This window comes from Mytilus galloprovincialis, chromosome 1, assembly GCF_965363235.1.
Source record: "Mytilus galloprovincialis chromosome 1, xbMytGall1.hap1.1, whole genome shotgun sequence".
Classification (NCBI taxonomy): domain Eukaryota; kingdom Metazoa; phylum Mollusca; class Bivalvia; order Mytilida; family Mytilidae; genus Mytilus; species Mytilus galloprovincialis.
The window spans coordinates 53,880,221-54,024,399 of NC_134838.1; the positions used below are offsets into that span (position 1 = coordinate 53,880,221).

Here is a 144,179-nt window from a genome sequence, read left to right on the forward strand (position 1 = left end):
ATACTGACCACTTGTTCTTTTGTGTAGCATGTTTTACCTTTTTGTTTATCATTATTAACGAAATATGCCTTATGAAATCCCAAAGTAATAAATTTATAGCGTATGCTACCATTTTTATGTTGAAAGGCATTGTGGATTATTTATTTTAGGCGATTTTTCAATTTCACATGGGGAATGGTGGTATACAGGGTTGAAAAATCTAAAGTTTTGATAGAACTAACTTCAGAAAAAGACCGAGATTTAAAATTGTCTAGAAGTTCTTTAGAATTTTTAAAAATCCACAAATGGTTAATACCACTAAGCGAGTAAACAGTTTCACAGTATTTCTGAAGACCCTCTTTCACTGCGGATAGAATTTTAGTCAATCTAATGGACAATTCTTTAGTGGAACATGAAGATGAGCCAGCAATATACCGTTGTTTGTACGGAATTTTATGAAGTTTTGGTATCCAATACAAACAAGGTAAGTCCTCCGATTTGGTGTTCAATGTAATGCTTATTGAAGCCACGAAGGACTTATGATTTTCTCAAATCTCATCCTTGTCAAATGATATGTCTTTGTATGTGGGATTACCTGAGTGCTCCTTTATACCCAATTCTTTTACAAGACATTCGTAGTAATACGATTTACATACAAAGACAATATTATTTGAAGCTTTTTCCGCAGGAACAACAACATATTTATCATGAAGAGATGATAGACATTTCATGGCCTCTTTGTCTCTGAAAACGGACTTTGGTCGATCGTTCACACAGTTTTTCAACTTGTGAATGCGACGTTTTATCAAAGACCTGATAGTTTTAACCCATTCTGACAAAGTGTCCAGTTCAACATCTTCTCGCTTAGCCCATGCTCTGGCGTAGTCCTCAATGGAATCCATAATTATTTTGAAGTTATGGTTCCAATTGATGTGTTGGGGTTCTCTAAACTTAGGACCATGAGAAATCACCTTTCGGAGATTTTCATGTTGAATTATGGTTAGATCTCCAGTTATAACATGACAAGAGGGGCTGTAATTATAAGGCGAGTGGGAACATTCACATGTCGGAGGGTTTTTTAAGTATTGTTCTAAGTCAAGGTACTGCAATGCTTGTTTGTAGTTAAATATTTTAGGTGCAATGGTTTTGGTGTAACTGTAGGATACAATAGGAACAGATTGATTTTGAAAATAAATAGGAATTTTAGATGTTACTTCCTTGTGATGTAGAACGTTGCCGATATTGATTGCATCAATTCCTCTATTGGCAAAATCAACAGGAAGGAATTTTCTCTTTTCCTCATGTAATGATTCCGATCTTACTGGTTTGAAAAGATGGAAAAGAGCTACATCACAAATAATACTGACTAGTCTGTATATTGCAGAAAATGTATTGGTGCCTCCTTTGTCAAGTGCATAATCTCTCAAACGTTTTAGAAAATTAACTTGCAGTGAAAAGAGAATAGTTCTTATGTAACGTAACCCTAGTGGATGATGAAGATGTGAAAGAAGGTCATCAAAGCTCCCAGAGGGTGATCTAGATTTGGAAGACTTTTTTACATTAGGCCGATGGTAATGTTTTTGCCAATGACTACGTTGTTGTCGTAAGGTAGTATTAAATAAACTCATTACATTAACATCACTGCAGGCAGGACTTGACAAATTTCCTACTCCTTTAATATTGTCATTGCAACCATATGGCATTGCAGTCCCTAACTCCCGTATCCAGAAATTTTCTCTATCTTTGCGGAAAGGAGTACTTAGTACAGGGCTACTTGTGTGGTGATAAATTTTCTCAGTGATGCGTACTTTCATAGATAAAGAAGGATCATGGTCCGGTTGATTAAAATGGTTATAAAGAACCCTAAATTGAGGATCTTTATTATCAGATTAAATGGAAAGTTCCAATCATTCTGTGATTGTTCCAGTGATTTCTAAACTGCACAGTTCTAAGATTATTCTGTAAACAACTATCAGACCACCCAACACCTATCATGCCACCCAACACCTATCATGCCACCCAACACAAATCAGGCCAATATAAATAAATACAAAAATTACAATATCATAACAGTAGTCACAAACTGTTGTCAGTTATTTGTAAAAATAAAATATGTAAACCCTTACCAAAAACCACGGATATGCCCAAAACATGTACAATTACCATTAATGTAATACAAGAGAGAGAAAAAATTCGTATGGTTCAAATGTTTTGTATATAGATTTTAATGTAAGGGTACCCAAATTGCACCTATATTGATAGTTTTGGTCACCTGCATTTATATGGAATATGATAGAGGATGATATATCATATATAGGACTGTGAACAGCGATAGTATTCCGAACCGCGTTGGTACTCCGAACCGCTATGGTCACGCTGAGGTATGATGATTTTACACTGAAGTGCGTTTCTGATCTCGCTGAAGTGAGATGGTGTCATGGTGACGCCATTTTGATGATAGCTATGCCGAATTGCGATGGTGGTAACGCTGATGTGCTATGGTCTTCACAAACTACAGTTTGCAATGTTTTCATATCGATGTAGATGTAAATTTGTATGTTAAAAACCGTATCCCAGTTGACAAGAGGCTTATAAACGTTTTAAGTTACGGAGAACGATACGGATTTGTTGATAGGGGAGATAATCTTCTGCAGCAAAGTTTGTTTTTAAATATACAAAAGGATCTGTTTTATGAACGATTGGGCGTGACATTTTTCAATTACATCATTACAGACATCTCTTCATTGTATATTTGCGGTGAACGAGTAGTTTATGAATGGAACAACGTATTACAGATAAAATGCTAATGCAGAATTATTCCCACATGAAGAAAATCAAGGAGGACGATCTCTCATTTAGTATGCAATTGTAAGGACAGCCATAGACCATGAATAATGGAGGTAAACTTATATATATCACGTACTAACAATTATTAAATCTAGTTTTAATTATAATTTGACTTCTGTTGACTTTATAACACATCAGCGTCGGGATCATCTCATTTTGGCGTAGATGGTCGCACTTCAGCGTTACCATTGCACTATAGCCTCCCAACGCAACTCCGAGTTATATATATATGTACACACTTAACTGATGTAATCTCATTGCAATTTATACCATACATCTCACTATAATACATAATATTAATACAATAACCAAATATATATTTGCCGACTGCCCAACGTAATCTAGAGGACACCGAATTTATTACAAATAAATAAACATGACATGTGAAATATAACAGCATGTGTGATATAACCATACAGCATAACATACTAAGTTGTAATTAATAATTATAAATCATCAAAATTTCTCCATCCTTAACGATCCCGCCGGCCAGGAAAAACCAACTATGTCGATAGACGGCGTTGGAAACCTGTGTCCAAACCCTAAATTAGTCGAAAGCTAATTCGCTCGAAAGACCGTTTCCGGAGTCATACTTGGACAGTATACTTAAAGATATGACATATAACAAAAACAAAAAAATGATATAAAGTGGAACCTGAAACTTTAAAATAACCCTACGTGCATCAGTACATTCAGCAAAAAAACGTAAAGCTCATAAATGAGCTAATACATTGCACAAACATTATAAAAACAAACCCAATTAAGATCTAGATATGAAATATTAATGAGAAACGATATATACAAATATCGTTAAGAAACTTGACTGTATCAGTGTTGGGTAGAGAGTGATTACTCCACGGGATTATTTCCCGCTCATTTATTACATGTACATGTAAACATGTGATAATCACATGATTAATCAAACGGAACGTTAGTACAATAATTTTCCTCTATACTGCGAAACGCGGAAAATTATAAGTACACACTTAACTGATGTAATCTCATTGCAATTTATACCATAAATCTCACTATAATACATAATATTAATACAATAACCAAATATATATTTGCCGACTGCCCAACGTAATCTAGAGATCACAAAGAAAGAGATGAAAAGAGCCCAAATTATAAACCAAGTTTTCTAGATACTGATAATCTCATATCTAAGGAATCAGCAATGTAACCATCTTTGCTAATATCTGATTTCCATCTTCCATGACGTTTAATACATCTCTCATTTACTTCTGACCTGGCTGCTGCAGAAGCACCACCAGAACGTAAAGAATGCAAACCTAGGTTCAAGTCAGGAGCTACAGTCTTTAATCTACGTACAATATTCTCTTTTATGGCTGTATAGCTTAACTTCTTATTCTTATATATCAACTTAGCTAACCCCTTAGACCTAAAAATCGGTCTAAATATAAAATAATTCGAATTAACATCCAAACTAGCAAGTGAAATGTATCGCTTATACATAACAACTGGACATGCCAAAGTGTTACCACTAGAAATAAGTATCTCGTTACCTTGTCTGTATTGATTGGTCTTGGACCGGGGCAAAAAAATAGAAATATGATCATCAAAAATCTTAACATCCCTACATGTAAGAGAACTTAATTCGTCATAGCGCAAAAATCCAGCATAGCCTATCAAAATCATAGTCAAATCTCTAACAATAAGCAAGTCATATTCAAATTCATTAATTTTACAAAGTTCAAGTATTATATCCGAGGTAACAGGGTCCTTCTTTACGACTGGTTTTCCATTTAATCTTTTACATGATTGAGCTAACGAATGAATGTAAGCGTTATTTGTAGGATCAACGTAACCATAAAGCTCATGTACCCACTTTAAAGCATAAATTATCGAATCTAAAGTACAAGGTGATGTCTTCTTGTCAATCAATAAAGTTAAAAACAATGAAACATGAATCGGATCTGCTGGTAATTCGTTAAAACCATGTCCTTGAGCAAAAGATCTCCAACGATTATAACTAGCAAAGTACTTTTTTGTAGTATTGTCACTTTTAAACTGGATAAGATAAACCGACATCTTTTCTGCTAATTTTCCAAGTTCACCCGAACATCCTACAGTACTCTTCTCTACAATCTCCACAACATGTTGCCTCAGTCCTAAGCCTGAAAATCGCAAATATGGATCATTAGAACATAATATTTAAAGCTATCAACCTAAATTTAAGTGGCCATTTCCCGAAAATGCCGTTTTTACCGGCACCCTTCACTATAACTTTGTCATTTGTAAGATAAATAGCGTCTGAAACAAAACTCTTAAAAATTTCTTGTGCACAAAGTAAAGGCCAAAATGCCGCCGATTTCCATTCTGGTATAACCAAAATACCATTAGCACGCTCATTGCACATTTTGTTTACTGTTTTTGCAATCAAAGAAGGTGGGGGTACCAACCAATTGTTGTCATTTCCCCAATATTGACTAAAACTGTCAACTGCTTCAGTTCCTGGGCACCATATAACTGAATTGAAACGCGAACAATGTGTATTGTAATGAGTGGCAAATCGGTCTATGCTACACGGACCCCAAATATTGTTTAAGAAACTGAATGTTTCATCGTTTAAAGACCAGTCATCGTGATCTGTATAACGACTAAGTTGATCTGCATACACATTCTGAGCCCGAGGGACCCAGCGAGTCTGAATATTGATGTTTTTCTGTTCACAAGATTCTAAAATATTAATCGCAGTTTTTTGTAGTGACAAATTTCTGCTCCCCACCGTCAAAATACGTGCGACATTTTGATTGTCACTGTTGACTCGAACTAATTTGTTCTCCAACAACGAATCTTGAGTATACAAAACTCTCTTGACGCATTCAAGTTCACGCCAAGTTGAACTCTCAAAAGGTTCATTACCTACCCAGTTACCGAATACTTCGGTACGATCATAAGTGGAACAAAAACCACCAAAGCCTACATCTGAGGCATCACAAAACAAATCGACATCAAAATTGTCGTGAAAATTAACTGTGCTTATATTCACACCTTTACTATTCCTTGCTCTGCAAGAAACTCTCCAAAATTCTAACTCATCAATAGCTTCTGATGTAATTTTTACAGATGCCTCCCAGCTTGCTCTACCGTTAACACAAGCATATTAAAATCTTGATCTCAATCTCACGAGATCACCAAATACTATTTGCATTGATATGAGTTGACCAACTATGCCCGCTAAAATTCGAACCTTTAACAAAACTTTACCTCTCCCAATCTCGGAAAGTATATAGTTTACAGTTTGCTCTGCTTTATCCATTCTCTCAGGACTGACGAATATTCTACCAGTTTCAGTATTCCAAATGAAACCTAACCATTTCAATTTTTGGCATGGATCCCAAACACATTTTTCATGTGCAATTAGAAAACCTAGCTTTTGAAGTTGAAATTTTACAAACTGACTACTTTTTTGACAAGATTCAAAATCTTTACCACCTCCCAAACCATCATCTAAAAACATAATAATTTGTGTGCCTTTAGATCTGAAATACTTTACAACTTTTCTGCGAACTTTGGTAAATATGTAACCAGCAGTAGCCAATCCGAATGGCAAGACATTAAAAACGAAATATCTGTTTGCACCATCTATCTCCCATGCAAAACCTAAATATTCTCTGTGCAATTCAACAATCTCAATATGGTGATAAGCACTTTTTAAATCATAGCCATATAGAAAATCATGTTGGTGAAAAATTTCCCTTGCTAACTTTGTGTCTTCATATTTAAATCTAAATTTAAATAAATGAGGATTGATGTGTCTACAATCCAATACCAACCTGGGTTTGCTCGATTTATTAAAAGCAACGGTCAAAGGATTAACTACACAAGGTATCTCATTTACTTCTGATATTCAACCTTTTGACAGCAAAGTTTCAATTTCTGACTTAACAAAACTTGTGTTATCAAGAGATGATCTGTTATTTCTAATAATTTTATGATCTGGTTCTGTTTTGAAAGGTATCTTATACCCGTTTTGTATAACATCAATTATATGTGTATTACCTGTGATTAATCTCCATTCATCGATAGCATTTTTCAATCTACCTACTGGACTAACCGGTTTTTCCACATTAGTAACAAGATCAACAGTTTGTAAACAATCAATTGTTACTGAAACCGTCTCATTGGCGTTTCTTATTTTGGAATTATTGCAATAAAAATTATCGTCTGAGCTACAAAATAAGCTTGAACTATCTAAGTTTGATAAATATAAAGAATTACTTATCTTTTGTTTTCTATCAGGACAATTATCTGCCCAGTGCCCCCTTTTTCCACAATTGAAACACTTTCCAGGCTTGAAGGAATCATCTTTATCTGCATTCCTGGCATAAGGAACTTGTCTGGGTTTGATGCTTTTCTTGGTTTTTTCTTTTGCAACATACTCATTTACCACTTTCCAACCGAGTTGAGAAGAATCTGCAAGTTTAATTAACTTTTGTCTCTCTTGCACAATGTCAATACCTTCTGAAATCCTGGATTTAGCGTTCTGTACGGTCGCTCTGGTCAAATCATGAACTTCTAAGCTTGACTTCGCCTCTTTCAGCTTTGTTAGAACCTTCACACCATACTTGAATTGGTTTTCGTTGCCCTTCCTCTGAAAAGTATAGTTATCTGTCAGAGTTTCCTCCATCTTGGCCATTTGAGTCTGCGAAATTTCTTGTTGACTTTCTTGTAAGGTGGTCTGCAAATTTGTCAGTTTACTGTCCATTATACCGTTTATACTGTTCAATAAATCCTGTTAAGATGTTGATATGGCATTGGAAACTTCTCTCGAAATGGCATTTCTTAAAGGGCTGCTCAACATATCGGTGTCCATCTTGACTGTATCAGTGTTGGGTAGAGAGTGATTACTCCACGGGATTATTTCCCGCTCATTTATTACATGTACATGTAAACATGTGATAATCACATGATTAATCAGACGGAACGTTAGTACAATAATTTTCCTCTATACTGCGAAACGCGGAAAATTATAAATATATACACACGAGTCTAAATTGAAAACTACGTTCAAACCTATGATTGTGTTGGATAAAAACCGCAAATTTTATACGTGTGCATGTAAAACAAATTTCGTTGTAGAAGGGTCTAAAAACAGCACAAACAACATTTTCCAAAAGACCAAAAGAGTGAAAAAGTATATTTAAACAAAACGCATTTGACTAACAGGTCGAACAACTGATGTTCTTTAACCCTGCTGACTGCCATTGGCGATTGCCAAATAAAATTGATCACAAGATGTAACACAATGGATCTTAATATAAATTTAATACTAAACAGAAAAAAACATTTAACTTGTGGCCACGATGTCATGCCACAGACATACGGTGTCAATATTTTTTTAGTACACCAGATCCGGATTTCGACAATAAATGTCTCTTCAGTGATGTTAGGGATCGAAACGGTATTTGGAAGGCCATATAAAAAGTACCCTTATTTTTAGATAGACTCTTGAATTTTAAGAGTCAATATAGGATGAACAGATCATATAAACTGGAGGGAAAATATGATACAAGCCCAAACGAAAAAATATAAACGAGTCTAAATTGAAAACTACGTTCAAACCTATGATTGCGTTGGATAAAAATCGCAATTTTTATACATGTGCATGTAAAACAAAATTCTTTGTAGAAGGGTCTAAAAACAGCACAAACAACATTTTCCAAAAGACCAAAAAAGTGAAAAAGTATATTTAAACAAAACGCATTTGACTAACAGGTCGAACAACTGGTGTTCTTTAACCCTGCTGACTGCCATTGGCGATTGCCAAATAAAATTGATCACAAGATGTAACACAATGGATCTTGATATAAATTTAATACAAAACAGAAAAAAAAATTAACTTGTGGCAACGATGTCATGCCACAAACATACGGTGTCAATATTTTTTTAGTACACCAGATCCGGATTTCGACAATAAATGTCTCTTCAGTGATGTTAGGGATCGAAACGGTATTTGGAAGGCCATATAAAAAGTACTCTCATTTTTAGAAAAAAAAGTACCCTCATTTTTAGATAGACTCTTGAATTTTAAGAGTCAATATAGGATGAACGGATTATATAAACCGGAGGGAAAATATGATACAAGCCCAAACGAAAAAATATAAACGAGTCTAAATTGAAAACTACTAGGTCGAACAACTGATGTTCTTTAATATGTCGTGTACATGTTATTATTTTGTACACGTTATTACTTTACAAACATTTTGTTCAAGTAATTACTTGTATGATGCCATCATACAGGTTATTACTTGTACAAATACAATTGTACAAGTAATTACTTGTCCAATTTTTATTTAGAAAAAGATAATAACTTGTACTAATCATTATTCCACCTTATCCTATTTTTTGTATACAAAAAACTTTTCCTTTAAACAAATAATTTATAATAAGCGCAATAGTATAAACTTGTAACATGTTAGTAATTTTTATTCGATAAATATGGTAGCCAATTTGTACAGTTTAGTGGGGTATTAAAGGATAAAAATTGAAAACATCAAATAAAAGAAAGTTCATGATGAAATAAATAAATAGTGAGATGACAATAAAGTCTTCTAATAATTCAGTATTCACATGTGAAAGATAAAGAGATACTTTAAGTAATTAAAGGAAGCCAAGTTAAGTTCCAAAAAGACAGCACTTCAAAAAAAATTCTTAAGATGGAATGATGTTTTGAATGTAGCAGAAGTTATTTATTATTGTATAGTTGATCAACTTTACCCTCTGATTAGAACAGCACACTCTGGTGTTAACATTGGTCATGGGGGCATACAAACCATCATTATAAGAAGTTATTAAAACACCACAATTGGCCAATATAAGCAGATACATTATCTAGATTCTCACTGAGATGTGCGAATATTTTGAAAAAGGTCGCTCCTCCTATCCTTACTACAGTCTTTAATCCTAGTAGTTGAGTCAAAGTCAATGATTTTACTCTCTGCATGGTAGACCATGTTGATTATCAATCATTTACTATCATGATCACTGTACCAAATTCAGTGGATTGCGCTCGTAAAAGGCAAAGAGAGCAGCTGAAGTGGCTTACCAACTCACTGACATTGTTTTTACTTTTTGAAGCTCCAGATATCCTGCATAGTGATAATTAATGGGAATTTCTTTTTAGGTCAGAGCTTTAATTTATGCATGATAGACAACTTCACCCTCAAAGTCATGTGTCCATAAGAATATAGAACGCTGACACAAAGAGTATGATGATTTCATGATCACACGAGAACAACTGACAATGGTCTGAATGATTAAGAATTGTGCAATTCTATATAAAAAAACAAGTAAATAAATAATTATATTTAAAACCCAACTGTAAGAGAACAATTGAATAATTGTTTCCATCCATTGAAAAAATAAAAAATAAAAATAATTGGAAGAAGATTTTTATTTAATTTATTCATTTCAATGACTCGTCACTTGGCACTAGTAGTCCGTATTTTAGTGGCACCTAGTTATTTGGCCCAATATGCTCAAATTGTCATGTTTGCTGAAGTCATTACTTAAAAAGCAGATGGAAGGAAGAAACAAATAAAACTAAAGGATAGCGAGTTGTTTAAGTTATTATCTTTTTCTCAACAAAAACTGTACAGGTAATTACTCGTACAATTATATTTGTACAAGTAATAACTTGTATGATGGCATCATACGAGTAATTACTCTTTACAAAGTTTTTGTACAGGTAATAACCTGTACAAAATAATAAGATGTACACGACATATATATATATATATATATACAACTCGTCTAAACATCAACCCAACAATGTTAGATCTGTAAATTTGCTTTCGCAAATTTTTTGGTTCTTCCCTCGCCGGGATTCGAACCCATGCTACTGTGATATCGTGACACCAAATCGCCTGCACTGCAGCCGTCCCGCTAGACCACACGACCACCTGGGCTCTCATAAAAAGAGCTTTCGCTGGCCATGTGTTACCTTTCCACGTCAGTTTTAATCTAGCGGCGTACTACAGTACATGATATATAAGGCATGAAGATGTTATTATATATATATATTATAATTTGTTAAGTTTATGTTTATCATACTAATAATCATTAGTTATTGTCCCCTTGTCTTTCAGCCAATTATCTGACCAAGTATGCGGGACACTTGTAGTTCATGGTAAGAAAAAATGTTTTAAATTTCACAAATAATAATATTTGATAAATTCCTACTTAATATATATATGATGCTTTCATCATGAGAAAGATTTTTTTTCAATCATATACTAAGTATTGTTTTTTGACAAAATAAAATATCGCATTTTAAATTGCTACCAGTTTTTGTTGAATTGCTGCGTAGACGAATGCACAACGAAAACGATTTAAAAAAAAAAAATTTTCACCTCAACACATTTTAAAACGGAAGAAGGTGTCAATTTGTTTACCAAAACGATTTGTTTACATAGCCAAAGTTTTGTCATACACTTCAACCCGAATATTCAGCAAGCCAAAAAAAATTAAACAAAAACAATTTAGAATTTCTTTTTTTTTATATAGCAGGTGCAACATTACCATCAACAACAATAACCAGCACGTCATATCAACCTAAACCAATTGACCCATTGACAACTAAAATACCCAATAGTGAAGTAAGCAAATGGTTAATAACAGGCCTTACAGTCGGTGGATTACCGCTATTTGGAGTTACGGCTGTTGTCATTGCGCGTTGTTTATGTTGTTGCAAGTCAGCAAAACTATGGGCCAGTAGTAAAAAACCTGACAGGTCAAAGATAAATACCAAATTGAATGTTAATGCCGATAATTTTTACTGTTTAGATTATAAAGGTGAAGACGTCAGCGCAACACCAGCAAAGTCGCATACTTTCTCAAATGTTGTATATTGAATAGAGTAAAAAAAAAGATAATTTACACTTGAAAACAGAAGAAACGAAAATGCATTCGACTTTAAAATGTGTATATGGTAAATAAAAGATTGAAGAAATCATGATTTCTATTCAGTACTTGTCATATAAAATTTTAGCATATTTACCTTACAATATCAGGATATCGGTATTAAGTCAAATCTTAACCGGAGTTTGTGATAAAGTTAGAATTCAAAAAAATTATAAAATGTAAACAATATGTCGAAATGTTTAGGATTTACATAAATATCTTTTTGTGAAAGTTAATGCCAACTCACGAGGTGTATAGTGTATTATACAGTTTCAGGTTTATAATGTTTAACAACCATAATATATCAGTGGGTAAACACGTTAATTATGAGCTATGAAAGTCAAGTAGTTCGAGCATTTTTCTTAGTAAGATTTAAAAAATTTCAAACAAATATTCTTTAAGCCTCGGTCACACCTTACCGGATAGCTCGAACGGACGCCTAACGGATAACTTTTTTTCAATCCGTTCATGTCCGTTAGACGTCCGTTCTTATCCGTTAGACGTCCGTCCATATCCGTTGCATGTCCGTTAAGCGTACGTTTTATCCGTCGACGTCCGTTCTGTCCGGTGGAAAATTTTGAGCATGTTCAAAACTTTGATAAAATGTCCGTTGAACGTCCGTTAGGCGTCCGTTTTGTACGGTACTCGTCCGTTTCGTTTCCGTTTTGTATCCGTTATGTGTGCGTTGTACATCCGTTGGAGGTCTGGAAGATAAATTCACCAACGGACTTCTACCAGACGTTTAACGGATAAAACGGATGTTGAACGGATGAGAAACGGACTTCTACCGGACGTATAACGGATTAAACGGATAATGAACAGATCTGAAACGGATAAATGCCAATTGAAAATTTTGCGTCGGAAATGCCAATTATTGGTATGTCAGATTTCTTAAGGTTCATGATTTCTTATTATTCATAATCGATCTTAGAGTATAGGCACGTCTTCACAATCAAGCAGTTCTAATTCAGGCCAGACACTGCCCTTTGGCGAAATTTTAAAGAACAAACAAAAACTAGTTACACAGACACATTTTGAATATTTATGCGATTTACGTGTATTATTATTGTCGCCTTTGATTTTTCCGTATATCTTGTTCATCCGTTTTATCCGGTACGCTTCCGTTAGGTGTCCGTTATATGCGGTACTCGTCCGTTGGATGTACGTTCGACATCCGTTCTGTCCGGTACGTTTCCGTTTCTCGTACGTTGCATATCCGGTGTGTGTCCGTTATGCATCCGTTATACGTCCGTTCTATTCGGTCAGTACATCAACGGACTCCCAACGGTTAACAATTTTGTCAACGGACAACTTTTATTTCATCCGTTAGGCGTCCGTTCGTGCTATCCGGTAAGGTGTGACCGAGGCTTTACCGTGGGTTAGCATTCATAAGTCGTCACTATCCTGTAGATTAACATCTTGTGGTTATATTGATAATTTAGAATCTTCCTTGAAGGAGGATCACGAATGCGAAGTTCATTAATTCGATTGATGTGTCATTTGTATGCAAGAGCTATATCCCTTTGAACTATGTTCAATTTCATATAGTCAATGTGTTGATTTTCTACCTTGAACAGGGTTATAATTTCATCTTTTACATATAGTTTTTTTTATTGAATTTAAAATCGTTTCAAAATCTGTAAATGCACTAGATATTAGTATTTTTCATTGGTTCATTAAAGGCATTTATTTATATTTAATTTCTTTTATTGTTTTGAAATGTTTAAAATTTATATATACCAATTATTTTATTATCTAATAAGTTAATTTTTGTTACATTTCAATAGTCCAACCGTGCAAGAAAGTCATAAATGTGCAAGCTCGAATCTACCCTCATCATCACTAGGTTTATTAGTGCGATGAGACGAATTACTCTGAAATCACAGTCTCAGAGTAAAAGTTTCCTATATACCTTAATAAAGCATCAAGGTTTATAGGGAAATAAATTCTGAGACAAATGATGTGTCACAGATAAAGCATCTTCTTCCAAGTATTAATCAACTTGCGTTCTTTTAAAGCAGTATTCTTTCTACTTTTTATTTGAGATACAATATGCCGCAGAATAAAATATGTTTAATTCTGCTGTCAAGAATACACTGTAATCAAGTTGTGGATACTTATGCATTATATAATATCCAACAGCATTTGTCCTTCTACTCGTAAAGGCATTTATTTCTATGATATGGAGTATACAATTATGTCAGAACTGAAATGAAACAGACACGCTGTCTTAATTTATCTGCTTTACTCGATCCCTAGACAAATACATGAAAGAAGACAGTGTAACACAAACACACATACACAAAACCACAAAAACATAAACACATAACACCATAGTCACCACTTTATTTCAGAGACTTCTTACTCACGCCGAATGCTATAGTAAAAAAATATAATTGGAACCTACACAAAACATGTTTAACTTTTCTGAAGAGGACTATAAATGAATACAGAAATATATAGCATCTCCCTGTTCGTAAAATTGACCAGAGTTATCTCACTTCAATCACAGAGAGGGGATAGCAAACAATTTTGAATTTAAGCCTAATTAACGTTGAAACAATTTTCCACCAAAAATAAATGTCATTTATTCAAAGATAAGGACTTTGTTAGTTAAATCTACTAATTTTATAAGATTTTTTTTATGACAATAGATAAACATACTATATAAATCCAATTAAGTTGACGAAATCAAAGTCTTTATTGAAACAAAAATAAGGATTCCGCTGTGTAGTATAACAATGTATCAGCGATATTGCACAGTGAATAATTTGCGTAATCTCTCAGTTTTAATGACGTAAAAATTATTATGTATATGTATATAATACATAAAATCCCGTACAGTCAAGTTCTGAGCTGTAAGCAAATTTGCTCCTCTCAGGTGGCTTTTTTTTTATAAAACAAAGTTTATAAGGAATGGGACATACAGTATAACCTGCCTAATCCGACACCTGAGTATTCCAACATCCTGCTATACTGAGTCAATATCCTTAATGCGCCTCAAAATGAGGAACTCAAAAGTTGTGTGTAAACAAAAAATCTATGTGTAGAGATATTGGACATGTTTCTGTTTTTAACAAGTGACTGAGCTTAACCATTTGTGTTGATTTGGAAAGTAGAGGAACATAGAATAAATGTGTTAAAACTATGGAGCTATTAGATGTGTTCAAAGTATTAAATTTTAAAATAATAATGATGTTAAAAAAGGGATATTTTTACCATGAGGAGCTGCAGAATGAAAGAATTTTCAGGGTATGCTAATTTACGGAAGAAGTACTCTCACTTCGTACCCCGAAAATTTAACCAGATATGTGAAAATGTCTCCGCTTAGAAATGAACAATCACACATATCCAAGTTAACGATATGGAAAACGTCAATATTACCGCCTATGGAGAAACAATTGCGAGTATTGATCCAACTGACACATTTTCTGGGTCCCAAAAGATGCCTATCCTTGCAGAAAAAACCTGACTATTCCGTCACCCTACTTAATCCAACATTTGTTCTGGTCCCCCAGTGTGTCGGATTACATAGGTTACACAGTACATAGATAGGAGGTTTGCACTAGCTTACAATAACAGCCGCAAAGACATATTACAAAACAAACAGAAGAGGCGAAGCGAAATAGTTCCATTTGTTTTAACATACCCTCTCGCCTTTACTTACCTATCCCGTTTGATCCGTGTCAATTGACAGCGGATTGTTGCCAAAAGATATAAATTAAATCTTCAATCAGGTCGTGTACAGATTTGCATATTTTCGAAAAAAACCACAAAAATAGGTAGATAATAAAATAAAATATAGCAACATTGTACTAACGTTTGAGTAATGTTACCACGGGGTGGTATATAATTACCCTACACACAAATAACACAAGTTTTTGGTAAATATGACCAGAGACACGGCATTGTTGTACAATGTATACATACACAATGAGGTTGATCAGGTTTTTTGTGTGAAAAATAATGTATGCACCATTGTTTTGCTTAGTTTCTTTTGTTACCAGTACCTATTCTTACATCGGACTCGGACTACTTTTGAATGTTCCCTTGACACCACCGTATGATTGTATGTATGTGTGTTAGACCCACATGTAACAACGTATTTGAGTTTAACGAAAGAAATATCTTACTGAAAAAAAATAACAGCAGGGTTTTCGATATCACAAACTTGTCGGAATTTTACTGTGCGTAATTACACTGTGGTTGTTATTCTACATTGGCCAGAGGTATAGGGGAGGGTTGAGATCTCACAAAACATGTTTAACCCAGTCGAAAGTTTGCACCTGTCCGAAGGCAGGAGCATTATAGATATCTGGATAATATCTTGACTCTCAATAATGACGACTTCAGTTTTACACTGGTGTCTTTCCCTTGACACCACCGTATATTTTTTGTATTTATACATTTCAACTTGGATTCGCTTATGTATGCAGACCTCCCATCCAACAACGTATTTGATTCAATGAAATAAAATTCTTACTGAAAAATTAATACACCAGGGTCTTCAATATCGCAAACTTGTCAGAATATTTACCCAATTTCATCATCATTAATATATATAAATTAACGTGTTGACATCTTTTAAATACGTTTCAAATTTCATCTGTAATGGTAACACTCTATACATCGCACAAAAATGTCGTTATTCATATAAAAAAAAAACATATCCTGTAAATGGACTCATTCATAAGGAAAGTTTCAATACTGTTGTCGAGTATATGATGTTTTGGAAGTAATATTTATTTATTTATTGCGCCTTTGCATCTGAAATAGACACATTTATCCTAAAAAACAGTTGTTGGCATGATACGGATTATGCTATTATGATGGCATGAAATCCCTATGATACTAAACCTCTGACGGGTTGATTCTAAATTGACGTAGACATAATCTTGCAATCAGTTAAATTGAAGTGTGGGACTGGCTTGTCAGTTACTGTTACTAGCCCTTTGCTAAATTATGTATCATTGTCAATTTGCTTAGTTTCATCTGTTACCTACTAACACAGGACTCGGATTGTTTAAACTGTGTGTTTATTTTTTCCATTAAGGGTTGAGATCTCAGAAAACATGTTTAACCCACCGCATTTTTGCGACTGTCCCAAGTCAGGATCATCTAGCCTTTGTTAGTCTTTTGTGTCGTTGTTCTTAAATTTTGGTTCATTTGTATGTTTTGGAGTTTAGCTATCTATTTCGGTGAACTTATATCCATTTTTTCTGAGGGCCTGCTCAGGTCAGCCTCCGCGTGCAGGATTTTTCTCGATATGTTGGTTTGTGGAACTATTGGTGGTTTTGGGCTGTTGAGAATCGTCTACACTGTTATAAAGCATAAGGCGTTTTTGCAACAATTAGAGAAGCCAATGGTTCCCCTGAAAAGGTAATTTATGAGTCATTGGGAAATCAATTATTAAAGGCATACGATACAGTTTTGATTCCTTTTAACAGTTTGCTGACAATTTGCACATAGGCTATTTTTTGCCTGATTAAATCAAATATGTAATAAAACATATACCTGCATGTGCTACTTTTTTTTAGTAAAATGAGGTCGAAATTTTATATGTATACTTGCTCAAAATTCGGATTTGTGGACATATTTTTCCTTTCTACAAAAACACATAATTTTTCCTTTTAAAGGATAAACACAAGCTGTTTTTTGTTAAATTATTCGTAAGTTCTGTTTAATATCAATGTAGTTAAATTTGTGAAATTTGCTTTTTTAAAATACCTCATACTTATCAAATGGTCACAAATGTAGTAAAAAACATAATTTTTTGCTGTATATTTATCTAATTTTTAAAAATTGCACTATTTACGTTTTCATGAAAATTGGCACACATTATCGTCTTACGTAATCAAACCAAATGGAATTTTAAAAAAGAGGGGTCCATGAACTCGTTTTCAAGTTAAATAAGTTTGAATGATAAAAATCAGTCAAAAAACTGAATGTTTTCCCGATAAGTCGTAGTTTGACGTCGCTAAAATAACATGTTACGTTAGCAACGTCATTACCTCCCCTGTAACTGTATCGTATGCCCTTAATGAAAATGTTTCCAAGAAAGTTGCAAGGTTTTTGTTTATGTAGTAAAATAAAATTAGATGTTAGCTGGCAATGTAACGGAATGAGAACAAGTTTTGGTGTTTATTTCACCATAACTACAGTTAAGCAAGACCATGCGTTCACTTCAATTGTCTTCCACGGTTTTACGGAAATAACATCACCTTGACTTAACGATATGACACACTGAATAGTACCACTGTGTTGAAACGTGTCAGTTTTGTCATGTTCAGCTGTATATCCATACACTATTGCATAATCATTTTGGTAAATGGCAAAGTAAGCGCTGTTTGTTTTGCTCCTTATAGTAGCTGATGTAAGGTAGAGACCAGCCTTTGTGCAGGTAAAATTTCCTGATGTATTCAGACTTGAAACATCAACTCCATAGTTGCTTCTCACGGAGTCGAACAATATTTGGCTTCCTCCGTCTATTTTAGCTGCGTTAGCATGTACACATACAGTAAAACCAACTATAAAACAAAAGAAAAAAAAAGAACAACAATAAAACATCTGGTAATAACCTTAAGGGCACTCAATAGATGCTTACGGAACAGCAAACGTATTGAGAGAAGATTAAAATAAATGCAATATGGTCTGTTTGTACTTAAATTGTTCAACAAACTAGTATTGGCTAAACAAGGAAAATCATCTTCGCTAGCCAAGGGTTACGATCCACTCACTGGAGAGGAGGGGAGTGGATAGTTACCCTTGGCTACCGAAGATGAAGGAAAATGTGCTCCATAGAGTATACAAATTCAGAAATATTTGACCTATTGACTCTCAAATCGATACACACCTTCGACGTTCTTCTATTTGCAAAAGTGGCATTATGATCAGACAAAGGCAACTCAAGTTACTGTCTGGATGGCACACAGATCGAAGGACGGAAAAACAGATGTACTGCGCATTTATCATAGGATTCCGCAGTTACTTCGGGGAACATAAAAAGAAATATATAATAAGTTTATGATAAGTTTATGATATATATATACTAGTAAATTTGGAGACTAACATTATTTTAGGCGGTTTGTCTCCAAGCCGACGATAGTTTGAAGTATTAATAAATAATAAACAGTTAGTCTATGAAAAGTTCTTTATATCAATATAGTAATTGCTTTAATTAGCGTAGCTTGATCAATAAAACCTAAAAAAAGTTTCGTAGCTGGCACCTTATCGCCTTCGTTTTTTAAGCAGGCGGAAATGGTTTTGTAAGTAATTTGTTTTTAATTTATGACAACACGGACCAAAGAAAACTGGCCCCATATAAACATTCACCAATGTTTACAACTCGCATCACTTTATCAAAATCGCACCACTAAAAAAATAAAAAAATATAAAAAAAAATCGAAGAAACAGGTTTACTCATTAAATTGTTTTCCTCTTCGCTTAGTTCCTCCTTCTCGTAGTATGATACTATCTGTGTCACACAGAGAGAGAATTCGTACCCCTCGAGAGATAATACTACAAACTCGCACTACCAAGGAAATGCTTTGAATAACCAGATAGTTTTAGATTGTCTTCTCTTATTTTAAACTCCTCTGTTCTTGGATCACCTGTATACACAGAACTTGACTCGCACCTTTCGAAAAAAAGATATGCTACAAACAAGCACCCCTGAGAAATGTGTTAATCATTAGTGTGCTAGGTTGTCTTCTTCTTCTCTGAGTTATTTCCTCTGTTCTAGGAGCACCTGTGTAACTCTAAGATAGACGATACTAATTGGACATTAAAACTCCTATGGAAGAAGAAATGACAAACAATCTCTTGTGGAGAGTTGTCTCATTTGCAATCATACCACATCGTCTTTCTTATATTTATAATGCATCAATGCATACACACAGTTTAAAAAACACGAACCCAAGCTGTGTATATCACCATAAACATTTCAAGAAGTCTTAAAGCAGCGATCGCGCGTCTTTTTTTTTTTCTTTTTTTTTCTAGTTATCTATTTAATATAAGTATGTTTTTAAATTCTTATGTAACAGGTACCTTTCGATTCATTTGTAGCAGTGCGGTCAAAAACAGTGTTGACTCGGGAAGATAAAAGTAATTGATCCCTGTTACGTTGTTCCAAACTAGACACTACATTTGTTTGTTGCATCCTCAGTGACTGAAGTTCACTTTTAAGTTCTGAAAGTGATCTGCTCTCTGAAAGAAGATCATAGAAAAGTAACTATCAAACATGTATTTCAAACACTAATTAAATTAAAGTATAAGTAGCATATAATTTTTATATGAATAATTGAAAACTTGATACAAGAATGTTTTTTTATATACTAGTACTAGTATCACGTGCTATACACTTGAAGTGAATCCTCAAAACATTACTTAAACGTAGCTCTTCTTACGTTTGTTTATTTTTTGTTTTCAATTCATATATATTGCCTCTGAACAGTGACGATGAATTTATTTACGGTGTTGAGCGTAGCAAAACGTTCAATATTTCTATGTTTGTCTAGAAAAAAAAACCAATACCGGTTTGTCTATTTCAAGCTTATCGTAAAGGTCTATATCAACGGTAGTTAGTAATAATATGTTAGGGAAAAAAGATGCAAGCTCCAAAATAGAAAAAATAGGGGCAACAATGTCCTTACGTAGACCTTGTAATAGAACCCTAAACCTTTATATCATTCATTGGAAAAGAAAATAGAAATGATTGTGTGTCACTGTGTGTCAATATCTGCTATGAAGGCTAAACCGACGACTGAAATTGTCATTTTCTCAGAATTGTCTTAGAAACCTTTGTAAGATTGATTTAAAAAAATCAAACAACAGACTCTTAAGATGCTGTGTCGCTCAACTTGGTGTACATGTATGTGCATGCATATTCAACAACGGCCATTCTCCAACATTTTAGAAGAGAAACGAATTCACGAAAAAAAAAATCTGTTTTGTTGATTTTGTATTGCTGATCATTTAGTCCTAATATACTAAATATAAGATGGTTTGAAAGTTAGAACAAAAGCACTATTTTTCGATAAACTTTTACTTAAAAACAAATAGTACGAAAATTGTAAAAGGAAATAGCACAAAATGTAACAGAAAACTTTTGCATATACAATAAAAACACTGTTGTAACCAGGCATAATACATTCTCTACTAGCCTGTAAAATTTCAGTAATTCAGAATAAGTAAAACTAGAATACTTTTTCTTCTATTCTTTCCTAGAATTATGTGCGAATATGATGAACGAGTTCGAGGTTTCATAATCTATTGTCTTGTAATTTCAATTTCAACATGATCACCCCTCTGGCTCTAATAAAAGTTAATATGTTCTCAAAAAATAAGTGCAAATAAATAACTAACCATTTAATCGAGCCGCTTTTTCTTCCACAAGTAATTGCAACAGCTCTGTGGTGTTGTTAGAAAGTTCGTCCCTAATCCTTTCCCGGCGTTCTTCCATTCGAATTTCTATAGCACTTTCTATGAATGTTTTTAACTGACGATTGATTTCTGACATATCCAACTTAGCAACCAGTGGTGCATTAACATTGTCAGTCAGTGGCATTAAAACAGGATTTGTGCAACTCTTCTCTTGACAGCTGCTATTTAAGGGTATTGCTGTAAATTCTCTCACTAAATTCATCACGATAATCACAATAATGGGGTTCCTCATCTTTAGAGATACCTGAGAAATATGATGTGAACGAGATATTTAGTGAAAAGAATTATTAATGTTGTCAATGACGGTATCAAAATTTAAGTTATAATTGCTGGATATCCGGATACGACTAAAGAAACACAAAACTGTATTGTAAGTGTCATAAGTGGAGAAATGATATTACGTTATACTTACTTTCAAATTCTAGATTTAATTGATGAAGAGACATCTTTTTATTTTTATTTTCCAACATGCTGGTTTTGCTTATTGAACCTTCTTATAACTTTTGGGAAATACATTATACAAATAATGCTACAGTTCGGAATTTTAATGTTAGTTCCAACAAGTATTATGCAAGTCGCAGAAATAATTTTCTACCAGATAGCCATTTCATTATATACATACAAGGCGATGATGCGTGTTGATTGTGCTACAGTTCATCAATTGTGTTACTGCAATTAATAAAGATTGCCACAAACTGTAATGGGTGATTAAGAACTTGCCTGTCCTAATTAAACATGCCTTATGTTTTTCTTTCAGATATTTTTTTCATTCTTATTTTGTACACTGATTGAACGAGAGCATATAAACTTCACCTTTTATGGTCACTTCAAATTAATTGTCAACTTTGTAAACATAGAAGTACAAAAAAAAAAATAAAACCCTAAAAATGGTAACCTTTCAGGATCGTAATACTATTATATCATTGCACAAAGTATTATATTATATGTTGGTAGGCCGAGGGTTATATAAATATAATGATTTAAAGCAGTTGTCTTTGTTAAATTTGCATTTTTCAAAAACATGTGCAGTATTAATCTTTGTTTTATGTAAAATATTTGGCAAGAGCAAAGGTTTTTCTTGCGTGCGTTAATTGTACTCCCTACAGAAATATTACTTGTTTTAAAAAATCTTCTACCTTGACAAAATTTGACCAAACATTGCTAAACTCATCATTGGGGTATCTAGTCTCACACTTGTGTCTATATGACCAACTTGCCCACCGCGATGGCCGACATGGCTAAAAATAGAACAAAGGTGTAACATGCAAGTTTGGTCGATTATTTAGAAAACCACTTTGAATGAAATCTTACAGCAACAAAAATGTTCAGAATGTTGACCTCTACCAATTGTTAAATGACGTTAAAACTAGGAATTATTGCACTTAACTGACAATTTTACCACATTTTTATGACCCATTTATGGGCATTATAGTTTCTGGTCTGTGTTTCTGTCGTACCGTTCGTCCATTAGTCCGTTCGTCCGTCTGTCCCACTTCAGGTTAAAGATTTTTGTCAAGGTAGTTTTTGATGAAGTTGAAGTTCAATCAACTTGAAACCTAGTACACATGTTCCCTACGATATGATCTTTCTAATTTTAATTTCAAATAAGAGTTTTGACCCCAACTTCACGGTCCACTGAACATAGAAAATGGTAGTGTGATTGTGGCATTCGTGTCCTATTATTGTTTCTTCTTCATTTTTAACTATTATTTTGAAAACTGTAATAGATAGAGAGAAACTTAAAATTTCCAAAAAATATCAGCAAGACAAGTTTTACGAGTAAGTCTGAAATTAGTAAATATGGTCAGCAACTGCCAAGTTAAATCAACAATTAGGACAAATATAGACAAAATATTCCGACCACTCCTAGATAAAGTTATTGCCCTTTTATGACGATTTTTTCAAATTATTTTGCGTTTAGCCTGATATGAGAAAAATTTAAAGCGTCTATTAATCTAAAGTTAATGAGACTGAAAAACTATCATTAGATATGTAAATTTAGAGTGTTGTGTAAAGGCTTCACGTGTTGTTTTTTTTTGTGTAGATTAGTATCAAACTATAATTATCATATTATTCGCCTTGTTTTTCTTAGACATTGATTGATTCGTGTTTTATTAACGTATAGTCACAGGATTCCATACAATGTCATATTAAGTTGATAACAAATCAACACAAAACATATAGATTCTGCAATGTGGCCAGATCGGTTGCCGATTGGAAAGGGGCTTTTATACTAGATCTTATATCTTTTTTTCCTTTCAACGTCCAACAGACACACACACACACACTCAAAACATTTTTTTCATGGATGCTATAACACACAGAGAGCGTGTTATTTCCCTCTGCTAACTTTTCAAACGGCCATATTGTTGTCTGGCTTCAATCATAAGTATTGAGTATGCAGTCAGTGTATATTTAAGACATAGCATGCATAATAATGTGCAACTGTTATTTCCATGAATTTTATAAATATTTCATAAAAAAGGTGGATTTGCACTTAATTTAATTACAATGTTTTATTATTAGAACTCCCATTATAGGTTATGTTACTTACAAGCACTTTGCAAATAGGTTGACAATCGGAAATCCTTAGTTTGAAGTACACTCATCTTAAAAGTCACAAGTAGAACTGAGAAAAATCTTTTAATAAATCAAATCAAAAGGAGTAGGTCCGGTAAGGGCACCTTTTGGCCTCAAATTTCAGGTTCATCTGATGAAAGATTTTGAACACTTTTTAAACACTTTTAAAGTGTCTAATACAGTCGGTTCAATTAGTTTGTGTGAAAGATTTGAACTGATTTAATCATTTCAGACGCTCTTATTGCAGCTTAAATATGAAAAATCGATCAAATATGTCATTTTTCAGATAGTGTTTGTCAAAAATGAAATTGGCCCCATCCGTGTTCACCCTCAAACTTTATATATGTTATGTACTATCATCAACTATCAGGTGGCACGGTAGTATTTCCTGGCCCATAAGGGATAATGATAGCCTTTTTAGAATTTTCACCACTTTGTAACACTGCAAAAAATTCTACATTCACAGTTAACTGAAGTATTTTCATTTTACTATTCAGAAATGAATTTGAATATGTATCATGACCGTTTACTTTTTTTGCTATTTTTATTAACCTAAGGCCACTAGTACTTTTAGGTCTTTTATGGTGCAGTGAATACAAAATTTAAAGAAATTCTCAAAAATTCATTTTCATCTGTATGTAAAATTATTTCATATTTTTCTACACCTGATTCATCCCTCAGTTTGGGAAAGTATGTTCAGTTGATACTGTATTTTTTTCCAATCACACTGTTTACATTCATTTATCTAAGTAGGGTACACAACATAGCAACCTAAATTCTGGAATGCAGATACTACCGCGCCACCTTAACCAAGACATAACAAACTTGAAACCAGTCATGACAACTATTATGCATAGACTTCTTACTTTGGAACATATTACAATAAATAATACTAGTCTGCACTCATTTCTTACCCCCCCCCCCCCCAAAAAAAAAGAAACATTACATCCCTACCCCATCTGGCAGATTTTCACTTTTTTTCATCTTACCATTTTTTCTTAAGGAGTGTACAAAACCCAAATATATGATGTTTCAAATCAACACAGAGGTCAAACATGGTGATTCAGGAGGAATTATTGGATTGCCAACTCTATTTATGGTTAATCTGACTGAAATAAACAGTTTAAGCACCAAATCATGAAAACTGATATTAAAGTCCATTCCACATTTTACAGCATGCCTTTTATTACTTTAAACATTTCCAGATTATGAGGGCAATACAACAAGAGTCTTTAGATTGCAGTTAACTATTATTCCAAAATCTGTTTGACAATACATGTACTAGAATACATCTCTAAGTTGACTGTTTGTCTATTTCTCATGTATGCATTAAGTTAAATTATGTCCCCTTACATAATCAATTTGCCTTTATTGTGCTTTTCACTGTCAGAAAATCTTAAAAACTAATGGTATTTGCATGGAAAATGAATAAACCATTTAATCTTGCTGATATAACATCATAAATACATTCTTTGTCAAAAATAATGTCTAGTCAATGTATAGAAACCCCTATTTCTATCTCTATTTCAGACCAATATGAGAGCTAAATGAATAAGTAAGGACCCCTTAACCACTTACTGGTTCCCCAAAAGCTCCTACTGGTGTCATGTTACATCAGAACTACAAATTAAACCTCAAGAAAACTAGTATAGCTGTACTTGTGTTGAAAAAAATAAGAAATTATGCAATTTATTTATTTCGGTGAAAATAATAGGATGTACATGCAACCGAAGAATGTCGCGTCTCAAATTTCAGTGGTTGCATATGTGTCAGACACTGCGAAAAGTTAAAGCGAGCATTTATAATTAAAAATGTATTGCAAGTTACATACAAATAATGAAGTTCTACTTTCTAGGTAAATTTTTACATTATTACCTACCACTAGTATCAAGATTTAAGTCTGAAACGGTCATTTTGGTCTGATCAAGTCTTAATCGACTTAATTTACCGCTAGAGAAAAACGTTAAGACCTGTTTAGACACTCAGACTCTGTTAAGATATATTGTGTTCAGTCAGATCAGTCGTGTCAAGATAAACAAGACAGATTCGTCTAGCATTCAAATAAGACTTGATTAGATCACGTTCAGATCAAATAAGACCAAAGGTGAACAACTAGTTTAGTTGCAGTAAGATCGTGTTCAGTTGTGTTAAGATTTTAAATATTTTGAATAAAACGGGCGACACTTTATCTGTTTTTATCAGGGGTTACTCCCCCTTTATGAATATAATCTCTATATCTTGGATGATATTCTTTTGTGATCTTTTAATATGACTGTATATCTATTTAATTAAATAAAGTATGCAAACTTTAAAAACAATTCATTTATTTCCGATAGAATCTTTAACATTTCATTGGTTATATGAGAAAAGATTAATTGTTGTAACCGGCAAATTTGTCATAAAAACTCCTGCATGTATGCATTCCGCCTCTAAAGATATAATGATCAGTATTAAATATATCTCAAAGATGTTCTTAAACATTTTTTGTTTCTAATGTAGAGTGATAGTTCTTATCTATATTTGGTCAAGAAACGTATATTTTAAGTATATAATTTACTTTTTATGGTGAAAGTTATTTACATTTTAATAAACGGATTATTTAAGTAGTCAACCGAAACGGATGAGCATAAACTACCTAAATAATTACGCATTCGTGTCACTGGACGTATAATGAATGAAGTTCCATGTTTTATCTTTAATATAAGATGTATAAGGTTAAACCGGGTTATATTATTACATTTACAAATAAAACATTATTTTATATTTTTTTAGATAAATGCAACAATTATATTAGCATATTTTAAAAATTTAATTGACAGTTTATATTGACCATTATATGCATATAAAGACCGATGTCGATAACTCATTTGAATTTTTTTTTCGCCATTTTTTTTTTAGCACGAATTAAAAACAAGAGTAAATCATATCATAGAAAAATAGCAAACAACGTTAGTTAAGACACGATTGATAAAATCTAATGTACGGTTTATATTTCTGTTTCGTATCAGATTTGTTGAAGCACCAGTGTTACTACTCATTTTGAAAAACAGTGAGACGCTTACTTGCTATTTCGGAATTGACCAAAAAGCTATAAAATAACGTAGCGAAATGACCGTATTTATAGATTAGACTTTTGTTTTTCATTTTTAATTGTTTTACACTAGTCATCTTAGGGACCTTGATAGCTTGCTGTTCGATGAGGGCCAAAGCTCCGCGTTGAGGTCGTACTTTTGACCTTTTATTAAATTATACCATGTGACTTGAATGATGGAGAGTTGTTTCATTGACACACATACCACATCTTCTTATTTACTTATTAACTGGGAGCAGTTTACAACATTTTCATTTAGATAAAAAAAAAATATCTAAAAATTCAGTAAATCAAATGGATTTGTACCATATTGTTACATTCAAATTTTTAAATTTAATTTTGATTGATAGTATACATTATACGTATTTCATTGCTTCAAAAATAATGTCCAGTGTCAAATATTACACATCGATGGCCACTTAGATTAGTTACTTTATAGAAATTCATTTCCTTGGATGGAAGTACACGCTAGTATTTTGTCCTTTAAAGTTAGTCTGTCTGTTTAATAATTCAGTTTAAGGAGAAGTCTTCGTCATTTGCAAATAGACAAAAAAAAAAGTAAAAAAAAATTGCTTACGATTGCATTCAGGCAGAGAGAAATATGTTTTATTTTATTTCAGATGATTTAGTACAGATATAAAAATATTCTTACTGATCTTTTACAATCTACAAATATAATTTGATAATGTATTTTATACACATGGTATATAAAATGCTTGTAGTATTCCGTTACCGGTTGTACGCTCATATTTTATTTTAAATACCTTTCTATTTAATAAGAAAGTGAGAAAAAAAACAGTTATTGAAATTCACCTGAAAAAGAGTAAACGAATAGCGGCTATCTAAATTATTTTTCAAATATCGAATAAACAAATAAATCGGCCACGCTTTCAATTTGTTTTTTTACTGACAGGTGTCTGCTGTTATTCGATTGGACATCAGTATCAATGTAGGCGTAACAACCTATCATATTTATCCAATCAGCTGTCTTGTATAAGGTAAAATGTATTCGATGACATACGGTCCACATAGTTTAGTTTTTTTTTAAGTTGATTGCAATAAAAATTATTCATACACTCTAAAACAAACAATATCCTGCCCAAAAATGACTTACAAGACACTATATTATACTTTTAAAAATAAAATAATAACATTAATAACAATTGCAGTACTATTTAACGGTAGAGCTCTGATTTAACGGGGACTATTATGCTATTAGAATGATAGTCCCAGCAAGTTAACAAATTGATCATCAAAAGGACGGTTGTGCTATTGTGAGCGAGGGACTTGCCGGTACGTCTAAAAACCACCTAGGCCGCTTTGGTACACTAAGCTCTCGAACCTGCACTAAAACATTGACGGAATACTATAGAGACTAATGAAAAGTCCATGTGTGGACTTGTCAGATAAAAGTAGAAAACGCTTATATTTAAGAATAAACAAGTCATGAAAAGAAATATTACTATACATTGTACGGACATTTAGACTAATTCACTTGCTTTGATACAGCGATTATGAAAACATGATACATTTTTATCAAGTTTTTATTTTATTTACTTGTGCACTCTATTGTGGGACCTCGTGTCATCGTGAATGATACATTTTATTGTGTATTAAAATTGATTAAGGAATAACGCAAGATTGCAGAGAAGCCAATTAGAATAACGTATTATAATGAAACATATATCTAATGTTATTGTAACATTGTACATGTCCTCCTAATGATACATCTAATAGTTGCCACTGGACATTAAACAGCTAACTATAAATTCATCCGTCATATTCTTAGTTTTGTTATAATGTGAAAATCCAACAACATGATGATATAATAATTATTGCAGATTTCACTATGGAAATACGTGGGAAATAATTGTAAACAAAACCACTCAATAACATCCCTACTGCACAAATTAAAGTCTAGCCTTTTCACATTAAAATACGTTATTTTCATAGATCTATTCTAAATAATTTTAAACAATTTTAAATCAAACGGTATTTTTTCTTATTTGCCATAAAAAAAAAAAACAATTATTTGCATTACTTATTTTAATCAGATCGATTGTTTTTCAATGGTCGGTGCCTGTCAGCATTTATAAAACCGTGTTTGCCAGAAAGAAAGCTACATAGAACAGGAAAACAACAATGTATTAGAAATACTTCAAGGTCCTACGTGTTTATTCTATTTTCTGTTGTAATGTGGTGTAATGAAAAAAAAGTTAATTCCTGAATACTGATTTGTACCCGTCAAGCATTTGTGGTTAATAACAAATCTTTGGTAGTCTCTTCTTCTTTACTCGCAAAGTATTCGACTAAATCATGTTTTATTAATGAAAATTGCTCATTGCTGGCGAATGTTAAACATTGATCTCTAGGTTTTCAATTGTTTAGTTGTTAGGTTACTGTCTGATCTCGCAAACCTGATATTTTATGGTCATTATTGTTTGCATCCAATTGCACCAATGCATTAAAAAGATATAAACGCGACACCGTACGAGAGTCGTTAATCGTTATTTTACATAAACTATTAGTATTTTCTTTCTTTAACGAAATACGAAACCACTTCTCGCAATTCGCTTTGGGGTTATTGTGCTTGTCTTTTGACAAAAAATAGCCTTGTTTCAAAAACAAAACGTATAAGAGTAATATTTAAAACTGAACTAGAGTGCAGAGATAGGAAGTAGGAATTTTGAATTTTAATTGAATGTTCTAAATCTTAGTGTATTTCTGATATATGATTGTACAGACTCAAAAATATCTTTGTTTTCTGAAATAGATAAATAGATAGATAGATAGATACTTTATTCGTAGATACTTTATATTTGTTGAAATGATAGGTCACCGTCACCAGCCAATGAAAGCAAAATGGATACAGTAGATCTTTCTAATTTTGAAAACAATATTTCTCTTGCTTCGTTGATAAAAGGGCACTTAAGAAATAGTGAAAACTATCCTCAACAGGATGACCACATCTGCTTGCGGGATTGGGTTTAATATTGATAAGGTTTATATCCGCATTTGAATAAATGTACCATATTTCTCAACTGCACTGGTATTAAACTGATAACCGTAACTGGAATTACGACTATCCCAATATGGCGACGGCAGATATATGTAAAATTTTTACAGCCATCTTTTCCCAAATGTAGCATGTTTTTGTCAAAAGTTACTCAGCTGCAAGGTTTTTCTATACCATTACATCATATTTGAATCGTAACGGTGCACTGGAATTGTCTAAGTGCTTTGAACATTGCCGTTGAAAAATTTTGCCAACATCTGTTACAGAAGAAGGTGGTCTGTGTCAAAGTTGAGAAAAACGCTTGGTACTTTTATATACTTTGTGGAAAGATAGAAAAACACTATAATTTTCGTCAGAACTCAAAGACTCGTCACCAGAGAACAATACATAAATTGTAATATTGACAACAAAACATTGATTTCATTTATCATTATAAGCCTTTGTAAATAAAAATTGTTATAATATAATAGATGAATAATGATTCTTTGATATGTCCCATTGTCTACTGAATATTTCTAAGATCAATAATTTAAAATTTGTATACCAAACATTTCAAATTTTACTCGGCGTTTATAAATAGCATTGAAAGTACAACATCTTATAAACGATAATCATTGATAAATGTAAATGAGCCACTCTTTCTCGGGTGGAATATGTTCGTTATTTGATTTTACGAGTTTAACAATCAAAACCCCTGAAATATCGTCTTATGACAAGCACGAAAAATGGCGAAACAGAACTTCCAACAGCGGACAAGGATTTCTTATTATACAATATTCTTTCAATGGATAGCGATGACAATAAGTCTGTAAACTGCAAATATGTTATCTAAGCGCAGCGAAATCTGCCAAATTGGCGGTGCTGCGACAATTTTAGCCTACAGTTAAAATTTTCACAGAACCGTCAACCGCCAATAAAATTGGGGGGAGCTGCGCATAGCTGTGCCATTTCAAGCAAAATTTGATTAAAATAATTTTCTGATAAATGAATATATGCCATTATATGGTATAAATTGTAAATTAATAAGTAACTATTTGTATTATTTATAAAACAGCCCAATAACTTCGAAGTTTCGTTTAACTGTTCACTAAGATCATATATAGGCATTTGTTACGGACAACGAGTCAACTATAAAAATTCAAAGCATGGAATAGTCGTCTGGAAAAGTAATGCTACCCGTCTTACTAGAAATTATTGTTTCTAGGGCTCCCTGTATTAAGTTCAGAAAAAAATGTTCTTCTCTTTGTTAAATACACCCCATCTTCTGCTAGAGACTCGTGTTTAGCTTTTATGTAAGGATATCGAATGTAACATCCATGCTTTGTCATGTGGACAACAATGAAGCTGTTTAACCGATGCCTGCATTTGTCCATACATTACAATTCCCATTATTTGAAGACCGTCATTGCAGTCTTGGCAATAGAACTTGAGACCAAATAAAGTTGTATCAGGCAAATCAATATATAACCTTGACATAAATTGAACAAGCTAATGATGAAAGTAACCTAATTTGATATTTGATATATATCATTTCCCAATGTGCACTATTATATAGCTGGGAAGATCTTAAAATCTTCGCATTATTTTAATGCGATTCTTCACCTTAGCGATAGTTAATCCATCGGTAAAAACAAACCTACCATCAAATTTTCACTCCCGACCTTTTCAAAGCCAAATAAGCCCCTCCCGGTCGTTGTGTTGCTACCAAAATCACATTCTTAATAATTGACGACCTATCCATCCAAACTCTTATAGGAGAATATACACACAATTAAATGGGAATTCGTATATGTAACGCAAAAATGCACCCGCTTTCAAACGACCTAAATATTTTTATCGGATAATCCACCAACGACACAAGCTATCTCCATACATAGATATAGAAAGATGTGGTACGAGTGCCAATGAGACAAATCTCCATCCAAGTCACAATTTATAGAAGTAAACCATTAAAGGTCCATACCTATGTTGAATAAGTTCGACGAACAACGAGAATATTTGATACCTAAAGCATGTATAGATATTTCGAGTATTGCAGAAAATTGGTATTTAGTCAAACTAGCTAACCAACAAAAGACGAAATAGCGGTCCACCTACTACAAGTCTATCTGGCAATTAGCAAAGCAATAAAAGCCACTGGACATATACATTTGTCTAATTGCGCAGGACTGTGTATAGTTAACCCTCTACCAAACTGATCGGTCTTAGATGAAACCAAATGAATTTCTACATATTTCTTGTAAATTTTGACATCATTTTGTTTAAAGCATGATTTGTAGAACATGCATTGCTCATATTTTGAACTGTCAACTCCCCAACCATGCATAAAAAGACCACGTCAAGCCAAGGAAAAAACCGCCTGGAATAGCCTAGCTTTGTATGCAGAACTTCATATACCTGATCATATTGACAAAATACGATGCAATATCTCTCTTAAAAAGTCAGCCTAGTGTCCATCTGAAGCAACCTTGAACGCTCAAAACCATCGCTTACTATTAACTTTTAGTAAAGTCTTCATAATCATTTAGCTTATTGTAAATGCTTAAGCCTGATCAAGCATGATCGATGTGTACGTATTGTTGAATGAGCAAATCCTAATTTAACATATATGCAGTTAGAGCAACAATGTCCAGCAAGGACGAAAGCTATACTTTGGCAATACCGAAATCTTTCCTGAAACCATTTAACAAATTTAAAGCCCGGGTAAACTTTTCTGTACTATCAATTACCGAATTGTTTATTTGAAAGTATATTCCAGTTTCGAAATGACCATATGAAAGTTCATATTAGGAATGTCTGGTATAATAAATGCTTCCGGTCCTAATGTACGGGAACGGATCATCCGAAAACGAGACAGAGAATCTGCACCTGCATTACTTGAGCCTGGAATATACAACGTTCGAATCTGAAAATATTTACTCAGTAGTAACAATACTAGAGGACGAATGAACATCCTTACTAACTTTGATTTTGATATTTGCTTGTTAATTATCAAATATAGTGCTTGGTTTTATATATATTCTTAATAAATAAAAAAAAATTGTTGCCAAATTGAGAGGTTCAAATTAACATTTAACAAACATTTAATAAGATTAAAAGTATCCGATCCCAGCTCTGGATTGATTTTCACATGATAATACGAACTTCCGTGCTTAAGACATTAAATTTATTTGCGGTAGTTTTTAACCTTCATATGATAACCTTAAGCCAAAAGTAAACCCCTCAGCCGGTGCTAGGAATCTACACTTTTGTATAACCCCCAAGTTACATTCTTTTAATTCAGTTATGTTTAATGGAGTCCACCCTTTATCCAATAGATGATACATCAGTTTGGATTCGAAATCAATACAATCCAAATTCTATACAAAAATAAACATAAGATAAATATCACAAAAATTCTCAATTTGTTTTTGTTTAAGATCAATTGTAATTGCATTTGCTAAAAATTCACTTCATATTTTGCCCAGTATACGAGTTCGTACTGATGGGATACTGCAACGAGTTTCTTACACGTGCCTTTTATCTCGGTCTAAACTGAGGCCTAGTTTGCTTTAATCTTACATTTTGCCTGCCTTCAGGAAACAGTCTTGTCTGGGGGCACTGTATCATAAGTGGGTGCTGATCAAAGCATCTTAAACAAGAATGAGTAAAAGCACATCATTGATTCACGCATTAACCTTGGTAATTGAATGCGTTACATTTTAAGCGCCCATTGCTTATTGCCATTAACAATACTAGATGGAGGATACATATTGAGCAGCCATAAGCAAGGTCAACGACAGCCAAAAAAACCAGCTGGATCCTGTCACATTCTGAGACGAAATTGTTCATTGTACGACTTCCATCCTAGTGCTGACCGCTTACCGCCTAGCCGTATACTATGCATGTACTTGAGTAAATCTTGAAAAACAGTCGAGTGAGCAGTAGTACAAAATATACTAATATAGACTAAAAAACGCATCTGTCCAGTTACACAATGTACCTAGTGTGTAAATTTCTGTTTTTTTGTTTTTTTTTGCCGTCTTGGTTGTATTCCGGGGGGGGGGGGGAAGTAACTGACTATCTTTTCGGGTATAACTGTGCCGACAGCACTTTCCAAATCATACCCTGTTCTAACCAGAAAACATTGCAAAACATACCCTGTTCTAAACAGAAATATTGAAGAAAAAAAAATCACCTATTCTAGACACGCTCGGAAAATGTATACCTTGTTCATGACAGAGACCTTTATTTTCTAGACTAGTTCAGAAATATAAAACCTGTCACCAAACAGTTTAATAATGTAAGCAAAAACATACTTGTGTCAATATCCAATATCCAATCTGTCCTTTTTAAATCGATTGTTTAAAAATAAACCTGTTCCCGACAGCAGGGCATAAAAAGGCAACCCTGTTCTAATCAGCAAAACATGAAAATAAAGGACCCTGTTTTTGTGTCACATTCGTATATATAAAAATATAGGAAGAACACCCCCCCCCCCCCCCCCACAATATCATTCCATCAGGTCCTTAGTGCAATTATTTGTTCTTCGTGCACTAAAGGGGTCTTTTGCGGTATTTCTACGGACCCCCAAAAAAGATTTAAAGGACAAAACGTTAATATATGGATTGTTTTTTTTTCGGAAAATGTTTCTTTCGGCAAATATTTGAAAAAAAAATCTTAACTTTTACATATTCAATACATTTAAGGTAAACACCTAGAGTTACAAATATACGACCATACATTTTTGATAGAAAAAAAAATCATTTTCAATATCGTTTATCTTTTTAACTATACTAAATTTGCGGTTTTGTGACATGAGCATGTAGTTTAAACAATGTCGTCAATAGTGTTAGAAAGAAGCTATCAAAAATGATTTAGAACCTTATACTACACATACGGAGGTACATGTATGATACCATGACAGGTGAACATATGATATAACTGTGAAATAGCCATTGTAATTGCCACGTTATTTTATGGATCGTTGATTTTATTACCTTTGGATTATTGGCACGTGCCATCGAACTTAATAATCTGTATAGACCGAATATTAACGCATACATACGTTACTTCTACAGTTTAGAAGGAGAAGACGAAGAAGAATTATTTATAATAGTGCAATCTTAAAAAACAAATAAGTTTTTTATTCAAATGAAAGAAAGGATAAGCGCATTTACAAACAGATGTACTAAGACATATACTCGATGCTCGAACTTAAAATTAGGTTATATTGTTTTAATCTATGAGGATCTGGAGGGGGTCCTTCATTTCTGTATTCTTTAATGTTTAGTAGGCCGGTTTTTTCTTTATACTTTTTGTCTATTATTATCAATTCTTTATATTCAAGCACCTTATTATTCTCCATTCTTTATATTTTTTTCCATTTTCTCTATTATTCATATTTATAGCCGATCATTCTCTTTTCTGTAAAACCTATCGACATCCTTCTCTTTCCGATGGTATGTTATTTAAAGTTTTAACACTCTCACTTCACGGCCTTAGAGCAGTTTCAGAAGCTTAGTTCAAACGGAGACATGGTTCCCTGATGCGGCCTGATGAGGATAACGAAATTTATGATATAAATTATCTGTGATATAAAATATTTGTATTTTGCGTTGATCGTTCCAGATGAAGTAAAATCCAGAAACGTGATTTGGACGTATGAAATTTATTAGATGTTGTTGTCACTCTTTTGTTAGTGTTACGTTTAAAATTTGCAATTACTTTTTTCAAAGAATAAGTAGATAAATACATAAATTAACACCAGAAAAAAAAAAAAAAAAAAAAAAATCAGAAACAGTTATTGGCGAATAATTTATTTCTACAACAAAACAAGCTAACAAAACTGTATAATATATATATATAATTTATTCTCTTATACCTTAAACAAAGATCAACAGAAATAAAAAGCCAACGAATGATTTTATGTTTAATAATTCAAAATAATATACGTTTTTTATTCTAGCATTTATAATACAATGTATCATCCACATAAAGGGGCGTAACTCCTAATATCATTCTAACACACTAAACGGATCCTAACCCGATCTGAAAGTTTTGAAAGTTACTTTTTATGATTGGTCTTAATTTGTCCAAAACAGTCTTAACAGTTTTGATTGAACGCTAGAGCCTTCCATCTTGATTAACTTGACATGACTGAACAGACTTGACATAACATATCTGAACAGTGTCTTAAAATCTGAAAAGTCTCAACGTATTTCTCTAGCGGTAAATTAAGTCGATCAAGACTTGATCAGACCAAAATGACCGTTTCAGACTTTAATCTGGCTACTAGTGTACAGATCAGGAAAAATTTGCATAGGTTAAAAAAGTTCCTTTATTGATTTATTTCACTTGGCTGGGCGGGGTTTAACCGGTTTGCTTATTTAAGACCAGTCCATCTATAGGTTGCACTTGTGTAAAACCAGCAATGCAATTTTCCAAAGGAACTTCCTAAATTGCATATGCAGTCACTCTTCATTCAGGAAGTTTTGAGGAGAATGTTATATTTCCATGGAGAGGAGACATGCACTACTTTTTTTTGCACTAATAAAAGCATATAGCTGTGCGGCATATTTTCAAGTTTTACTGCCCTCCATTTATAAACATTGCAGGTTCGCACTGAATTTTTCCATTAAATTTGACTCAACACCCAGTCTTCCAGTCCTCCTGGAAAGTAAGTTAAAGAAATAGACATTTTTATTTATATCCATTTAATTCTCTAATCAAGTCTTAATTAAAAAAAAATTTTACTTTGCATCCTTGGCAACAACTATGTAAACACTAGCAGTATTTAATGCGTATTCAATTTATCCCCAAAAGAGGCGTGACTTGCAAATCACACGTGATTTACAAAGTGCAACCTATAAACAGGTGTTACGGGATGAACTCAACAATGAAGTGTTCAGTTATTCGCCCTATATCATACACTTAATTCATTAGTATATCAGTTTAATGACACTGATAGGTGATTAGAAATCAGTTAATAATATAATTATAACGGCCATCATCCTTATCACACACATCTACAAATAGACTGTCCTTATGCAAAATAAAACGTAAGCTCCGCCCGATCAGTTGAAATAACATTGGTAATACTACATGTACATGTACTTGTATTTAAAGAGGTATCTATTGTGTCGGGGGATTATTAATTATAAAAACGCATATAAATTATAGCGTCTTCACCCAAGCAATGTAACACCAGATCAAAAGAAAAATGAGTTTGACTGTCTGAAATTGTAGAACTCATTTTGCTACTGTAACTCATCCCTTTCATGCACACCTCATAAAACTATAAAACTTGAGTCATTTGATGGTACTGTTTTGGTTGTTTTAGTAGGTGACCAAACTAGCTAAGGACATTTTTACCACATGGTAGATTGTGGTTTGTCATTACGTCGTCTAATCTTTTAATTATCGAACGTGACTTATTCCCGATTGTAACTGTTTTGCTGAGTGTGAATTTGCATTACTATAAGACGTGTTACGGTACTTATCTATCCCAAATTCATGTATTTAGTTTGATGCTATATTTGTTATTTTCATCGGATTTTGTTAAATTGGTTGACCTCTTTTCTATTAAATTCATGTGTTATGGTAAAGAAAATTATTCAACGCCTTTATTTATTAGTTTTGATTTTGTTCAACGCAATGTGTATTTTTATGTTTGAAGTTTACTAATAGATTCAAAACAAACCGGACATATTTTTATATCTGGGCGTCACTGGTAATTCTTGTTTGGACGAGGCGCGTTTTTGACGTAATGAATTTTAAACCTGATGCCTTTTGTTATCTGTTGTTCGTGTTTCTAATACGTTCTCCTATTTGTTTGTATTGTGGTCCTGTATTATTATGTTGTCATTTTGATGTTATATTTAACAATGCCATCAAAGTGCGAGGTTTGGCATGCCACAAAACCAGGTTCAACCCACCATTTTTTTCTTTAAAAATGTCCTGTACCAAGTCAGGAAAATGGCCATTGTTATATCATAGTTCGTTTCTGTGTGTGTAACATTTTTACGTTGTGTTTCCGTTGTGTCGTTTGTTTTCTCCTATATTTGAGTGTACTATAAGACGTGTCACGGTACTTTCCTATCCCAAATTCATGTATTTGGTTTTGATGTTATATTGGTTATTCTCATCGGATTTTGTCTAATGCTTAGCCCGTTGCTGTGTGTGTTACATTTTAATGTTGTGTCGTTGTTCCCCTCTAATATTTAATGCGTTTCCCTCAGTTTTAGTTTGTTACCCCGATTTTGTTTTTTTGTCCATAAATTTATGAGTTTTGGACAGCGGTATACTACTGTTGCCTTTATTTGGTGCATATATAAATTTGTTTTTACATCCCAGCATAAACCTAACTACAGCATAAAAATTTTATCGTTTGTTTTCGTGTGTTATTGTCACAGTGCTAAAGCTATGGTTTAAACTCACTGAGTTACAGATAACCTTGAAGGTTATCCAAGAAACCCATGTTATCAATCCATGTTACCTATTCTGACAACGGACTCTATGAGTTTTACTGTGCGTATTGCTTTATTCTACATTGAATAGAGGTATTATTAGAAGGAGGTCGAGATCTCAAAAAATATGTTTAAGCCCTCTGTATTTTTGCACTTTTCGAAGTCCACAGCATCTGTTGTTTTTTACATTTTGGTTATGTTGTTTTCTCTTTGGCACATTCTTGCAATGCAAACTTTTTGCAAAAATTATTAAAGTATTATAAAAACTTGAATCATAAACATATAAACATATCTAAGTAGACTGTTGAAAAGCAAACAAAGGGGGATCGAAAACAATTTCTTGTTTCGTCATTTCGTATTAGATGAAAACTTTTCTTGTTTGATTATCTTTGAATCTAAGGATGTCTACCCTAAGAAACGTATTGTTACTACAAAAAAAAAAACGACAACAAATTATATTTTGATATTCTTGCTTACAGGACATAAAAATGAAAACGATAGGGCTGTTAAAATACATATAGATTATCCAATATTATGTAGCATCATGATCAGGCACGACCAAATAAAAGGATAATTGCTTTACTAACCGGGCATTTAGAATTATGCGGAGTATATTTCAAAACTATTTTTTGAAAGATGTACAAGTCTAATACAATATTCATATTTTAGTTTATCATATACTTAGACTAAATAACATATGATTTTTACCGTATGATAATAGAATTAGATTAATGTATTTTCCATATTTTTCGAATTGGTGCTTAATGGGCTGATATGAAAAGTTTATCACATGCTTCGATTGTTATCACATGCCTTTCCGTAACGTTATCACATGGTATTCCGATGATACTCAGCAAATTCCGGAAAATACACCTCAATGCTACGTTTTCAGTGAAAAAGATTACAAAGTAGTGTACAAAACAATTATTTGAACACTGGAAAGTATATTGTGTAAAATAATTAAAAATTAAAAAAAAAAATATTAAATAAATGCATTTTTTAATTTTTTCTGAAACATATAATTTAGAAAGTTACTTTAAGAAAGTTGACTTTTCCAAACAATGTTCATTATGTATATTGTTGAATTATTTTTTTGTCGATTCGTCTATATCAAAATCTGGTTTTTTTTTTCTCTGTTGAGGCATATGATGGAAAGATTTCATATTGAATGTATCAAATTTTGGGTCCGACGTCCGTGAACTTTTTACTCTTTCAACTTCTTTTCGGGAACCACGTAGAAGGATCAATATATGAATCTGTTATTTTTCTCCACTGTTGAAGCATATGATAAAAAGATCATAACATGTCAATTTTCATATCGCATGTATTATCAGCCCTCAGTCAATATCAGCCCTCGAGCCATGCGGCTCTTGGGCTGATATTGAACCTAGGGCTGATAATACATGCGATATGAAAAATGCCATGTAATAATCTGATATTATCATATACTTATAGAAAATAATTGTATAATTGTACCCCATGATAAAACTTATTTTACAACAATTGCATTTTGTCAATGTTTTTAAAAATAGTTTTGGTCTGTAACGTAACGGTACCTAAATTGCAACGAGTACCCAAATTACAGCTATTTAGCAAAAATAGCAGCGGAAATCTATCTTACTAGATTTCATAGTGACTAAACAATTTGTATTGTTATGATTTGTTACTATGCATGTCTTTTAAAATAGGTAACAAAACGTTCACAGTATTTATTAACAGATGTATAATAAAAAAGAATACAGCTACAAAATAAACACGAAACAGAAATAAACACGAAACAGAAATTTTTGATTTGATCATAAAAAAACGTAGTTAAAAAAACTGTCAAAATGGGTGCAATTTTGGTACCGTCACGTTATGTCTACTGCTGAAGTGAAAAATTGGTAGACCAAGCTTAAAAAGCACTTTATGCTCTTTACAAGAAGATACAAAATATCTCACTTTCGATTGATCTACAGCTAAAATTATTTGATGCATTGGTGGTTCCTATTTTGACCTATTCCTCGGAAGTATGGGGGTTTGAAAATAAAAATAATACTGAAAAGTTGCATTTACAGTTTTGTAAGCGCAGTTTTGGTGTGCGATCATCTACGCCAAATGTTATGGTGTATGGGGAACATGGAAGATTTCCACTTGAACTGCAGATCAAGTTAAAAATGGTATGTTTTTGGCATAAGCTAGCAACAAATGATAAAAAACTATCGGGTAAACTTTATAAGTTACTTTGGTACATGCATGAGCATGAAGGTTATAATTTTAAGTGGTTTAACTATGTAAAATCTGTGTCTAACGACTGTGGCTTTTGTGAACTATATAATTTTCCGGAGCAAGTTGATTATGATAGTATTAAAATTAATGTAAGGCAGCGTCTCAAGGACCAGTTTATTCAAAAATGGTTCTCAGATATTAAAAACTCATCAAGGGGGGATTTTATCTACACTTTAAAGAAGAGTTTTGCCTAGAACCATATCTGTTAAAATTAAGGCGTGGTTATAGAGTAAACATATATAAATTAAGGGTATGTAATACAAAGCTTCCCATCGAAACAGGAAGCTGGAGAAATGTACCACGAAATGAGAGAATTTGTCCTCTTTGTAAAGCTGGTCTTGGTGATGTCTACCACTATATATGTAAATGTACCAATTGTGAAGATAAGGATTTAAGGGGAAGTTCATACCTCCATATTATTTAAAATATCTAAATGACAAAAAAGTACTTGACATGCTTAAATATAGTAATAGTAATGTGCTGTCTAAGCTGTAAATTGTTATTCAAAAAGTAGAAAAGATGCTTGTCTAATTTAAAACTGTAATAAACACAAACTTATTTCTGAAGATGTATAATTTAAAAATGTATTCTGTTTGTATTATGAACTATGTTGTAATTAATATGTGTACAATATGCTCCTGTTACGCAGTCTTCTGCGGCTGAGTTTTCTTTAGTAAACAAACAAACAAATGAAGTATATGATAAATCTAATTATTATGAAAGTTAAACAAACAAGTGTGCAACATTCCATCATTTAATGATCAATAACTAGCAGAGAAAAGAAATATAGACATGATTTGTTTTGTTTTTTTCCTTACTCTGAGGTTTATTTTGCTAGTTATTGATAATTTAATGATCGGGTGTTACACATTTCTTTGTTTGAATTTCATAATAATTAGGCTTTATCAATTCACCTTATGTATACTATCTCTCCATAACAGCTGGCCGACACGAAATAGCAGACAAAGTTGAAAGTGGTGTCGTTAAACACCAATCAAGCAATCAATCAAGAAGGCGTTTGCGAACATCTGTCTTGCGACGTTTACTTCCGCAATCAGGATTCACTTTCACAGTGTTTTTATCATTTCCTATCGTTAATTATCCGTTTTTAGATGGTGACGTTCCCTTGTCACCATCTTACGGTGTTTATATATCTCAACTTGTACGATTCGCTCGTGTATGTAACAATGTTTTAGATTTTAACGAGAGAAATTTATGTATTACTGAAAAATTATTACACCAGGGTTTTCGATATCACAAACTAGTCAAAACATTTACTAAATTTTATCATCGGTATAAAGACATCATTCGTAAATATAGCTCAACATGCAGACTTCTAATACGTTCAGGTATTTCACATCCAATTTTTTATGGAAATATTCTTTATAAAGCACAAAGGTGTCAGTATTCACCTCAGAAACTTACAAAACCTTTGAATAGACTTATTAAGAAGGGATATAATTACGATACTGTTGTCAAGTCATTAAAGATTGCATATTTTGGCGTTAATATTGAGTCACTGATAATGTCTTTGCATCGGAACTAAACACATTTATTCTAAAAACAGTTGTTGGCATGACACGGGTTATGTTCTTCTCATATATGTTATGATGGTATGATACTAAACCCCTAACGGGAAGGATTGTGCCTGATTTCATATGATGAAATCATAATCTTTCAGTTAGTTTAATTGAAGTCAGGAGCTGGCATGTCAGTTAACTGCTAGTAGTATGTTGTTATTTATGTATTATTGTCATTTTGTTTATTTTCTTTGGTTACATCTTCTGACATCAGACTCGGACTTCTCTTGAAATGAATTTTGATGTGCGTATTGTTATGCGTTTACTTTTCTACATTGGCTAGAGGTATAGGGGGAGGGTTGAGATCTCACAAACATGTTTAACCCCGCCACATTTTTGCGCCTGTCCCAAGTCAGGAGCCTCTGGCCTTTGTTAGTCTTGTATTATTTTAATTTTAGTTTCTTGTGTACAATTTGGAAATTAGTATGGCGTTCATTATCACTGGACTAGTATATATTTGTTTAGGGGCCAGCTGAAGGACGCCTCAGGGTGCGGGAATTTCTCGTTACATTGAAGACCTGTTGGTGACCCTCTGCTGTTGTTTTTTATTGGTCGGGTTGTTGTCTCTTTGACACATTCCCCATTTCCATTCTCAATTTTATAAAGGATACAACGGCAAGCGGCAAGATTTATCACCATAGATTACAAGTCAAGAGAGGACGGGTGTGTCTCCAATATGCTTGCTCAACTGGAACTACCATACCTCCAGACAATTGCAAGACGAACAAGCTAGAAGTTGATATTTATGTACAAAGTGGTTTAGGGGCTGATTCCCGCTATTGAACCAGACGAATTTCTCAAAAAAGGACGTCCTATGAGAAACATAACTGCCAAGAAGTTCGAAGAATACCACGCAACAAATATTGTGGAAAAGCAAGTAAAGAATCACTCTAAGTGTTTTGACATTCCACTCAGCAAAACACCACAATACTCGAACTCATTCTTTGTAAAGACAGTGATCGCGTCGAATCAGCTAGACGACACTGGAGTGCGTGCATCAAGCGTAGAGAACGTCAAATCTGCTCTAACGCTTCGTCAATAAATCGGCGGCGCTCTCTCAAACCGTTATATTAAAGCCAGAATTGGTATCGACAACGTATGCATACATATACAGATACAGAGGATGTCGCGGTCGTTATTAATGTGGAAAATCGGGTCTCCCGTGCACTGCTGTGTTTGCATGTGGTGGTGACTGTGAATAAACATGTATTTTTAGCCAAATAGTAGTAATTTGAAAAATGTTTTAGTACTTCAGTAATTTCATTTTGTTTTAACCAATCTATCTAAGACTCATTTTTGAAATTTACACCATATTGGTTTTTTTTTACCGGAAGTGTGATTTAAAAATTTACAATAGAATAAAATTAGTGGTTTTGAGGATAATTAAAAACCAATAGTTTAATGACAAGCAAAAAAAAACCAACAAAAACATTTTCTTTACATTTTGAAAAAAGTTGAATATTAAAATAAAGAATTGATATGTCTATGTCCGCCATTCTGGATATTACCGGAAGTTAGGTTTTTAAAGAGATGTCTTATACATTGTATCCATGAGAAGCACAAAAGAAAGGTTCCTGTCCAATGTAATGATAGTAGCAATATATTAAAACACATTTCAATTACCCTCCCTAAAAATAAGCTTATTCTAGTACAATATCCGCCATGTTGGATTTTACCGGAAGTAGGGATTTTGAAGACATCTTATCTATATAATATATCCAACAGTAGTATATAACAAAGGTTGGTACCAAATATTATGTTAGTAGCATGGTAATTACACCTTTTCACATACTAGCCTTCGATATAAGGCAAGGCCGATTTAAGTATGATGTCCGCCATTTTGGATTTTACCGGAAGTGAGACATTTTTTTTCAAATGCCTTCCTATCTGAAATAAAAGAATAATAGTTGCGGAAGGTCTATGCCAAATTTCATGCTTGTAGCAGGATGTGCACAATTCGTCTGAAATATGCTTGTAGCCGCCGGAGCACTAATGAGGCCGTTATTTTACTTATTTAAACGAATTGTTTTAAACCTGTCAATTCGGGATCTTTAATCATGTTAATAGCTAACTATGCGAAATGGGTGTTGTCCATTGTTGAGGGCTATATAATTACCTATTGTTAATTTCTATATTTCATTTGGTCTATGGTGTAGACTTGTGTATTTGCAATCATATTACATAGCGTGTCTAAAGCCTTGATACAATTGATGGTTTGTTGCAATGTTGTTTTCTCATAATTTGTCTCAACAAAGTAACATCAGGCATTATTTTAAACAATATGACTTATTCTAACCATAGACTTTTGAATTTTGAATACAATGTGTAGCATATATAGCAAAGTTAAGTCCGTCTTCCTTTAAGATATAAGTATCTATTCAATGTAAAATTTAAACTGTTGTATATGGACGATAGGAAGATAAAAGCATATGTAGGGAAGGTCAAGAAAAAACGACATTTTGTAAACCAAAGACATCTGATTCAAAGATAAATCACAATACAACGGAAAAGAAAAATGCCAGGTTCAATAAGACCACAGGCAGTTAAACGATCCACGTGTGGACAAATACAAATATCTCGAAGTAAAGTACATGTGTTCTTATAGTCTGTACACAATGCATAAAGTCTAATAATGTGATCTTTGTTTTTGTATTGGATTAAACACATATATCTTTTTTTTATTTTGAGGTTAGAAGCAGATTTGCTTCATAAAGTATCATAGGTTGTTTTGGCGAGATATATGTAGTTTTGCATTTTGTATTTTTTGTTTTTGTTTACTAATATAAGTTATGTACAAATCAGAATTTATTGTTAATAAAGGAGCATATAAAAATGCCTGTTAAAATGGCAGACATATATACATGTAGCACACATTATAAATGAAAGGAACTCTGAAGTGAACGTTAATAAAATAGCAATTCATCGATGAAAGTACGAAAAATTATCAGTACACAATATGTCACGCTCGTAATTTACTCTGTCTATATAACTTGGGACTAATTTGAACAAAATCAATCAAAAATCTGCCATAAACACGCAATTATTCAAACAAAGACAAACAGCATCTCCTTATTTTTGTATTTGATATATGTATCGAAAGGCATTATTTCATTGCATGCCGAATGTGTGTACTTTTGCCCGTTTTAATTAAAAACAAAGGAATCAGGAGCAGATCAAGGTTGGTGAAAGGAGAAGTAACTGAATCTAGGATTTTTTAATGGGAGAGTATTTGCTTAAAACGAAATATATATAAATTATTTGGGCGATTTTTTTATGTAAATCGTGAATAAATTGAATGTTTGATTTGACAACTATATAGAGGGCAAACGCCATCTACGCACCCTTGGATCCACACTGGAAATTGTAAGGACTGTTAAAGATATTAAACCAGATTACTGTTTTAACCATTTTTGTTATAATAATACAGGGCGAGTATCACTACAAAAAACGTATGCTATTTATAAATATCTCAAGAAGTCGTTAAAACATTGAAAATAATTTTATAAAAAATAAAAAAAAAATAAAAAATATGGAATTATGAATAAGTGACGAACAGGGATTCAATATGAATAAGGAATTAAATAGCATAAGGAATAATGATTAAGTTACGAATAAGGAATATGTAACCAAATTGACGACTCTTGATCGTGCGCACATTGTCAAATCGGAAGCGTTTTATAAGTAAATGTGATTCGGTAAACGCTTTTACATCCTTAGTAAATTTATTAAATGTGGTGAATTAAATCAAGACAAATCTATCCCAAAATGAAGAGTGACTTCTAGCTAGCTATAAAGCTAGGTTTAATCCACCAATTTTTACATAAACAAATTCCTATACCAAGTCAGGTACAGTGTATACGCCAGTTGCTATCCATTCGTTTGATGGGTTTGAGTTTTTGATTTTGCCATTTGATTAGGGATTTTCCGTTCTAAAATTTTCTCGGAGTTCAGTGTATTTGTAATTTTACTTTTTTTCTACATATTATTTTCCCATTATTGTGTTGCTTGTTTACTGTCTCGTCGATTGGCGTCTTACTTTTGCGTGATTAAAAAAAATGACATGTATTACGTTTGAGCTTAATTGATAAATTTAAACAAGTCATATTGATAAATATATACCAAAAGAAGTCTTTATTCGTATAAGTATATAAACAAAAGCACTACATGTAATGAAAAGAAAGTCTTGAATATATTTAAATACAAGTATGTTTGTTTTGGAGTATATACAATATATTCATGATAGTCTGTAAAATACGCCGTAATATGTTCTCGACAGGAACAATTGATGATTCAGTCTTTCCCAGCGATATAAGACAACATGCATGGGTGTGATATTTTCCTAGTTTGAAACTGAAACTATTTTCAATAGTATCTTTACCTTGCTTTGCACTGCTTTCTTTAATGTAATACTTCGCTTGCATGATCTTGCAGCATTATCAGTACACAAATTTGCTGTATATCTAATTTCCATTTATTTTTCATTATTGAATTTCAATGTCCCTCGAAAGCAAAATTTAACATTAATCAGCATATTTAACAATTGTTACACCTCGACTCCTGTTCGTGTCCGTGTTCAGTATTTCTTTTTACAAGATATGCTATGAGTTTGTGAGTAAATTCAAAAAAAAAATCATAACGTCTACAATATACATGTATCAGCATTAAAACTCAAAAAAATATTTATAGTATATTCAAAACGGGAAACAAATTTATAATAATATGTTGTTTAAACTTGTTGTATAAGAATCATACAGAAATAAGAAAAGATACATTTAGAAATAATGGTCGGTTGACAAATAGCAAAAATATTATGCATATGCAATGAAATCTGAATATATACTTGAGACACGCTTAAAATATGTTAGGTTAAAAAAAAAGACACACGCGTTAATGTTTCTATCTGTCATTAAATGATGCACAATATTCATTAGATAAGTCTAGGAAAAGCAGATATGTATTTTAACAAAAACAAAATCCGAATATATTGACAAGTCATCTTCTTTATCTGAAAAATATTAGAAATATTTCACTGTTATTTGTATGTGTTACGTATTTGGCATGATACTGCATGAATATTTGCTTATGCATATTTTCTTAATCTACCTCAAATCTATAGACTGTTACATTCTTATCTTAGTTATAAATGAAAAATACTTTCTACGATGTCAAAATATGTTTAACTTAGTATTATTGTTACAGTCATAATTAGCAACAAGAAACAGAGAACACATTCATGTTCAACTAGTGATACGTGTTATGAAAATAATTTATCATGCTAACAATATTATCACAAAACCAGAGAAATCAAAGAATGTTGCAGTTTCATCCAATACCGCGTCAGGATAGTGTTTCAAGCTTTCATCACTTTATGGACCCTTGAGAAGTGCGTAAGGCAAGGCAAAATATATATTCATATTCAACACACCTTCATTTTTTCGGTTACAGTCGAAAGATTTGCCATTTTGTCCTACTTAGTTAAGTCTAATTGCGTTTATTGTTAATATGTGCTCGTTCCAAATATTCATAAATATTTGCCATTGACGATGTAAGGCAAACAATAAGAAAAAATTGGTAACTGTTTATCTCGCTCTCCCTTAATTATTATTGTTATTGTAAAAGAATATCGAAATAACTAATGGCTACTTCTACAAGAATACTACTGTTAAGGTAGCACTCCACAGTTAGGTGTGCAGTTTCGCCTTTTGGCCCCTGTGGATTTTTCAAATATAAGAGATAGTGTGCAATAAAATTCATTTTTGGATAGCGGAGTATTAAAATAGCCTTCGTATTGGGTTTATATGAACATCAAGATTATATAATGTATGTAATATAGGCTGTTTTCTGTATGACAGTTCGTATTTGTATGTTCATACCATATATTGGTCCGGCAATTATTGTAATGTTTTTTCTAACTTTGTGTCGCACGAACTTTGTGATTAGATTTTACGAACAAATGAGGCGAAAGACACCCATTATTTATTTGATCATTACGAAGATTTATGAAAACAGTTTCTAAAAAGGTATCACTCAAAGGCATTAAAATTCTAGTTTGATCCAAATTTTAGGGAGATATGTGACATGTTTACCCCCTTTTTGCAATATTTTATGGTAAATAAATGCAGAATGTTGCCATGGATACACATAAAAGGAATTATTTTTCACCCTTTTAACTTTTGAAAATCAAACCTATGGAAGATACTGATTACATACATATGCACATGTACAACACAAACAGTAAGGTTAATGTATGAGAAATCAAGGAATAGGAGATGATAAAACATTTTGTGGCTCATTTTTAATTTTATTTTCTAACTGTGGAGTGCTACCTAAGCTTTTCTCCCTCTGTCTATATCCCTCTTTGATTTTCGCAGGAGACAAACAGAATAAATTTACGGCAATGTATATCATACATATACAATTAATTTCATTCTACATAATTTACTTTAAATCCTTAAAATACCATAACTATGAGAAAAAATACTCACCCTTCAGTCTTACAAGATCCTACGTGTACACATGTTAAAAAATGCTGGCACCATTCAGTTCCGGGAGCACAGCGCATTATATATCCAGTACCAAGCTCGGTACACTGAACGAAATTAGAAGAACAGCTGGTTGCCAGGTAAAACAGTTTGGGGTCGCCTGTTGTCGCTTCAATACACTTAGTATGCATTTCTATATTTAAAATGATTAACAAAATTTATTATCAAAAGCAGTGTAAAATTTCAAAAATAAAAGTAAATTTGATTTACGATATGCAAATTTTGAAAATTAATTTCTTGTCATCAAAGTATCGATGAAAGGGGTTAGGTTGCGAACTAAACACAGTGTGTAAATCATTTTCTAGATTTAAACAGCCTAGACTGAGATATAAAAAGGCACATCATTTATGTATAACTGTGTTGTTAGCAGTTTACTCTTACAACATAAATAAAATAAAAAGGAAATGTGGTATAATTGTCAAAGAGACAACTCTCCACAAGAGCCCAAATGACACAAAAAATAACAAAAATATGTCACCGTACGGCCTTCAACAATGAGCAAAGTCCATACCGCATAGTCAGATATACAAGGCCCCGAAATGACAAATGTAAAACAATTCAAACGATAAAATAATGATAGTTCTTTGAATAATTGATGCAATAGAAGTTCATATCCAACAACAGACAATGTCTGCGATTTGCTAAAGCTGAAAATCGTGGCACTAAATCGTGGCACTAAATCGTTCTGCACTTCGGCGGTCGCGCTAGATCACTCGACCACATTAGCTCGACAAAAATCAAGCTTTCGGTGCATGTACATTATATATAGGTCATTACAGATCAGCTGAATGCTCTATCGTAGAGGATCTTACAAATCAATAATAAATTATGATCACAGATTTGCCATAAGCTAGGCATATCAGTACATTTATCATCAATGAATGTTTGATGTGACAAATAGAATAGATAGAGATGACAAATTTTAATATGATACATTTTCCAATATGTTGAAAGATGGATAAATAAAATAATTGATTGAAATGAATCGAGATACAATTCAAAACATTATTTGAGATAATATTTTCAAGACCAAAAGTACACTTACTTTTCGGTGTTTTGAAAGCATTGCATTCAGGATTTAGAACAATCAAATTATCGGGTTCCGGGGTATCAGTCGAGACATCATCAGCCACCTCAGCGTCTACCACGAGTGTAGCGCATGTTTGATCTGAGGTTTGACTGAAATAGAAAATTCGAAATTTAAATCAGCATAAATATCAGAAATTACAATTAGTACATTGAAACATATCAGAATATGGTGATTTACAACATGCAATATACTTCGGCATATGTAGAAAATACTTCATACTTTGGAGCAATATGTTTCCCATAAGCTTCATTAGCATTATTCCTTATCAAAACTCTATAAAGTTCATGTATATAGTTTTTTGCTGAATCAAATGAAAAATAATTGTACATTAAATTGTATGCATTGAAGTATGATTTTAAGACATTAAGCTAGAGAATAAACCTAGGAAACCAAAAAGAGGTTAAAAAAGGAATTTACAGGAGCTTGTACGGCAAATAAAATACTAAATAATCGTCTAATTGATAAATGCAAACATGTCCTTGAACCGAAAAAACAAATACTCCAGAACTGTAAATTTGAAGAATGTATAGTCAGTTCTGATGTTTTATTTTCACTCAAGAATAAAGTGATGCCTAACACTACGAGTTTAATCAAAATCTCACGTTAATACATAAAAATATGCATACCCTAGATTATCAACCGCAGTGTAACAAAACAAATGGGTGCCTATCTGGGTTTTCATTGGTTCCCAAGTCACAGTAACAAACCATTCTCTTCCAGACGTCCCATATGGAAATATTTCAGATTTGATCATTCCAACTGGAGAAACAGTGTCAATTGCTGTAACACTAATCACATGGAATAAATAAAAAAAGAAAAATGAATAATATTATAGGTAACAATTTTTGACATATGAGTTTGAATGTCCCTTTTTATCTTTCGCATCTCTTTTATATCGTTTACAATTCTGCTTGATATACGATACCAATATATTTGGTTTTCAACGAATGATTTAAAAAATCATATCAGGGTTTATATTTATAATTAAAGGATCAGAAAAAATTATGCATTTTGCCTAATAGATACATATAGTTATGACTAAGTAAAATATATTATGTCGATGAAACGAATTTTGTACTTAAAGAACTATGAATATCCAGGATAATTTTTAAAATGAATATCATGTTCTGGTAAAAGCTGAACATTAATAACCTTGCAAAATACAGGATAAATATTAATATTCAGCTAAACAAAATGCAGTAAATAATTGTGTACAAAAGTGCAGATAAAAAATAATAAGCAAGCGTAGCAACGGATGAAAATACATTGTCGATCCGCAAAAAATACAAATAATCGAAAGTAAGTAAGATTTTGAATAGAAATTTAACAATTTTTATGTAATTTTTTTTTGGTTTCAATTATGGAGTTTTGAAACTGGAGGCTACGCGAGCGTCGCGAGGTTGCATTCATGAAGATTATATTACAGAACTGCTTTCTTAACATCGTTGTATTCACTGAAATTCCACAAATATAGTATTTTGCCCAAACGGAAGGTGCATACTAGTATTCATTTTTTGTACTTAAAATGATCATTTTCTTTAGCTGCTCCATGTAAAGCTTAAAACAATATTGCATACCTTAACGTTTCCGCACCACTCCTAGCAATAATCGACTCATTAAAAATCTTGTCGACAGAACTATGATGAATAGAGCCATCAGTTATTATATTCTGTGGTAGAACTGGTCTGGATTCGCATGATGCGCTTGAATTAGCAACGAAGACCAAAAACTGCAAAGAAACGCTGCTGAGAGGAGCTGTATCAGCAGATTTCTGGAAGTCTTCGATTTGCAAAGCTACAGCATACCAACCCATTGATCTTGTTGCATTATAGCTCAATACACAGGAACTCTAAAACATTAAATGAAATGTGTCTGTATTAGTGAATATGAAAAAGAGACACTCTAGCTGAAAATTTCTGTTGATTCAATACATTATATAATATAACTTCGTTTATAGAAAGACACGAAATTACATTAAAAAAATACATTCAAGTCTAGATTTCCTGTATTGTTCTTATTGCGTAATATTTTTTATATTTAGTGTCTTTCTTTTATAATCAGCTAGGTGCTACAATACGGAAAATCAATGAAGAAAGTTTATTAACCCAATGTAAGGGTTTTTGTCCGTGTTCTACTATTTATCGCAACTTTTGATATCATTTAAATGATATCAGAATGCTCTTCAACTTTGTACTAAGTCTTGTTTGGCTTTATAACAATTTTGATCTGAGCGTCACTGATGAGTCTTATGTAGACGAAACGCGCGTCTGACGTATTAAATTATAATCCTGTTACCTTTGATTACTTTTTGAATGTGTTTTCATCTACATTTTATAATAATTACCTCATCTAAATAAGAGCCACTTAGTGTTTCACAAACACCTCCGCATTCATCAGTTGGGGTTAATTTAGACCATCGACACTTTACAACATCACCGTCATCATCAGAAACTACAAAATGAATATAAATGTTATGCTGCAAGTAAAAGGGTATTAAAGGTACCAGGATTATAATTTATTACGCCAGACGCGCGTTTCGTCTACATAAGTGACGCTCATACCAAAATAGTTCATTTAAGTTTTGTTTGAAACTAGTTCGAATTTTCTATTTTTATAATTTGAGTCATAACTCGAAATATCCCTCGTTGTACATTTGAGTTTCTGGAGGATAAATAATCGGTGTGATAAGTTTGAGTTCTACCTAACGGTAGTTGAAACAAATCTGTATAGGTGTTACAATAGTTAAGTTTTCCTTAAATTCTATTATGCATTGATTGGTTGTTTATGTTAAATTTTCACTCTGTACAATCATTAATATTTGATTTTGATATTGCAATGTTCTAAGGTTAACGTAGTTTTGGGGTATTTCAGATTTTCCTGACATGTAGTTCGTCTACTTAATACTGCCATTTATTATACCCGAAAGAAATGTATATTTAGCAATTTTACATGTACTTTCCAAAAATATAACCACATACACAATTATAAAATGTAAATAACGCAGTAAAATGATTTTTTTTTTAAAGTTTAAATTGGGATTTTTTGAAATCTTGAATGAAGTATTTGTAAGTTAATTTAGATAAAAATAGTGAAAAGGTCCACAAGAACAAACATATATAGCCATACTTCTTGACGGCGTCACGCTGTACAATTCTTTTTTTATGATTTGTTTATCATAAACAATGCTCAAACTGAGAAATGATTTAGAGACACCAAACTCAATTTTAAGGACAAAATTCTTTTAGAAATTCGATCTATTTTCTAAAGGTAAAAATCCATTTTCAGTCGCTATACGTGTATTCAATGCATTTATACCTCTATTTCTGCAATATTGGTTGACTGTATATCTTTAAAGGTAAATGAAACAACAAATATCTTACTCAATTAGATTAACTTACCAGGTATTTTGAGTGTATAGTCACATCCATAACTGAATCTTACTACAGGCTGCATCGCAGAGATTGGAGAGGAATTTATTTTTCCAGTGTCTTGTCTTACGGTAAGATTTGCTGTAGTCCGCATCCTCCAATCTGAACCGCCTTCAACTAAAGGTATCCAACAACAGCTTGAAAAACTTTAAAGAAAAAAAATATGTTACAACTTTTCTTAGGACTTAATTCCAATCGGCAATCCTCGGGTGACTCCGCTACTCTCCGTTAGATGATGTACGGAATCGGCCGAGTTGTGACGAATGGACTTAATTCATAATATACTCCGTTAAAAATCTGGTTGAAACATTTTAGCGATATCAATATGTATGTTAATATTCATATTGAATGATTATACATACCACAAAATATCAAATTCACTTGACGACAAAAACGGCAAAGTTTAATTTTGAATGCTACACTATTTTTCTTTGACATGATTTTTTTTTTAGGGTCTTGTGTGGCAAGGGTTTAGAGATTCTCTGATTTTTTTCACTATTTTCACATTTCACAACCGATTGTGAAAAAAAAAAATGTGTCTTTACTTGTGAAATAACTGTTCTCGGCAAACGATTGGTCGGAACTTAATTTTGCCGTCTTTGACGTCAAATGGTCTTGGTTTCTTCTGAATTTATTATTGGGACGTCATGAAAAAATCATCAACTGTTCAAAAAGCTCGGCAAGCCTCTCGCTTTGAATATTAAAGTATAACAGTCTCGAGTAACGTAACGAACTTGCTGCAGTGGCAGCTAAAGAGAATTGTGGGTAAATTGTACAGATAAAGATAAACAAAAAGATAAAGAATTTTTTCCTCATCATCTGGTTCCCTTGTAATTTAATCACAGTTCAAGTCTGAAGTGGTTTCTTCGTTATCATTCATGTAACTGCATTGTTAGTCTTGGAAATCATCTACTGATAGCATAAAAAACGTTAAAGCCAATTTTGATCATCGATTATTTCTCAAACGGATGCTTTATCATCAAATAGTCTTTAATTTTTTCGAGTTATAGTCTAATAATCTTTAATATATAACCCTGTAAGTGATAAAATAAATGATGCAAATTAACATATGTCCGTTAGTACATGTTAAGCATTAATTTTGTACGAACTTCTATTGAATACCATTATATTGATATGGTCCTCTAGAGGGCATTTTCCCGCTTCAACTTTTTCGACCAATGGCAAAAAAACATACCCAAAAGTATACAGGTTGTTACTTGACGCTGACAGGTTATACTTTACGCTATTGGTTCCTGATGTCCAGTCTTCAGTAGCACTAAAATCAGTGCAGTAATAGGACATTGTGGTAATGGTATCACTGCATCCTTCTACACATTGTAAAGAACCTTCGCCAGATAGCAATGATCCGTTCCTTATTGTGTTTGCATCGCATGTGTGTCCAGAACTCGCACGAAAGGCAACTCTATAGTTAAGTTCTATCTGAAATACGAATACAGTTAAAGAAATTAGAAATATAAGTAAATATGACATCAAGCAAACTACAAATCGTTAGGTCATTATGACGTTTATATAATAAACTTATCATTTATACCAGGTTTAAAATTGTTTACACAGAGGTGCTTTTTGTCTAGAAAAGGACTTAACAGTGACACTCATATAAAAAAATGTTATAGGCCAAGATAAACTATGTGTCGATACGCTGTATTTTTTTTCTCGAACACTACACAAACTATGGAAAAACGGGAAGCAGTTCTTGTTACTAAGAAATGTATGTTGCATAACAACTAAAAAAAAAATATATGATCATGCGGTAAAAATAGACCTAAAATGCAGTTGAAAAAAATCGTCTTTCTTTTTTCGCTTAATGAAAAAGGCATATTTTTAAAGGATCCGTCGTGCAGAAATGAACGATATTTTCCATACTTTGTGAAATGTGAATTTGATCTTCTGGATTTTTTAAACCTTATTGGATAAGTTACGATTAAAAGTAATTACAATCCTGTATCATCCATTCAGAAGCCGTACAGGATCAATTCAGAGCACCATCTGGGGTTAAAAAAAATGTTGACAAATAATTTCGCTCTGTTTAACCTCTATAATAATGTCGGGGGAATAAAAAAAAAGAGAAATTTCTTTACAATTATAAACAATCATGCCGTAGGAAAGAATTTTTTTCACTTTCCTATAAGGATGTTGTTTTATTGACACTTACATTATATTTATGATTTTACAATTACACAAACGTCAATATTTTTAATTCTATACATTTATGAAAACTTATTGTCCGACTTCTTGTCGATACTTTTCTTATAGTTTGGCAATATGCAAAATTTTGCCTTTCGTATACTGATAACTAGATTTTAAACTAGGTCTGTTTGATGTTTATAATTAATATAATTGTAATAAATACACTAACCATAGATACCAGGATTGAAATTGTGTATATGCACCAGACGCGCTGCGTTTCGTCTACAAAATACTCAACAGTGACGCTCGAATAAAAAAAAGTTATTAAGCCAAATAAAGTACGTTTGTCTGTAACGACCGCTGCTCACTATGTACTTGTTAAAGACACTTAAACTGTGGGGTCACAAAAGGTTCTCAACACCTAAATAAAGAAATTAGGAAAAACTAATCAGGAATAACACGATGTTTTGATTTATATCAATAATATAAATCAAAACATAAAGTTATTCCTGATTAATTTTTCGAATTATTTTAATATTAAAGGCGTTAAGAACCTTTGGTGACCCTACAGTTTAAATTCTATAATAAGTAAGTAGTGAGCAGTTGTCGTTACAGACACACGTTCACCTAATCTGTCCCAGTCAATGGGATAATTTAAGGTCGTCAATCAATGGCCACAGCTACACTGTTTTGAATATGATTCTAATATAAAATTACGCCATCTTTCATTATGACGTTACGCACGGTATTCGGTTTAGTAATGGTGACGTTACTCGACGTCGTTTTTCTATTGTTTTAACCCACTTCTGTACAAAACGTCAAAGCTTTGCATCTTTTTTTTTAAAACAGCGGTCATTGTGATGTTTTACTTTTTATTTAAAAAAAAATAGACTGTTAACATGGTTGATTATATATTTTTGACAAACAAACTTTATTTCATCAGAATCTTAACTTATTGAAAGTATAAATTTCAAATATTTGTTACTGTCCAAGCAAATCAATTGTTGCAAAATGTTAAATGCTTTATGATTCTCATGATTCCGTCATCACAAGTATCTAGGTATAGGCATAACTATCGCTTGGAGACAGCCGGTACGGTACCAAAATTGTTTTGTGCTCCCAGAGTATACATTTTATCAACCCGCCTTCAACTGTAGTTTTCAAGCTGCAATTCGCGAATAATTGCAGGGTCTTTTTATTCGTACTATCAACATCTCAAATATGTGTCTTTCAAGAAGATGATAAAGAAAAATAATCCTCGTTCGGGTCAATGGCAACAACAGCTACTATGTTTCCTCTGTTTGCTTGATCTGTAAATTTAATTTCATTCTAAGATTTTGGAATGAAAAGGGCAATTTTGAATTATCGATTTTATTTCAAAATTTAAAAAAAATGGTCTACAGTTGGCCTTAAAATAGAATGACTATTTTTCACATGCGTCTGTTTGTCGGATGCGCGGAAATGACTTTTAGTGTATCATGAAAACAAACATTCGTACTAGCAGACACATAAATGTTACATGGCTCCAAAAACTAAAGCGTCAGTATTATAAAAGATTGTGCTACATATACTTATCCTAAAATTTCGGGTAATATTGAAAAAAATTACGTGTAAATTAACTCATGAAAATCGCGGGATTATAATAAGGGAATCATGCTTGGCAATTGTTTAACCATACTACACGCCTTAAAACGCAATTCTTTTGCATTAAAAATAATTAACCCATTACATGATATTGTTGTTTTTATCCGAAAAACTTCGACGCATTAAGGATCAGCAAATGGTTTACAAAACTTTGATGAAGTCAAATTTTTATTGTTGATTTAATACCCTTCAAAAAAAATTATTAAAAAAGTTTTCTCTCAAAATAATACCATTACACAGATCATGACATATTTTTTGTCAATGGAAAATAGAATTATATATTTTATATATATAACGCCGGTAACGTTGACGTTCCGTGCAAAAATCGTTCAATTTGGACGTGGTAACATTTTGGGGAGACACGGAAACCTTGATGGAAATTAATGAAATATTTAGCGTTTCCTTAACATTGAACGCTTAAACACATCTTGAAAAAAATGACATTTCAGTAATAACATTTGTTTTCATAGTTCATTTGTCTGTAACAAATTTAAAATACCCTTAATTATAATGTTATTGAAAAATCTTGAACAATGGCTCTATGGTAATATTTAAGGGAGACACGGAAATTACTGAAAAAAAATAAAATGAGAGAAGCTATGTTAAAAATAGAATGTTTTCGTAAAATTCAATAAAATCACATTTTCGTGTAGAGTTGGCGAACCTTTCCTATAATTTATGTAAAAATGTTATAACATTGAAGTGTTTGCTTTCATTTTTGTATACTCGAATTTTCAAATCTTACAGCTCTATGGAATTTCGAAAATGGCCGCTAGATTGTGAATAGACTTGATATTTATCGTGACCGTTTCACATCATAAATATGATCATATAATATCCCATCTGTATAAGTTTTATCCAAATCTATTCAGTAGTTTGTATTTATTTCTTCGTTTATATTTGGATGGTTGGTTCTTGTTGTTACGTCTTACACGGCAAATATGGCACTATGAATACGGAATCATTGATTAATCATAAAATAAGACATAACATTTTATTTATTAAAATCAGGTTTTATTTAACGGAGTGGCTATTTGTCCGGCTAGCCGGACAAATAGTGTCAGGGCTATTTGTCCGGCCATTGAAATGCGCATGTAATATTGAATGTGCTATCTGAAGTGCGTGTAATATTATCTTCAGTAGCACCAAGTAATGTGTAAAAAAGCGTGTAATTCGATCACAGATTTTCAATTTTAAGATCATGGCTGAAAACAGCGATATCAATATTTGTGATAAATTTTGCAGTTTTCGGAATTTGGCAATGAAATCCGATAGTATGAACTTCAAAGAATTAAATAATCTTATAAAAGGGACTTAAAAATTGAAATCACAAGGAAAATGGAGAAGAGTAGTTGAGAAAGGCCTTTACAATGGCATGTCTAACTGAATAAAATTTACCTTCGTTACATTCCGAAAATGAATCTTGCAAGTAGCCCTCGAAGTGGTATATAGGGGTGGTTGAGCTTACAAACTTGAAGTGGGGATGTTGGATATAGGATTATAAAAAGTGGGGTAATGAAATACACGGGACTATTCAAAGATGGAATCAGGAGAAAAAAGAAAAGAGAAATTTGGGAAAAGGAGCATACCTTGTCACCCCGACCCCCTCACGTAAATGAAATAAAATCCAACCTAGAATTTCTGAATAAGATTTTAACAGTGTCGTTTACTTTTTATTTGGGGGAAGGGGGGTTATTGAAAAATCTCCCACCTCTCAATCAAAATATGGATAGCTTTATGTCAAGGGGTCTATACTTTTCTCTGACAGCTACAGACATAATGATTTTGTACTTTTTCAGCTAGACAAAATCCTTTACGTTAACTTAAAATGCACGAGGTAAACACAACTTAAATTTGTTTTACAAGTAATTTCTTCTCTCTCCTTTTACAAAACATATGGGATATATAAGATTTTTTTCTAATTATTCGTTATCCGCATTGGACTATATACCAGTATGAAGAAAACAATAATTTCAATTACCAGGAACAAGATTAGTTCCTAACAATAATGATTACAAACATTTGCTAACCCCTGGTGCTGCTGAAGATAATTTACACGCACACACAAATTGTGACATGCGCATTGTATTGGCCGGACAAATAGTCGTGGTACTATTCGTCCGGCTAGCCTGACCAATAGCAACTGCCTTTATTTAATTTCGATTCAAATAAGAAATACAGACAAGTTACTATTTAATAATTCGTAGAATTTATTTGTTTTCGTCCTACTTAATTCATCAAGAAATGGTCAAATGAAACATAGACCGAATACCGTGCGTAACGTCTATACTATCGGAAGCTTTACTTCTGAGAAGATTAGAGCAACGTTATAAATAGTAAATGAGAACAAGATCTAGTGCAATGCCTATCAAAAAATTTGCATAAAATTTCATTGTTAAAAAAAAAAACATTTAGCGTGTAAAACAGCACAAAAAGAATTGTATCGAGCGTAAAAACCACACAAATGCAATCCGATAAACAATGATAAATTGATAGTTAGATTTAGATCCCTAAAATAGATCCTAATAAAATAGTATTCGTCAAAAAAGTATGAATTGTGTTAGCTCTTTCACTGCACTCACTCTCAAAAAATCTTTATATTATGACTCGAATCTGAAATCTAGAAAGGTAGGTATATTATCAGTGAGTTTATTAAGCCAAAAAGAAAACATTTACTGTACAACATTCCTTTATATACTAAAAGTGTTTTGAAGCAATGAATTAAATGAATAAAATATTTATTCTCACCTGGTTATTTTCTGCCGGCTTCCATGTTATAATGCCCCCACGAAAGTGACTGCTCTCTGCTATGTAAAATATACAAGTACACCAAACTATCGAAGAAAAATACATCTTGTGAAAGGCTATATCTTTTATAATTTGGTATGTTGAATAAGCATCGAATACCTGGTGGTTTACTTCGATCGTGTTATATACTCTTTTTTATCATAATAACTTGTGTATTGCTCAATTGATTGGTTGAAATAAAACGGGTTCAAATGAGTCTTGATATCACAGACAAGGAAGTACTAAATTTAAGTTAAAGTGGGTAAAACAAAAGATTCTTTTCAATGTGCCAACAAAAAGTTCTAACAGAAAAGGGATCTCTACTCAATTACATTTGCACAAGCTATTTGATTCGCCAAAATCACACGAATAAGTTGAATAATGAAAAAAAATTTTGTAATGTAAATTCGAACTTCAATTTTCAATTTACACTTATTTGCAAAAGTTCAGAGGTTTCGCATTTATTTATCTAATGATTTAAATTCGCTGTGAAATGAGATTCAATTTTTTTCAAATTAAAAACCCACGAAGTTGTAGTCATCTAATAGTGTTTCCTTTACACTTGAGTTTTAAAAAATTCTGCAAATCTAGATAAAGTGTATATAAACATTCAATTTGTATATTTCATCATACTTATTATTAGATGTAATGTATGTACCTATGGATTTATGCATCTATGATTATATCTACGACTGACATTCTCCATAGGATAACCTTCATGTAACACGATTCCATTTAAGAATTGAATGCCTCTTTTATAAATGCATTGGGGTGTAAAATCGTTGACCGAAGTACATTTTTTATGAATCGCGGTTTCATTCTAAAACTGTACGCATGGTCAACGCTTTCACAACCCCTTATGAAATTACTAAAAGAAGATTTCAACACTTATTCTCACATTTTACTAGAACACACCCGTGATATCGCGGCTCTGTGACTGAATTAAAGTATATAACTATGCGTAAGCCTTATTTTAGTATTGGGATTGTCATCTGATAAATTCATGCCGATTATAAGATGCACAGTTTTATCTGCTTTCAAACTCTTTCTGTTTGAACCCGTCGACCTGGAACTTATCAATTATTTGTAATATTAATTATTTGGAAAGCTAAAGGGCCTGGAATGGAGTATTTTTTAATCAACAGCATTGTCCTATATTGGTAAGGTTATAAATAAAGTTGAATTATTTCATTCGCTGTTTTACGTCATGCCGGCTAACAAATTGAAAACTGTACCTATACGCCTTATTTTAAGTAAAGATTTTTAGTATTCGTATTGTCATTTAAGAAAGTCATACTGAATAAATTACTAATATAGGGAACAATGTGACGATGATTGAATTAGTAGTGTCAACCCTGGGATTATGACCCGCGTATATTGCAAAATCATACATACACCGTTTGGTGGTGTGCCTGTCAGATGCGGAACGTACAAATAAGGTAATAGGTAACAGGTGAATATACTATTGGTATCGGTATCGGATTCGTCCCGGAACTTGTTAATTATTGGCAATATTAATTATGTGGAAAACAAACGGGTCTGGATTGGTGTAATTTTTAATCAACACCATTGTGCTATATTAGATATATAATGCTGAATTCTTTGATTTGTCGTTTTAACCCCCATGACGGCTGACAAATTGGACCTCTTTATTTTAGTATTATAGATTCGCCGTGATCATGAAAACACGATTACAATCAAGTCTTTCTTTAATTTGCCTGTGCACTTTATTATGGAAACGTGAGTCATCATGAATGTTACAATTGATTTCGAAATAATTACATTAGATTTATGTTTCATTATAATACGTTATTCTGATTGGCTACACTGCAGTCTCGCGTTATTCCTTAAGCAATTGCATTACACAATAAAAACTTGATAAAAATCGTGTTTTCGTGATCTAGCTAAAAACTGTAATAATAAGTATTGAATGCTTCTTTTTGTAACTTCAAAGGGTTGTAAAAGCGTTGACCGTGTGCACATTTTTATAATGCAGTGCTTCCGCGCTTCATACAAAATGTACTTCGGTCAACGTTTTAACACCAAAATGAGGTTACAAAAAAAAGCATTCAATTCCTAATTGACTGCTAATTTCAGAATAAACCGTGATTGATGTTATCCCAATCAAAGTAACGTATACAATGAAACATAACTCTTATGTAATTATTGTATGACAGTCGCAGAGAATTCCATCATAATTATAATTATGTTAATTATAATTATTATAAAATAGGAATATGCCAGTTGTTTTCCATTTGTTTTATGTGTTTGAGTTATTGATTTTGTAATTTGATAATGGACTAACATTTCGTTTTGATTTTTTCCCTTGAGTTTGGTATTTTTGTTCCTCTACTTTTTTATTTTCAAAATTCTAGATCTTTTTTAAGATATAATATGACCTATAAAGGGATGAAACGTCAAAAAAAATATCATTTAAAGTAGTCGCTTCGTTAATACTGGTACAAGAAAAACATGAAAAAAACATAACTGAATTATTGTATTGGTAAAGAAAATTTGAAAATTCAGATTTCCAAATTTGTTAATTCAGAACTTACATAACCATCATCATCGATTACTTCCATTAAAAAATAACTCATTTACGGATTTCCGCAATGCCTTTTTAACCAATATTTAAAAAAAAACATAAATGTTCTCTTACTTTTTTTTAAGTTTACGATCATACTGTTTCCTCTTTTGTATACATTTAGCTTTTAGCTGTTGTGTGTGCTCATAATAACATCTATTTCATACCTAATAAGCATCACGCATCTCATATCATAATTTAAATTACTAAGTTTTATTCCCCCAAGGTTACTTATTCCGATGTTTCTTTTGGGATTGATGACCACCAACAAAAAATATCTTGCATGTGTACTTGGTGTTGTATCAGACATCCCACCTTCGACAGTTAGAAAAAAATCATTTCAAATGCAATTCACACAATTTTGCTGTTACTCAACACTACTAAGGTTTTCTACATTGTTCTATAAATGAACATATTTTTAGAATATAGGAATTCATGAAATTTGAAAGAAGGAATATTTGTCAAACTGAGAAGGAAATATTAAATCCACTTTTTCGACAGAAAAGAGGGTCCTTTATTTTGATGTTCTCCAACTAGTGCTATTTTAAAAAGTATCAAAGACCATATCTTAACTCATTTATGTGTTCAATTTTCTATATTTACAATGTATTTAAGAAAGATTATCTTCAATGGTTCGTCTAATGATATGAAGTAAGTTTGATAAAAAAAAATGTTAAAGAGACAGCAACACGAACGAACGAACAGCACAAGGCCACCAATGTCTTCTAGATATGAAAAGAGAAAACATCATCTATGTAAAAATCAAATGTACAAACACGGAGAGTAAGTCTGTCTTCGACTGTCTTTCTTTTAGTAGAAAATCAACTTAGATAACTAAAGCACTCCCTTCTTTGGAGATAGAAAAGAATTATCTACAAAAACTGTTTTCACCTCAGGTGAAAAAGAAAGGTCACTTGAACTTAAGATTATTGGTGAAAGTTCCAAGTCTTCACGGCTTCTGGTTCTCAAAATATATTGTTTCAAAAGTTGTGTATAATATATTTCAATCGAAATTACTCTTATAAATAAGGGTTGATAACAAAATAATTGTTTATGTTTATTAACATTGCCATCTATTGCTGTACATTCTGACATTTTGAACTGATTATATCTGTACTCTCAACTTTTAGAGGAGTGTAGCATATCACAACGTCTGAATTAAATGAGATTGCATATACAAGAATTTGTTTCAAGGGGACATAACTCTCAAAGGGGATGATAAATTCCTACGCAACCTCACCTGGTAATATATATATATATACTACATGATGACATCTACTTATTTTCCCAAAAAATCATGATATCTTCAAAAACATCGAACGGGCCGTGTCGAAAAATAAACAAATAAAGGAGATAACTTCTAAAGAAGAGGATGAAATCTCACACAGGGTCATTTAGTAATAGTCTATGATGCTGTCTATCCATGGTACAATTCTGGTTATCATAACTTCAAAAGAAATGGGGATGTCATGTCAAAAAAATGTTGGAAGAGAAAAAAAATAGAAAAACAATACGGTATATCCTCACGTAGGCGAAAGATTCTAAACAGACGTAGTAATAGGCTATAAAATAACAGATAAAGAGTAAATTATATAAGATTTAAAATAATACTGACACTTACATGATTTTCCAATCTACAAATCTTACTATGTGCCAAGGATTTATAACTACTAAACGTCCTTGTATGTGTCAAACCAAAGAAATAAATCGACAAATGTCTTCTTTATATTTAAATCGGAATTGGATGCATATTTTTATAAAATCACTAATAAGTCGAGTGTTTCAAAGTGTAATCACAAAAATCAAATTAGGAAATATTCTTTTAATCTTATAAAATCTGGTAACATGGAAAGTACCTAGTAGATAAATATTCATGGTCTACCTTACAAATAATACAAGGTGGTCTTGAATCATAGACTCTAGGTGCTGAAAGTGTATACCTTTTTATTCACCTTTCGCGTTTTCTGTAATCAAACCTGCTATCGAGTTTTTAATTTTAGACATTCCTGGTGTAGGTCGATCCTGAGGTTCGATTCGGACGCAAGAGGTTTTGACAGTATTGTTTCAATATTGTTTACCTGGTATATTTATTAAACTTATTTTGTACTTTACCGAGAACGTGTATTATATATATACGGTATGTATTATCAACTACATTTTGTTTTATCGACGTCTTTGTCAACATAATATCAAGTAAATTAACATTTTTGCGTTTTATGTTAGATTTATTTGTATGTGGTGGAATAGTCAGTTGATTTGTAATGTCTGTAGTGTATGTTAACATAGGTTTGTCGGCTGGATCTCAATTACTACCACATAAACCTATTATGTCTGTTTGGGTTTCTCGCAAAATTTTGTTAATATTATAACAGAACTGTCATACAGGTGAGAGTTAAAGCAAGCTATGAAACCAAGTTTAAACAACTGTCATACAAGTGAGAGTTAAAGCAAGCTATGAAACCAAGTTTAAACAACCATTTTCTTCGAAAAATGCCTGTAACGTCAGGAATATGACAGTTTTTTATCCTGACTCAATCCGTTGATTGAAAATGATTGATTCTATCAGTTTATATGGATTGGCCCCTGTTTAGCTTACCTGGTCAAAAAAGGGCCAAATGAGCTTTTCTAATCACTTGGCGTCCGTCGTCCATTATCTTCGTCGTCGGCGACAAACTCCGTACAGTGATGAATACAAAATATTAAATCGTTTTCCATTGCCGACAATGTTAGCCTTTTGTTTAATTACTTCTAAATAAAAGAAATTTTGTGGTTGAAAGTGGTATTAAAAGAAAGAACAATTTATTGTCATCAAAATAGCACACACAAAAATATATATTGTCCCATGGCTTTTATGGGTGAATTTTTGGGTTGTCAAGAACGCATGACAATCCCGCAGAAAAATGTCACTGATTTTTAGCATTTCAACTCAACTAGTAAAAATATTCTAATGATTTCTATGTAAATTATTTTTAAATAAAACTATGCTTAACTGTAGTCATACTAATGAGGCTTTCCAGAAAAACAATATCCATCTGATATAACAACCAATCACAAAAACTTACTATTTTTCTTCTCTATGTCATGTTCCTTCATGGATTTTCATTTGATACATTGATACCTATACAATTTCCAAATAAAATCAGAATCTAGCAAATTTACTTATTTATGAACAATAAACCTAGTCCGCAATATGGTGTGAAGTATCAGATTTATCTGTCAATGTATACCCAAGTTACCAACACTATAATATGCATACCCATTTCATGGACCCGGGCAGGTTTCTGCTATCTTTTGAAATTAGCATGGAAAAACTGTTGTTTTTCTTAAAGTTTCTAGTTTTCGTTAAAGTTAAATATGTATATAGGTGGAGGAAGGCCAGTGATAGTGTATATGAGGTTGAATTCATTAGATTTTTGATAGGGGTAGATTCTACCCAGAAATTTGTAACCACAGGGAAAATTTCAATTATTTCCTCTTTTTTCATAAATAAAAGTGACCTCTGGAGGTATGATTGTACTCAAAGACCAGTAAAGCTTCATTATCTTGTTGACTGAGAACCAGTGATGAATCATTTCTGTCATGGGTGAGTATGTGCAGTAAAATTAATGTGATTTATCTTAATTATTTCTGTTTTTTTTTTTTAAGTTTATAGGTGACCATGTTACAACTGTCATTCTTCATTACTAAATGCACTAAAAACCAACAAAACAGTATAGAGTATAGACACCATAACAAAATTTACATTTAAAATCAAATTTGATTTTTTATCTATCAAACTGTGTTGGGCAAGAATCTTTAAAATATTTTGGGATGCTATGAATAACAAAGAAGCTAAATTCATTCAAGTATGGTCATCACAATATGGCAACTTATTACATAACAATTAATTATATTATAATTATGTCATAAAGAAATTATCGCAGTTTGAAAGATTAATCCTTCTTCTTTCTTTTGGTACCTCATTTATAAAATTTAAAGAAAGATGAGTGGAATTACATCAGTTTAAAGTTGTCTGATTGGGGATTAAAAATATTTGTATTGTGCTACCTTAAATATATAAATTATGAAGAGCAGATATTCATTAAGATATTGAGACAAAGACAAATAAATCTGATATACAGACGGATTTTTTAGAGCCATTTATAAAATTAACAAATTAAAGGGGGGGGGGGTAACTAGCAATTTACATTTCATCTACTTTTCAACTATACATCAGACTGTATGAAAAATATATATTTTCCTGTTTTGGGGTTTTTTTTTTTACAGAATTGAGTCTGAAACCAACAGGACTATAAACATAAAATTAAATGCAGTCATGTGGAATGCTGTCTTTCATGAACATTCAGAGCTAAGTCCACACTGTAAGGGGTTCTCTGAATGGGACATGTCCAAAGAAGAAAGATGGAACCTTGGCAACTCTGAATGTGCTATATGTGACACGTGAAGTTACCAGTCTAAGAAATATAAACTGTATGAAGAGGTCCAGACAGGAGAAAAGGGTAGAAAGCCTGCTAAAATGAATAAAGGTGTTCAAGCGGCATAAGCTCAAACTCCTTTTTCAACCACAAGCTTAACAATCTGGTTAGGAACTAATTCTGTCGCTCCATCTGCAACTTATTCTGGGGTTGGTCGTACCTATTTCAGCCTGCAACCCAAGTGGTATACACTGTTGCTGAAAATGAGACACAGGATAAGAGCATACTGACAGTTGTTGCAAAAAATAAACTGTGCTCCATACACCCAGTTAATCCAAACAGTGGAAAATTTGAACAGTGTACTGAAAACTGCAGCTCAACTTTGACCTTTCTAAAAAGCATCAACGATGAATATTCCTGGGCCAAGGAGGTCCTGACAGATTTAAATGCTGATGAAATCGAGGCAAATATTACAACTGATCCCGACAGCTCTGCATTTAAAGCTGCGGAAGATCTACATGATCTATATCATGAAAACATAACAAAAACAAATTCTCAATATGTGACCTGGAAGAACTAAAAAAGAAAAAAAAAAGAAAATCTCCAAAACATCTTTTTTTTAGATTTATCAGTAAGATGCACTGCTGAATTTACAGAGGCAATGGAAAAATATGGTGGTAACTTCCAAAAGATGAAAAACATAATTTCCTTCATATGTGATGCCATCACAATGTGTTATACAGGAAATCACGAGCTATACCGTCGTCATTCGTTTGTGTGTAAAGGGGGCAAGACATTCTGGCACAAAAGCAGTAGCTTTTTAATCCCATGTTTAAAATATTGAATACAATTGAAAATTATAGTGAAATAATAAAATGTATACTGTACCGTCTTGGTCCAGATTCCTTAAATAAAATCAAACTCATGGCAACCTAAATACGAAAAAAGTTGAAGGATTACGACGGTCGCTTCCAAACATGTTACCTTCACCAAAAACTTTGAAGGCAGAGTCCATGCAGCAATCCACCGTGTAAATCTTGATCCTGGGGATTCCTTGGTGTTGATTTGTGCTCAGGTCGGTGAATATATAACAAGCGATAAGGAAAGTTATTTTGCACTCGCTATGTCCGCGTATTTATAGATCGGTTACCAGTCAAAAACGAATGTTACGAGAGTAGAAATCTCTCTGGCAACAATACATCCCAGTGCCCTCACGGTTATTGCGATGTAATTATATAGGAATAGTTAAATAAAACAGCTTTAACAATACTCGATAGGTCTACGTTGAAAATATTGATATGGTTGATATTGTCTTCATTATCGAACAACTCTGTTAAGTGGTCATAACTCTTAAGGTTCGTCGTCCATGTTAAACCATTCATTTTGATATTCTTTTCATTATTTGTGCTGATGACGTCGATGTTTTCAGCTGCAGACCATATTAAACTTGGATTAAACGTGGCTATAGATTTCGATATATTGGTAAATTGATGTACGACGGCTAATAAAACTTGTGAAATTTTGTGTTTCAAAGAGATCAAAAGATGATTCGAAATTTTATAAACGGACTTTCAAAACAATATTGTATTAGTTTTTCTTTTCTAAATATTACTGCCAAATGAATCCAGTAAAAAACAGCCGTGCACTGCATGGCATTACGCAAAGGATTGCTGTCCTCTAGCTGTTGAGTATATTTAGATAGTTCTTCAGTTAAAAAATCCTGATTATATTTCACAGCAATGCCATAAAGCTGCATCAAACATGTGGACACTTTCCATAACGAACACTTAGTTCCAATCTTTCGTTTATTTCCTTGAATGAGATATTTCGATTCTATGCAAGTTCCACATCGATCGAACAAGAACATTCCCTTTGCTTTAAGCATCCGTCTTGTCCTTCCTCTTTTAAATGTTTCTGAAAGTTTCAAGAATATTTTATGAATAAAAAAAAATTTTAAATTTCAAATATAACTTTTAAATTTTGTGCCTGTGTTTATCTAACTTTTTAGAACCGATTATCTTGATAAGTAGAAAAAAACCAAGTTGATCGCATCATGACAAGACGTTGCATGAACATTGAATAAGGAGTACAAAACTAAAAGTAAAATCACAGAAATACTGAACTCAGAGGAAAATCTAATCGGAAAGTCCATAATCACATAGCAAAATCAAATGACAAAACAAATCAAAAACGAATGGACAAAAACTGTTATATTCCTGACTTGGTACGGGCATTTTCAAATGTAGAAAATGGTGGATTAAACCTGGTTTTAAAGTGCTAAACCTTTCACTTTGATGACAGTCTCATCAAATTCAAAAAGCGACTTTGTTTACAGTATCGTTAACTTCTACTCTTATTCAACTAAGCTACCAATATCCGAACTCTGAATGACAAACGTTCTACCCCAATTTGATTCTTTAAAACTCAGTAACATGAATAAACATAAAACATGTTTAAAACCCAGGATTGTTCGGGTAATAAAATTATGGTCAGCTGCACATCTTTTGTTCAATAGTATAGAGCGTGCAGGAAGGATACACATGGTCTACATTCATTTAATTTAGTTAAATGTAGAGTTTGCTGGTTGTTCGTTGACAACACTGACAGTGTCACTTTAAAAAAAAATGTTGCAAAATCACATATGTTCCTTTAAATCGTTCAAGAAAACAAATCAAGCTCGATTTGCAAGCAAAAAAATACCGAGAACAGGTGAGTCTACAGGTTCTTATGCATGCCTCACCCGCCGTGTTAATAAACAGCTTCAACAATACTCGATAGGTCTACGTTGAAAATATTGATATGGTTGATATTGTCTTCATTATCGAACAACTCTGTTAAGTGGTCATAACTCTTAAAGTTCGTCGTCCATGTTAAACCATTCATTTTGATATTCTCTTCATTATTTGTGCTGATGACGTCGATGATTTCAGCTGCCGACCCACCCGGTTGGAATTGCAATGTTTAATTCGATGCATGTATTAATTGATACATTTTCAACAAACTTTCGGATGTTCCATATGTTATCTATTGCAAGAAACTTTCTACCCGTAGACTGTATTTCTATTCTGCAAGAAGTGTCACTCCACATTTCCCGCCATCTGTGTATCCGCCCTCATCATGGGCGACTTATTTACAGAACCAATCTCAATTATTCCTATCTTTAATTTATTCTCATCTTGAAAATACAGTCTTTGACATTTTGTCTATGCTTTCTGTCCTACATTCGTTTTGTGTACTTATGTTTGTTGATATTTTTCTTTTCTACGGCCATGGAGTTGGCCATTTATTTTCGATTTATGAGTTTAAAAGTCCCTTTGGTATCTTTCGCCTCTTTTCCACACCATTTATACACCGCTGGGTCGATGCCACTGCTGGTGGATGTTTCGTCCTGTGGGTATCACCAGCCCAGTAGTCAGCACTTTTTATATGGTCATTTAAGTAATTTTTCTGTTGACAAAACTTAATTTAGATTTTTCGTAAAACTAAGGATTTTTTTATCCCAGGAATAGATCATGTAGATTACCTAAGCCGTATTTGGAACAACTTTTTGGAATTTTGGGTCCTCAATACTTTCAACTTTGTACTTGTTTAGCTTTATAACTATTTAGAAATGAGCGTCACTGATGAGTCTAACGAAGACGAAACGCGCGTCTTTTTTTTGTAAACAGATCACTGCGCCACCTACACCAAACCAGCAAGAGTTGAACAATCTTGTATATAAAAGCGGATTTTTTGTATTGCTAACCGGTACATTGGAATATTTCCCTTAAAGTATCATTCGCCAGAATCAACTTCTTGGGAACTAGCACGTAATTTAATGATTCAAAATCATCTGTTTCCCCTTTTTGCTTTTGTTAAATAGTTGCTACTCCCTTAACCAATTTTTTGAATTGTATATGACGAATACAGTTCCCATTCATTCTTAAAAAAAAGAAAAATCAGGAAATAATCTTTCTTGAAGGGATTAATTGTAGAAACATTTGTTACGATAGTTTCTATCAGCTTTAAAGGTCTGTGTGAATTCCGGATTCAAAGTTCGATAACTTTAAACAAACAAAACTGAGAGTGAAAACTGTCATAATGCATTTGAGAATAGACTAGATCTTGTTCGTTGACGACTGAGCAAATCTTGCAATGTTTGGGATAACTGTCATGCCATTCCAAAATCAATTGATATTTTATTGTGTTTCTTTCTGTGTTGTGATGTTACATAATTGTTTCAGGCAAGGGTGAAGGTTGGTGCCTGGGCGTCTGATTACACCTGTTCTTATTCAAGAAACCTGATGTTCAGTGGTTGTCGTTTGTTTATGTGCTTTATAAGTATTTCTCGTTTCTCGTTGTTATATAGATAAGACCTTTTGTTTTCCCGTTTATATGGTTTTACACTTAGTCTTTAAATGTTTGGGTCATTTATAGCTTGATGTTCGGTGTGAGCGAAGTCTCTGTGTTGAAACCGTACATTGACCTATAATGGTTTACATTTACAAATTATGGTTTGGATGGAGATTTGGCACTATTACCACATCTTCTTATGTATATATATACATGTATCACTTCATCGAGTGTGATACGATATTTCTACGAAACCTTCAACGAAAAACCAATATAATATACAACAACAAACGACAATATCTGAGTTACAGGCTCCTGATTTCGGACAGGCACATACCAAATTTGTCGGAGTTGAAGATGCTTGCCAAACCCTCTACATAACCTGTTGAAATCAGTTAAAACTGCCCTTTTAATGAGGGCTGTCCGAAAAATCTGCCAAAGAACTGCTTAAAACTGGTCTAACAATTCTACACTACAAGTCTTCAAGTCAGAATCACCGTCACGTCATAAAAGACTTGGTACATTAGACCTATTACTAAGTTAGTATCGGCGATCACCTTCTGAGAAAAAAACAGCAATGAATCATAAAACTAAATGATTGCACTTTGAATAAAGGAAGATAACTGCATCCCTGCATAATTCATCCCCATAAAATATTGATTACCCAGAATTACTCTAGAATTAACGCCGTCGGAATATAATACTTTCGTCTCGTCTTCAGTATGAATCGTCGCGAATCATTGACGACACAAATTTGGGATATAATTTAGAGCTACTCTTTAAGGAAAATGTTTATCTACAACATTCATCAATTGATCACATTCCTTGAGTAGTGAATCTCTTCAGACATTGCTGATGAATATCGTTTTTCTTAAATAATGAAGTAAAGAACGGAATAGATTTATCAGGTTTGCCTTAAGAAAACGCATAATCGAAAATCCCTGTATCATTAAGTACACGTGACTTAAAACATGACAGCGTATTTACTAAAGCTGATCCTTAAAATGAAGTGACCAAAGGTAGGTGAGCATATATCGACCAAACTCAATCTCGTCAAGAAATCTGATACTAGTATTGTGTCGACTAGTCTATGAAATAAGTTCAGGTCCAGTGTATCAGATGTAAGTTTGATTCAGACTTCTTGTTAACTTTATGGGAATTTCCCTTGAGAAAATTTACTCAACGATTTAAAATACTAAATTACGCTGAATTTTCAGAAATGTATGATACAGAACCATGACGTATGGAGATTGTTCCTTGATAATTTGATTGATAATACACACAAAAGGATATCCACAAATACGAAATAGTATCAACTGAATGTAGATATACACAATAGTATATACATATTGTATATCTATTTTTTAGCAAAGCCGAAGACGGTATAATATATAGATATAAAAAGATGTGGTATAAGTGCAATAATACAACTCTCTTATCCAAGTCACCATTTGTAAAAGGTAAACCATTTAATATAGGCAATTTATAACATCATGTTGCCTATAAAACTGTTTAACGAGGTTAACCGTGGATGCAAATGAAAAACCTTAATTCATTATTTAATTCATTTATGTGTTTATTGCAAATATTCATCTACACCAAGCACTGATTCATCATATTCTTCACGTAGTGAATCACTGAGAAATTTTTGTAGAACATCGTCTTTCTTCAAAAATGATAAAATGGAGGACGGAATAGATTTTTCGTTATATTTTAGAAATTTAATATATTTGAATCCTTTATAATGTGAACACAAGACTCTCCTGCATATTTTCTGTAATGACCTTACATGACGATACCATTGTATATGTTTGTCAGGTGGAGTGTATGGAATCTTTTCTATTTCTAACCATTCCATTGTCGCTTCTGTTACAATATCTTGGACTGATGAAAGATCCATAATGTCAGGAAGTATTTCCAAAACTTCGTAATAGTTTAAAAGCCTGCAGGTTGTCCACCAATGCTTAACTGACAAAACTGAATTCGAAGTCACAACCAAATAAAAAAATAAGCGGCAACCTCTTCTGGCTGCATAATAGCCATGTTGAAGGGAATCGAAAGTTTCTTGAGGGTTTTCTCCTCGTAGAAGAAAGTATTTCATAAGGCGGTCATCTTTATTATTCCACGTGTGAGTCAGACTGGTATCGGAATCAAATAGCACGTGTCCGTTTTCATACAAAAGATGTACCACACGAACCTTATCAATCATATCGGTCCATGGGTGTTCAACGAAACCTATTGCTAAATCTATCATAGATTTTTTTTTCATCTTAAATTTTTTGTTGGGTACCCCTGCCTTTGACAATACCTCTGAAATTTCGTGCATGTTTAAACTCTCAACCCAAGAAAGCAAGCTAATTCCCAAATATTTTGCATTAATTTCAAAGCCGAATTCGATTAGAAGAGAAAGGTTCGTGATGTTTCCTCCAAACGCAGCAGCGGCTACAACTTCAGCCATTAAAAACCTTATACGTTCTTTCGGTCTTTTATTGATAAATTGGGCACGAAAATCTGTTTTCTCAAGAATGATTCTCAGCTCTTTACTCCTTCCTGCAATTAAAACAAAACAGAAAGTTCTATAGCAATACATCACCGATTATCTATAAATAAACTATAAATTGGAAGATAGAGATAAAACAATTACTTTCGTCAATTATCAAGTAAAGGTGTGGGTTTTTAAATACTTAAGAATTGGTTTTGTTATTTTATTGGAGTGTAAAAGCGTTCACCGAAGCACATTTTGTATGAAGAAACTTTCTTATGCATTGTTTTGATGCTGTCACAAGTTGACATGAATATTGCATTTTATTGGGGAATACAATCTATTTTTTGAATGTCTCTCTCAGCCAATCACATGAACTCAAACAGGAGCGTTACTAGGTGCGTCTACAGGTTCAGGATCCTTTTCTATGCATGCATCAACCGCCGTTTAAAATACCAGTTTTTAATATACCTCTATAGGTCTACGTTGAAAATGTATAGGGCAAAAAGAACGGGCATCCTTACGGAGTGTAAACAAGACAACAACTCTATGACCACAGCGGAAATCAAAATGATATGTTTCAAGTACCAGAATTGAAAAATTGCTTTTTATATGGTCTATTTAACCGTACCTGATTTCAGCAAGAACCCTATCAGAGTGTGGTATTTATAAAAATCCACACCCCTCACACGTGCAAGTGAATTGATATCTCTGTCATTGCCACATAGAATTGCATTTTTGATATCATGGATCCATATTGTCGAAACATCTCCCCCTTCCAAGCGATGATTGTCCACTAGGTTCAACAAATCTATCAATGTGTCATAATGCTTATATTTCATTGTCCATGTTATAGCATTGATATTGACATGGTTGATTTTGTTTTCACTATCGAAAAAATCCATGAAAGTGCCATAATAATGCTTCTGTTTCGTAGTCCATGTTAAACCATCGATTTTGATATCGTCTTCACTATTTTTGCCGAAGATGTCGATGTTTTCAGGAACAGACCACATTAAACTTGGATGAATTGTTGCTATAGATTTTGCTAAATCGGGTAGTTGATGAACGACGGCCAATAAAACTGGTGAAATTTTGTGTTTTAAAGAGATCAACAGATGATTCGGAATTTTTATATACGGACTTTCAAAACAATATTGTATTAATTTTTCTTTTCGAAATAATACTGCCAAATGAATCCAATACAAACCAGCAGTGCTCTTCTTGGCATTACGCAAAGGATTACTGTCCTCCAACTGTTGAGTATATTTATACAGTTCTGCAGTTAAAAATGCTTGATCATATTTTACAGACATGCCACAAAGCTGCATCAAAACATGTGGACACTTTCCATAACGAATACTTAGTTCCAATCTTTCATTTATTTCCTTAAATGCGACATTTTGATTCCATGCAAGTTCCAGGTCGCTCGAACAAAAACATTCCCTTTGCTTTGAGCATCCATCATGTCCTTTCTCTTTATATGTTTCTGAAATTTTCAAGCAAATTCTATGAATAACAAAGACAATTTTAATATACATTATAACTTTTGTGTGTTGATATATATCTTATTAGAACAGATTATCTTGATAATTAGAATAAATACTATGTTGAGTGCAGCATGACAAGACACAAATATGTCAGCGCATGAACATTGTATAAGGAATACGATAGCGACTGTGTCCGTAGTATCGTTAGCCAATACTCTTATTCGACGGAAACCAAATAAGCTACCAATATCAGAACTCTGACTAGTAATGGTCTACCCTAATTTGATTCATTAAAACTCGGTTTCATAAATAAACATAAAATCTGTTTAACACTGAAGACTGCGCGGGTAATGGAATTATGGTCACCTGCACATCTTTTGTTCAATAGTATGGAACGTGCAGGAAGTATGAATACGAAACCATATCCGGTCAGAATTGAAATTTTCAATTCGATACACGTGTTTTTACCCTTTCAACAAACTTTCGGATGCTCCATATTTCATCTATTGCAAGAAACTTTCTATCCATACCCGTACACCATATTCCTCTTTTGTAAGAAGTCACGGTCAGTCAATATTTCCCGCCCCCATTCTGGACGACTTATTTACAGAAAAATCACATTTATTCCTATGTAAGCGCAAAAAATACTTAAAATATTACCCATTAAACGTAAAGCGTTAAAGAATAAATGAAATATCCGCAACTGGACGAAAAACGCCGAAAATACATATATATTACCCACTGGGCGTAAAGGGAACACCAAGGAATGAATGAACAGCTGATTTTATTGAAGATATCATTATAACATAATCACTTGTCTGAGTATTTACTTGACACGAGTGGTACCACTAGTGGAAAAAAACAGTTCGCCAAATGGAGAATTTGAGTTCACCCTCGTACATGTAGTTGCGGGGTTATTTTTGTTCAAATTCTAGTTTTCTGTGTTTATTTTTTTAATTTGATCGTGGATGTTCAAAGTATCGAATAATGTTAACCCGATTTATACATATGAAGCCGCTTGCACACAATATGGGCGTATGACATTTGCGCCGATTTTTAAAATTTTCATTCTTTCAATTGCGCCGATTTCATTTTTTCATTTGCGCCGATTTTATATTTGCCCCTAATTGGATTTACAGGTTAGTTAATACTTGTTCGTGTACTATACCGTTAAGGTATATTGGTAAAATCTGGTTATAAACATAGGTTTTAGTTTATTTTGATTCATATTGTTCTGATCCTAGCTGTAACACGATGTGCAAATTGCAAATTGCAACGAGCCGAGGAGTCAATTCTTTAACCTTCGACGGCTATACACATAAGTACGTAAGCCAGAGAAAGAAATTTAAAGATGGACTTCGTTATTGGCAATTACGACAAATATAGAAGAGTCGAAATCACAAGAAAGGAATATATTAGATGCGTTGCCTATAAATACTCAGCAAGAACAGATTTATGATTTTAATGTATTCCGTTTTTATGGATTTGAATGCTGTAAATAGATTTTCAATTCGTCATTTTAGTATATACCAGAGTGTTTTTATCTAAAGATCTTACTTTGTTATTTTAAAGTATGTGAATATAGTGTACAACTGGCTTACGGAAGAGTTCTATAATGTTAAATGAAAAAATAACATGACTTGGATAGAGAGTTGTCTCATTTGCACTCATACCACATCTTCTTATGTCGACTCACCTGTAATTAACATGTTATTTACCTGTAAAAAATCGGCGCAAATGAAAACAAAAATCGGCGCAAATGAAAGAAAAAATCGGCGCAAATGAAAGAAAAAATCGGCGCAAATGAAATGCAGATCGGCGCAAATGCAAAACGCCGCACAATATGTTCCAAAAAAATGGCATTCGAAGAGTATAGGTTCGACCATATAGAATGTTGAAATATGAAATAAGTAGCATGAATGTCAATGACACAATAATAAGTACCAATTGACCAAAAGATACAAACTACAACTATTCGCTTAACCCGTCCGGGGAATTTTAGATCACACCCAGTTTTGGTTGGGTTTAATTATATATAAATATACTAAATAAATAAATGATTTGGAAAATACATTGAAGGTATAAAAAGTCATGAGAATTCCGAATGCAATTAGGTTATATCCGGGCACTCTGGTTCTAAACCTTGGTTCCGTCTGGGTTTTCTGGTTCTGAACCTTGGTTCTTTGGTTCGAAACCATGGTAACTGGTTCAACATCCGGGTTGTTTGGTTAAGGCAACCCAACTTCTTGGTTCCATCTGGGTTCTATTCTAGATCATTCTAATGTTCCCGTTGAACATAACAGAAGATAACCGCAAGTCTCCGAATAAAAAGGTAAAGTAGGTCAAAGACGCTAAAATTGTTTTATAACATTAAACAGTTTATCATCGACGGTAAAGGAAGCTATAAGGTATTTATCTTCTCATTTTAATTATTTTGATAAGGAAACTAGACAAAAATAAATCATCGTATAGATTTTCAAAATGAACGAAGTATACAGTACATCCTTTTTTCTTTTTTAATTCAGTCGTTCTGTTATCATTTTTTTCCTTTACTCATCCCTTATTTACGTAAATATGTCTAGAAGTTTTAAAACTAACCAATTAGGACATGCGTTTATATGGCTAACGATATGTGCATCTAGCCACTTGACCAGTTGACGACTTGCATATATATTCGATTGCACAATTATTTTCAAGTTCGACTGAATTTTATTTAATGGCTTTGTAATAATGTCAGATTTGAAAGAAATACATGTGAAGTATATGTAACAAATCTTTTTGTTCTAAACAGAATGTTAACAGACATATAAAGGAAAGTGATGATCAATAAGTTGGTAAGCTTTAATTAGTTGGAACATAAGTTGTAAAATATAATAACATAAATAAAATGTACATGTACAATATATTTGTCAAATTTGATACTCATTCAGTCATTGTGAAGGGCATGCATATAATCATTCGGCCAAAAATAAAGAAATCAAAATTAAGATTGAATATTTTTATAATAAAATTATGTGTACATGTGTTAATGACAGTTCTAGTGGGATGTGTATCACCAGCACAATAGTCTGTGTTGGCATCAAAATTTAGGAGCATAAAGTGTTATCCTAGTCCGTCCGTCCCGAACGTCCCATAAAAACGGGTTCCGCTATCCTAACTTAAGTTTGCCTCAACCAAATACTACAAAACGTATACACAATATATAAAAGAAGCTAGTGCATGAGTGCCAATGAAACTCTTCACAAGAGACTAAATGAAACAGAAATTAACAACTATACAATGTAGCCTAGGTCACCACACGGTCTTCAACAATGAGCAAGGTTCATACCGCAAAGTCAGCTATTAAAGGCACCGACATGACAATGTAAAACTATTCAAACGAGAAAACAAACGGTCTAATTCATGTACAAAAAATAAACGAAAAACAAGATAGGCACGTACATATAAAATAAGGCGGGGTTAAAACATGTTAGCGGGATCCCAACCCTCAACCTAATGTGGCATGAGTGCCAATGAGAACTCTCCACAAGAGACCAGATGACACAAACAATAACAACTATAGGTCATATACAGCTTTCAACAATGAGCAAAGTCAATACCGCATATAGTCAGCAATAAAAGGCACTGAAATGACATTGTAAAACAATATTCAAACGAGAAAATAAACGAACAAACTTATGTACAAAAAATGAACGAAAAACAAGTATGTAACACATAAAAAACGACAACCTCTGAATTACAGGCTCCTGACTTACCACAGGCACATACATACCGAATAAGGCGGGGTTGAACATGTAAGCGGGATCCCCACCTCAACACAAAATCAAATTTGAAATTTTTAAGTGTCACTTTTACCGTTCAAGAGTTATCATGTCCCTTTAAAAACATAAGAAGTGCTGACTCTTTCGTTTCCTTTCTCTTAAATAAGTCTGACTCAATCAAATGTTGGGAACCTTATACGCGATTCGCATTACTCCATAACACAGATCTATTAAGTTCGATATTGGGTCCCGATGGCGTCACTGTTCATGAGTTTTTAGATGTAAAAAGTTGTGGTACGAGTACCAAGGATACAAATGTCAACCCGGAGCCTTGAGATAGGAAAAGTGATAAATCTGTTGTTTCCGTTCTTTAACTTTAATTTGCCTCAACCAAATGTTTTGAAACTTATTCACAATGCTTATGGTCACAAAACGGTCAAAATTACGCGATTCTACATCTATATGTGGAAGTTTACTCATTATTTTCACAAGCAGGGGCATCTGTGGTTAATAGATATATTCTACATTTATTTCAGTATTCAGCTTATTTCCTTCCATTGAATTTTTCTTTTAATAGACTTAACTTGAACATTTTTTTTTCAGGATCTCGGTGCAGTTTGGTAACAGACAGTGATATTTCAAGTTAAATGTGACCAACTTAACAAAGTGTTTCACTAAATTGAGCTCTCTGTCTAAGTGTACTTTAAAGGTTCTTTGCACTGAGTTCAGTTTATTGATATGCGTATACCTTCTGTGTGAATTTTTAAGATGTAAAAGCAGACTATCCATACCTTCATGTCCATGGAATGAAATCTAAGGTAAAATGATTGAAACATTTTGCATTATCTATCACAACTGGCAGCACATGATGCTACTGAAGCAGTAAATGTTCTTACTTGATTTTCACGGAAATTAAAGGATTTAGTTTCATCTGAAGCAAACATTCTTAGAAATTGAGAATGGAAATATGGAATGTATAAAAGAGACAGTAACCATGTCAAAAGAGCAGAAAGCAGACAAAGGCCACTAATTGGTTTTCAACAAAGTGAGAAAATCCCTCGCCCAGAGGCGGGCTTCAGATGGCCCTTAACAAAATGTGTACCAGTTCAAACTCCAAATCATAAAAATAAACTTACAGTTAAAAACATACAACGAATAAGACTAACAAAAACCAGAGACTCCTGACTTGACGTCAAGGTAATCATAGCAAGAGACACACCGAATATGCAAAGTTCAAGAGTCAAAAAGTCATAGTCTGGTCCAGAGATCCTTGTAAAAAAAACCCAACACAAAGCGGATTTTGAGAAAAGGGTCATCGTGGTACACAAAACTAACAATATATCTATATATCTAATATAAATATAAGAAGATGTGGTGCGAGTGCCAATCATACAGTTAATTCTCCATTTAATTCAAACAAAATATACAAGTTTTACATTTAGGGCAAAGGTCAAGCTCACATGAAGTTTCTCGTGCCAATAGACTCATCATCTACATGCCACATATTCAGAAGCACGTTCAATTGAAAATTATATTTTGAGGTCAAGGTAATATACCGCGGAACACACTGCAACATGATGACACACCCAACGTGCATACATGTAGGTCAGGAGTCAAAAAGTCATCATGGTACACGTAACAATGTCTTATGTCATGATGCACTACACATGCAAAATATAGAAAACCTAGGGCAGAGACAGAAACACAAGACATCTAACTAAACTCAATTGAATGGTACTTGTATTGCAGGTCACTACAATTGCCTTCAACAAAGAATATAAACTCTCGCAACAATGCAAAGTGAAACCCGTCTTTCACTAAAGTTTGAGCATGATTCTTTGCAACGATTATCTTACCACTGTTAATTGAGAATCGAGTCGTGCAGTTATGTCAATAAATTAAAACGGTATTAAGATTAGACATTAAATCTCTAAAAACTAGGGTTTACCATTATTTTTTAACCCAACCATATGATAGTACTATCATGGTTGACTTATGGAAACACATGATACAGTCATGAAATTGAATATTTGAAATAGTACGACCAGAACAATACAAGACAGAGTTGTAAACAAAAGAAAGTAATGATATTTATCGAATTTTTAATCCCAATGCACAAATTAGGAACCGTAGTTTTCATTCAATTTATTTATCTAAAATGTACCTTGGGTTAAACAATGGAAATTAACACTGTATATTTATATAAACGATCAATCTTGTAAATAAATAAATAAATAATCTTTATTTCAAGAGGATGATCCCATTAGTTAAAACTAATCTTCCTGAGAGTCCTCAAAATAATAATAACATATTTATAAGTACATAGAGTATTATAAAGTTATATTATACACAATATACAATTGTATTTAAATAATAATGAAAAAACATATTAATTTGCACAATTGATGAAAAATTTGTAACATTTTGTTTTAAAAGATACAAGTGTATTACTCATTTTTATTTCATTTGGGAAACTGTTCCATATTTGAGAACCTGAATATGTAAATGTTTTCTTTAAAAAATTTGTTTTTGGTTTTGGAAGATTTAATAGTTTTTCATCAGATGAACGTAAGTTATAATTTTGATTATCAGTAAAATGAAAATTTTCTTGTAAATAGTTAGGAACCATACCATTTAATGATTTAAATACAAGTATTGCCTTTTGGTATTGAATGCGTTTTTCCACATTTAACCAGTGTAAACTATTAAACAATAAACTGGATGATGTCATTATGTCAGCTTCTACTATAACCCTAGCAGATTTCTTTAATAACTTATTAAGTTTATTTATTCCACTTTCACAACAGCTTCCCCATATATTGCAACAATAATCAAATAATGGCAGAATATAAGCATTAAAATAGATAATACGTATATGCATAGGTAAATATTTTCTTATCTTTTGTAATTAATTGATTCTGTTTGATATAGTACATGACATTTTATCTGTCTGCTGATTCCAATTTAGGTTTTTGTCAATATATAAACCAAGAAGTTTTTCACAATCTACATTTTCTATTTGTTCATTTGAAATATTGATATCTAAACTGTTTCCAGTTGAACAAAGCCTTTGTTTTGAACCAATTATCATTGATTTACACTTTTTGGCATTTAATCGTGATGCTCTGTTCTTTATAGGTTGTGTTTTGTGTACTATTGTTTGTTTATGCCCGCGTCACACTGTCCCGATTTTTACGCCGATGGCAACACGATTATGGAAATTTTCAAAATCGGGACTGATCGTATCCAGATCTGGCAATTCGTAGTGCCATCTTTAACCATCTTTAACCATCGGCCACTTTTTCTAGCCTTCGGGGACAACTTCGGGAAGGGTTCTAAATTTTTTAACATGTTAAAAAATCCCCGAAGGTGCGTCCGATGTTGACGGTTCGTATTGAGCTCGTATCACCATCCTCACCATCGTAATGTCAACGGGAATTCATCTTTGAACATCGTAATGCATTCGTGTTTCCATCGTTTCCATCGGGCAGCTTTGACATTACGATGTCTACACGAATGAATCACGAAGCTACCCGAAGGTCTTACGATGGCAACACGACTTCGTGAAGACATCGTAATCCCGTCGTGTTGCCATCGAATAAAAGTACGAAGGCGACAAGATGGAACTATGACGGCAATAAATCCAGCTAATACCCCCTTCACATACACGAATGTTTCTTACGAATGCTAACGAATCACCAAAATTTACAAGATTCGTTAAACTTTAACGAATCTTTTGCGAATAAACCACTTTTACGAGTGATTTGCGAGTGCTTTACGATTGGTTACGATTTACTAAGAATGAATGCGATGCTTTTACGATAACAGTAGACGATTCATTGCGAATAGATACGAGCAATTAACGAATGCATACGAGTGTTTTGCGAGCACAATACGAATGGTAACGATCTGATCCAAGTTTTTACGATTGGTTAACGAATAGTTTACGATAGCCCACGAACATTTGCGATTGAGTTACGAGTGTTTTACGAATGTTTATTTTTTTTGCAATGGGAAATGCATGCACTCATATAGATAGTAGGCCATACAGTCTCATTTAAACATTTATCCATGTAAACATTCGGAGTAACAAGACATGTCTTACGAGAGAAATAAATTATTACTCTTCCATAACTTCCTTCGACTTCTTCTTCCACTGGCACAGAGGGCAGAGGAAGAAAATCAACAACTGTTTCCTCTTTGTTTTAGGAGGAGGAGGAGGCGGACTCAACGTAGATTTTGGTGCAGGCCATGGCTCATCAGAAGAACTTTGTTTGGACAATATGACCAACTCCTGCATGAGCTTAACCGGGAAGATGCGTCTGGTTACAGAAACTTTTTAAGAGTTGATGCCGACTTGTTTGGGGAGATACTTGACAGAATTACCCCTGCAATCAGAAAAAGCTCTACCTCTTTCAGGTAAGTACTTCAATTTTCAAACAAAATAAAACAGAAATGTACATTAAGAATAATAGTTAGTTTTATTTTGTATGCTGACTATATCATATGAATATCCGACGGTGCCGAAGGACGAGGCTTGGATTTTCCGCATGATATAGTCAGTTTAGAAAACCATACTAACTGTTTTTTCAGAAATTCATATCTAAGTAAAAAGGTCAGCAAAACAATCTTTTAAAAATCTTTTTCCTTAAGCACTTTGCTTCTAAATAATTCAATTTAATACAAAGTGAACAAAGTACGTGTTAGTAACGCCCCAAATAACGTTCGTATTCATATGGAAGTGGGTATATTAAACTGTCTTGTCTTTTGTTATTCTAATGTATGACACATTTCCAGTTTACCTTTTATGCGACAAAAAATATTCTTTTAATTGCATTGTAAGTTTAGATAAATATTTCTCGTTACAGGGAACCACTTGAACCAGGACTGAAGTTAGCCGTTACACTCAGACATTTGGCTACCGGTTCCACGTATGCTGATCTTATGTATGCCTTTCGTGTTGCCCGGAACTCCATATCACTCTTTGTGCCTAAAGTCTGCGAAGCAATTTACTTAGCATACAAAGATGAAGTCATGCCGGATGAGATTACGACGGAAGATTGGATGCGTATAGCATCTGACTTTGAAAGAATATGGAACCTCCCACACGCTTGTGGTGCTTTGGATGGGAAGCACATTAGAATAAGAAAACCGCCTAACTCGGGGTCGTTATTTTTTAACTACAAACATTTCTTCTCTACAGTGATGATGGCTCTAGTTGATGCAGATTATAAGTTTATTTGGCTGAGTGTGGGCTCATACGGAAGTGCATCTGATAGCCAGATATTTAGGGACTCGGAACTACGACCAATGTTAGAAGATGGAACTTTGGATCTTCCGCCTCCCTCCCCTCTTCCAAATGGTGAAACAGATATTCCTTATTTTCTTATTGGCGATGACGCATTTCCTCTCCGATCATGGATGATGAAACCCTATTCAAGAAAACGTTTAGACCACGATGAGCGCATCTTTAACTATAGGTTGTCCCGTGCACGTAGAATTGTGGAGAATGCTTTTGGCATTCTTGCCATGAGATTTCAGATTTTGATTGGAACTATGCAACAACTGCCAGAAACAGTAGATTTAATCGTACTGTCTTGTACTACTCTTCATAACTTACTTCGGATAAGGAAACGTGCTGATCTACAACTGTTTGCTGACGAAGAAGACAACAATCATAATTTAATAGAGGGACAATGGCGACAAGGTGCGCAACTTACCGACGGAGACCCAGGGTATCAGAGAAATTTTGGTAACGCTGCTGGAATTGATCAAAGGAACTATCTTAAAAACTACTTCAACTCGGAAGCAGGCGCCGTAGATTGGCAAGAGAACATGATTTGACTGGTTCAGAAACATTGATTGTTTTGAATGCATCAGTATTGTGTTAATTGATGTAATGTTTAAAAATAAAAATTTAGATATAAATAGGACTATAAAAAATCTCAGAATGAGGTTCTATCATAATGAATAATTCACTCCAACTTTGTTTGACATACACTTTATAATACAAATTTGTTGCAATACTAGTACTTGGAATGGTATTTAAGGGATAGAATATGAGTGAAGACGGGGAATGTGTCAAAGAGGCAACGACCCAACACGCGCAAAAAAGAATAGGTTGAGTTTAAACACAAACTTTGATAAGCATCAATAAATGAGTTTCAGAATGATTTTGACATTTAAGCTAAACGACGGTTGTCACACTTGAAGCAGGAGCTGCTAACCCTTCCAGGGTACTTGAGTTCACCACATTTTGTTTTTGTTTGGGGTCCATGTTGCTTTGTTTTTAGCTTTTGTTATGTTGTTATTTGTGTTGCCTGTTGTGTATTTGCCATGGCATTGTCTTCTTTGTGGTTTATGATTATTGATTGCTCCTTAGTGTGTTCGAATTTGATTTACAACTAAATGTACATTGAAAAGGGCACAGGCGCCAAGTCATGGCAAAAGATTCCGTTTGCATATTACACTTTTCAGCGATGTCATTTTTTATTGGTTTTGTTTAAAAATTTTGGTTCCTAAAATAAACAACATAAACAAATGTGGATTAACCTATTTCTTTTCATTCTCAAAAAAAGCTACAAATTTTCTGCAATCTACAAATAGTTATACATTTAAAGGTTCTCTATTCAAGATTTTCCTAAATCTTTTAGAATAAAAACAAAACCCCAATTTTATCGTCAAATCATTTGTTAAATATTCCTATTTGTAAAACATTCGCAAAGCACTCGCAAAGCAGTCGCAAAGTATTCGTATACATTCGTAAAGCAATCGGATATATTCGTAAAGCACTCGCGTGAATTCGTATCAATTCGTTAATCCATCGCAAAGCGATCGTAAACTGCTCGCAACTATTCGTAAATGAATCGTTAAACATTCTTAAATCAAACTGTTCACGATTTCTTGCGAATGATTTACGAGTTGTTGCGATCGGTTAACGATGCATTAACGAATTGTTGCGAGTGATTTGCGAGCTCTTTACGAATGAAATGATTCGTGGACATTCGTGTAAAATTTTTGGCATGTCCAAAAATTTCCAAATAGTTTTACGAATCGATACGATTGTCTGCGAATGTCTACGATTTGTTTAAGAGTGGTTTACGATTGCTTGCGAGTGATTTACGATTGCTTGCGAGTGGTTTACGATTGCTTGCGAATGCTTGCATTTGATAAAACAAACAACATTCGTAAGGAATCGTAAGACACATTCGTGTATGTGAAGGGGGTATTAATGTAAGATAATTTTCGCGCTAAAATACATTTAAAGTGGCATGCGCGATATGCACTGGTCAGTGTAATACGACAGTTAAGAAAGACGTTCACAAAACATGGAGCTCATTTCATATGATTCTATGAGAACAAGAAAGGCGACAGCGTTGTTTCTATTAATTCAAATGGAACAAGAAGAGCAGCTATTACAGGCTTAGGATTTACTTTTACAAGTAAAATATTATTTTGTGTCAAGTAACATAATGAAAATCATAAACGCGCCTCGTACACCAACACTGCAGGTACACCTATATAGGGAAACCAACTTTTTCTTCATTATTCTGATTTTTTATGTATCGTCTGAGTTGTTGTCACACGAATGTTTACTCCATAACCATTTTGTTTTCTATATGTCATATTTTGCCGCATTTATTGCTTTCCCCACATCCTTCCTTTTGTCTATATTATTATGATATTCTCCTGAAAAGAGCTCTTTTTGAATAAAAGGGATCAACGAACCCATTACCTTACCTTTAAGATAGATCAGTAAACATGGGCATAATTATGGGTGATTATTCAGACTAGTGCACACATTTTACAGTTCAAACAAGGCAATGCCGAGCGTGGCATCCCCTCGTTTGTAACATATTGGGGACAAATATGGACACTATATATTTGTATATGACACATGCAGAAAATGGTAAATTGAATATGCATATTTGATACATAAACCATTTTTTTTAGAAACATTCAGTAACTGGAAATACCTTTAATATTCAATTTGTCTTTAGAACCAGCAGGTAAAAAAATGAGCATCCAATTGCCTGTGTATTATGCTATTTGAAGGAGAAAAAACAAGTCCATCTGTATGACCTTGACCTTTGGCCTTCAACGTAAAAAACGTCAGATTATTACAAGGAGGAACAATATACCAAATGTGGTTAAAATCTTTTGAAGCATAGTGGTTTTAGAGTGTCCACAAGGGTGATATTGCCTTGTATTACAACTGCCACTGTGACCTTGACCTTTGAATTTTAAAGTCAATAGCGCTTAAGATATTCTTAACGAGTAACACCATACCAAGTTTTGAGCATTTTGGTTCTAGAGTGTCCATAACAATTTTATCTACACGCAACTTACATGTAGTAGGCGAGGGGATAATAAACTAAGTTTTATAAGAATTAGACAAAATGATCGATTTCCCGCCATGTATGGCAGACTTGTACAGATGGCATTATATGCATGCAGAGACTCAGAGTCAAGTTTTACCATTCAAGCCAACGGTCTTCCGTCTTATGATTAAACCAGAAATGAAATGTACAATATAATATATATTCAATATTGATCAAACAATTTAAAACGCGTGATGCCTTCGGCATATAATTTAAATGCATCGTAAGCTGTACACGACGTCTTTAGACATCGTATGGCCATCGCGCCATCATCGTAATCCATCGTGTAGCCTTCGTAATCCATCGTGTAGCCTTCGTGATCCATCGTGTAGGCTTCGGCTGAGATATGGAGCTTAAATACCCGTCTTCGGTTAACCTTCGTATGTCCATCTTTTTCTATCGTATATAATTTAGGCACCATCGTATAGACTTCGTTATTCATCGTACTTGCTTCGGTCACTTTTTGGTATTTTTACGAGATCGGGACCAACTTCGTACGAACATACAATTTTCGCATTCGGGTGTCCATCGTATATAAAAATCGGGACAGTGTGACGCGGGCATTATGGATCTTTTTCTTTTCTAGCCATGGCGTTGTCCGTTTATTTTCGATTTATGAGTTTGAAAGTCCCTTTGGTATCTTTCGCCTCTCTTCAATAGACCATTCAAACCTATTTGAATTGTGATTTAATGGCTTTTACCAGACTTTTAGACCATATAGACTGCAATTGGAGTTCAAATTATATTCTGCATAGACGTAAAACGATTAGAGTATTTGATAATATATATATATATATATATATATATATATATATATATATATATATATATATATATATATATATATATATATATATATATAACAAGATGTTTCATATAAGGTTTGAGGTCATTATTTAATATGAATTTCAAACCATCTGAATTATAATATTGGTTATATATATATATAATGCTAAATTCTGAAATGATTAATTTGCCAATGAAACAATTAAAAATTCACAACGAGATCATGCAACTTTTAAGTGACGAGGATATTAGCAACCATACAATCTTCAACAATGCAATTATACATATTTTACACTCAAACACGTATATCAACTTTATGATAAAAAGAAATAATTACCGAACCAAAACATGCAAGAAAACATCCATGGATTTGTGTGCATTGTCTGATAAACTTCATCCTCAGGATGGTCTCTAATTGCCAGAAAAAAATCGTACTTTTCACTTCTTGTCAGCTGTTTACGTTGTAAATCTAGAAATACATATATAAAAGTTAATATATTTAAATCAGAAAAGTATATTATTTTGATTTGTAAATGCAGTTATTGCCCTTTGTGTGTTATTTAAAGCACGATTATGTTATATATTTCATATGTGTCATAACGAGACGTACAAATCAATAAACACAGCACCTAAGCTAAATATTTAAATGCATATTAACTATATTATAAACAACCTACCGTTATAAGATATTTGGTCGATTTTCTTTTCTTTAATTTTATATTTGGATTTACATGAATTGATTCCCATTATCAACAAATGATATATATTTAATTAACAACAACATGTAAACAGATCGCTGCGCCACCTATACACCTTACAAGCAAGAGTTGAACAACCTTGCATATATAGCGGAATTCAATCTACCTAATCCAAACGTTGGAATGTCCTATCATTCGCAAGAACCAACTACTTGGTAACCAACATATGATTTTATGATTCTTAATCATCTCTTTCCCCCCTTTTTCTTTTGTTACATTAAGTTGTCCCTCCTTAAACCAAATGAAGATTATGCAATACTTTTCACAGACTATCTTCAGAGATATAATATGCTTGTAGAAGAGTCTTTCCATAAACAATATAATAAATTTTAAATCATATATTATATGCATTTTCAGGACGAGAATATATACATTGTATAATCAAGTCAAACCAGGATTAAAAATTTATAAATGGATAATATAATTATATGGACTGTCACTGAAATAAGAGGTATGTTGGAATTTGGACGATTTTTTGCTTGGCAGCAAATCATCTGCATGATGCACTTCAATGAGTGATTTGTTACAAAAGTTTTTTTTTTCTTTCATATGCTTCGAATTCGAAAGGGTCAGTAGTTCTTTCTACATCTTTATAAAAAGCAAGCTTTGAAATTGGGATTTACCCTTTAATTATAGCTTGGAAATCGTAAACATTGTACAAAATCCGTTAGCTTATTTTCTTTACACAAGTGTATTTGGGGGGGTGGGGATCGTGTTGCTCAGTTATTTAGTTTTTTCTATGTTGTGTTTTGTTAACTGTTACAGAAACTGTTGTTTTTCTTTTCGGTCGTTTTACGTATATTTGCCATAGTTATTGTTATTAAGTTTTCGATTAATGTATTTGAATGTCATCTTAAGCTTTCGTCCCTCTTTTAATTCAATTAGAATATTGGTTCAAGAATCCAAACTGTATAAAACAAAACTATATGATTAAGAACGTAAAGTATGATGTTTGATTGTTTATCACCTTATATCCATTTGCAGATGTGAAATGAAGAATAATTATAACAAGAGTGCATACACTGAAATGTCTCGCCTTCTTTACTTATTAGGTTGATAGTTCTAAATATCAAGCTTTGTTACAACTGTCACATAAACTTTACATAAACTAAGAAAACTAAACATTGACCAATGAAACTTGAAAATGAGGTCAAGGTCAGATGAACCATGCAGGCAGGCATGTACAGCTAACAATGTTTCCATACAACAAATGTAGTTGACCGATTGCTTATAGTTTAAGAAAAGCAGACCAAAACACAAAAACTTAACACTCTGAAAATAAGGTCAAGCTCAAAATTAAACCTACACGACTGACAAATAGATCATAAAATATTTCCATACACCAAAAAGTATTAGAAGACCAAAACTCAAAAACTTAACTTGAACAACTGAACAATGAAAATGAGGTCAACGACACCTGCCAGCTAGATATTCCACCTTAGTACAATCATTCCATACACCAAATATAATAGACCTATTACATACAGTATAAGAAAAACAGACCAAAACACAAAAACTAAAACTATAACCACTGAACCATGAAAATGAGGTCAAGGTCAGATGACACCTGCCAGTTGGACATATACACCTTACAGTGCTTCCATACACCGAATATACTAGACCTATGCTTATAGTATCTGAGATATGGACTTGACCACCAAAACTTAACCTTGTTCACTGATCCATGAAGTGAGGTCGAGGTCAAATGAAAACTGTCTGTCGGGCATGAGAACCTTGCAAGGTACGCACATACCAAATATAGTTATCCTATTACTTATAATAAGGGAGAATTTAACATTACAAAAAACCTTAATTTCTTTTTCAAGTAGTCATTGAACCATGAAAATGAGGTCAAGGACATTGGACATGTGACTGACGGAAACTTCGTAACATAAGGCATCCATATACAAAGTATGAAATATCCAGGTCTTCCACCTTCTAAAATATAAAGCTTCTAAGAAGATAGCTAACACCGCCGCCGCCGCCGAATCGCTATCCCTATGTCGAGCTTTCTGCGACAAAAGTCACAGGCTCGACAAAAATCAAGAAAACAATTTTATCATCGAAACAAAACCTTCACCAACACCGATTTAAAATAGTACAGTTTAAGAATTTAGTCGATATACATGGGCCGGCAACTTTCTTGATTGAAAGTAGCAATGAAATCGAACTCCAATATAAATATGCTTGTCATTGATTATGGTTCGATCTGCAAAAAATTTAATTAAAATTAAAAAGCAGGAATTTCGGAAAAAATTACAGCTGAAAAAAAAATAGTGCTTCGATCCTGTTATCCGTTTAGAACGGTTCTGAATATATATTCTATTGACATTTATAAGATATGCCATAGTAATATTAAGAAAACAGCGTAAGACTTCATACCACATAGCCAATTAAAAAGTCTGTAAAAACAACATAAGAACCAAAAGGAATAGGACTTAAAGAAAAAAGTCTACAAAGAAATCTACAGCTAGATCAACCCTCTCTTCTTATGTATCGGATTGGTTGTTTGTTGTTTTCTGATATTTGGTCTTTGCTGTGATCTGTTGAAATTGTCTAATATTTTTGATAATTGCGGTTATATTCTTCGAGCACTCGATACATTTTATCCTTTGACATAAATAAATAAATAATACATAAAACATTGTACACTGTAGACATACATTTTCTGACCTGCAAAAAATGGCATATTTGAAACGAAAGCACTAAGCATTAAACATTACCGTTAATACAACTTGAAAACCAAATTGAAATATCACTCAATGCAATATATAAAATGAAATATAAAACTAGAAAAATATACAATTATACCATAAACCCTTTTAAAAGAGTGACCTCATTGACATTTTCCAGAATAAAAAAAAACCTGTTTAACTAGTGTAATCCGCCATGTTGCTTGTGTCATGTAAATGTCTGCTGAAAAGGCGATTTGGGGTGACAGCCATAAACAAACAAAATCTATCTACACCCCCACCCACCCCCACCCCCCAAAAAAATGTATCTGTATTTTCACATCATTGTTATTTCTTGAAATCAAGTTGAATTTAACAAAATACTTTTAGAGATAAAAAGTTGCTGTATTATATTATGAAAGCAAAACAACAATGACCAATCAGTCAATTATAAAACATTTTAAAATCATCAAATTGAAATATCAAGCAAGTTATTGTCAAAGTAAGTAAAATTACAAGTCACTTATTTTGGGATCACATTTCACTGCACGTTTTAAATGTATCTAAATATAGTTACACTGTAAAGGAGTATTTTTACACACAGTTGTTCTAAATTATGTTTCATTGCCAAATAAAATAATAAAATGGTTTAATACGAAAACTATAAACAAACGAAAACAAAAAGCATATTGAATAATCAATTATGTACTAAGGGAGCTACCATTTGATTTTTAGGGGGGGGGGGGCTAGGATGAAATTTGAAAAAAAGGCAGGATGAGTACCTTGGGGGAAAAAAAAGGCAGGATGACAATTGTTGTAAAAAATTCAGGATAAGCTAAGAAAAAAAAAAGGCAGGACCGAATAGACTGAAAAATAAAAAGGCAGGACAGAGATTACAAATAAAAAAAAGGCAGGACACAATTTTTCATCCTAGCCCCCCCCCCCCCCTAAAAATCAAATGGTAGCTCCCTAAGATAGAATACACAGTATGTTATTCAAATAAAATAAAATGGTTTTGCTTCTAAATATTTGCGCTAAGCACGATGGTAAACGGCAAAATATTTTTACCGTGGCATCATTTTTACTGAAGATTTTGAAACATATCAACACAACATTCTGTTATTCTTTTCTTTAATAAGATTGTCAACATATAAAGTATGGGTACATATTTGGAATGTGTTTTGTTTTGCTTCGTTTAATATGAAATCTTTTAGATTTAGAGATAATTCTGTTATTTATAGAACGTAGTACTTAAAAGCGACATATTTAGTACTGTATATTTAATGCTTTCATGGTTTGAAACAAATTATATATTTATATATTTTTAACTGTCACACGCAATGGATATACAGCTACATGGATATTACTATTGAATGCATATAATTTGGATTTTTTTTTTTTGTTGTTGAATGAAAATGATTACTTTTTTTTTATATAATTTTACATTCAACTGATTTATGTATATATGAAGAATAAAAACGGTGATCTTTATTGCGTAAAAAGAGAAATAAGGTTTCAAAAGGTCATCATGGCAAAACACATTCAAGTAGAATGACAAGAAGAAGACAGACAAAACCTTACAAAAACAAAACAAAACTGTATACAAAACACAACATAAAAAAACTAGATTAAAAAATACGAACCCCTCCAAAATAGGAGGGATAAAGAGCTACTGTGATATGGTAAAGTTACCAGTTCTGGTCTATAAGTGAATGTTTATCTATTATTGACTACTAACTATCATTGTATATGTTAACATATTTTGTTAGATTACTAACACAACACATTCTTGTATTCAACTAAATAATTATACATTTTCTATTCAAATAGAATAATGATAATAATGAAAACTTCTGGTATATCTTAATTCATATATCGTGCGACCAGCTCTCTTAAAGTTTATACTCAGTTTTTAAAAAAATGGTTTTAACAGGAAACAACAATTTGCCCCAAAAATGTCTCTCTTTAACAGTTTTTTAATGCTGTCATTGTTCTTATACATACACATGTATATTGTTTTATTATTGCTTCATGCCATGGTTGTCATAAGACATTTTAGATTCATACAAATTTGACAGCGGCTGCGCGAGAAGATCCTGTGCGAGTGCAGTATCGTTTGAAGGATAGGATTGTGTTGGATAACTGTTGATTGTATCCGGATATGGTGGTGATGTTGGGTAAGGTGGCGATGTTGGGTAAGGAGGCGGTGGTTGTTCTGGTGTCGAGTTGGTAGTATATTGCATGTTTTGTGGATAGTTTGTTGAATCTTTGATATTGTAGTCAATTCCAGTCTTGTATGACGAGTCGTGTGCTGAATATGGCGGTGGTGCGTATGTTTCTGAAAAATTGAAATGATCATATTTTATTTCAGGTATTAGAAGATATACATAATTTTTTTTCAATTCGGAATAAACTTGAGAATTATTTTGGTTATTTAGAATTTATAATACAAATATTTGATACCAAGAACCATTGATTTGTTTAACCAATTTTTATCCATTTACTTTTGGTTTGAATAACCGTTACTATTAAGTATCAGGACACACTAATGAATATCATTTTCAGAAAAAAAAAAACAATATTAACTGTCTCTTCTTCTATAGTGAGTTTAATCAATATATTGCGCCAGTTCTTCGGTCGGAGGAATTCACTTAATATCTTTGCCACTAAACATTTCTATACAATGTTGAGCATCATTTATGAGAAATTTCTCTTTAATTGATTCTGATTTAAACCTTTTACTTTTATACATCTTATAATTCAATACCAAAAAATCATTTTTTTTTAACTTACGTGGCACATTTGAAGACCAAGTGGTCATTTGCCCAGTATTTCTTGGTCGTTGATTTGTTTTGCAGCACACCGCTCTAATGACGCAGAAAACTACAATTAACCCAACTATGCAAACGATTCCGCCGATCACAGCTCCAACTATTGTTCCAGTCGACGTCCTGTAAAAAATTGATAATCAGAAAAATGATTTTGAAAAATATTCTTGCTTCATACCATGGTACCATGATGACAGTATCTGCAAGGTTACTAACTTGCCATCCGCCAAAAAATAAAATTCTTGGAAAATAATTTGTTAAAAAAGGCTTTTGAAAGCATTGATACAAACAGATCTTAAAGTTTAATTTGTTCCTTTATTCTGGGCATTGAACAAGATCGTATTTTCTTGTACAATTTATGACTTGCTACATATATTCTCTGAATTGCAGCCGCCAATCTTAGAATGCAGGAAGGACTGATGTATGATCATCAGATTATTATTTTCAATCAGTAACTCATATCATTCTTTAATTCTTTTTTGCCAATATTTTGTTATTCATTGGTGATTTTCCTGGACCGATTTTAGTTTGTTCTTTTGTGATTGTTTATTATTTAAGATTGTATGATTGTTTTTTTTTAATGTTGGTTGACATGTGTCTTTGTGTTACCAGTAGATTGGCGTTAACCCACTTGTATGTTTACCCTTATAACAGACAAAACCTTCCAGAAGGGATTTGCAACCTTAGTTTTAGCCTAACTACATGCAATTTATAATATACTATCTTTTTTTATGATATCAGTACTGAAGATTATGGTTCATAACAATTATGTTGTGTTACGTAGTTATTTTTTTTATTTTTTGAAATAGCATTAAATTTCATGTATATATAACTTTAAATGAACTTTCTGGGTCAATGTCATAATTTTCTTTAAGCTTTAAAAACTTCACAGTGATTACATGAGTAAATATAATCGGAAACTTGAGTTTGTTTATCATAGAAATGTAAATAATTTAAGTTCAAATGCGACACTTGAAAGGAACCATCTTTTAAGTTTGGAAGGTTGGAAGTTAATGATTTATAAGTCATATTTCAGATGGTGATTAGACATACTAAGTCGAGAGAAGTAATTTAACTAAAATCTCATAACTATGCCATATTAAAAAGAAACTATAGACTATAATAATATATCAAAATTCATATTTTAATTTTTTACATTAAACATCTATAGTTGGGGCCCGATTTGTTCGCCTTTCATCCAAATTCTAGAGTTAATATTCAATTTCATATTATGATGAGATAGTCCTTAATAAACATGACGTGTATTTTTGAAATATTTCTCACTGAACATTACCAAAAACTACAATCTTAAAAGATAATGAACAGGTCTGTCACAAAAGTCAACGATTAATGATTATGATTCAAGATAGATCCAGATAGAAGACATTTTGTGAATATTCATAGAAAATATTTGAATACGAAAATATTTGAATACGATTTTTCTATGAAAATCACCCAACAAGTTTTAAAAGCGCTTAAAATCATATTTTTTTTTATGAGGATTCATCTGCTCTATCTCCATTAATGTACTTTACTGACTTTTTCTTCAAATCACTGATTTTTGTTTTGCAAGTTTTTGTTGTTTTAATACAAGGGGGTTACATGAAAAAAATAATGTCTCCTGTTGAGACATATATAGACACAACATTTAGAAAGATTCTCCACCTCTAATTATCGTTTTAACCAATTGAAAAGCTGACATTTCAATATGAAGTAAAAGCAAATAATATGGTATTATAATTACCCGCTGCCATAGGAACTGTAGTAGTATCCCCCTCTATAATGATAACCACTCCGAAATCTTCCTCTGAATCGTCCACAGCATGATGACACTATTAAACAACGAAGAAATAAACTTATTACGGAAAATGGTTTTGGCTCAACAAATAAATACCAAGTGGTGTTTCATTTAGCTAAAACATCCTGTCATTTGATTTTTTGTTTGAAGAGTATGTCCAAAATCTTTCTAAACACTTTTATTAAAGAGTAGTTGATTGTCGAAACACGCATCTGGAGCAGCAACATTGGTACCGTTTATGTTATAATCATTTACACAGTATTGTATATTTAATCCTTAGGCACTTATGTGAAATTGAGAATGGAAATAGGGAATGTGTCAAAGAGACAACAACCCGACCAAAGACTATAAAACAGCTGTAGCAACCGATGGGTCTTCAACACAACCAGAAAATCCGAACCCAGGGGTGAATTCTTTATGCGGACCATCACGATGCTTATTATAACGACCACACCGTGTCAGATCCAGATCCAGGGGAGGGTTCCAGTTTTTTTGGGGACGATCAATGCATTTGAATGGGGACTTATAGTTGGAACCCCTTCCTCCTTTCTCCTGCGTTGGGATCCCCCCTTTTTTAAATGGCTCGAGCTTGATGTGACCCGTACAACTGATATTGCAGTTCTATATATAACTACTCGTGTGTAAGAGTTTCATAACAAGACGTAATAAACATATAATTATGCACAACCTTTTTTTTAACCCAAAGAATTGGTTCAGTAACAACGTGCAATGTCTGAGATTGACTGCCGAGAGCCACATCAAATGTGTTTGAAGACGTCGTTTCATTGCGGATGTAATAGAAAAATAATTGGATAAAAGTCAGTTAGACAAGAAAAAGTAACAAGACGAGCTAACGGTTATAAATATATATGGTATTTAATAAATGTAGAAAAAGCCTCAGTCTGTTTTACTTTTAGTTTTAATGACAACTTAACAAGCGCGACTTTATGGTATCTTTAATTTTGTATTTGTTTTGTATAATATAATAGACAACTCCGTTGAGGTTAAAGTTATATACTTTCAAATGGGCTTGAATAACTAAGCTGTGGTTAATATTTTAATCTCGCCACATGTTTTTGTGTCTATCCAAAGACTTGTACCTCATTAGTAGTTTATTTGATATTGCCTTTGTTAAATGTATTCCTTCTTTTCTAGACTTGGGATATTTAAGAACTTTACATATTAACAAAAAATGTTTATAGACAACTTACATTATAATGGTCGATGACCGTATGTTAACCCCTAGATATATTTTCTAGTTGGTATTGATACGACTTTTCATAGACTTAGATATAAATGCCAAAAACAGTTGAACTGCAATTAGGGATTTTACATTTGATTTTTATGGGGGAAGCTAGGATAAAAAAAGTCCTGCATTTTTTTCAGTTTTAATCTCTGTCCTGCCTTTTTTATTTTTCACTTTATTCGGTCCTGACTTTTTTTATTAGTTTATCCTGACTTTTATCCCATAAATTGTCATTCTGCCTTTTTGTTTTTACTCAAAAGCTCCCCAAGATGAAGAAAAAATAGCAGTAGAAAGCTACTTGAAGTTAATCTTATTTCGTTATTGTTTATAAAGAAAAGAGAAGTATAATGATTCTTTAAATTCTTACCTGCAATAGCGAATAGAACACAGAAAATTAACAATTTCTTGTCCTTTTCCATTTTGAAAATATTTACAACCTGTTTGATATATTATATTTGTTGACTTATATGTGTCATATTTAACGAAAGTCATGCATGATCCTATATTTCTACAGTGTGAGGTTAAAACTTTAAACGCAATAAAATATTTTTTTATAAAGTTTAAATGCACCCGATATCCGAGACACGCGGAAGAAGGACATTATATAGAACTGTTACGAAACTGTAGAAATTTACGCCATGGGATGGTTATGTTGGGGCTATATAGTTACGTTATTATTAACATTTTCGTTTTGTACCGTTCGTCTGCTTCAATGAATAAAAATAAATCCATGTTGGTACATGTAGGAAGCGGGTCGTGAAATTCTCGGTCTCTAACCTCGGAAATATTTTAAATATATCATATTCTACATTTTTTTGTAATTATACAAAAAGAATTAAAACGCTAAAGAATATAAATGTGTGATTATGTTTTAAGGTGTTCGTGGTCGCTTTCTTCCGGTTTACAAAAAACGCCTTAAAAATGCATGAATTATTTTCCACTGGACATTATACAAACATCCACATCCTTCTATCTGGTTAGATTTAACTTACAAAAAAATAGGTCACCTTCATAGCAAAAAAATAATACACATGAAATTATAAATAAAGAAAAGGTACACATGAAATTGCGGCAGCCAAAAAGTGCGTCTAATATAGTAAACCTTTGATTTTAATTTCAGTGCACACATCAATTAACACTCTTTTTAAAGAATCATAAAAAAAAGAAATTGAGAGTAATAAAACAAAAAGGACCTTGTACACAAAACTTTAAAAAAACCACCCAAACACAGACTGCATTGTAACCTTAGTTTGAACTGTGAATTGCCATAACAATGTTTCCTCACTGAATATTTACCACTAAAATGGTACAATGTATCATCACACAAAGGTGTGATGCTTAAGCTTTTTAACACAACACGTGTGCGTTGCTGAAAGCACCATCTTTGGATATGTTGATCAATAGTTATAGACGTCACAACCTTAGTTTATTGGTTATATGACATAGTGTACCTTGGGATATTTAACGGTCCAGCAGCAAGTTTTAAGAACAAAACTCCAAATTATTACCTTATTATAGCTATGTTGCATGTTACATTTTTCTACATATAAATTACTACAGTCCACATTTAATGAAAAGAGGAAATCAAAGGAATTATTTACTTGTAGCTGTAGATGATATTAAAAAGGAAACAATTCGTGGTGACGATGAAAAAAAAAAACACCAAGCAGTGATATTTTAATAGAGTATTTGGCAAACCGTACCATAATTCAGGATGTGATCGCTTATTATCCAGGATGTAAACACAAAATTTATGCAACTGCGTGATAAAGTTTATAGAGGATTGAAATCGTATTCAAATTTTTTTTTTTTTTTATTTACCTCCTTTATTTTCCATGTGAAATCAGTCAACCAGAACGTACGTAAATTTTTATCGAGAATCTGCTTGTATCATTATCAGACGGTAACATATATGTTTAATTTTGTAAAATTATTACATGTATGAAACAATTTAGTCTCGATCTTTTTCTCATCATTCAAACTTTGCAAAAAATAAAATAGCAACCAATTTTCTTCCCTCTCAATGATGAACAGTCATATACACACAATAACATGTAGATTAAGAGTTGTCTCGTTTGCACTCATACCACATCTTCCTATATAATATCTACTAGAACACACTCGCGAAAATCGCGGGCATTCAGAGCGTAGTTTAAAGTATGTGAAGTGTTGTTGGAAGAATATTGTGAAATATTGAATGACTGGAGAATTTCAGCAAAAGTATCATAAGTCATAGGTTATTGAGGACAGGAAAATGTTTTTTTTTATTCCTCCTCCTTTATTTCCAAAATTTCGCTTTTGGTTTTCTATCAATTTTAATATGAACATACATTTAGTATGTTATGAACATTTAAGTAAGGAGCCTGTAATTCAGTGGTTGTCGTTTGTTATGTGTTACATGGTTGTTTTCGTTCATTTTTTTGTACATAAATAAGGCCGCTAGTTTTCTGGTTTGAATTGTTTTACATTGTCAGTTCGGGGCCTTTCAAAGCTGAGTATGCGGTATGAGCTTCGCTCGTTGTTGAAGGTGACCTATAGTTGTTAATTTCTGTGTCATATTGGTCTCTTGTGGAGAGTTGTCTCAACATGTCAATCATACCACATCTTCTTTTTTTTTTTGTAATCAATGAATTTTGTAAAAGATTTAATGACTGGAGAATTTCAGAAAAGGTATCAAAAGTTCACATGAATATTTTTAGCGCTTATCTGAACATTCATTACTATATAAGTATAGTGTATTTACTTTCAATTCTAAGTTTTCTAATCGATCCATGGTGGTCATTGATATAGTATACAGACCCTCTCTATTTAATAATCTCTGTGACCGCCGTTGATAGTACACTTGAAAATGATACCAGATAGAATTCTCAAAATTCACTTTATTCCTTGTATATGTATGTTCAAAGTATACAGAAAACGCAAACCAAAAGTGTAATCTGACTTAAAATTTCGCCCAATGACGGGACAATATCCGGATGCTTTTTTCTCGTTTTTCTCCCAAAATAACTCAATCTGAATAATCATATGAATGGATGACAAATGCGACTATGCACTGTACCTATAGAGGTGTGTTGATTTATTTATTGTGGAAAGAAGAGAAGCGACACACAAAATGAGGTCTTCTCGTTTAATAGTATAGAAGATGCCCCATTTATGATTTCTAGTCTGCATCCGTTCGTTCGTTCGTCCGTCCGTCTTTCTCGCTTCAGGTTAAAGTTTTTGGTCGAGGTAGTTTTTGATGAAGTTGAAGTCCAATCAATTCGAAACTTAGTGCCGATGTGGCATCCGTGTACTATGGACACATGTTGTGTCACTTATTTTAATATATATGCATATGATATGACCCCTTAAGTAGTAATCATTTCAAAGAAAACAGTAGACAGAATACAGAGATTCTCTATATATTAAAGTAGTATAATCGTAGTTTACATGTAGATAAACGCGAAAAATAATTGTCCTCTTCCAAGTAGGTTGACGAGAGATAGATGTTGATGTAATGACACATCTACATGCATACAAAGTTAGTTAACTTGTCTCTTAGTCAAGGCGTCTTCCCATTAAGATGGAAGCAAGCGGTAGTCAGGCCTCTGCTGAAAAAGGCTGGTCTTGAACTAATTTACTCAAATTATAGACCAGTAAGCAACTTGTCTTTCCTGTCTAAATTAATTGAAAAATGTGCGCTATATAGACTTAATGAACACGTGAAAGATCATGATCTCCTTCCTACAAACCAATCTGCGTATCGTCAATTCCATTCGTGAGAATCGGCCCTTCTACGACTCGTTAATGACATACTCGATGGGATGGAGCATCAAGAAGTCACCGCTATGATCGCCGTTGATTTAAGTGCAGCATTCGATACTGTAGATCATAGTATTTTGATAAAAGTACTCGAATATCAGTACGGTGTAAATGGAACCGCACCTAAATGGATCGATTCCTATTTGAGACCTCAAAGCTGTCGTGTAAATGTCCGCTCTACAACATCATCACAGCGACAAATTGAGTGTAGCGTACCACAGGGAAGTTGCTTAGGTCCCTGGCTTTATTTAGTCTACGCCGGAACTCTATTCGACATTATTTTTCCACCATCTATTACTGTGTACGGATTTGCCGACGACCATACTGCTAATAAACGTTTCGTGCCAACATTAACGAATGAGATGGATGCAATTCGTGACTTACAGGACTGCGCTGTTCATATAAACACCTGGATGAACAGTAACAAACTAAAAATGAACAATGCGAAAACAGAGTTCATTCTCTTTGGCAGTCGACACCAACTCTCTAAATGTCAGACAAAAGAAATAATCATTTGTGGAGATGTTATAAAATCAAAAACATGTATACGGTACTTAGGAGCTTTTCTGGATGAGACTCTAAACTTCAAAGACCATATTACTAAAAAATGTAAAACAGAAATGATGAACTACTACAAAATAAAGTGCATAAGATCCTATCTTTCGAAAGAAGCAACTGAAACTTTGGTCTTATCTTTGGTTATATCACATTTAGATTATTGCAATGTTATACTTTTTGGAATTTCACAAACTGATTAATATAAATTGCAACGTATACAGAATATGTGTGCCAAACTTGTGTTAAACCATTCTAAGTATGATAGTGCCAAGCAGGCATTGTTTGACTTACACTGGCTTCCGATCAAAGCCAGAATTACATTCAAAATCTTAACATATATGTACAACTGTCATGTAGGTAATGCACCGTCATATTTGATCAATTTGTTAAATCCTCAAGTGTCGAAACGTTCATTAAGGTTCCGCTAAAGTCAAAATCATGTTCAACTTTAAACTTTAATATCAGACTATATACTGGATAAAACATACCATGCATATTATATATCAAAATCTTCCTTGTGATGGGCACTATTCAAATTAAACAATTCTAAACAACAATATATGTTCATAAGTCAAAAATTCTGTATACAAGTAAGTCCATCTTCTAAAAAATCCAGTAATGTCCTAAGTCACAAAAACCCTGAAAAAAAGACTTTAAAGTATAAATCAAGTGTCTATCTAGTACAGGCTACCATTTATTAACATTAAAATGCATGCAACAGGTCATATTCAGTGATTTAAATGTGTGGCATTTAAGAAAAATTGAAGGCCATTTTTGTTTTGGAACTATTTTCTTTTAAAGTATGGAGCACAGTGTTACTAAATAACATATATATGAATCTTACAATATTTAAAATATGTTTTTGAAAATGAAAGTTGGAAAAGGTTCAATACAATTTATGTTTTATTACAAATAATACAAACAACTGTAGCAAATACTTCTTTGCAAAACTGGATAATGATGTGTGTGTGGGGGGGGGGGGGGAATTACAAATTGATTGATTAAACCCTTCATTTGTTCAAGAATTATTATTCTTGTATAAAAGTAATCAACATTATGGCACTAAATTCTAGCATAACATCCTTTTAATTCAAGAAGCTGTGTGTGCATGCAGGTTATGGTTTTACAATATTAAGCATGAAAACCCACTTTGGTATTTTGGATAAGGTATGTGCGAAATTTTGTTGCAAACCATCATGACCATATACAATATGTAGATATAAGTAACAATAAGTAAGTTTAACAGAATCATATACATGATATATTAGTTCAATAAAAATCAAAATAACTAGAACATCAAATATGATATTTCACAAGAACTATCATGTCTTTTGACAATATTCGGGTGAATGGTGACATAATTTTATTAGATGAGATGTAATAGATATATATATTCAATATTTGTTTACCTGTCCCCAAACAAGACATTTTTTTTGTTGTTTTCTGTTATATGATATCTGATTTTTCACATGAAATACTTTGCCTATTTTGCTTAATTATAGGTATATCTATTATTTATGGTATTTTAATTTGAATGTCTGATATTTGTTTCCTTGCATTATTGCTGCTTACTGATGAACCCTACAGTTTCAGGAAAATTCATAGATGATGTTAGTTTTAGTTTGTAAATGTTTCTTTTGTGGTGCCTAATTCACATATACCCAATATCATTTTGGTGGTTCCAGACATTAATAAGGAAAGGAGTATGTATTGCAGAACAAAATACTACATAATTATTGCAAAAATGTCATCATTTAGTGTTTGCCTTTTGGCCTTCAACAGTAAGCAACAGTCCACACTACATAAGAAGCAAGTTCTCCTCTGAAAAATAAATATATTTTTATCAAAAGTACCTTTTTTCTTATAAAACTGTTACACATCTATGAATTGCACTGATCCAGATTGATAATCCTGTATTAAATGGTCAATTTCAAACGGTTCATCCTCTCCCTCATACAACACTTCATAAATGGCAGTTAGTCTTCCATCAGTTCCAGATAACAAAGATACTACAGTCCCTTTATACCATTCTTTTTGTTGTGAAGTTTCATCAATTATCCATTCATGTTTAATGCTTCGGCCCAAAAATTTAATTTGTCTCTGTCTTGTTTTCCTAAAATATTAAAACCTGTCATATAAAATATTTGTCTCATAATAAACAAAGAAACATCAATATGGGGTTTAGGTTGACCAGATCACTTACAATAAATGTTTACAAGCTTTGTGGAGTTTTACTTTTGTTTTTTACGACAAACTGATCACAGTGCAGGATTCTGATGCACCCTTATTATTTCTTGTAGTAAGGGAGATTCATGTGTCTGGGTGATCATGTTTGCCATATCTTTTCTTATATATTATGTGGTTACATATGAAGAAATAAGAAAATGGGATATGCATCAATGATACATCATCCCATTTGAAAAAAGTATTGCAAAAACTATATGTGAATATAAGACAATGTAAGAAGTACATTTTATATGTAATAGCTTTAAATCCTGGATATTAGTCCACCTGCTATCACTCCTATTTCTTGGAGAGAGTTCATGATGGAAGAGCAAATTGTTGAATTGTTATCATTTTTGTGTTTCTTGGTTCTTTGCTTGTTTTTTTTATTACACAAAATCAGAACATTTACATAAAAAGGTTGATGCAAAAGAAACAGCATGTTTATAGCTGTTCTTCATCTTGAGAACAGTGATGTCTTTCATAAGGACAAATGACATTTTGAGCATAATTCTTTCCTAAAGCCGATTGTGTCACACCTGTGATAGTTCAAAATGCACATACATGTATGTAATTAGGAAATATCAACATGTATGTAGATATGATTTTTGATAAAAACAAACTTTCATAGACATTTGTTTGTTGTGTTGTATGGCCTGTTGTTCACTGTTGAAGGATAATGTAAATTTTGTCACTTTCTACTTTTTTAGATGTTATCTCATTGACATAATTATGTATAAATATATATATTTCTAAAGGACAAATTAAGAATTGATCACTTTTCAATTTTTCTTAATTACTATTCAAAGATTGTTTTACCTTTGACTTATTTGACCCGACCCCTGTGGTTGATTGTCAGTGATATCAGAGTCTGATGAACTGGATTTTCTTGATTTTCGTTTCCTGGTTTGTTTATTTGATGAGGTTGAAGACTGTTTCCTCTTTCCTTTTTGTGTCTTTGGTTTTACTGGGTTGACATACTGCAATGACAAAAATCATATTATTACAAATGCATACATGTAGTTTTATACAACTGAATAACAAATCTGAAGAATGACAGCAACACTTAAAAATTTAGCATATACATAGTCATGATAGTAGAAAATGTGCAGTAATTTTAAATGATTTTAAGCAATTTTAATAAGATTAACATAATTTTATCAAATAAAAGGGGCTTTTATGGACATTTTTTATGTGGTATGGCCTATTGAGCATTGTTATCATGGTAACGGATTATGTAATATTTTTCTATATTGTTTCATTGACACATAGTGACATACATCATTGTACGTACACCTTACACTTTCTTTTACATATAAAAAATATTACCTCAGTGATTATAAGAAGCAAAGTTAATTTCTAATTAAATAAATGAATAAAGATATGTATGTATTTTTGGGAGATTGTCTCCTTGATACATGTACATACCTTTGTTTTTACTATTTACAACCTTTATGTAGCATACATTTCAATTTGAGCATGATTATATTTTAAAATCATGTATATAAATGTATGTCAAATATATAATACATCTTGTTCTGGTAATTTTGGTTTGAATAAATGTCAAGAGTTTTGCTATATCATGTACTAACAAATGATAGCACAAGATATGAATACCTACCTTTAATTGATATTATTTTAAATTTATTATCTTCATTTATTATTACTTTATCATATAGGTATCAGGACTCATTTCTTTTTATTATATATATGCATTTGTGCATATTTTCAGACTTACCCACATCCCAGGTTCTCTAATTCCTGGACTTTTCCCCTCTCTTGGTGAAGCTAATTCAGGAAGTATTGCCTTGTTATAAAAAGACTGAAGTTTCGGAAGCATTGTATTTTCCCATAAAGAGACATCTCGATAAATTCTCTGAATAAAAATTTGGTGAGGATTCAATGTGCGGACCACAAAATCAATCCAGTCTTTATTGCAGATGTTAAGAAGTCCATGACATTGGTAAAAGTAGTTGTGGTTTTCTTTTAGTTGCAGTTTTCCGGATATATTTTCTAAGCAGAATGTTTTGTTTTCTGATGCTTGCCAAAGGTTTAAAGGTTTAGAATGAAGTAAGTTTTTTATTTCAATAATACCAGTTTCTCCTGTGGATATAGTAACTATGCCATCTGGGCTAGCAGCCAAGTATTTGTCGGTATGATGTATGACCAGTCCACTACGTTCTACAGATACATTTTCATTTTCTTCAGCTTTCTTTAGTTTGTATTCCTCTATTGTTGTGTCTTCTTGGTTAATACCATTTCTTGTGTGACGATTTCCACTGAATGACGAATAAAGAATGGTACGGACAAATTTTGCAATAGGCAGAGATGGATTTCTTTTGACAATTGAACCAAAGTTAGATGCAGTTATTCTCTTTTTCCTTTCTGAATGCCAAAGACCTGACTGAGATTGAAGAACTGTAGAAGTAGTTATATTTTTACACTGTTGGGCCGAAAGTTTGATATGAGTTTGTAAAAATTTATCTTGAAGTTTTTGAAGTACTGTAGTGGAGACATCTTCTACAACATCAGTAGCTTCTGGACCATATGCTCTAGTAGCCTTTCTTGTGGTGCTTTTTCAGGCTTGAGAATTTCTTTTTCCATCGAAGTTTATGAACACTTGGTTTTGATTTATACCTGGTGGAATTAGCTAAAGTTTGTTCATGACGGGCATAAAGTTTTCTATAGAAAAATCCCGGTTCTGTTCCTGTAGAAGATTCCCAAACCTTGCATGACCATTGTGGACCTAAGTTCATCCTTAAAGTACCACCATAACAACGAGCATGCCATGAACCCCTATTACAAATGTTGTATACCTTACCACCATCAAACTTTGTCCTTATATGCATCCAGCTTTCAGCTAGGTTGGTAGTGCTGTTTCCCAAAAGTCTATCGGATTTCTCAGCGATCCTATTGAGTATTGATGTGACATCTCTAATAATATGTTGTTCAACGTTGCTGTAATCAATAGTTGTACCACCACGGGCCTCTTCCTGGCATGAAATGGAAGATCCTTCAGTCCAAAAGTCAATTTGGTCATTAATTATTACAGTTTCGATATTATCTGTATCACTTGGGTTGGAAGTTGGTGCAGTTTGATTTTTGGCCTGACAAAAATCAGAACACTGGTCATGCTGACCAAAAACATGATGAACCGAATTTCTTATGTCATTATTTAACTTCTTTATTGCAGTTTGTTTATCATATTTCTTCTCCTTAAATTCTTTTGAACGTACTCGAATGGCACATCTTAAAGCACTTACTAGCCTTACTCTTGTTGTTTTTGAAAGATGATGCCTACCTTTGTAAAGGGGATTGTCAGTCACAAGTTTCTCTAAATTTGATCTGAAGCATTTTGAGACATGATTAGCACATTCCTCTTTTTTTACTGATCTTCCCCAACCTGGTACCTCCTCTCTGATTTTGGCAAATACTGATGAATCACCATCACCTACTATCCTCATGTACCTGACTCCATGTTTTTTCTATGCTTCCAGAAACCCTTGCAAAATAACGTCACTCTCCATTGACTGGCTGTCTTGGTCCCAATTTTTAAAACAGGTGTGTTCTTTCGTATTATTGGTGCTACATATGTAACAGTATTTATTTCTCACGCCAATATGTAACAATTTTTTCGTCTCTTTCCCAATAATTATGGCCACCCCCCCTGCTGCATTATAGGAATGTTTATGGGTACGTTTAGACCAACCTCCATCTGTAATTACCGTTATAGCTGGCACTTCTTCATGAAAATCCTTTCTATCGATGGCAAGAAGTCTTTCCTCCTGCCCAGCTGACAGCATGTCCTTCTCTAGAATAGAGTGCCACCACTGGCCGATCTCTGTTTCTATTGCAGTAAATGAGGGCTGTGATAGTCCGGGGGAATTCAGTGTGGCCAAAAACTCATTTAGATGGGACGGACCATTCCCAGTTACCATAATGCCCCACACAGCCCTCACGTTGATATCAAAGCGTTTTGACCCAGGGACCTTTGGGCTACTATCTAAAGAAAACTTTTTGTGACACCCTTGACACTGCGCCAACATCACACTAGCCAATCCAAACGAACGAACCTCAGTTTCAAGTGTTATGGGTGGTTTTCCTTGGTTTGTAACTTTTATGGCTTCGGCACATAAGCATGCATGCATTGTAATGTTTGATATGTGCGATTGTAAACAATCTAAGTTCATTAAACGGTAACCTTTTGGGCTTAGATCTTTCACCTTGCGAATCTTGAGCTTAAGTTCACAACCAGTAGCAAAGGATGCATAAACGGATGCTTTTGATATGTTTTTACGTATGGTGGTGTTGTAGAACTTATGAATTTTTCTAATTATCAGCTTCAAACTTTCCTTTTGGGACTGCCTTGACTTTTTAATTGTATAGGTTGGTCTTCCTTTGTGTTTTTCTCTCCTTTTTTGCCTATGTCTGCCTAAACTTCTACCAAATTTCTTACTTATTTTTACTTTTCTAGCCATTCTTACTACAGGTGCTGTGTACATGTGCTTCCTCTTGCTTTCCATATAAAATTGTTTTTCAACAATGTGTAAAATAAATTATTTTTTTTACTTACCTGTCAATTTATGACACTTTTATCTACACTTTTGTGCTTCATTTTGCTTCATACAATTTTATTTGTAGTTTTAAAAAGTTATTACTTACCAGATACTTTACGTGTTGTGAAATGACGATGGAAAAAAATCATACTATTTTTTTCATTTTTCGCTTAATCCTTTATTCTGATGGACATATTATGGACTTTTATAACAGAAATATACATATTATTATAAGGGGACATTAGTGCTTACCAGATCAAATACACCGATTGTCTATAAATTAGATTTTTCCCCACTGTTTACAGGTTCGTGATCAAAGATCAGCACATTTTCTTCTTTCCGGAAGTTGTGTACCTAAAAATAGTACGTAGTTTCGTATTATAAAATCAACATTAAACTTATTGTTTTCCAATTAATGGTTGAAGAATTGAAACAAATGTAAATTTTTAAACTTAGAAACGATCTATTAAAGAGTCCTTGGGTATATATATCGTTTTCTTAACAATGCGAAACTGCGTATTGATTGTTACCGCTACTTTCGGTTTCAAAGAATGAAGGATCAGCTGCTTCAGATGCCTTTTTAACAGTGTAAATGGTAAGGAAATTTCGACCCAAACACATAATACTATTCCCAAATAACGAAATTTTATTTCAAATAAGTTTCATGTCTGATCAAAATCTATAAACCAGAAAAAGTAAGCATAATCAGTGTGTCGTCCAAAAAAATTAAATGGCTGCCTTCATCAAAGATGAAATGGTAAAACTTTTGTCGTTTTCACAGAAACTGGCTATCTACAACAACTTTAAATGATAGCTTGCACTGCGTATACACATGCTTATTAAAATGCAATTAATCTTATACTTTAATATTCGTTAATAAATGTCCTGGATTTTTTTTTAAAATGTGTGTTGTAAACTTCATTTTTCAATATTTTATTGGTGAATACTCTATTTGTTTATATGAGTTTCTTGGAGTCATGTTTATTTTTTTCAACCTTATATACATATTTATAATTGGTACAAATTTCAAGCTTCAAAAATATGTATTTTTTATAGAATTTTGACATTTTAAAATGCTCCACCTTTTTGGAAAATTTGACTTTAGTGGAACCTTAAGGTCGCCAGAGTCATCTATTGGTTGTTATGCAGTCCCATATAACAAAAAGAAAACTTTTTCAGATAGATACTTTAGTACTATTGGGCCAAAATTGTGGAATGAACTAGGTACAAATGTAAGAAACTCTGAATCTTTGGATACTTTTAAATGTCGGTTGAAAACATTGTATTTCGAAAATTATTTTGAACTTTTCTGACTTTTTTCTTGTGTATCACAGTGTTTATTTTCAATTTTTGGTATAGTACATCCATATTGTATTTTTGTATAGTATTTTTGTATTTTATATGTCATTTATGTACAACGCCATTGAATACATATTGTATATGTAGAAACAGGCGTTTAATTAAGTTTTCATGTTTCATATAATAGTTGTGGTTCTTGCGATCTAAACACCATGATATGGAAAACGCTCTGATTAGTTTATTTATTTTTCATTTTTGTTATCTATCATACGATTGGTTGTACTTGTGTTTGTTTCAAACCGGAAGTCATATCTATGACTAAAAGTCAGTCTGATGACGGAATCAATCTCCGGATTCCTTTTTTGTCGTTTTTCTCCAAAAATAAGTCAATCTGAATAATCATAAGAATGGATGACAAATGCAACTATGCATGTTACCTATAGAACACAGAGGCATGATGATTAATTTATCGTGGAAGGAAGAGAAGCGACACACAAAATGAGGTCTTCTCGTTTAATAGTATAGAATATAGAGCCAGCAAAATGTATCTATAAAGAGAGATAACTCTATTTTATTTTTAATAATTGGTGAAACAAAATTCACAATCATATTTTATTAATCGTTTATGATTTATTGATTGCTTGTTGCTTAACGTTCAGTGGCAAATATTTCATGCATTAATCGTTTCTGTGGGTAGATAAAGATATCGACCAAAGCCTTCAACAGTATGCAAAATCACATTCTAGTTGATCATACAAATGAACAGTTACCTCTAGAGACAGCACCAAACACACATACCGAGACAATTCAGTACAAATCAGTGAAGGACAATTTGGATTACATGTGTGTTAAATTGAATTAATTTTATTTTATGTGTTTCAACGTCACGTTTAATTGTACTATATCATAGGGACCAGTTTTTATAAGGAAAACTGACAATCCTAGTCAATTAAGACTGGAGTCGAGTGCAAGCGCACGAGCGGGATTCAAACTCACAACCTCGGTGTCGACTGGCTAGTGATTACAGTACTCTTGTAACTACAAATGCACTTAGTAGACCGCTCAGCCGCCGAGGCACCCTACAATTGAATTGAAATCTACACAATCTAGTTAACATTATGATGAGTCGTCAAGACTTTCGCAGATATCTTTTTGTTGCACTAAACCGTTTCAAGCTTTTTTTCGCGGCAATATATACTAGCATTGTCTCTGTACAACTGTATTCATATGAGAAAAAATATAAGTTCTACACATACGCAACGATTTACATGTATGTTCATATTATTTTCTACTAATGAAGGCTGGTCAAATAAATAGGACGCGAATATCAGCTGGAAAAATATACTCATTTCTGTGTCATACATGTATCAAGGGCCTATTTCTCGAGTCAAATATACAATTTTTATTTTCATATTGCTTCTTATTTCTTACTTATAGCCTTTTGGTTTTTTTTATCATTATCAAAGGCGGACCTGAAAAAAAAATATTCTTCGCTTGGATATCTATAGTCATTTGCATATTATGTTTTGTTCTTTAAAAACATATCAAGTATTTAATTTATTTAAATCGGTAACCCGTATTAAAAAAAATATAGAAATTTCATGTTAGAATATTTATTCTTTCCATATTCTGAATATCGCATTTCCATTGGAAGGCATCAACATTTAGCCGATGGTGCTGGAGGGAGAGTTCCTTGAAGGGAAAAATGAAGTAGCCCTACAATATAATATTACGGATTAAAGACATATCAATCACATGTTAAAACTCTTAATTTGAGAACCAAAGAACAAAAGGACAAAATTAGATTCATCAAAATTATTTACAAACATGTTGCGTGTATGCTTTCAAAGTGTGTTTTTTGTGATTGGAGTTATATACAAGTAATCACTGGATATATCGAAAAACGTTCTACACCAAGACATAAATCTTATAGATGGCGTAAGTCAACTATGGTTTAACTTTTAGAAATATTTGGTTGTCAATTTTATGGTCTGGGTCTCCAACTGTTTAGATTCGTATGCCATCAGTTAGTCTGAATAATGCAGACAGACGAAACACGTCTGGCATACCTTGATTAAGCCTGGTTTCTGTGGCAATTTAGTATTTAAATCTTGTTTTCAACGGAAATAAAGTTCAATTTACTGTCTGTGAGTGGTATTTTCACTTTCTGAGATGAAACTATGGTTTTAGCATATTTTCATTTTCTACACGATTTGTAAAAGAGGGACGAAAAAATACCAAGGAGACAGACAGTCAAACTCATAAATCGAAAATAAGCTGACAACGCCATGGCTAAAAATAAAAAAGACGAAGAGACAAACAATATTCCACATGACACAACAATATAAAAATAAAAAATAAGCAACACGAACCCCACCAAAAACTGGGGGTGATCTCAGGTGCTCCGGAAGGGTAAGCAGATCCTGCTCCACATGTTTTGCTCATGTTATAACAAATCCAGTAAATGGTATAATTCGGTAGGTCACATTCATGAAAGGGAAGTGGATTGTAGTTACAAAACTTTAACATTAACTTTTACAATACTTTAGTCCCAAAGATTGCATTGAAAATAACGACTTCACGAGTTTTTGTACAATTTGTATAATCACCGGGTAGAAGGCACACAAGACAAACAATAATCTCAGTTTCAGCTAAGCTAGAAATTGAAAAACAACATGATTATTTGAAGTCCGAACAGATGGACGGACAAAGTAACAATGTCTTACACATTCAAAAATCTCTAAACAATTTGTCTGGTGTGGTCTGTATCTTTATAGTCAATACTTTCAATAAGTGATATTTAACCCCGAAAATTTAATTTCATACCAGCGGCAGCAGACTGAAACCCTGCATTGTAGCCAACAGCCACCTCGTTTTGGACATAGTCTTTACGGTTATCTTCATAAACATCATTTTTATCAGGTCCACCAACTAGGGCACCAAATAGAATTTGTGGATTGTCAGATGGCGAACTAAGTTGAGCCCAAGTACAAGGTTCTGGCATGTTCGGACATGAACTGAAAAGATAGGGTTTTGGATAACTGCTAAGAAAACTAAGACTACTAAAAGTATTTTCATTATTTGTTTTCTATGTTAATATCATTAGTTATATTTTCTACCTATGAGCAATGGTGTTTTATTTATCAGCTGACCAAATCTGTAAGCATGTATCGTCGTTTTCTTTTTGGTTGATGTCGCATTTTTTTAGGGCAACAAAATTAAGTTAGGCAGAAGATACAAAAGTGACATTTAAAAAAAAACGATCAAAAGATTTTTATAGCATGTTTTGACACTGTGACATTCTGTATGTTCATGTCTGGAACATTTAGTTTAGTGATTGTCGTTGTGTTGTTGATGTCTGTCATGTTTGATTTTCATAAACTGCTTAGTAATTTATTAAGCCGTTATTTTTTCAATTAAATTGTTTTATACTTTTTCATATCGGGGCTTTTTGTAGCCGACTATACGGTATGGATATTTCTAATTGTTGAAGGCCTTACGGTTGCCTATAATTGCTTTCATTGTACATCTACTTCATTGTTTCTATGGTGGATAGTTGTCTTATTGGCAATCATATCATACATGTATCTTCCTTTTCTATATTTCGCGGAGAAGCCCCTTTTATATTTACTTGAAGTTGATAAATATTTACCTTGCACGATGATGTGGCTTCCTTGGATAATTATTACCATACCCAATCTGGTAACTCATTTTGTAATTATTATCGCCAAGCATATAATGTATCTGTGACATGGCCCACGTTTTATATTCTTCAGCTTGGGAAAATCCTGGTGTATCAGCTGCCATCAAAGCGATAAATGCAGCATTTGCTAAAACAAAACGAGGTTTGTAAATTAAAACATTTGTTTAAATTTCCATTCTTCATATAAAAAAAAATATTTAAAAAATTTCGAGTCTTCAAGCAGATTTCTGCTCCACTAAAATCATCTGCCCGTTAAAGTATCGATTGAATGGTTGTCAAGACGAATTTTTCCTATTTTGATAAAACATCCATCAAGATAATGTATGTTTTTTCCTTCTCTCAACTTTGAAAACAGTCATATGTTATGGTAGATTACTTTCAAGACGATAACAACGTACATGTATAAACAGTCTGTTTACGTGATGCTTAGGTTCATTCATACTCCAGAGGGCATACGTGATATTTGACAAAGAGTTATAGCCTGCTCAGACAAAACAATGGCGTCAAAGTGATCAATTATTTGAAACTGATGTCGCCTGTGCAAACATGTAGTTTTCCTTATCAACAGGGAAATGTGCTCATTTCTATTGTGTTTGAAATGGTATTTTGTCTGAATGCATACACTTAACGTATATAATGAAAATGCCGATTTAAAGAGCAATAATCAAAAATATATTTACCAGCATAGCTATTTGATCCCCATATTTGTCTAAATGCTAAACCACAGTTGGTCTGTGGAACACTTCCACTCATAAACTCTTTCATAAAATTTACGACAGGTGTCTTGTACTTTAGGTCTCCAGTTTCTTGGAAAAGAATTAACTGCAATATAACAAGAAACTCATAAAACAAAAGACATCAAATAACAAGAATTGAACGAATTTTTTATCCGAATTTCACGGTGCACTGAACATAAAAATGAAGTGCGAGTGGGGCATCCGTGTACTGTGGACACATTCTTGTTAACACTATTCATATTTCATATCACACGATCCTACCTCCAACACTTTATACAGTTTGGTCTTAAATTCATGCTTATTACAATTTTGGAGATATACATGTACGTGTAGAAAAATATAACAAAGAAAACATACCTGACAGGCAACAGTTTTTTCATCCCAAGATAATGCCCATGCAGTATATGTGTAAGCGAAGCCTTCAGCGTCATTCAGATACTGTTGTTCTTTTGTTGCTTTGTATAACATTGCCGCTGAGAGACAAAGTTCATCTTGGTATCCATTATGTGATCTGGAATTAAATAGTTAAAAAGGAATAACAAAAATACTGAACCCCATGAAAAAATCAAACGGAAAGTCCAATTTAAATGTCAAAATCAAAAGCTCAAACACATCAAACGACTTGAAACAACTCTCATATTCCTGACTCGGTATAGGCATTTCCTTATGTAGAAAATGGTAAATTAAATCTCGTTTTATAGCTAGAAAAACCATTATAATAGGTTATGTAACTCAACTTAGCATGTCTAAATTTCACCTGAATTTCATCCTGAAGAACAAGAATCCGATAGTCATGGTGAATGATGAATTCTTACGCGTAGGTAATTTATGATCTGCTTTCTTGACCTAATAATGACACCCCAATTTCTTGATTTTGAAATCTAATGGAGTGATTAATTGATTTTTTGTGCACGACCTTCGGTAGGAGTGAGGAATATTCTACTCATTAAGACTGCAGTAGAACTGACCGTGCAACAAGCGGGAATCAAACTTTCAACCTACGTCTTGACAGGTTAGGTATCCCTATAAATGTATTAATCAGACTTCGTACCCATCGGGATCCAATTTGATGAATGATGTTTTTTTTAATCTAATTACTTACGTATAAAACGGATTTACTTCTGGTACAGAATCACTGTATTTGCTTCTGTATGTTTTCGCAAATGTATACAATGTTTTTGCTCTTGACAGCAATTGAGCTGAATAGGCGGGATCTATAAATTATACAAAATAGCATACTGTATGTTGTCTTCTTTATGATTTTATAGAAACACAAAATAGTTTAGGTTAAAGTTGAATCAATCAACAATTAAAGAAGGAATTTATCATTTTTTTATTGTACATTCTAAGTGTCTGTAACAATACATCAGTTATTACTATTCGAAAATCACCTTTCTGTGCAAATGCAATAGATGCAGATGCAAATGCTGACACAGTTTCCCCGGCAACATCACTTCCGGGTTTACTGGGTGTTACAGCAAATGCGTCTCTGGTATACGTCATTTGTTCAGGTCGTCCCCAAAAAGCATGATCTTTATTGCCGTCTGCTACCTATAGTGAAAATGAAATGTGTTTCGAATACCTTTTCATAAAACTTTTTTTTCAGTGAATTTATGTCCTTTTCATTCATTTCATTTTTATTTTCGAATGATTGATTCAACCAGCTATCAAACTCTCGCATGTGACATCATAACCTGATTGATATTCTATATCTTCTGCCCACTTCAAGACAAAAGAATCACAAAAACCGGACCATAGAATGCTTCAAAAAATAGAGATCTTCAAAATATATACTCCAGTTTAAGCTACATATTATACTTTTCTATCTCTCACATGTTTAAACAGAAGCAAATAAAGTTTTCTAAACTAGTATGTTCTGATTATGATTTTTAAAAGCAAGTTATGCAATTGGATATATATTTCAGATGGATATTAAGCATTGTTTGTTGTCAATATAATACAATTTAATGCAACTATCATACAAGTGAGAGGTTTAGCTAGCAATAAAAGCAGGTTTAATACGCCATTTTCTACATAAGAAAATATCTGTATCAAGTCAGGAATATGACAGTTGTTATCCATGTCTGGGCTTTGGATTTTGCCATTTGATTACGAACTTTCCGTTTTGAATTTTCCTCGGAGTTCGGTATTTTTGTTATTTTTTCAAAGGTGGTTGTTTTTAATTAAAAAGTCTTTCACTCATACGTTTGATGCAGTATATTTTTTTTAATTGTACCAATTGTTAACTAAAGCGATCCGTTCATCGGAGAGTAACGCATTGTTTATGTTACACTGTCTGTAAATGTACAAAACTATGACAATTTCATAATCATACCTGACAATAGTACAGATTCTTGCTTTCTATCCAACATTTTTGTAGGTAATCTAACGGCCATTTTATTGAATCATACATCAGTTCAAGTTGTTCGGCTGATTCATAAGCATCTTGCCATTGACTCAGTCCCCAGGACAAAATAGTAGTCGCACTAGCCATTGGAAAGTTGAATTTTACACCGTCACCAGCTATAGCAAAGCAAATAAATAGTAGTGGTCAAGTTTTAATCATTTAGTTTCTTTTAAATTTTCTATTTTAAGAGACCGAACTCGATTTAACTTTTTATCCCAATCATTTAGTTTCTTTTAAATTTTCTATTTTAAGAGACCGAACTCGATTTAACTTTTTATCCCATTGTGACATTTGACACATCTTTTTTGAAGATATTTTATATCACTTTCAGCACTTTTAAAAGAAGGCAAATAACAAATAGAATTTCAGATTTGTATAGCTATTATGTCTTACCGTCATACCAGCCACCGGTCAAATCTTCTCCCTGGAATCCTTTATCATTAAGGGCTGAGTCACCTCTGTAAGGAATTCTATTATCTGGCGGAAGTTTTCCAGATCTTTGGGTCTCGTAAAATAGAATCGAAAGTTCTATAACCTTTGCATAGTCATATTTGGTTGTAACTGAAAATATGAATTAGAAGCATCTTTTTTATGACAATTCATGTCAAGATATATGATAAAACGTTAATTTCATAATAAAAATTGACATATGTGTACCTAAAGTAAACTGTATAGTCATATGACATGTGTTTTATAACTAAATGGCTATTTTTTTATTATAAAACTTGTGTACATATGCATTTTTGTCAAAGAAAACTCTTTAACTTGTCCAAATTTAGAAGAAATTTACTTTTTTGTAATTGTTGGCTCCCAAACAACAATTCGTCGACATTTTTTCCATAGGCAGTTACCTTAGAGTGACCTTTCTCGTAAACATTCGGTGATCGCAATACGCAGGGGCGATAGGGAAAACCAAATTGACCAAGAGAGTCATCAAACGTAAACATCGCTCCGTCATCGAATTAACTGTATCTTATTGTACATGTTATATAAAAAATAATAGTGTATTGACTTGAATTATCACTATTGACTATAAGAAAAGGACTTACAAACAGGGTAATGCGAGACTCAAGTCAATACACTATTATTGTCTCTATACTGCAATTAGTTATAAAAGGTATCAGGATTATTATTTGGAACACCAGACACGCGTTTCGTCTTCATAAGACCCATCAGTGACGCTCAGATCTAAATATTTATAAAACAAGTGCAAAGTTGAAGAGCATTGAGGAACCAAAATTCCAAAAAGGTGTGCCAAATACGGCTTAGGCAATCTATTCCTGGGATAAGACAATCCTTAGTTTTACGAAAAATTAAAAGTTTTGTCAACATAAAATTTAATAAATTGACCATATAATTGATATTCATGTCAACACCGGAGTGATGACTTCTGGGCTGGTGATACCTCGGGGACGAAACGTCCACCAGCAGTGGCATCGACCCAGTAGTGTAAATAGTTATCAAAAGTACCAGGATTATAATTTGATACGTCAGAATCGCGGTTCGTCTTCATAAGCCTTATAATCAGCGACGCTCAGATCTAAATAGTTATAAAGTACAAACTTGAAGAGCATTGAGGTACCAAAATTTCAAAAAGTTGTGCCAAATACGGTTAAATTAATCTATTCCTGGGATAAGAAAAGCCTTAAGTTTTACGAATCTAGAGAAAAAAAATTCAAGTGTTGTTTATTGGGATATTGTAAATTATTTGCTCTTAATATTAGGCAGAATATCCCTTTAAAAAGGCCTCACATCTGGCGGAGAAATATACAACACAATGAAATGTACTTTACATGTACCTGTTTTAAAACCAATCAATGATGAATTTGTTTAAATATCAGCAATAAGCAATAAGCATAAAACATAATGATTTATAGTGAAATATGTTTTTCTAAAAATTATAAAATATAAAATTTGATTCGTTCACAATTGTAAAATAGATAGTTTTTATTCGTTCCACTCTTAGGTGTATAACAATGACAGGTTAAAGAGATCGTCATGAATATCTAAATATAGTTCTGACTCTACTATTTAAATATTCATGAGGAAAATTGAAATCGGGTCAGTGACAGTATATGCCATAGAAATACAAATGGAACGAGTGCAGTATAAACACGTTCTATTTGAGCAGTCAAAATAAGTCCATGCCTCTTAGTTGATTGTTTAACAAGGTGACAATCGGTAAATTTCGGTTTCAAAACACAACCATTAATTAACTGACATATTTTCACAACAACACTGACCGAGTGACATATTTTTTCGACGATTATATGATATGGATGCGTTAAAAATGATAACAATGTGCACATACGACAAAGTTTATGACATATGCATGCATTGGTTCAAGAATTGGATTTACATTATTTTTCACCATGGTCGTTTCAGATTACTTTAATACCAAAAGAGGGACGAAAGATACCAGAGGGACAGACAAACTCATAGATTGAAAATTAACTGACAAAGCCATGGCTTAAAATACAAAATAACTAGATGACCATGAAAAGCACTTTCAATTTATTGTAGATATTTGCTCTCGATATCAATTCGTTTCTTTTTCTAAAAACTACACATTTGATTATTGTACATTAATGTGATTTACCTGGCTGTAAAGTGGATGTAGTCGGTGATGTTTGTTGTTGAGTAGTTGTAGCCGGTGATGTTTGTTGTTGTGTTGTCGTTTCTGGTTCGACATTACTTGTGCAGAATCCATCCAAAGGAATGTCTCCTTTTTTAAATATTAATCTAAACTGAACATCTATAGTTTGTGGCCCGTAGTGGTATATGCTTTTCATCTGATAAGTCTTTCTGTCTGCTGAATGGTCCACGACTTTCATTGCCCATATCTTCAAATACGAATAAGGGTTTAAAACATGTTATAAAAGTCATTTAAGCTGGCTAGGACCATACAATTGATGTACATGATATTTAAAATGAAATACTGAAAGTAGAAGTTTATCATTTTTTCTTGTAAATTGAGCACCAAATGTTATACCCTTTTCTTATGCCATTTTAAGAATGAGGATGCTCGAGGGTATAAAAATTTCAGCATTTTTTTTTTATTTATTACGCTATGTGTTGTTACTTTATGATATAGTACAAAAACTAACTAACAAAAATTCAATTTGTTTTGGCCCAAGATGACTTTAAAAACTTTGTATCATCGAAAAAGGTCCAAATTGTCTCCCTTTGGTCCCAAAATGCCATTTGTTTTGGCATTAAAATTGAAATTTCTTTCTTAAATCATTGGTGACCTATATTCTTATTTTTTTTCTTAAGCTGTGCTTAAACTGTACATTGTAAAATTTTAGTGATTTCTGTAATTTAGTTCTTTTTTTATTTCGATATTATCTCTATTTCTCCTATTAGTTTAACAGAAAAAAAGTAACTTAACATAAATGCATGCTTCTTTCGAAAGCAGATTGTGAGCTTAAATGAACGCGTACGGTGACCCAATATTTTTATTTTTCTATTAAGTATATGCTAAAGTTTATTTATAGAATAAAATAGTGAAATCCTACATACATGTATAATTAAGAAAAAATGAATTTATACCCTGGAACCCCCTTAATCGTTACTTTCATTTTCATGTCTATTTAATTAATTACAATTAAGCTGCAAGTTATAAGTGAGTTTTTTAATAAAAATAACTTTAAAATCCGGCAACTATTTCAAGAGTGTGTAAATATGACGATATTCTATATGAAGTTGAAATTTAAAATATTCGACTGAAGCCACTTAAGGTATAATATTACCATCGATTTTCCCCTATTATTGAAATTTGCACTTTTTAAAAAAATGTAAAGAATTTTTCTTTGTATCAAATAAAAAAATATTTGGCATGAGTAAAGTTTTAACCTGTACAGTACTATAGACAAACTTTTATTATATTTCATTGCATAAAAGAAAATAATCTTCACTGGAAGTTAACCATTCAAATTTTCATCTCGTTTTTCTTTTCTTTTTTCAAGCTATAGTAACCATGTAACCTTAAGTTTCCAAATATTCTATAGAAAAACCAAATAAAAAATTTAAAATGGTGCTTTAAAACACCCAAGATATATGTTGAAGACCAAGTAATTAATTACTGCAACGAAATATAGGATTACTTTCCTACAAATGTCAAATTCAGTGAAAATTTGTCTCTTTTTTATATGCAACTGGATGTGACGTACTGTGATTTGGTGGTATAACACTTCTAACAAAAAAATCAAAGAATTTTTAAAAAATCATTTTGAATACACAGGATCACTTCTTGATGTGGAACAAACATGATTTCAATTTATTTTCAAACAAATTACCACCGAAAAACAAGATTTTTTATAACGGCTACATTTTATAGCCACAATGTACAAAAGTGATTATCTTTTTCAGAAATTTTTTAAAATATGAAATTTATTTTATCTTCTATTATTCATTTGACATTATTTTATGTCGACTTTTCGAGTTCATTTAACAATTATTATTTAACCTTATTATGATAACTCACCACAACCCTTTTTGTTGGAATATTTGTATTTATTGTCATTTCCCAAGCACCTAGATTCATCTGTTTCGTTATAGTGAACGTGCAATATGCATGCTGTCTCGTCCAGCCATTCTTCTCCCAAGTTGCCATTTTAATCATCGGAACTGCTGCGTATGTTAATGATGTCCAAATTGTTGTAAGAGTAATAAATAAAGGCAACAGTAGTATACCGCTGTTCAAAACTCATAAATCCATGGACAAAAAACAAAATCGGGGCAACAAACCAAAACCGAGGGAAACGCATTAAATATAAGAGAACAACGACACAACACCGAAACGCAACACACACAGAAACGGACCAAGCAACAGACAAAACACCACGAGAATAACAAATATAACATCAAAACCCAATACAAGAATTTGGGATAGATAAGTACCGTGCCACGTCTTATCTAAAAAATAAGAGAAAACACAAACGACTCAACGTTAAAATGCAACACACACAGAAACGAACAATATTATAACAATGGCCATCTTCCTGACTTGGTACAGGACACTTTTAAAGGGGAATAAAAGTGGTGGGTTGAACCTGGTTTTATGGCATGCCAAACCTCGCACTTTAATGGCAAAGTTAAATATAACATTGAAATGACAACATAATATTACAGGACTACAATACAAACAAAAAGGAGACCATATTAGACAAAGAAAAGCATGATTAATAGACAACAAAAGCATCAAGTTTAAAATTCAATACGCCAAAAACGCGTCTTGTCCACACAAGACTCAATAGTGACGCCCAGATATAAAAGATCGAAAGTGAAAAAAGTACAAAGTTGTACAGCACTGAAGATCAAAAGTTGAAAAGGTTTTGCCAAATACGGCATTGTTTGTATGCCAGGGATAAGAACATTCGTATTATATAGAACAATTCATGCTATAGCAAACAGTAAATTTTATCAAATGAATATGAAAGAGATATACATAATCATGATAATGAAACTGAAGTATTAACTAATTACAGAAAACTAAACCCGAATACATAACGCCCAGATATAAAAGATCGAAAGAGTACATGTTTGTCTGTTGAAAAAATACTAAAATGTGTTAAAAAAAAGGAAATACCAGTTTCTACTGTATTTATTATTTTGACAATACAGCAATAGTCATTTTAAAAAATAAAGAAACCTTTTGGAATTGAATACAGAAGAATCTAAATGATACATTGAACATTTTTTGTATATTTTTATAAATATCAGAAACTGCATACTCCGTCGGATCACATGAGTTCAGAACCAACGGCAATCACTAAAATAAAGGCTCCATCAACCATCTCACAACCGGCATTCGGAACAAGGATATCTCCGTTTCTATTTCGCATTCATCCAATTGCCTTGTAAAATTAGTCATACAGTGAAAAGATCTTTTCTTCAACATTTTACAAGTATCAGAAACTATATACTCCTCCGAATCACGAGTTCAGAACCAACGTCATACATACTCATATACTGAATTTGGTATTTGAAAATTGTGTTTTCTTCTTTTTTTGTTTTGATTTAAGATCACAATTTTGGTCCTTTAGTTAACACATTTTCCTGTATCCTGTATAGTCCTGTCATGAACGGACCTATTTAAAATGTTATATTTAACATTACCATAAAAGCGGGAGGTTTAGCATGTCACAAAACCAGGTTCAACCCATATAACGCTAGCGTTGTTTTATATAAATCAACACCTTGTTGAATTGTCACTTTGGATTTCGCGGTTTTTGCTGATTCTTAACATATTTTTATTTAAACCAAGTGAAAGTTGTCTTTCATTGAAAATAATAGAACATTATAGTACATGTACGTTAGTAAAGCACATATATGAGTATTGTATTGTGGTGACGTGGAAGGTAGCAATAGTTATCAAAGGTATCAGGCTTATAATTTGATACGCCAGACACCCGTTTCGTCTACACAAGACTCATCATTTACGCTCAAATAACAAAAAAGTAAAAAAGTCAAACATGTATAAAATTGAAGAGCATATAAGTTACCAAACATGTTATATTTAAGTATATCTTTACTTACATCGCTTATAATCGTTCCCAAAACAAGAGAAACCTATTAATCAAATAATCTTCTATGTGTGAACACTTGAAGGAAGAATTTTAAATTAACGAACTAAAACACTCCGGATCCATATAAATTAAAGGAGTTGCGTTTAAGGAAGATGTTACATATCCTGTACACTACGGTTATTCGCCTGGAAGAGTGTTTAAAAAGCTAAAAATAACAAAATTGTGAATAAAAAAATGTTTTTTAGTAACATATTGCAAATATTGTAACTCTGATGAGGAAGTTTCTACAATGTAAATCGATTTAATTTTTATGAATAACTTATGTTAAACTAGTTGTTTTATGATATACATGTACATAGAATAAATCATATTGTACAACTAAGTTTTTTTTCCAAAATTGACAAAATTGACAAAAAAAGCTACAAAAGACCATTTCATTTTTTTTTCTCAATGTAAAAATCTTTGAAAGTACCACATCTGTTGTGCAGTACAATAGTGATATTCACACAATAAACGCATGTCCGAGCCTTAAATAAAGGCAACAGTAGTATACCGCTGTTCAAAACTCATAAACCATGGACAAAAAACAAAATCGGGGTAACAAACTAAAATCGAGGGAAACGCATTAAATATAGGAGGAGAACAACGACACAACAGTAAAATGTAACACACACAGAAACGGACCAAGCATCAGACAAAATCCCACGAGAATAACGAATATATTATCAAAGCCAAATACATGAATTTGGGATAGACAAGTACCGTGACACGTCTTATCGCAATGTGAAATTACACTCAAAAATAAGAGAAAACAAACGACGCAACGTTAAAATGTAACACAAACAGAAACGAACAATAATATAACAATTGCCATATTCTTGACTTGGTACAGAACTTTTTTAAAGGAAAAAATGGTAGGTTGAACCTGGTTTTGTGGCATGCCAAACCTCGCACTTTAATGGCAATGTTAAATATAACATTGAAATGACAACATAATATTACAGGACTACAATACAAATAAATAGGAGAACGCATTAGACAAAGAAACACATGATTAATGGTTAACAAAAAGCATCAGGTTTAAAATTCAATACGCCAAAAACGCGCCTCGTCCACACAAGACTCACCAGTGACGCCCAGATATAAAAGATCGAAAGTGAAAAAAAAGTACAAAGTTGTACAGCACTGAAGATCAAAAGTTGAAAAAGGTTGTGTCAAATACGGCTATGTTTTTATGCTTGGGATAAGAACATCCTTATTATTTAGAACAATTACTGCTATTGCAAACAGTAAATTTTATCAAATGAATATAAGAGATATACATAATGAAACTGAAGTATTAACTAATTACAGAAAACAAACACGAATACATAATGCAAAGACCAACACAGAATAGACACACCCGATTCAGTCCAGGCCTCAACGCAAAAAACTTATATTAAATAAGCGTTTAATTCTTATTATAAAATAAGTGATCCAACCAGCTAATACTTTGGCAAATCAATGTATACGCTAGCGTTGTTTTATATAAATCAACACCTTGTTGAATTGTCGATTTAGATTTCGCAGTTTTTGCTGACTCTAAACATATTTTTATTTAAACCCAGTGATTGTTTTTCATTGAAAATAATAGAACATTATAGTACATGTACGTTAGTAAAGCACATATATGAGTAGTGTATTTTGGTGACGTGGAAGGTAGCAATAGTTATCAACGGTACCAGGCTTATAATTTGATACGCCAGACTCCCTTTTCGTCTACACAAGATTCATCAATTACGCTCAAATAAAAAAAAGGTAAGAAAGACAAACATGTATAAAATTGAAGAGCATATAAGTTACCAAACATGTTATATTTAAGTATATCTTTATTTACATCGCTTATAATCGTTCCCAAAACAAGAGAAACTTATTAATCAAATAATCTTCTATGTGTGAACATTTGAAGAAAGAATTTTAAATTAACGAATTAAAGCATAGATGCACTCCGGATCCATATAAATTAAAGGAGTTGCGTTTACGGAATATGTAACATATCCTGTACACTACGGTTATTCACACCTGGAAGAGTGTTTAAAAAGCTAAAAATAACAAAATGGTGAATAAAAACATGTTTTTTAGTAACATATTGCAAATGTTGTAACTCTGATGAGGAAGTATCTACAATGTAAATCGATTCGATTTTTATGAATAACTTGTGTTTTAAAAACTAGTTGTTTTATGATATACATGTACATAGAATAAATTATATTGTACAACTAAGGTTTTTTTTCCAAAGCTGACAAAATTGACAAAAAAAGCTACAAAAGACCATTTCATGAAAAAAAGAAATAAGGTATGTTATTCAAAGAACGGACAAAAAATATGGCAGACAATAAATTTTTCAAATGAATAACCATTAACTCGGGCCCAGTCGTAAAGAATATACAAGAGAGTAGTGCATATTCTAAACAAAATAATATAATATTGGTATCAAATGAAAGCTTGGGGCCTTGGAATCACTGTAGAACCCTTGTTGAAAAACTTCCTTTTTGAATAATAAAAAAGTTTAAATGATTATAATATGAAGGCACATTTGCTCCGTTTTTCAAATGAGAAGTACCGGTTTTGTACTCTAAAAACACTCTAATATGCAATTTAAAAAGATATGCTGATTTATTTAGCATTAGTCAAAGTAAGGTATAGTTTTGACATGAAATAACTCCATCATTATTTAAGACAAAGTAGTCAATAATGCTTTAAATTGCAGAATCTGATAGAGAAAGCAACAGACTATGATTTGGTGGTTTTATACCTTCATACAACCGATTATAACATATTGCCACTTATACATATTATTAAAGCTATCTTGTTTAAGAAAGGGATCAAATTTTTCTTTATCAAAAACTCTATTGTCTCAAAAATAAATTTCTCTAAAACTGATATTATCAATATTTCATATTTTTGTAATTGGTAACATTTACTTTATGATAGATGGACATGGTATTTAAACGTCTTGGCCTTTAAAACATTTCATTCGTTTCAGACAGACTTATCTCTGAGAACACCATCACGATGTGATGTTTGGCTTTTATTTTATTGCTCTATAACAACCTTTTATCTTTAAATACAGGAATCCTTAAAATAAGGTGGTGCCTCTATGAATTAGTCGTGGCGGGAGGGACTAATGTTTTGATGGCCTGCATTAAAAAAAAATCAATCTTCACATTGTGAATTTTTGTTTTCAATGAAACATCTGGAAATAGTTAGTTTCTATGTATGTTGGTGTTTGTTTCTGTTGCTCTCCAATGTGCCTGTTGTTCCTTCGTTTTCCTTTTATAGTTAATGTGTTTCCTTCAGTTTTGTTTTGTAGCCCGGATTGTTTTCTTTGAATCAATGTATGACGTTTCAAAACCGGTATACTACTGTTGCCTTATATATATGTATATATATATACGAGTCTAAATTGAAAACTACGTTCAAACCTATGATTGCGTTGGATAAAAACCGCAATTTTTATACGTGTGCATGTAAAACAAATTTCGTTGTAGAAGGGTCTAAATACAGCACAAACAACATTTTCCAAAAGACCAAAAAAGTGAAGAAGTATATATAAACAAAACGCATTTGACTAACAGGTCGAACAACTGATGTTTTTAACCCTGCTGACTGCCATTGGCGATTGCCAAATAAAATTGATCACAAGATGTAACAAAATGGATCTTAATATAAATTTAATACTAAAAAGAAAACAATTAATTTGTGGCCATGATGTTATGCCACAAACATAAGGTGTTGATATATTTTTGTACACCAGATCCGGATTTCGACAATAAATGTCTCTTCAGTGATGTTAGGGATCGAAACGGTATTTGGAAGGCCATATAAAATGTACCCTCATTTTTAGATAGACTCTTGAATTTTAAGAGTCAATAAAGGATGAACGGATCATATAAACCGGAGGGAAAATATGTTACAAGCCCAAACGAAAAAATATAAACGAGTCTAAATTGAAAACAACGTTCAAACCTATGATTGCGTTGGATAAAAACCGCAATTTTTATACGTGTGCATGTAAAACAAATTTCGTTGTAGAAGGATCTAAATACAGCACAAACAACATTTTCCAAAAGACCAAAAAAGTGAAGAAGTATATTTAAACAAAACGCATTTGACTAACAGGTCGAACAACTGATGTTTTTAACCCTGCTGACTGCCATTGGCGATTGCCAAATAAAATTGATCACAAGATGTAACAAAATGGATCTTAATATAAATTTAATACTAAAAAGAAAACAATTAATTTGTGGCCATGATGTTATGCCACAAACATAAGGTGTTGATATTTTTTTGTACACCAGATCCGGATTTCGACAATAAATGTCTCTTCAGTGATGGTAGGGATCGAAACGGTATTTGGAAGGCCATATAAAATGTACCCTCATTTTTAGATAGATAAGGTGTTGATATATTTTTGTACACCAGATCCGGATTTCGACAATAAATGTCTCTTCAGTGATGTTAGGGATCGAAACGGTATTTGGAAGGCCATATAAAATGTACCCTCATTTTTAGATAGACTCTTGAATTTTAAGAGTCAATAAAGGATGAACGGATCATATAAACCGGAGGGAAAATATGTTACAAGCCCAAACGAAAAAATATAAACGAGTCTAAATTGAAAACAACGTTCAAACCTATGATTGCGTTGGATAAAAACCGCAATTTTTATACGTGTGCATGTAAAACAAATTTCGTTGTAGAAGGATCTAAATACAGCACAAACAACATTTTCCAAAAGACCAAAAAAGTGAAGAAGTATATTTAAACAAAACGCATTTGACTAACAGGTCGAACAACTGATGTTTTTAACCCTGCTGACTGCCATTGGCGATTGCCAAATAAAATTGATCACAAGATGTAACAAAATGGATCTTAATATAAATTTAATACTAAAAAGAAAACAATTAATTTGTGGCCATGATGTTATGCCACAAACATAAGGTGTTGATATTTTTTTGTACACCAGATCCGGATTTCGACAATAAATGTCTCTTCAGTGATGGTAGGGATCGAAACGGTATTTGGAAGGCCATATAAAATGTACCCTCATTTTTAGATAGACTCTTGAATTTTAAGAGTCAATATAGGATGAACGGATCATATAAACCGGAGGGAAAATATGATACAAGCCCAAACGAAAAAATATAAACGAGTCTAAATTGAAAACAACGTTCAAACCTATGATTGCGTTGGATAAAAACCGCAATTTTTATACGTGTGCATGTAAAACAAATTTCGTTGTAGAAGGATCTAAATACAGCACAAACAACATTTTCCAAAAGACCAAAAAAGTGAAGAATCATATTTAAACAAAACGCATTTGACTGACATATATATACACCTATTGTTGATATAATGTATGTCCTACCTTGATTTCATTAATGGAGGTAACTGCTTACTTCACCCTTTTTGAACTTAGGGTTCTTGGAGGTTTGATTAGTAAAACGCCAGGAAGACATGTACAAAAGAGAGACGACCTTTTCGTTAAAATAATAAAAAAATATAGTAAAATCATTAAACGAATAAATATTCTTGTAAAATTCTTTCGGTCATTTTTGACTTAAGACATAATTCTGCAATTTTTTTATTCACACCAAGACACTTTTTCGTATTGAAAGTTTCTGTAACAATTTACTTGCAGAAAATATGTACATTTCCGAAAAGTGTACCATTCTATTAACGACATACGTGGCACACTCTGACAGTTAGTGTATGGGAAGAATCTTAGTTTCTGTGTGTATTTAATTTTTTTTAATCATTTCTTGCAACTATTACTTTGAACCCCTTTTTTATTCTTAAGTTTTCTTAAAAAAAAAATCCTGTACTATTGTTTTTCTTTTAGTTGTTTTCCTTCGTTTATCTAATGCTATGGCGTGGTCAGTTTGTTTTCGACTGATGAGTTTGAATCTCCCTTTAGTATCTCTCACCCTCTTTTAAAAGTCAGTAAAACCAGCATATCACGCATTTATCTAAGTAGATAATTAAAATAGGGAATTTTGAATGTGCAGGATAATTTCAAATGACAAAGTTTAACAGATTATGTTTCAAAACGAACGATTGTAGTTTAGAATTTTTTTAAATAGTTTGGTAACCAATGTATTAATATTGTTACAATAATCATAATAGTTATTTTTCTTTATTCCAATTTATCAAATCAGCCACTGATTATTGGGATTTGATGCTTTTGTCGTTCAGTTGCTGTTACCCTTATCTCCTTTAATTTACATTGAAAAACTTGAGATTACATACAAATGAATTTTATATGAAATATATACTGTATAATTAGTAGTTAACTGTACTCTTCCGTATAAGTAAACTTAACAGTTAATGAGCAGCGGTATACTACTATTGCTTTTCGATAATGTTTGTTAAATTATGATTGTTTTGCGAGTGGAGAAATAAGTGTTTAAGGGATGTTCCTTCTAGCGATTTACATTTAAATATTTTTCTTCGAAAGTTGTTTTTCTTTAAACAAATGAAAAATAAGCTTCGGCATCTTTATACAGTAAAAGGCAGTTCCAGGGAATTAAAATTTAGTGAATATAAATTTTGATAAAAATGATAATCATTGTGAGACCATTTTATAATTACGGAATATGAAATCAATTACCGGGTCGGCTACACTGTTTTCCTTATTTTAGGAAAACAAATGTCGGAGATAAGGATTAAAAAAAGTTATTGTCAAACACTAAAAAAGGCAGTGCATAAAAATACAATCCGTCGCTTGGTTATGACATAATCATAATTTGCATTGTGTACGCTGTTCTTGAGAACATATCATTTCACGTGCATTATGTAAAGCAGGCCTTTATGTGACTTTTGTATCTTGTTGATCAAGTGCATGCTTGTGTAATTTTAGAGTCATAGGAAAACGAAAACTGTACGGTAACATTTATTATTTCCATAACTAGATACTAATTAATAGTTCCCTTTGAAGTCATTTAGAACTTTTTCCACCATAAGATAACAATGGTACATTGTAGTTCCCTGATAGGTCAACGAAAACATTTCCATAATTATATTATAGTTGTAAGATCCATTGAAAGACATCAAAAACTTGTAACTTCGCTTCCACTCGGAATTCGTTAACATTTTGATGGTGGTGCTTGAGGCAGGGTTTCTTCAATGGCAAAATGAAGTAGACCTACAATCAGATATACAAAAATATTAAATCATAAGTAAAATGTAAAACAAAAATGATAATCGAGAAAGAAAAACAGAATATAAACAAAATAAGCATACATTCTTCCAGTGCATTTATAATCTGTAGTAGTAAACAAATTTCTATATGTGTTAGCCTAGTTTAAAAAACTAGAGGCTCTAAAGAGCCTGTGTCGCTCACCTTGGTCTTTGTGAATATTAAACAAAGGAAGAGGATGGATTCATGACAAAATTGTGTTTTGGTGATGATGATGTGTTTGTACATCTTACTTTACTGAACATTCTCGCTGCTTAAAATTGTCTTTATCTATAATGAACTTGGCCCAGTAGTTTCAGTGGAAAATGTTAGTAAAAATTTACAAAAATTGTTAAAAATTGACTATAAAGGACTATTACTCCTTAGGGGGTCAATTGACCATTTCAGTCATATTGACTTATTTGTAAATCTTACTTTGCTGAACATTATTGCTGTTTACAGTTTATCTCTATCTATAATGATATTCAAAATAATAACCAAAACAGCAAAATTTCCTTAAAACTAACAATTCAGAGTCATCAACCCAACAACGGGTTGTCCGATGCATCCAAAAATTTCAGAGGAGATAAATCTTGACCTGATAAACAATTTTACCACATGTCAGATTTTATCTAAATGCTTTGGTTTTTATGTTTTAAGCCAAAAACTGCATTTTACCCCTATGTTTTATTTTTAGCCATGGCGGCCATCTTGGTTGGATGGCTGGGTCACTGGACACATTTTTCCAACTACATACCCCAAAGATGATTGTGGCCAAATTTGGATTAATTTAGCCCAGCAGTTTCAGAGGAGAAGATTTTTGTAAAAGATTACTAAGATTTACGAGAAATGGTTAAAAATTGACTATAAAGGGCAATAACTCCTAAAGGGGTCAACTGACCATTTCGGTCATGTTGACCTATTTGTAAATCTTACTTTGCCGAACATTATTGCTTTTTACAGTTTATCCCTATCTATAATAATATTCAAGATAATAACCAAAAACAGCAAAATTTCCTTAAAATTACTAATTCAGGGGCAGCAACCCAACAACAGGTTGTCTGATTCATCTGAAAATTTCAGGGCAGGTAGATCTTGACCTGATAAACAATTTTACCTCGTCAGATTTGCTCTAAATGCTTTGATTTTTGAGTTATAAGCCAAAAACTGCATTTTACTCCTATGTTCTATTTTTAGCCATGGCGGCCATCTTGGATGGCTGGCCGGGTAACCGGACACATTTTTAAACTAGATACCCCAATGATGATTGTGGCCAAGTTTGGTTTAATTTGGCCCAGTAGTTTCAGAGGAGAAGATTTTTGTAAAAGTTAACGCCGGACGACGGACGACAGACGCCGGACGACTGACGCCGGACGCCAAGTGATGAGAAAAGCTCACTTGGCGCGTCTGGCGTACTAAATTATAATCCTGGTACCTTTGATAACTATTTACACCACTGGGTCGATGCCACTGCTGGTGGACGTTTCGTCCCCGAGGGTATCACCAGCCCAGTAGTCAACACTTCGGTGTTGACATGAATATCAATAATTTGGTCATTTTTATAAATTACCTGTTTACAAAAGCTTGAATTTTTCGAAAAACTAAGGATTTTCTTATCACAGGCATAGATTACCTTAGCCGTATTTGGCACAACTTTTTGGAATTTTGGATCCTCAATGCTCTTCAACTTTGTACTTGTTTGGCTTGATAAAAATTTGATATGAGCGTCACTGATGAGTCTTATGTAGACGAAACGCGCGTCTGGCGTACTAAATTATAATCCTGGTACCTTTGATAACTATTTACACCACTGGGTCGATGCCACTGCTGGTGGACGTTTCGTCCCCGAGGGTATCACCAGCCCAGTAGTCAACACTTCGGTGTTGACATGAATATCAATAATTTGGTCATTTTTATAAATTACCTGTTTACAAAAGCTTGAATTTTTCGAAAAACTAAGGATGTTCTTATCACAGGCATAGATTACCTTAGCCGTATTTGGCACAACTTTTTGGAATTTTGGATCCTCAATGCTCTTCAACTTTCTACTTGTTTGGCTTGATAAAAATTTGATATGAGCGTCACTAATGAGTCTTATGTAGACGAAACGCGCGTCTGGCGTACTAAATTATAATCCTGGTACCTTTGATAACTATTTACACCACTGGGTCGATGCCACTGCTGGTGGACGTTTCGTCCCCGAGGGTATCACCAGCCCAGTAGTCAACACTTCGGTGTTGACATGAATATCAATAATTTGGTCATTTTTATAAATTACCTGTTTACAAAAGCTTGAATTTTTCGAAAAACTAAGGATTTTCTTATCACAGGCATAGATTACCTTAGCCGTATTTGGCACAACTTTTTGGAATTTTGGATCCTCAATGCTCTTCAACTTTGTACTTGTTTGGCTTGATAAAAATTTGATATGAGCGTCACTGATGAGTCTTATGTAGACGAAACGCGCGTCTGGCGTACTAAATTATAATCCTGGTACCTTTGATAACTATTGGCCCTTTGGGCCAGGTGAGCTAAAAATGTATCAAAACCCACCGCACGTCTGCTAAAAAATATTACAAAAAGAAACATATTTTCTTTGTAAAGATGAAAACGACAATTTTAACAAGAGTTGTAACTTTACAATCGTTGGTCACGAATCATCGTTTTTGTGATTTTCAATTTAAAATTAGTGTATGATTATTGCACAAATAGGTTTGTAAAAAAAATGCATGAATACATATAAGATATAACATTAGCATTGTGTGATGTATCTGGAATGAATTAATCATAACAGTTACCATTATAAACAAAAATGTTAAATCTACCACAAAGGTTTTGACCAATAGGACGACAACAAACAAAGAACACCAGCAAACGACAGATTTTGAACTAGGAGTTTAGCTGTATGACCTAACATGTAAATTGTTCCAAAAATAAGATGCCTTTTGTAGGCGTTTCCAGCAGACTGTTATATTTTTTGTTATGTGAATTAGTAGCAATTTATTTTCATACCTGCGGCAGCAGACTGAAATCCAGCATTATAGTCGACGGCAACCTCGTTTTTGATGTAATCGTCACGCTTGTCTTCATAAAAGTCATTTTCATCAGGACCACCAACTAGAGCACCATAAAGAATTTGCGGATTATCAGATGGTGAATACTGTTGTGCATTGTTGCAAGGTGCTGGCATGTCAGGACATGAACTGAAAAGATTTACATGATACTGTATTTCTTATGAATATTTTGAAAAAAACAATTAAAATGTTAATATAAGTGTAGACCCGCTGACCTTATTTAAAGTATTTCTTTACGCTTTTCTTTCTAATGACTATTCTGAAATCGTGTAAACAATGTCGGCAAAGAATAAGTTAATAAATCGGCAGTAGTAGGATGTTGTTTTCTGTTTTCCTTTTGCTCAATGGTACCTTTTTGTATAGCAACAAAATTACAAACATATGCCAAAGCAGTCCCTTTCATAGACTGGTTCCCTGTCCCTAATCTGTCAAGTACGTATGTTGCAAAGGAGAGAACCAGTCGCCCTCTTTTATTCATATATTTACCTGGCACGGTGATGTGGCTTCCTGGGATAATTATTACCATACCCAATCTGGTAACTCATTTTGTAATTATTATCACCGAGCATATAATGTATCTGTGACATGGCCCAAGTTTTATATTCTTCAGCTTGGGAAAATCCTGGTGTATCGGCCGCCATTAAAGCAATGAATGCAGCATTTGCTAAAAAGAACAAAAAGTTGAGTTTAAATGACGCATATAACAAAAATCGACGATAGGCAGTTTGAAACCTTGTAGATATGTTAGTTATGATATTAATTTTTAAATAATATTAGTAAAGTTCTGCCTACGCATGAATAGAAAGACATAGTATGACAAAATTATTTTAAGAAAAAGATTTATGGTGTGCAAATTGTGACTTGGATAGAGAGTTGTCTAATTGGCGCATACTATCGCTTGTACAAACTTTAAGTTTTACATAAAATATTATTTGGTTTAAAAGCACATGTTTAAGTATAATTAAAATGCAGATTTCGAAAAATAGATATTTACCAGCATATCTATTCGATCCCCATTTCAGTCTAAATGCTAAACCACAGTTGGTATTTTTAACACTTCCACTCATAAAATCTTTCATAAAATTTATGACAGGAGTCTTGTACTTCAGGTCACCAGTTTCTTGGAAAATTAGTAACTGCAAAAGAATAGAACAAACTTTTAAGGTTAAAATAACTAACGCAAGGAGAATTCACAGATTTAGAAAGGGATTCAAATAAATCACTGGATTTAGACGGTAAACATCTTTTAATGATTATTCATGTAGTTAACTTCTGTAGTGTAATAGTACTAATTAAAGAAGTTGTTTTTATTATTTTAAAATTTCAACTATGACATCTTTATAAACGTCAAAAGCTTCCATAAATAATGTTCCTATTAAGAATCTACATTAGTTAATATCAATACTGGTCAATCTTTCTCTTATACATTAAATCTTCCACTCAAAACCGCAGTTTAGTATCATCTCAAATTAATTCATAGTGTTAATCAAAGTGAAAATTAATGGCTGACATTAAAGTGCGTGTTTTTTTAGAACAGTCTTAACAATTTTGAATAGGTACCTATATATGTAATGAATATAATTGAAGGCCCATGACCGACAGAGTGAGCGTAAAATCCCTGTTGTTGATAGACGGTTACAAACAATACGCTGTTATGAAAATGATTCTAATATAAACGTACCTGACAAGCGACAATTTTTTCGTCCCAAGAAAATGCCCATCCTGCGTTTGTGGTTGCAAAGCCTTCGGCGTCATTCAAATACTTTTGTTCTTTCGTTGCTCTATATAACATTGCCGCTGACAAACAAAGTTCGTCTTCATACCCACTATACGATCTGAAATTTAAAAATCATATCTGATTTTAACCAGCAACATTTGAATGATAAGCTTAACTTCAATTTTAATCAAAACCTTTATCTCGGAAATTCCTATGTATCTTTTGTTCCTAATTTTGAAAATTTATCATCTAATACTAAACACTTTATTACAAATGTAGCTGTAAACGACATTTTAGGTCACATACGATAGTTGTATTTAGAGACGTATATATATGATAAACGAGTTAATCGTCTTTATGCAATTTAACATAGTACATGTAGTTAGAAAACTGATTGCTGTTGTCTTTTTTTTTTTAAATCAAATGTTATGTAGAGATGAAGTATATACATTCACGCTACAGATACATCATCGGATAAAAGTTACTTCCCCACTTTGATATATGTAATCTAAGTATTAATATTTGAAAAATAATTTTAGAATTACTTACGTGTAAAACGGATTTGCTTCTGGTACCGAATCACTGTATTTGCCTCTGTATGTTTTAGCAAATGTATACAAAGTTTTTGCTTTTGACAGCAATTCAGCAGAATAAGCTGGATCTGAAAATGAAAAATTAAACATTGTCTTTGCTTTGTCTTCTTGATATTTTGTAATATTTAAGATACATAAAACAATTTCGATTAAGGAATGGTTTGATATTTCATCATTTAGAAAGAAAAAAAAAACACGGGAAAACAGATCGCATTTGGAAATAACACTAATGCGTTTTGATCTCATATCGGTTTATTCTCATGAACAGCCATGTACAGGACAATAAAAGACAACAACTAAGCATAAGTAACAAACTATTACCTTTTATTGCAAATGCAATCGATGCAGATGCAAATGCTGACACAGTTTCTCCGGCAACGTCACTTCCGGGTTTACTAGTTGAAACAGCAAATGCGTCTCTGGTATACGTCATATCTTCAGGGCGTCCCCAAAAAGCATGGTCTTTATTGCCATCTGCTACCTACAATACATGCTACTAGTATTGCATAAAGTAAGGAAAACTTGTTTGTTTCGGATTTCTTACCACATATTTTTCATTGGGATTTATGTCCCTTTTTATTCTAATAAAGAAAATTTTAGAATCCATCTTGACATCACACTAAAATGTTAGAAGATTTAAGATGGAGTTATTTAACAGACTTAATACAGATGGTTGTCGTTATAAATCGATTATAAAGAAAATGCTAGAGAAGAGCCTTGTCAAAAAGGGAAATACAGTTCTTTTAGAACAAAAGGAATCTTAATTATAGATACCGCATCTTTAGCTACCTATATTATTTTGTTCAAAAAGTAAGATGTTTGAACGAAAGCAAACAAAATACTTGTAATCAAAATTATACCAAGTCTGTAGACAGTTTTCAAACTATCACATGAAAAGAGACAAGAAAGATAACAAAGGGACATCCAAACTCATTAGTCATAGCAAACGGATAAAGCCATAGGCAAAAACTAAAAAAAAGATTAAGACGAACAATCGTAAACAAAACACAAATAGAACACCAAAGACTGAACAACACGAGCACGATAACAAGGGTGATCTTGGGTGCTTTGTTCGGGTAAACAGATTCTGCTTTACATTTGTGACCCAGTGTGTAGCTTATGTGAGTACAAAAACCATCACGATATTGCTTATAACACATATCACTAACAACATAAACTGCACAAAGGTGTTTTTTTTAAAAGAACAGAGAACAATCAAAAGTTTAAATGTATTTTATGCTCTGTTATTTATTTTTGACTGTAATTTCTGCAATTTGAATTATCATACATTTTCCGAGGGATTACAACGATCTTTTCCAAATGTTTTCCCTGATGTATCAAGTGATGATCAGAGTGAGACCTGAGATGTCTTTTAAAAAAGATACAAATAACCCAATTGATGCAGATACTTTTCAGTTGATTACTTGAGCAAAGTTCATTTACCGTTTATACGGTGCAATATACTAAATGTTGTCTGTAAATGTCCCAAAACAAAATAATGTTCTACCATACCTGACAATAGTACAGATTCTTGCTTTCTATCCAACATTTTTGTAAGTAATCCAACGGCCATTTAATTGAATCATACATCAGTTCAAGTTGTCCGGCTGCTTCATAAGCATCTTGCCATTGACTCAGTCCCCAGGACAAAATGGTAGTCGCGCTGGCCATTGGTAAATTAAATTTTACACCATCACCAGCTGTAATAAAAGAGATAAATAATAGTCAAATGACGTGTTTCAATCCTTAAATTTCTTAAAAAACGTTTAACTTTTTTTTCTTTTTAGACATCATATCTGATTATAACATTTTCATGATGTTTTAAGAGAGTAACAAATTAATTTCGAGACTGTTACTTCGAAACAAAATGGCATGAAAATACGGATGCTGTTTTCGGTAAAGTTGTTGTTCTCTAATTTCGCAATCATTTTGAATTTTGGAATCATGTATCTCCTTCATCCAAAGCTCTTATCACGTGTCAACATTTGGACTTCCTTTTGGTATTTTTTTAAGATTTATCAGCGTTTATATCAGATATATGTTTTGGGTTTTCGTATATTTTGGCCACACTAAAGATATATTAATTGTCTTAAACTGGTACAATTATTGGGTTTTACTGGCAATAAATTGATACCTCTATTTACGAGCTAAATGTTCCCATTGGTCTATCTTAACTCTTTGTCATTTTTTGTTTTGTCAACACTTCACCAATTGTATTCTGTTTTGTAATTTTGATAATTTGGCCTCGAGCCTCACTGAATTGTCGAAATGCGCATTTGGTGCAATACACTTGTTACCATTTATGTTTTCTTACCGTCATACCAGCCACCGGTTAAATCTTCGCCTGAGAATCCTTTATCACCAAGCGCTGAATCACCTCTGAACGGGATTCTGTTATTAGACGGGAGTTTACCAGACCTTTGAGCCTCATAGAATAAAATAGATAATTCTAAAACTTTGGGATAGTCATATTTGGTCGCAACTGAAAAAAAATGTATAAATACATATATATATATATATATATATATATTTGTATGAACCTTAATGCTCTTCAACTTTGTACTTGTTCGGCTTTATAAATATTTTGATATGAGCGTCACTGATGCGTCTTATGTAGACGAAACGCGCGTCTGGCGTACTAAATTATAGTCCTGGTACTTTTGATAACTATATATATATACGGATTGATTAATAATTACAGTATATTATATATATTCACCATAATACATTAAATATTTACATAAATACATTCTGTACCTCAACTATACTTAATAACTTTTGCAACAATCGGCTAACCTCGGGCGATCCCGCTTTTTTCTAACTTAGGGTACTGAATCGACCGAGTTGGGACAAATGTGAGTGTAACATTAGCAAACCAAAAAAGATGACAAACAGCATTGAATACACGTAAAGTTTGATATTAATTTAGTCATTTTGTATTCGTCATAGCCACATCAAAACCTTTCCGTTTCTTACATTTTATATTAATGTGTTATTTTACCTAACTGTTTTGTTGTGGTTGCCTCTGGTGTTGTTGTTGTTGTTGTTGTTGTTGTTGTTGTTGCCTCTGGTGTTGTTGTTGTTGTTGCTGCTGCTGGTGTCGTTGATGTAGTTGTTTGTTGAGAAGTTTGCTGTTGAGTTGTTGTAGTTGTCGAAGTTGGTGGCCTAGTAGTAATTACAGTCGGAGGTTGAGTAGCTGTAGTCGGTCTTGTTGGTGGCCTAGTTGTAATTGTAATCGGTGAAGATGGTTGTTGAGTTGTTGTACTCGGCAAAGTTGTTGTAGTTTGTGGCTCAGTTGAAGTTGTTGGTGTGGTTGGTTTTGATATGATTGGCTCCAAATCTTCGCTATAAAGTTTGCAAATCCCGGAAGGCTCCTGTGAACCAGAGTAACGAACGTGAAACGGAAAACTAATTGAAGGTAGATTGGCGTTGTGGTTGTTTTTCACCAAATACCATCGACCATCGGGGTCTGCTTGTTCTTCTTTTCCTACCCATATCTGTAAAAAATACAATTAGTTGTATTAAAAAAAAAGGTTTGGCTTGATCTCTTTTTATATTTTGTTTGGAAACAGATTAGGAGTTAAATAGTCCAAATGAAAAACATATATATTGTGCTTACACCGACCATCTCTGATAATGATAGTTTGTTTCTTTATGGATAATCAAGTCGTATATATTATGCGGACCAATGAGGTACTTTTCAATGATGAGTGTACTTGTAAACTAATTTTATAAAGAGCAGATTAAATCTTATTATCACTGAAAAGCCTCAACTAGATATGTGTACATGCTAGGAGTTTAAAAAAAAATTTAAGATACTTTTAAGTAGGGCTATTATTCAAAATATGATTTTAATTGAAGATTTAAAAAAAAAAAAGACATTGAGGTAACATAAACAAATTTATAAAGATACCTCCAAATCCGACGTGTCTTCTGTTAAAAACAACAGTATGTAAAAACTTTCGAGAGGCATATCAATTGGTAGGTCACATGTCGCCTGCATCTTCATTTTGCCGTTGTCTTGGTAACTGTTTACTACAACCATATTTGCTGTTGTCGTTTCTGTTGAGGGTATTGTAGGGGCAGGTGGTGGACTTTGTGTAGATGGAGGTTCTGGATTGCCTCCTGTTAAAATTGCACAATTTCCATTTGGCATTGTGTCGGAATCAAAAGTAATTATAAAATTAAATTGCAATTCAGGTGGATGCGTGGTCCACTTATTTTTCAATATATACCATCGTCCATTAGAATCTTCAGAAAATGTAGTTCCAACCCAATTCTATAAATGAAAAATAAATGATGTGTACAAGTACATGAAAAAAAAGAATTGAAAAAAAAGAAAAGTACAAATGTATATTTTAAACATTACTTGTATATATAAAATCTAATACTAAGTTTGATATCAACTTGTTCATTAACCTTTGATCTCGAGCATATGTTGATGACGAATATTCCAGAATATTATATTCGTCATCATTATTTGTGCATACGGAATTATTATTATTATGGGTAAGTGTGTTTCATGCACATGCATGCTATACCAAATGTTTATTTCGATATCAAAACAGTTTTAGATAGCATTTATGTATTGGGTTAAAACTTCTGTTTTTGGAAAAGGAAAACCATACTGATGAAGTTAACCTATGAGGGGACGTCATTATTGTTATGCTCTATAAAAAGGTACAAGGGGGTGCACTTAACAATTTTGGTAAACATAATACATAAACCAGAGACTTACTTTAATTCCAGATGTATCTTGGTCTAAGGTAATGGCAATGTAAAAATCGTCCAACCTTTCAGCAATTGGTAAAACACATTTCCCATTCATATACTTTTTTCCATCTTTTTCCCATTCGTGTCTCTCTATTATGTTTGTCGATGAAAGAATTGTGGCAGGGGCTCACGGCCGACACTCGGCTAACCGAGAGATTGGTCGGTTAATCTATATTGAGTATGCGGCTATATGGGAGATTGGTCTGTTAATCGGGTTGGTTATACGTCTGTTAAGAGTAAAACGCACAATTTAATGTTAAACTGTATCAAATATACAGATTTTTGGCATATTATAAGAACCAAATCAAAAAAAGAAAAGTGTCTGACAAAATGATATCTATCATAGAACATTTTCCACTTGTAAAAACATTTCATAGTCTACGCAGTTTTCAGTAAAATTAAAAGGCGTCGCGCAAGTATGTAGTATTTATGCTTATACGCATAGGAATTTTTTAATACAAGTCGAAACAAACAATTTTAGATATCATTTAAAGGACACAAAATAGTACTTTGGGTCCAAAAAATAAATTTGCATTGGTGAATATTTCATAATTGTAATAAAACGTGAATATTACCACGTTTTAGTGAAAATTATGGGAATAAAGTCTGTTAATGGGTTGGACAATTGAAATTGTGTCAGTTAAGAGTTATTTAGCCACAGTTATTTTTGCTACCTTTATATTTTCCCATAGAAAAAGTTAAGAATGAGATGTTCCTTAGTAATAAAAAAAAATGATAATACGGTGCAACAGTATCCTACGGAAGCGAATTAGCGCCACACATTTTTTTTTAAATTTTTCTTCCTATATTTGCGTTATAACGCAAACCTCAAATATCTTGATTGCAATTGTTCATTAAGTTTTGTAAAAATTGTCCGTCTGTCATTCATTTCGGTTGTGATTTACTAGTAAGAGCATTTTTATTTTGACTTTCTTTGCATTTTATTGAAGGGTGTCACTTCAATATAGCGTGATATAAATTGGCCGCTGGAATATGCATGAATTTATTATTAATGTTTTCAATTAGCCTCAATTTTTGTGTCTGTTCAAAGTAGCACATTCTCAAATCCGACTGAAAGTGTCTTTCTAATACAACACAGGGTAAATAAATATAAACTGTTCATCTGTCCAGTGCATATAACGTGTTGTCATTCTCATATGCACATGATATTTATCACTGGACGAAAAACCCTAATTCGTAAGCATCCTCCAATTGGTTCTTTATTTCTATTACTTAATCATATGTTGTTTACAAAAAAAAGTAAAATCACAAAAATACTGAACTTAGAGGAAAATCAATTCGGAAAGTCCATAATCACATGGCAAAATCAAATAACAAAACGTATCAAAAACGAATGGACAAGAACTGTCATATTCCTGACTTGGTACAGGCATTTTCAAATGTAGAAAATGGTGGATTAAACCTGGTTCTATAGCGCTAACCCTCTCACTTTAATGACAGTCTCATAAAATTCCGTTATATTTACATTGATGGCGTTACATAAACAGACACAATAAATAAAATAGTCAAAATATGGGTACACCAGTCATCATCGTATAACAACTTTAAAAGGAACAATTTAACAGAACACAAAAACATCTACTATCTACGAACACATTCATTGATTTGAGTGTCTGACATCAGAAAATTTTATACGTCACATAAATTTGTCGTTCAATGTGCATACAAACGATTTTAAAATTTTAGTCATTCTCAAGAAGTAAATGGAAAGGAGCGAATGCAGCTACATTTGGTCATCTTAAGTTTTAATACATTTTATTCCGTTTAGTTCCTTTCTTCATAAGTGTAGAGGAGAACGGCAGTTGTCCGCATGTAAACTTCTAGCATTTGTCACCAATATGAGTACATCGCAATCCGTTACTGTTTCAACACCCAGGGGTGTTTCATGTGTGTATTCTTAAACAATTATTATTTTTCTCTCTTTTTTAGCAATGCATCACTCTCTACTGTTGTTATCTATTATTCTATATTCTGCTACTCCATCCAGATTATCGTGTATACCATGAGGGTTCGGATTGGGTGTGTTGTTTATTTCTGTATTCTTTAAATTGTTATGTCACGTTTCTTCCGTGACGTTTTTTCCTTTTACCTTTTATTTATCTTACTCATTATTCTTTCTCTATTCTTTATATTTTAGCATCCCAATATATTTTACTTATACTGCAGTTTAGTTACATTACGACGTTTATCTCTGATTTATATACTGGTTACCAATGTAGATGACAAATTGGTGTCATTCATGACAATTAAACAGAATCCACATGACATATGCGACCATTCTTGGATGAAATTAACATTACTTTAATATTACACTTTTTGAAACCGCTTTTATCAATTTTCTATTTCCATTGTTTAAATTGTTCATAGTTCACAGTGGCGGATCCAGCCATTTAAAAAAGGGGGGGGTTCGCAACCCAGAGTAAAAGGGAGGGGGGGGTGGGGGGTTCCAACTATATGCTCCCATTCAAATGCATTGATCGGCAAAAAAGGGGGGTTCCAACCCCCCGGAACCCCCCCTGGATCCACCACTGGTTCATCTGTTGTTTCCGTAGATTTTATGTTTCATTGCTCATGTGTTGTTTTCGTATATTTTAGCCGCTCGTCTTGAGCCTACCCATTTGAAACCGTTTTTATCAATTTTCTATTTCCATTGTTTAAATTGTTCATTGTTCACAGTGGCGGATCCAGCCATTGTAAAAGGGGGGGGGGGGGTCGCAACCCAGAGTAAAAAGGGGGGGTTGTTCCAACTATATGCTCCCATTCAAATGCATTGATCGGCAAAAAAAGGGGGGGTTCCAACCCCCGGACCCCCCCCTGGATCCGCCACTGGTTCATGTGTTGTTTCCGTATATTTTATGTTTCATTGCTCATGTGTTATTTCCGTATATTTTAGCCGCTCGTCTTGAGCCTACCCATTTGATCCGATAACACCCCATATAGCAATAAAATTATACTTTTATTGCCATTCATAACTCTTAACAGACCAATTAACAGACCGGGTTTTATACATCCGACCCATTAACAGACCAGGTTTTAATTAAAGATTGATTTATGTCATCAAAATACAGATTTTCGTGAAGATTTTTCACACAATGATTTCAGTATGGTTAACAAACATAATGCCTGTCTTTTTTCCATGTTTAAAATATTGCATGCACGTAAATGCAACCAACGTGTCATTTTGTGTACAGTTTGTGTGTGTAAAATGTGTATAAATTTATTGATGAGTAACCCGCCTTTTCATTTTATAGATCGTACATTGAAGCTAGAAAAATAATAATTACACCACTGGATTCAGTACATTGAATTGTTTTGTTAGACATGAATATTTTTTATGATAAACATATATTTAAAAAGTTATACAGTGAAACATGCTGAACTTTCAATAATTTTCTCGATAACACCTGATTAACAGACTTTAGCCAACCCGATTAACAGACCAACCGCCGATATAGCCGCATACTCAATATAGATTAACCGACCAAACTCTCGGTTAGCCGAGTGTCGGCCGTGACTCTGTATCTGCCAAAAATCAAACCATAGAATAAGGTTACATAATATCTAAATATAAATTATAAAAATATTATGAAAATTATGTATATAATCTTTTTTAAGTTAT

General features: G+C 32.8%; 2 protein-coding genes, 4 long non-coding RNA genes and 1 pseudogene across 6 annotated transcripts; all 7 read right to left on the reverse strand.

Annotated features, from left to right (window-relative positions):
- Positions 1–17,881: 17,881 nt before the first annotated feature.
- On the reverse strand, positions 17,882–21,571 carry LOC143078776 (uncharacterized). Its single transcript, XR_012979266.1, has 3 exons — positions 21,118–21,571; positions 19,801–19,959; positions 17,882–18,281 (listed from the first exon to the last, which is right to left on the reverse strand). It is a non-coding gene; the product is annotated as an uncharacterized LOC143078776 (long non-coding RNA).
- A 24,710-nt stretch (positions 21,572–46,281) lies between these two features.
- LOC143078780 (uncharacterized) lies at positions 46,282–59,934 on the reverse strand. Its single transcript, XM_076253748.1, has 9 exons — positions 59,778–59,934; positions 54,433–54,677; positions 53,208–53,383; positions 52,154–52,260; positions 51,387–51,658; positions 50,436–50,597; positions 49,765–49,898; positions 48,663–48,852; positions 46,282–47,182 (listed from the first exon to the last, which is right to left on the reverse strand). Exons 1-9 carry the CDS (start codon positions 59,880–59,882, stop codon positions 47,179–47,181), a joined length of 1,395 nt encoding a protein of 464 aa, XP_076109863.1. The 5' UTR covers positions 59,883–59,934; the 3' UTR covers positions 46,282–47,178.
- A 12,777-nt stretch (positions 59,935–72,711) lies between these two features.
- On the reverse strand, positions 72,712–88,868 carry LOC143078789 (uncharacterized). Its single transcript, XR_012979268.1, has 4 exons — positions 88,725–88,868; positions 88,385–88,516; positions 74,261–75,118; positions 72,712–73,697 (listed from the first exon to the last, which is right to left on the reverse strand). It is a non-coding gene; the product is annotated as an uncharacterized LOC143078789 (long non-coding RNA).
- Positions 88,869–93,437: 4,569 nt separating this feature from the next.
- LOC143078791 (uncharacterized) lies at positions 93,438–97,856 on the reverse strand. Its single transcript, XR_012979270.1, has 4 exons — positions 97,717–97,856; positions 96,050–96,137; positions 94,271–94,428; positions 93,438–93,815 (listed from the first exon to the last, which is right to left on the reverse strand). It is a non-coding gene; the product is annotated as an uncharacterized LOC143078791 (long non-coding RNA).
- Positions 97,857–102,202: 4,346 nt separating this feature from the next.
- Positions 102,203–108,879, reverse strand: LOC143082321 (uncharacterized). The gene is made up of 4 exons (XR_012980360.1): positions 108,740–108,879; positions 104,751–104,911; positions 103,562–103,821; positions 102,203–102,347 (listed from the first exon to the last, which is right to left on the reverse strand). It is a non-coding gene; the product is annotated as an uncharacterized LOC143082321 (long non-coding RNA).
- Positions 105,634–108,328, reverse strand: LOC143059106 (uncharacterized; annotated as a pseudogene).
- Positions 108,880–111,383: 2,504 nt separating the features above from the next.
- LOC143061422 (uncharacterized) lies at positions 111,384–140,661 on the reverse strand. The gene is made up of 23 exons (XM_076233736.1): positions 140,505–140,661; positions 139,680–140,045; positions 138,768–139,263; positions 138,081–138,248; positions 137,279–137,466; positions 136,088–136,247; positions 135,723–135,834; positions 135,138–135,291; positions 134,451–134,592; positions 133,943–134,120; positions 133,395–133,585; positions 130,296–130,349; positions 121,120–121,301; positions 119,233–119,476; positions 117,027–117,194; positions 116,562–116,749; positions 115,618–115,777; positions 115,329–115,440; positions 114,584–114,737; positions 114,170–114,311; positions 113,439–113,616; positions 112,613–112,803; positions 111,384–111,502 (listed from the first exon to the last, which is right to left on the reverse strand). The coding sequence occupies exons 1-23, from the start codon at positions 140,592–140,594 to the stop codon at positions 111,444–111,446; spliced, it is 4,077 nt and encodes a 1,358-aa protein (XP_076089851.1). The 5' UTR covers positions 140,595–140,661; the 3' UTR covers positions 111,384–111,443.
- Positions 140,662–144,179: the final 3,518 nt, after the last annotated feature.

Excerpts from the sequence above, each read along its gene's own strand:
- LOC143061422 (XM_076233736.1), bottom strand. The coding sequence starts at position 140,594 with ATGAATGGGAAATGTGTTTTACCAATTGCTGAAAGGTTGGACGATTTT. Across the intron at positions 135,292-135,722 it reads GAAGCAAATCCGTTTTACAC|ATCGTATAGTGGGTATGAAG; the intron begins GTAAGTAATTCT and ends TTTAAATTTCAG. Across the intron at positions 113,617-114,169 it reads GGGATCAAATAGCTATGCTG|CAAATGCTGCATTTATCGCT; the intron begins GTAAATATATTT and ends GTTTTGTTTTAG.
- LOC143078780 (XM_076253748.1), bottom strand. The coding sequence starts at position 59,882 with ATGTATTTTTCTTCGATAGTTTGGTGTACTTGTATATTTTACATAGCA. Across the intron at positions 54,678-59,777 it reads AGCCGGCAGAAAATAACCAG|ATAGAACTTAACTATAGAGT; the intron begins GTGAGAATAAAT and ends TTCGTATTTCAG. Across the intron at positions 49,899-50,435 it reads ACTGCGGTTGATAATCTAGG|TCAAACCTCAGATCAAACAT; the intron begins GTATGCATATTT and ends TTTCTATTTCAG.